Source organism: Corylus avellana, chromosome 2 (assembly GCF_965113065.1).
Source record: "Corylus avellana chromosome 2, dhCorAvel1.hap1.2, whole genome shotgun sequence".
In the NCBI taxonomy this organism is placed as follows: Eukaryota; Viridiplantae; Streptophyta; class Magnoliopsida; order Fagales; family Betulaceae; genus Corylus; species Corylus avellana.
The window spans coordinates 20,610,067-20,752,994 of NC_142491.1; the positions used below are offsets into that span (position 1 = coordinate 20,610,067).

A 142,928-nucleotide genomic window follows, 5' to 3' on the forward strand; every position below is an offset into this window, starting at 1 on the left:
TGACTAATCAAGATTAGCTGTCTAGCTATAGTAAATAAAGTCATTATTGGCATAATATTTATATATATAATCAATAAAGTAGAGCGAGGAATATTATATGTAGTGGGAGATTCGATCTCTAATCAAACGGATGGAAAGAAGTGAAATGGATTTGAATCACTTAAACGAATCTTTGAGTTCCATGAAGATGTCACTTCAGATCAGAATCTATATTAATATTTTTGAAGCTGAAAATGATGTGATTACCCATGAAAATAAGAGGGTTTATTGAGCAGCTGAACATCTCCAGCTAGCTTTTGTCAAAATCAATATGCTGTACGGAGTCCCAGGCCGTTTTGGGTAAGAAACAAATTAATATTCTTTTTGTTAATCTACCATGTAAGCAAATATGGAATGAGTAAATTAAATCTAATATTGTTTTGAGTATATGTAAGCAAAGATGTTAGTCATATATATCCCTCTGTTAATTCAGGTAAAATCTATAAGGCTTCGTTTGGCAAAGGCCACGAAGGCCTGATAATTAATACTCCACTTTTTTTTCTTTTTCTTTTTTTCACGTCAATAAATTTGTACTAAGTTTCAAGCCACTAAAACCCTAAAAGCCTCTCCCGAACGGAGCCTAAGGGTCTCACATTTATGGTTTAATTCTTGATGTATTTAAATAAGATAAATGTTTGTTTTCATTTTCTTACGCATTTCTTGACAATCTCCATATAAGAGATGTATGTGCAAACCCATCATTGAATGTGTAAGACCCGGCCCACATATAGGCCCCATAGATTTAATGGTGGATTTGCGAACGCTGTTTCATAGATCTTTTGATTGAGCGCATCCAGAGATGAACATGTTTGAAAGCGGGTCGGTGTACTCAATTTAAACATCTAGAGAAGGAAGATTGCACAAGACTCATATTCATATGAAGAAGCGTCGGACGAACTGTTTGGGATTGCCTCAAGAGAGGAATTCCTGGGCTTAGGCTTGTAGCTAGGCGCATCTTTGAAATACATGCCACTCAGTGAGAAATGCAATTTTTTCTTCTCTTGTCCATTTCCTGTCCAACTCGATCCATCTTTTTTTTTTTTTTTTTTTTTTTCAAATTTACCATTGAATCTATAGGGACTACATGTGGATTCTACAGATCCAATAGTAAATTTAAAAAAGAGTTGGAAGATGAACAAGAGTTGGAGAAATATATAGCATGTCTCCAATTAAATACATCACAATCCTATCAAAATATATAGCATGTCTCCAATTAAATACATCACAATCCTATCAAAATATATAAAAATTGGTGATACCCTATACTTAAATGTGTAAAAATATGTGACATCATATAATAGTTCATCCCCTATTAAAGTATATATATGCTCATTTTCTAAGTTTGAAAATGAATGTTTACTGGGGCTAGCTTAACAATCATCTCTAAATAATTTCTTATTGGAATTAATTACATCACCCTTGTACATTTTCTTTCCAATATATACATTATGTATAATTTGCTACCTAATAATTGACCCCCTATTTCGGGGTTAAATGTTTCCTTAATTACAACCTCATTTCTCCAAAAAGCTTCCAACGTACATATTGGTATCCAGCTACAGCTAAACTTAATTTGCAAGAAAGAAGAACCAAATCCTCGAAAAAATTGAAAAAAAAAAAAAAAAAAAAAGACAATAATTCCTCCCCCAGCACAGGGGTCCCATTTGTCATTGAGTAGCAAATTCATCGTATCTGACTAGGTACCAACGTCATGGGTGAAAGCAAATTGGTTCATAATCAAATATGGAGGATGCAAGTGGGTGGGTCAGCCTCAACAGATTCATCATTGAACCATATAATATAGATGATAATTTAGGGTTTTAATTACAAGCATTTTTGTGTGGAAACACGTAAGTGATCAATCTCTAATTAATTTAATTTAATTTAACATCCCAGTGGTAATAATTAATTAAAATTCGATTTGTGTGGTTATATTTCTGATAACAATTCGCCGCTTATATCACATCGACTGACATTAATTGTGCAAGAAAGTGGGGGAAGAACACAGAAACAATTCCAGTGAGTTTCATGAATGGGGGATTTAAATATCCTTATTTGGTCTTCCCTTGCCCATATAAATATTACATGTCATTCTCAATGACTAATCAATTTTGTTATAATAATCCCACATCGCTTTCAAACTGCATTATCTTGATAGTGTCATATAGACTACTAAAGATGAAAGATTGTGACACAACTCACATTATATTTCACTGATTATAATTGACATAATCTTTGGTGATCAAAGAAACTGGATAGTTGGTTCAAAGTTGATATTAATTTGCGGGTCGTCTTGATTTTCCTTTGTCTATGCTTAATATACAATTGATATGGGACATTTGCAGAAACTACAAGGAAGGTTGTGCGTGAGGAAATTTGTAGGTTTGATCAAGATTTGAAGACCATAATAATTACTTCTGCCGGCCCAAGTTAATTTTTTTTTTGATATTCCTTGTAGTAAGTACTGTAACTGATGGGAAGAATTAACTGTTGGTTGATAATTAAACAGTGTTTTTCTTAACGTTTATAATTATTACAGATCAAGAAGTTATTAATGTTCCTAATTGTCATTGTTTTGTATCTACATGTGATGTTTTTGTGTGTTACTTGCTAAGCAACATGTGTAAATCCTTCAGCAGCCTGCCGGTTTTGCTCAATCCTGTTAATTAGGGCACCAGACATGCATGCATGAAAACATGAAAATTTCTCTCTCTCTCTCTCTCTCTCTCCCTCTCTCCAGCCGGTTTTGCTCAAGCAATTGGGGCACAAGACATGCAAACCTCTATTTCTCTCTCTCTCCAGAGAGGAATCTGAAAGTCAGGAGGCCTGAAGATTCCCAGTTTGGACTATTCAGAAAAAGAAAAAGGAAGTGATTGGACGAAAGAAAAGAATATAGGGGAAGTGCAAAATCTACAGTGACCACTTTTATATATTGGTCACAAATAATTAATTAATTAATTATTTTTATATTTTCACTTAATTAATCTAATTAGGCGCTGATGATCAATTCCCTACCATATATCCTCTTTCACAAGATATATATATATCTCAAGTTGATCACGCCCTGGCATCCTCTTTCACAAGATATATATATATATTAATAAATATTTAATACATATATAGTTTAAAATCTTAAGTTGATAATGAACCGTGTATACTAATTATTTGTCTATATAAATACGCAGAAGCAATATGTATATATTTATATGTGTGCGTGTGTTTGATAGGCATGTTGGGGACTTTAGGATGTACGTATACCACCTTTTTGATAGTTAATAACCCAAAAAGAATTTTCTTATAAATATCGTAAATTATTATTATCTAAGTTAGAATAATATTAGGTAGCCAAGTTGGTTTATCAAAAATCTAAAGTATTAGTAATAAGATATATATTATCCATTTCCAGAATCTAATTTAGTTTAACCAACCAATTGAAAACTTCGACTTGCATGCTTTCTTTTAAAAATGAAAATTGTTAACCAAATGCTTAAACCAAGAGCCATAAGGCAAATAAATTGAGAGTTTTGAGCTCTTTAATTGTTAAATTGACACACACACACACAACGCAATAAAGAGATTAATATACGGTAGAACAATTATCTACTGTATATATGATATATATCAGATATGTTTTGAATAAATCTATTTTTCACACTTATTTTATATATATAACGTCCACTTCACACCGGCTAGTTTGGCGTGCAATGGCCCATGCACCCTAATGACACATCTAAACCAAACTTTCTAGGAGATCGCCTATCCTGGTACTACCTCAAATAAACACACTTAACTACGGAGTTCCAAAAGGTTTATGGTCATTACAGCTTTAAAGCATGTTGTTGTTAAGAATGGTGTAAGCATACATATAAGCACATCTCTAGGCGATATGGCTAGCCACATGGCATGGGTTGAATGGTTTCAACCTTCAATTCATTCAACTCATGTCATGTGATCAATGGTGTGATATAAATGTGATAAAATAGGTGTGAAGTGTAACATTATTCTTCTATTTTTTAAGATATTTTATTAGTCCACATGCTCTATGCCATAAGCTGGAGAAACTAGCTAGTTAATGATTTGTTTGGGTTTACAATTTCAAAACGGGCAATTTAAAAATAGAGATTTGAAAACGGTATTTGTCAAAACGCAACTAGGCATTAGCTAGCTAAAATTGCAGTTTGACTTTTAAAATTGTGCATTTTTTTCAAAACACACCTCATTGAAAAGGCAGATTTTTCTACGCTTTCAAATCATAATTTTTTTATAAAACACACTCCCAAATAACATAATTTTTGCAATTTTGTATAAAATCTTACTTTTGATTTCTAAAATCGCAGTGCCAAATGCAATGGAAGTGTCAAAAATGAAGGTCATGTAAGGTAGAGAAGTACATTTTTGGTACTACAAACAATGGACCACACTTATATTATATGGATCACAAATAATCAAATTAAAATTCTAGGCGTAACGTTGGTGTTCATGTAAAAGTTATTCCAAGTTATGTTAGGTACATTGAAAGTGACCATTGAGAGACACATATAATACAAAATCATATACTCACCATAACCATGGCACTGCAAAGGTCATTCCAACTTGTGATAGATTAATGAAAGTCATTTTTATGAAATTTAAAAATATTGCTCTCATTTCCCATTATTTAAGTTTTATCGTTGAAAGTTTCTCATTATATTAATGGAAACCTGGAGATTCTCAATCCATATTTTCTACGATGAAGTTGAGAAGTTATAAGAGCTAAAAAATGTGGTCATTTTCATTCATTGTCACACACATACCAAAGCATTCCTATGACAGCAATGCTAAACAGGAAAGCAACCGGGTTTCATTCAATAAAAACCATGGGCATGTTGGTTCCCTGGAACGAGATTAAAAGATAAGAGTTGAAAAAAAACTGATTAAATATTTTAAAGAATACTAGAAACGAAATAAATAAACGTACAACTCAACAAAATTAATCACAATTATGTATTTCATACAAGATTAAAGGATTTATTGATCAACTCGCTAAATTCACCTCTACTCGAACTTAAGCTCAATAAAATTATTATTCTCAATAATTTCATGTACTAAAATTATATATTTTATCAAATTAATAAAATTTTATATTATTCTTGTAATTTTCATGCTCTTTACTAAGTCTTAAGATACCATGATGAGTTTGTGCAAAAAGGTTCTTCAAATGTTTTGAAACGCCTATTGTTTTCTTAGTTTTGCATGTTGTAATTGTTTACTATGTTTTCATGCACTCATAAAAGCCTAGGGTGAGATTTGTTATGTAGTGGTTTGGATATAGGAGCTTTGCATACGTTCTGGCATTCTGACCAAATGTTCGACCTCGAGCCCGAATGTTCGGCCATAAGCCAAAACGTTTGAACTGTATCCAAAATGGGTGAAATTAGGGTTTTGTGACGTTCTAGCTAGTTGTTTCTCAATTAAGACCTAATGTGTTATAATAGGTTCTCTAGTACTATGTGTAACAATAAACTATGTTTCATTATAACAAGGACTCGAGATGTTTGAGGATTCGAGCGAGTGCACGAGGTAAGTAAATACTTACGACTGTTTTCCCTAAAAACGTGTGATATGTTAGCTGATTGAGTGCGCGTATGTTATGAGCATAATTACTTTATAAAACTAGGTATAGGCTTTAATAATTGATTAATAAGATGTGTCGTATAACATGGTATACTGGTATGTGTGGTATAATGGTCATGGGCTTACTATATAGATTTGATTCTATGGTCAAATGTGTGTTTGTATAGGTCTTTGGATCCAATGGTTGTTCGTGACCGACATAGCCATGTTTGATTGGCGAGTAACAACTAGACGTACATCATTAGTAGCATGGGCCACCTGAGGTCAGACTCGGTCAGGCTGCAAGTGTTATAAACGGTAACGTGCAATATCTGGGACATCAGTATTCTATTACAGGTCCATCAGGACAACGCAAATCCTGCTAAGAATGGTTAATATCTCGAATAGATTATGTATAATAGTTATGACTTAATTATGACATTAGTTTTTTGCGTTAAAACTAGATAGGTGATTGTCTCTGGGACTACATCTCAACCTCTTGAAAACTAAAACTATACTTTTATGGGGTAATAAGAGAGGCAACACCCATTACATTTGCGAAAACACACGTTTACTTCTGCACTCATAATGGAAGCTCATTTCATACCTAATTGTGAGGTTTACTTACTAAATCTTAGACTTATGCAGTATTTGCAATTTGTTAGATTATCTATTTTAAGAGGACTTTTAAAAAGGAAGAACCCAGGAGTTTGTTTTGCAGTACCAGGTTTGATTAGAATGATTAGTTTGGTTAGAAGCTCTGAGTCTATGATTGATGGTAATACTTGCATGCTTTATGACTTTAAGATATCTCAGATATATATGTTACTTTCACATTCCGTTTACATTCAATTTGAGTATGATTAGACGAGTGATCCCTTCAATTAGTTACTAGTTAATTGAATTGGATAAATTGCCAATAACCCTACTGTGACACCCCGATCCCATATTGGGAAGATGAGAAAAAAACCCATATAGAGTGGGTGGTTTATGAAGATAGTCATGAGTGTCCCACATTGCCTAATTACTAGGTGAAACTGAGCTTTATAATGAATTCTATGGAAGCTCCAAATTGACTAGTCATTTTGGAGTAATAGCGCAGATATGGCTAGCGCTTTTCTTTGGCTCGTTACACCTACTAGAATAGCTCAATCCAGTTTTGGGGGCGTTATAATACCTGTTAGAGTATATTTGATTATCTTATATTATGAGATTTAATTGTAATCATATATGATATTATGGGATTTGATTGTATCCAAATCTTATACTATTTCCATATTTGTATTATTCCCATCTACCTTAGTTCTCCTATGAATAGGAGACTATTATGTTGTAAACATCACTAAAGAAATCAGAGCAAAATGTAGTAAAATTCTAAACATGCTCTAAAAAATCAAGATGGTTTAGCATAAATCAAGGTTTAAGCCAAAAAGTCTAATAAGTCTATTTGAATCTTAAAATAGTAATAAAATAAATATTCTCATTTTTAAGATGTAAAATTAATAATCGAATTTTTGTTTTTCAATTTTTTTAATATATAATTTTCAATGAATGACATGGTTAATCCACTTATCCAAATCTTTTGAACACAATAACCATTTATCATATTTTTCTTTTCTATTTGGTAATTTTCAAATTTAATGTGCCATAAGGAAATGTCTATTATTTGCATGCTACACATTATTGTTTCAACCATTTCTTTTTGCAAATCTAATAGATTCACCATTAGGTATGTAGATTCACGTGGGTTTCACAAAAATTCAATGGTAAATTTACCTATTGACTATACGGAAATAGTTGAAAAATAATTAAGAGAATGATTTTTATCATTGCTCTTACTTAAATTTTAATCACTCTCTCCAGCATGGATCTATTGTTGCAAATAGGTTTTGCATGAATATATATATATATATATATATATATATATATATATATATATATATATATATATATTGACGTGAATCATAAACATTTATATAGAAACATTATTTGATATTTATTTAAGATTTACATTTTTTTTTACTTATTTCATATTTTAAAATTATTTTGTGTTATTAATTACAATGAATTTGTTGCGAGTATCATTTCATTTTTTCTTCTAATTCTGTTAAAATAATTAGTTATCCAGTTATATATTCATTTCAATTCAGTTTGATCTTATATTTTGTCTATTATTAATAACAAATTTATCAAGAACTCATTTTTGAGATTGAATTAGTTTTTAAATGAATGAATATACTAAAATCAAAATAAACTATAAAATATTAAATTTAGAAAAATAGAGTTTGATAAGTGAAGGGTACTTGGATCAATTACTAATTAAAATTAATGGCATTTATTATCAATACTTAATCAACTAATTATAGAAAAAAAAAATTCAAATAAAATAATAGTAGGAATGTAAAAGAGTGTGTAAGAGAATAACAGAATAACAGAATAGGAAAGTAAGAATATTAGCATTGACTTGTGAATTTGCCATTTATATTTAAAATTTAGATAGAACTTCAATTCCAAAAACTATCTCACATTGGCTTATCTATCCCCAGGCTAAACTAACAGTGTGCTACAATACCAATCCAAAACTCTCTCTCTCTACAGAACTCTCTTTGTCTCCACCCAATGAGTGTTCCTTCAATCTCCATCATGAAATCCCGGGAGGAGGGAGAGAGCCTAAATCCCTAGCCTTCCTCAACCCCAAACCCTCTTTCTCCCCTCATTTTGTTAATCTTTTGCACACCATTTTCTGCCTTCTCCACCACCCTTTACCATTTTGTAGAAGAGAACAACAGAATTGAAGGAATGGGGAGAACAGCAAATAATCTTGTGTTTTCGTCTTTTTCTTAAGAAGAGCAAAAAATGACCCGGTTTGTGCCAGTTCCCTATAAAAGTTATTATATTTGCCTTAATCACTTGCCTTTCATTGCTACTATACCAAATATTAATATATAAATAAATAAAAAATTCCAGGGAGTGGTTGAGCCACCTCTTTTGTAGTGACCTAAATTCTTAACTAAGACTAAGATAGCTTGGTTAAAGGGCTAATTGGACTTTTGGGTCACTAAAGATAGCTAGAGGGTCATTTTGAAAGTTTTGGACTTTTAGGCCGAATGCTCGTGTGGGGGACCACGCGAACGTTCACCTGCAAACAGTACACGAATGTTCATATGGGGACCGGCTGAACGTTCGTTGACTTTTGTTTGACCAGTGGATATTGCTCGAGCGTATGACTGCAACCCTAAAATTGTTGGGTAAACAATACGTGAACGTTCGGCACTGTAATACCGAACGTTCGTTACTTTTTAGAATTGCTTCTGCACAACTCACAACTTTTCTACCTATAAACATCCCTCCCCACTTGACCCCTAAGCTTCATTTTCGCCCTTGTTGCCCTCTATAACTGTTGCTTGAGTGTTTTTGTGAGTTGTGAGAATTCTTGAAGGAGGAGGAGAGATTCCTTGGAGGTCTTGCTTCGACCTAGAAGGTAACCTTCTAAGCTTAGTTTGTTCCATATGTAATTATTATATCACTTTTCTTAGGTAGCTTAGTTGTTGGTTTAAGCTTCTAGTTAGTTTGTTGTCTTTAATCTTGGTTTAAGCTTGGGTGAGCATTTCATTCTTGTTGAACGTATTTCTTTATGCATGAAGATTTTTTTTGGGTTAGGAAGTGTCTGAGACCCTTTTGTAGACTTAGGACCAGTTTGGGAAGGCTTAGGAGAACATTGGACTAAATGAGGTTTTACCTGAACCTTCTGGTCGAACGTTCGACCTTGAGCCCAAGCGCTCGCCCAGGAGCACAAGGGAACGCCATTTTGGCCAAAAATGTTCAATATCCCTGTTTTATGTTTTGGGTTCATTTTATTTTGGACTTAGGACTAATAGTAGGCCTTCCACAAATTTGGAGAACCCGAGCCCCTTGGAAGACTTTTAGAACGATCCGGGTGAGTACGACCTCATATAATACTAGCCATTTCTTTTTCCGCATTGCACGACTATTTTGTGTACCAAACATGTATTTTACAACTCTCACGAAATACATTTTGCTGCATTATGAACTCTATAATTTGTAAAAATGTGCTACTTAACAAGATAACGAAATGATGAGACTTGTAATAGTATGCATGTAAAATACGGACAAGACTAATTGCATCGTATGCCATGGTACACTGCTACTTGCTGGATAATGGTCATGGGCTTACTATACATGTTAACTCTATAGTCAAATGTGTGTGTGTATGTGATATATACGGCTTGGATCTAATGATTATTTCGTTACCGACACAGCCTTAACGGGTGGGTCACTACAGGACGTACATCATTAGTAACATGGACCATCCGAGGTCGAACTCGATCGGGCTGCTAGTGTTATGGACGATAGCGTACAATGGTCGAGAAAACGACATTGTATTACAAGTCCCTCGTGACAGTGACAATCCTGCTGAGAATGAGTAATATCTCGGGTAGACTATATAGTTGAACTATCATTGATTCACATGATTATAGCATGTATTATACCTATATTGCATTCATAGAATACTGTCATACTTAAAATGTTGCATTCTTTACCAAACGGTGTTCATCACTAAATGATATAAGTACTATGGCCCTGTTTGGTTTGCAGAATAGACCCTTGGATTGGACTAGCTAACACTAGGTATAGCTAGTCCTTTGTTTGGTAACACTCTATTCTTGGGAATAGTCTATTCCTATGGGACTACTAATCTCATACACACAGAGTTAGCTAAGCCACTCAAAAATGAGTGGCTTAGCTAATCCTTTCCTGTGGGATTAAATTAATTGTGTAAATTACCAAAAAAAACCCCACTTGTGGGATGAAATTTCGTTCTCTCTCTGATTCTTCTATATTTCTCTCTCTCTCTCTCTCTCTCTCTCTCTCTCTATATATATATATATATATATATATATATATATGTATATATATATATATCTTCGTTTCTCTTTTCTCCGTCTCTATATTTCGTTCTTTCTCTTTTTTTATCTCTCTTTCTATTTTCTCTTTGATTCTTCTGGTACAGTTTTTCTGCAAGTGCAAACGATTTTTTTTTCTCTCTATGCCGTCTCCCTTTTCTATACCGTTTCTCAGTCTTTTTTTTAATTATTTTTTATTATTATTTTTTTTTAATTCTGTTTTTTTGATTTCTTTTGATTCTCTGTACATTCTCCAATTACACTTTTTTTATTTCAAGATTGAGCTTGATTCTATTTTCTCCAACTATATTTTTTTTTATATAAATAATTTTGTAGCGTAATTGCAAAAAAAAAAAAAAAAAAAAAGGCCGCATACCTGACATAATTAAAAACAAAAAAGAAAAAGAAATTATAGTAAAGTTGTTTATGTTTTTTTTAAAAAAAAAAAAAAAAAAAAGAAAGAATTAAAGTCCTTAATAATATAAATTGTATTTGTATTATAAGGGTATTTTAGAAAATTTGATCACAATATGATTTCATTCACCAACATATTGCATTGTACCAAACGAAGGAATATGATTAGCTAGTCTATTTCAGCGTTACAACCAAACAAAGGAATAGGAATAGCTAATATATTCCACACTCTTCTATTCCCAGTAGTAGTTAATCATTTTCCAATGAACTAGACATTCCGTAAACCAAACGAGGCCTATGTGTATTTTTACTCACTAAATTTTTAGACTTGCCCCTTTATTTCCTCCCCCCCCTCCCCCACCCCCCAAAAAAAAAAAAATCTATTATGTATAATTGCGCGATTTAGCTAGTATAAAGGAGGATGCCTACGAACGGCATAATGGTAGTGGCCAGGATCTAATCCAGGTCATTTTTAAGGATATAGACCCGGTTTGGCTAAAGCCCATGTGGGACGATGGAGGAACCCCATGTGTAGAGATGATAGAGATTGCTATCATGCTAGCACTACTTAAACTTAGGCGCTAATTTTGCTATTCTATGTTCAAACAATTATCTTGGCTTGTAACCTATTTTGATGATGGGTCTTTGACCAGTACATTGGGAGAATTTATTTATGTTATGATGTTTTACCATTACTCTAGTTGTTATAATTATGGTATTTAGTTACTACTTTCTTATTCCTGTGGTTGAAAGTCTTTCGCTGTATCCTCTCGTTTAAGAGAGGTTATGATCCCTGAGTCTTGTTCCGTGAGGGATAAAGTTATGAGGCGAATTATGAAGTCAATTACTAGTTAATTGATTTTCACGGGGCATTATACCTTTTGGCCAAATGGGGGTGGCCAAACCACTCTTAAAGCCATGGGGTGGCTAAATGGGATGGCTAGGAAAGGAACCAGAATTTTAGATTAGGGGAGGGGGAAAAACTTAGAAAAAAAAAATGAAAAATATTTTATGGGTTTAAAAAAAATAAAAAATTGGAGGGTTCAACCCATAATAAAGCATATAATTTAGAGCTATTTTTTAAATTTTAGGGGGAATAGTGCCAAGGGTTTTTCCTCCTCTAAAGTTGGCCGAAACAATCCCAAATATGCTCAACGGGGGTGCATGGCAGAACCACCCCATGGCCATTAGGGATGGTTTAGCCACCCTGAATATTTATTACTTTTTTAATTTTTACATTGATGTTTGTATTTACATTTTTTTATTTGTGGGTGACACATGTCATAATATGATCGGATCTAATATGGCATTTTATATGACAATGAGCTAATTGCAAATCGATATAACTATACAAATTGATTTTGTATTTTTTCTTAGAAAAAAAAATGTGAATTTTCTAGGTAAAATTTAGATAAAAGATCTATCGATGCATAAGTCGGTGCTAATGTTCTAAGAGTTGTGAAAAATAATTAATTAATTAATTAAAAATTAAAAATAGTTATAGACAAACCAAAAACATACTTTTAGAATGATGAAAGTGTTTTAGATTTTGAGATTCCTTCTCTCTGTACGGCACATATATCTTTTATGGTTTCACCTTCTCTTGATCTCACTTTCTTTTTTCTTTTTTCTTTTTTTAAGAGAAAGCAAAGATGCTTTTCAAATTGCAAAGATATCTCTGTTAATCTTTATTTAATGTCCTATTTTTAATTTTCCCTTAATTATACATTGACCAATATTGTAAATGCTTCTCTTGATATTCTATTGGTATTTATTTAATTCAATATTTTTCACTTAATCACACTCTGATAATTACTCTCCTTATGTTACTTGTAATGAAATTAATTATTCTTATGTCACTATTAATTAAAAAGTATTGTATTTTATGCATTTTTAATTTTTTTAGGGGTTTTTTTTAGTGTTATTTTTTTTAAGAAGTTTATCTCTTAAGGGCCTTTTAATATTATTTTTTAAGAAACTTTATTTATAACAAGGCCTAAGCGACTAGCCAATATTTCCTAAGCATTGAGCCGTCCTGCCTAGAACACGCTCCTGCAATAAAAAAATAATAATAATAATAAGAATTTTTTAAAAAAATAAAAAATAAAAAAAATTCTAAGACATGAAAATGATTTTTGTGATTAGGGACACAACAGAATAATATTATCCCTCTAATATTATGGGTCCCCATTAGTTTAGTTTCTTGATAATTGTTTGATGGAGTCATAACATTGAATACTTTTTTTGGTCTGAGCCATATATAACATAACATAAACTTCTTAAATATTTTGATAACCCCACATAATATACAGGGTTTTAGACCAATCGATATCTATGTTTGTTTGAAAATACACGTTTAGCCTGCAAAATTACGGGACAAACAAAGTCTAAACATATATTAATTACATAAAAATTCTTAAATCTTTCGATTTAGAAATACACGTTTAGCCTGCAAAATTACGGGACAAATGCACTCGCTGGATATAACCTAACCTAACACATTAACGAAGTTTATCTATGGACGGTAATAATTAATATAACCAATGAAAATTCACATTTAAAATGAGGCCCAAACAACATTCTAACCTGACTTAATTACAACCCAAAATTAAACCAATTTTTTTTTTTTTTTTTTTTAATATTGGTAAGAATCTTTCTAGTCAATGGACCCACCAATAACAGAGGCAAGAATCATTTTCCCATCGCCTACTTGCATATAAAAAAATGCAAAATCCTTCATTTCGAAAAAAAAAAAAGAAGATAAAAATCGAAGGGTAAAATAAAGACTCATCCTTTTCACTGTTACGTGCACGTGTACGCAGTTTCTCACCGATTGCCTGCATTGGAAGCGCACCAAACAAGGTAGGCGCGACATGTGGCGAGCACACAGCAGATCAACAGGCCGCGTCCAATGTTGCTGAGAACAGGCAAATCCTATATAAATGAAGAACAACAACAATATTCATGTTCATGCAGACATGTCATATATACATAGTAATAAGATACTGTGCTCCGATCCATCGGGTCTCTGTCGATTTGAATAGGAATTACTGAATGATCATCAAGAGGGGGTTTGACAAAGAGGATGAATTGTTGACTTTACAGCAAATATATATACGTATGTGGGTCGATGATGATGATGATGATGATCGATGAAGATGGCATGTAAACCATGAGCTTTTTTTATTTGTTTTTTGGGTGGTCCTGCTAAACAGGAGATTCTCCTTTCTTTAATGGTTTTTTGGAACGTTAAATAGTTGGAGATTCTTGAGACACGCACCGGCATAGCTTCAGGCAATAGTAGAATTGAATCATCCATCCATCCATCCCACACCATATATTTCCTTCAATATTTCTTCTTCGTCGACCCAGCGAATCTTTCCTCCTCCTCCTCATCATCTGTTAATACTTTTTTTAACCAAGCACATATATATATATACACACACATGGTATATATAGTGGAGATGCTCACCAAAGTGATAAGATTTACAAGAATTTCAACAAAGTAATGTGAGTTGCTTTCTCTTATTTAATTATCATCCTCCTCCATTCTGTTACTTACATATATATAGTTTCAGAGAATGAGTAGTACGTGTATATATATATAGATATATATACTTTTATTTTAGCAATTTTGCTTTGGGATAATTGGTTTTTTTTTTATATTTTATTTTTGAACCCAATTAAGCTGATATATATATATACCCATTTGAAAATCAACAAAAGCTTCAAATATGTCAGTTTTTTCTTTCTTTCTTTCTTTCTTTCTTAAATGCACTTGTGATTGCAGTTAAAAAAACAAAAAAAATTTGTTGACGATGTTTCCGGGACTCGGACAGATTGGGCATTTGGATACGTGTATGGAAATCGAAAGGAAGCTGATGATGAACATGGAGTACGGTGGAGCCGCCGCCTTCACGACGCCCCCCAACACGACGACGTACGGCAACTTCAGCACTACTACTACTACTACGACGACTGATCATCACGCGGCCGCCATGGAAATGGATTTCATGGACGAACTTCTCTTCGAAGGATGCTGGTTGGAGACGACTCGCGCTCTCGTCAACGACCCGTCACCCTATTATTTGCCCACTTTGGATTCCAACAACAACATCAACAACGTCCATCATCATCAGCAAATCTATCAGGAAGATCCAACGGTGGGAACTTCTTTTCCCGACCAATCCGAAAGCATTCTAGTTGACGGGACGGAGCTCGGGAGAAGATGGTGGATTGGGCCCAGAGCAAATCCCGGCCCTAGCTCCTCTGTCAAAGAGAGGCTAATGCTGGCCGTTGGATATTTGAGAGAATGTACGAAGAACATGAATGTGCTTCTTCAGCTATGGGTGCCAGCTGTGAGAAGAGGAGGAGGAGGAGGCAGCAGATATTTCCTCACCGCCACTCAAGACCAACAACCGTATTACCGAAATGTTTGTCGGGCGGCTTATCAGCTGGCGGTTGAGGAGGAGGAGGAGGAGGACATGGAGGAATCCGGCGGGTTACCGGGTCGGGTTTTCATGGGGAAGTTGCCTGATCAGTGTACCCCTCCTGATGTTCGTTTCTTCAAGAGAGAGGAATACCCACGTATGAACTACTCACAGCCGAACGATGTTCGTGGCTCTCTTGCTCTTCCTGTCGTCGAACGTGGCACTGGAACTTGCTTGGGTGTTGTTGAGATTGTTCCAGCCACTCAAAAGATCAACTATCGCCCCGAACTTGAACATGTCTGCCAAGCCCTCGAGGTAAAGCCGTCGTGTCGTATGAGAGTCTGTTAAATAGTATTAATAGCTTTGAAATTCAAAATTTTAAGCCAACTGGGTATTGAGGATTAATCTTCTAATGAGGAAGAGTTAAAAGGAAAAAAAAATTATAGTTAAAGATACAGTTAGAAGCCATGATTGTTCTGAGCTTCAACTGTGTTTACTTGTTCCTTAATGCATAATTAATGTATTGTGACATATTATGTTAAAAAAAAAAACAACTTTAAAAAACATCTAAATATATATATGCAATATCTGCATCGTGCGAGAATCTGCAGGCACCTTTACAGGGTTTAGTAAATGGATAGTAGGACAATATTGTGACATTATGCTCCTTCCATTATATTGTCCACCCATTTGCATTGCTCAACTTTCTTTCATATATCTTTCAAAAAAAAAAAAAAACTTTCTTTCATATATAACAAATGTTAATTAGCCCTACCCTTCTTGTCTCTTTGAATATATATGGCTACTTTGTTGAATGAATTATGTTGCATTGACTTTCCCTTTTTTCCCTGGAAATTATTGTTAATTATGAAAAAGCTATAACCTTAATTTTCGATGCTTATGGCTAATTTGTTTATTCTATATACGTGTGAACGACATGGCCACTTCTTCAACTCATATTCTATATTATTCTTACAATTGTTTTTTATTTTAATTTGCAGTCTGTTGATCTTAGGAGTTCCCAATACTTCAGCCCTCCCGGTGTAAAGGTAAGACGACCATATCCTTTAACCAGAAGAAGGGTTATTTCCATTTCATTGTTAACCAGAAGAAGGGTTATTTCCATTTCATTGTTAACTTTAAATCATGCCCATGAAATGATACGATCAATTTCATTCATAATATCATGTGTGCTTATTTTTATCAGGCTTCTCATGAGGAGTTGTACCATTTTGCACTGGCTGAGATAATAGAGGTTTTAGCATCAGTTTGCAAGACACACCGATTGCCTTTAGCCCTAACATGGGCGCCGTGTTACCAACAAGGCAAAGGAAGCTGCCCACAATACTCTAATGAGAATTATGCTCAGTGTGTTTCAACTGTGGACACTGCTTGCTTTGTGGCTGATGTAGACGTCTTCGGCTTCCACGAAGCATGCTCGGAGTACCACCTTTTTCGCGGCCAAGGCACCGTCGGGACTGCATTCACCACAGCAAAACCATGCTTTGCAAGTGACATAACCGCCTTCAGCAAGGCAGAATATCCCCTCTCTCACCATGCCAGGATGTTTGGATTGCGCGCCGCCATCACAATCCCCCTCCGAAGCATCTACACCGGCTCGGCCGATTTTGTGTTGGAGTTTTTCTTGCCAAAGGATTGCCAAGACACAGAAGAACAAAAGCAGATGCTCAACTCATTGTCCATTGTATTACAGCAGGCTTGCAGGAGTTTACATGCTGTTATTGACAAAGAAGAGGAAGAAATCATATACCCTGTTAATAAGGAAGTGGTAGTTCCTTCAGATCATCTGAGAATTAACAAAGAGGAATCTCAGAAATCAGGATCTTCTCCCCAAAAAGATCAAGATCAGTCATCATGGATTGCTCATATGATGGAGGCTCAGCAGAAAGGGAAAGGTGTCTCAATCTCCTTGGAGTATCAAGAAGAAGAAGCAAACAAAGAATTCAAGGTGACAACCCATTGGGATAACATTAACACTCAGGGAGGATCACGAAATGGGCAGGAGTTTCCAGATTTTGGGCAACTTCAGCAAAGTTCTGAATCCAAAGGTAGTGTTGAGGGTGGTGGAGATTCTTATTCATACGGTAGCCGCCGCTCGTCGGGCGGTAGAAAATCAGGAGAGAAGAGGAGGACCAAGACAGAGAAGACTATCAGCTTGCCAGTTCTCCGGCAATACTTTGCAGGGAGCCTGAAAGATGCTGCTAAAAGTATTGGCGGTAGGAAACTATATATCCATTAAGACTAAAATCAATCACTAGTACTTTTTTTAGCATTAATTGAGGGGTTTGATTGAATCCTTTCATAGTGCAGCGTGAGAAAATTCTTTTGAAACTGGATTGATTCCTCCTAATTAATGTTTTTAAAAAGTACATGCACCTCATTCCCATTATTGCATATATTATATAGATATATATAGAAAGCTCAAGCCTGATTAGCAAGATAATCTCATGAAGTTTAATTTCCTCATTTCTTAGTATGTATCTTTGAAATCAATAGGAAATTATATTTGAGCTTTCCTTCAAGTCTATGCATCCCAATTTGTAGATGCTATGAATAACTAAGAGCAATACAAAATGATAATACAAGCTTCTTGTATCCCTTTCCATTGCATGTAAGCTCACATACAAGCTATAGAAAGCTCATGGCAGCTTCTTTCATTTGCAGTGTGCCCGACAACTCTGAAAAGGATATGCAGGCAACATGGGATTACAAGATGGCCTTCTAGAAAGATCAAGAAGGTGGGCCACTCTCTCAGGAAACTCCAGCTTGTAATCGACTCAGTCCAAGGAGCTGAGGGAGCTATTCAAATTGGTTCTTTCTATTCAAACTTCCCTGAATTGAGCTCCCCGGGAACTAGCTCTTTCTCATCATTGAAAATGAGTGAAAACTCAAAGCAATCAAACACTATACCAGAGAGTTCTGGGTTATTTACTCCATCAAAATCCCCACCTTCTTCCTGCAGCCAGACTTCTGGCCCCAGCATCTTTTGTGCCACTGCAGCAAATCATCAGCAGCACACCACCACCACCATCAATGCTTTGAGTAGTGCAGATACTTTAATGAGAGAAAACCCAGGTGGGATTCTGCAGATGGCATGCAGTGAAGCAGACTTACATGCCTTGCATCAGCATCAACAGGAACCCAACCTTCTTCTCCACAACTCTACCTGCAGCCTTGACACGCTACCTGTCTTACCAGAAAGCAGCAGCCATAATTCAAGAGATGGTGGTGCTTTCAGAGTAAAAGCAACTTTTGGGGATGAAAAAATCCGGTTCAGCTTTCATCCCAACTGGACTTTTGGAGATTTACAGATGGAGATTGGAAGAAGATTCAATCTAGATGATATCAGTAGAATTGATCTCAAGTATTTGGATGATGATCGTGAGTGGGTTCTTTTGACATGTGATGCTGACTTTCAAGAGTGCATAGAAATATACAGAGCATCTCAAAGCCACACAATCAGGCTCTGCCTTCAGCATGCTTCTTCTAATCCAAATCTTGGGAGTCCCTTTGGTAGCAGTGGGCTGTCGTAATTTTTAGCTTCATGTTTTTTAGGCTCAGAAGTATCAAGTATATAAGCGGTTATTTTATTTCATGGATTCTGCTGCTTTGAGTTGTTAGAGCAGCAGCTGGAGACTCTGTTGATGATGATTACCAAACATTATTTTTCACTTCCCACTTCTATGTTTAGCTTTTTAAGCCTTTGGATCTAACTCTGAAGACCCATTGGTATTATTCTACGGCCAATAAATGAATTTTATGAGATTATTAGAAACACTCTACCCACTTGGGCTTCCCAGTTCCCACCAATCATCTTCTTAAATTAGAATATTCGTTTTGTTGGGGAAAAGTACATAAGAATCAAGATCTGCAAAATTCTTTATCCGAAATTTGAGGTAGGATATGAGAGAGCGAGTGCTCCGGGCAAGTAGATTCTGCAACCCTCAAGTTGTTCGGGCTCTCTAGCCCTCCTCTCATTTCCTATCTGAATTCTATAAAATTAGGGTAGAGAATTTTAAAAGATTCCCATCCCGTACATAAATTCGGATGTTTTTCTGCACATCGAAAACATGCAATTTTTGCTATTGACGTTTCTAACTTTCGAGGCTTTAGTAGGATGTTTGACTTGGGGTTACGATTTTCAAGGATAATGATATATGTGGATTTCCTTATTCACCTGTAAGGTTCAGAACTGTGAATTTTTGCTTCTTTTGATTTAGATGAGGATCAAATAATATATGCTCAAACTACTTTTAATTTTTTTTTAAGGAACAAAAAGTCATTATATCCTTCGAAGAATGACAATCAGTGATTTTGAAGACCAAATTGTTAGTCCAAAAATAGTAGGAACATCAATGAAGAATTGAATTTGGATTCTCAACAATTTGCTGCTTTAATTGTTGCTGCATGCAGCAAATGTAAGAGAACCCTTGTGAGGCCATTTATCTTAGCAAAAAAGCAAGTTGCTCTAGACTTGTTGGGAAATTGAGTCCCATCAACACTCTCTCATATTTACTGTCTCAATTGCTAGCAATTCGAACAGCAAAATTGCTAGAGATCTCTATCTCGAAAAATTGAACCCGAAAGTTGAATTGTTGCCCTAAAAAGAGAGGAAATGGATTAAACAACTGTATATCCAAGACTGACACCATTAAATTTCAGATTTGAGACTGTTTCAAGACACCCAAATGGAGGAAAATGAAATCGAGTTCACCCAACAGTGGGGCCAAATAAGTTGAAAGCTTTGACTTTGAAGGGAAATCAGCTATTAGGCCCAAAACTAAAATAGAGTCCACACATCTTACAAAAAATAAAAATAAAAAAATAGAGTCCACACTGCAAGATGTAGACCATCGACAAACCTAATAAATGGCAACCCTTATATATTACACAGTTCAACAAGGCACCAAATATTCCTTTCCACTATCAATCAGACGGCTGTACTACATAAATCCATATGCTACATAACATATTAAATAAACCACCAAAAAGTATGAATCTTGATATTGGATCTTCTTTCTGTTGCTCATTATGGACATTGGACCAAGCACATTATACACCACCAGAAGAAAAGGTATACATTTTCTTGATTGGATATGCATTCGCCTTTCTGCTTTTTTGGGACCAACCTTTTTCTTGTAACAAAATCTAGCTTTGTTTGACATAATGAACAGTAGACCACAAGAGAACTGTTAGTGCCAAACGTTCATTTAGTGCTATCCTATCCACACAAAAAATATATTGGTGAAACAAGGGAAGTGACTTGCTGATAAGAGCACAAACCCATTCAAGGCCATACTAGGTTCATCAGGAAGTAATAATCCAGCAAATCATCGAGCAGAAAACTAAGAAGCAGGAAGAGAGACCAGAACATTTTATAATCTTGACAAGCAAATAATAAACTTGAACTGGCTTAGTAAATGTCATTAAAATGCAAATGTTCAACAACAAAGCAAAAGATTGTTACGAAAACATTTTTGTAATGAAAGAGAACCCTATGAAAAGAGAATGGTCAGTGTCCAGCTAGAATTTTATTAGATGTAAACAAGATTTTATGCAAGCATGCTTGAATTCCACATATTTAGTTAGAGTTACCTCCAAGTCCACAATGAATAAAGGGTACTAATATGAAATAACTCGTAGCTGTCTTGTGCGACCATCCAGCCTCAATATGATAATGAAAAGGATTTTCTGACTGCATATGTTGAAGAGTATCAAATATCAAATATCAAATATGATAATTTTTTTTTTTTTCAGTCAACATATGATTTAGAATCTCAGATCCTTGAATTATACATTAGATTCTAATTTCATCTATGAATTATAGATTGTTTCAATTAGTTCTTTAAATTTTCAAAAGGACCCAATCTTGTTCTTACCTCACCTTCTCATCACTATGAGAAAAAAAGTTAATGACGTTCCACATGTTTCTTGTACACATATTACCATAATACTGATGTGACACATTAGGTCATATCATATGCACTCTCACAAAATCATATATAAGAAGACACATGAATTTAACATTTAAAAATAGGAAAATAGATTAAAAAAGACATTGTAGATCCCTAACATGCATGTCACACGTCTTTATATGTATGTCACACGTCTTTATATGCTCTGATTTTGTTAAACGAGCATGTAGCCTAATTCTCCATTCCAATGTTAAAAAGATGTGTATTATAAAACAACTATCTTATCAGCAATTGTCATTTGCATAGTGACAATAAAGTAGAGTAAGGGTACATTGAGGCATTTTTAAAACTAAATTGAAACAAATGATAGTTCAAAAGTGATTTGGAATGGGGCACATAGTTCAGAAACCAAAATCGTATTTTGACAATCTTTTCATTATCAAGTAGAAAGATGCCAGCAAACTAGTCTAGAAAAGCAGAGATTTAATCTCTACAGGACTAATTATTGGGCTTAAAATCTATCTTCACATTGCCTGGAACACTTGTGAAAGAGAAGTAATAAAATCTTTTTCTTTTTTCATTTTTCATTTTTTTTTTTTTTTTTTTTTTTTTTGTAAAAAAAAGAAAGAGCCTATAGCCATACCTGAGGTACAAAAAAAGAGGCACTTGAATTTCTCTGACAGCTTCAATTTTGACATTCTGCTTTCCTATAATCTCTTTAAATCTTGAGCATTGACCCCAAAGAGTTAATGAAGTTAACCACCACCATCCCAATAATCGAGAACTTCATTTTTATGGGGCTGCAAACTTGATATAGTACCCTGATCCAAGCCTCTCTGTACCCGCTTAAGAGCTTTCAGTACAATTCCACTACCATCATCTCTGTCAAAGATACATAGCAGATACACAGTAAGCAAGGTATAGAATTCACAGATTGCAGAAAGACAGGAGAAGGGTAAGGTACATCTAGTTACATCACAACAAGATTGATGTTCTGAGATAATCAAATAATATTATTTGGCTTGACAGAATCAAAATTTTAAAGATGCCAATCTATAGTAATACTCAAATATATCCTAGTATATCGCATTATGTGCTCCCTTAACATATATTCATATCACACCAAAAATCAGGATTTAATTGAAAAGTGGCTTTAAATATAGAAGTGGTGCTTGTAACTGTGAATTTCTGTGTGTGTGTGTGTGATCGACTCAGAGCATGTCTCCCAAACATGAAAAAAGCACAAGACATGTACAGGTTCTCTCCTATGGTAGAGTTTGATGAATCCAAATGACAACACTCACCATGATGTCACATTTCTGGATTATGAGTAATAAATGTGACAAACTTTGGCAGAAGAAAGTGATCTATTTCATGCATTAACTTCTCCATAACATTCATAGATTATAATTCCATTATAACACTCATAGATTATAATGGAAGTGGAAAAATTTGTAATGCACTGTGTGTAAATTGGCTCTTGGGGCAACTATGTATCACATATGGAAGCACCGGAATAGTATTAAATTTTGCAATAGGGTGAATTCTGAGGAGCAAATATTACAGCTTATTTGTTGGGAGATTAGTACAAGAATCATGGGGAAGAGCAAAGGAAAGTTCAAGAATACTGTTGAAAATGTCAAGATTTGTGAGAATTGGAGCATTCCTTTGAGTATCTTGGTTCAAAATGAGTAATGAAGCGCCTTTTTTTCTTTGATGGGTGGTGGTTTGTTTTAGCTTGTGATTTTTTTTTTGTAGGAAACCATTTGTAATTGTTTGATTGGGGTGGGGTGTTTCACTGTTTAATGTAAAGAACTGAGTTCCAGCTTTCTTGTTGGTGTGTATGGGTGTTTAGTTTGTGTTTTGAATGAAAATTTTATTCATCCAAAAAATAATTGCAGATCACCTAATCAATAACCAATGAATCAATGTACCGCATGTTGATGCATGCAACTAATATACACCATCAGGCAGTTCATGTATGATAGGAGCTACACATATCGTCAATACTCCCTTGATGTTATGACAATATGGATCACTTAAGACAGGAAATCAGGTAAAGTTATATCAAAAAGCAATTTTGTAAGCTTCTATTGAAAAAGTGATTAAGTGAATGGTCCAAATTTAGCAGAAAGAAATCACAAGATCAATGAGACCCAAGAAGGAAAGCAAGAAGAAATGGATCGCAAATAAACTTTCATTCAACCATTTACCTGTGAAGTATGGTCTGCCAATCAATTCTCTTATACTTGTTTGGTTTTCCCTGGATTATCTCCTTCTGGTTTCGATAAACCTTATTTTCAACCCTACCTTCTGAAGCCATTTCCATCATCCTCTCTGCAAGTTCATCAGCCTCAAGCTTGTTTCCCCTTTTACCCAAGCCATCAATCACTGGCATGAATAATGCAGGATCGAATCCATATCCTATATTGATCATCTTCTGTAAAATCCCACTAGCATCGTTTAACTTTTCATCCTTGCAGAGTCTGTCAATAAGATCTTTGTACCCGAAGTTCCCCACATCAAAAGTCCTATCCAATGCCGCTTGGAACAGAACTTTAGCTTCGGAGACTTCCCCTCCAGCAAGTAGCTCATTGAACATCAAACTATATAACGCTTCCTTGTTGCCACATATACTTAGAGCAATCTCAAATATCTCCTTTGCAACTGCAAAATCACACACCTTGCAGAAAGCTTTGATTAATATTCTAAAGGAAGATATATTAGGGGATATGCCCTTTTGTAGCATTTCATCTAAAAGAGAGGTGGCATCTTTCACTTTTCCTCCTTCACAAAGACAGCTAATTATATTGTTATAAGTGAAAACATTTGGAGGAACCCCTCTTTCTCTCATCTCATCCATCAGCCCATATATTTCAAATATTTGGTTTTTACTCCCAAAACCCAAAATCAATGAGTTATACGTTTGAAGGGTCTTGTTGCAACCTTTTATCTCCATGTCCTTGAGAACTCGAAATGCAGATGATAGCTTTCCTTGTTTACAGAAAGTATGTATAAAAGTATCATAAATCACAGAATCAGGAACCAAGTTTTTCCTCACCATCTCAGTGAACTTCTTTTTAGCTTCATCAAGCCTCCCAGCTTTGCATAACTCACCAATTATTGTTGAGTAGGTGACCAAATCAGGCATGCATCTCTTCCATTTATTACTATCATCAACTAGGCCTATAAATGAGTTCCCTAGGTTACCAAGAGCAGCACTTCCATGAGTCCACATCCCATTCACAATTTCAATTGCTTTGTCCAATTTCCCACTATTACATAGACCATCAATCACAATATTGCATGTCACAGTATCTAAGCCATAACGTCTTTCGTTCATCTTTTTTAGCAGTTCCTCTGCTTCTGATGTTCTCCCCTCTTTCCATAGGCTGTGCAACAAAATGTTGCAAGTATAGGTATTTGGGAAACAACCACTTCTGATCATCTCATGGAGAATATTATTGGCCTCAGATGTCTTCCCCTTACTGCAGTACCCATGTAGTAAAGTACTATATGTTACTGTATCCGGGATAATCCCACTACTTATCATTAAGCCCATAACCATTCTTGCATCAGAGAGCATCCCATTTTTGCATAGCCCATCCATCACGATGTTGTATGAGTAAATATTTGGTTCAATGCCCTTATCTACCATTTCTTTTAGAACCAACCGAGCGTCTAAGAGCTTCCCAGTCCTGGCCAAACCCAACAACCATATATTATAACTCTCCAAACTTACAAAATCACCAACCTTTTGCATAGACTCAAACAAGGTCTTTGCTTCCTCCAGCATTCCTTGCTTGCAAAACCCCTCCAGCATTAAATTATACGTTATAATGTTTGGTCGAGGCAACCCCAATTGTTCGTCAATTTGCATATCTCTAAAAATTCTAGAAGCCTCCAGTATTTTCCCCGCCTTACAAAGGGCCGATATCCTAGAATTGAAAGTAACAACATCTGGAAACAGACCATCCTCTCTCATTTTCTCTACCAATCTCTCAGCTTCATCAGTCCTACCTTCTCTACAAAAGCTAGATATCAAAGTATTGTACACAACCCTGTTGGGCAAGACATTACAACCCCTTATCTCATTTAAAAGATCTAAGCCTTGGGTAGCAAGCCCAGCTCTACAATACCCACGAACCAAAATCCCAACACTGAACTCATTTGGTGGACAACCCTTATCAGGCATTCTATCAAACACCTCCCGGGCCTCCTCCAAACGACCCGAATCACACAATGCACGTATCAAAAGATTAAAAGTATAAGTTTCCGGGCTAATCCCAGCGACAATCATATCCCGATACAACCATGTCACAAAATCTACACGGTCTCCCCTTAAGGAGGACTCAAGAAGCAAATTGTACAAAAATACCGAAGAAAGCTTTTCCGGGAACCGGGTTCGGAGGGATTTGAATTGGGAAACGGCCTCATCGACGAGACCCGACTTGGCCAAGACTTGGACGAGGGAAACGAGACAAGGGTGAGAAGTTTCGATGGGCTGCGAGGCAAAGAGGAGCTCGGGAAGGCTATCGATTTCGCGGTGCATTTGCGCATGAATAAGGATGCGAGCGATGACGGGTATGAGTGGAAGAGCGTGGTGAGAGGAAGAGGAGGAGGTGGGTGAGGCGAGAAGAATGCGCTTGAAGAGGTGCCATGCGAGCTTGGGATTGTTGGTGTTCTTGAACAGAGCTTTGGCAAGCTTGCTTAAGCTTTTCTGGTCCATACAACGAGTAAGCTTAGTAAGCTTTTCTGGCCCAAAAAAATCAGTCATCAGAAGATAACCGAGGATGCATCATCCCCTTCTCGATTATCTTTCATTCATGCACTTCATCTGTGAAGCCATTGAACAATATCAGCATTTTTTGCCCTGCTTTGTGGGGAGAACTTCAACTGGACTTACGATGGTCCGCTTATTCCCTAAGATGCCTACATGAGAGAGTATTCTTCCTCCAAACGGATTAAAATATATATATATATATATATATTCACGGGTTTGCGATTTCAAAAAACGCTAAATTTTAAAAATGTAATTAAACGTTTAGCTTTTAAATCACACTTTTAACTTTAAAATCGTGCGTTTTTAAAATATACCATTTTTACAATTTGAGGGTGCACCCTCAAAAGAAAAAAATTTTGGCAATTTTATTTAAAATCTTTTTTTTTTTTTTTAATGCAACTCAAAGTAGCATTTTGTTTGCCACAAAGACATGTTAGAGCATTTACATTGAGATTTGTGGCATATTCTCTGGAGGAACAAAAGTTGGCAGTTGACTTAACCTTTATCGTTCGATTATTTAACGGAATTTACAAAAATATCTACTTTCGAAATTTTATACTTTATTTTTATTTTATCATAAGAAAACATGAATATTTTGAAAATTCTAAAAGAATTTAATAAAAAATTCTAAGTGAGATGAACATTGTAAAAAATTGAAAGTTTAATATTCTAAATTAAGAGCTATTATATTTTTAAGAATAATTTCAAAAGGCGCGAAGTTCAAACGAGTTTTGTAAAATTTTCTTGGATTAAAAAAAAAAATCTAGAGCATTTTTCTTGAAAGCAGGGCATGTGAAAAGTCCAAATGATGCATGCTTCTCCTTATTTATTGAATGATACTTTTTTATGCATCTTTGACTTTTCTGAACAAATCATGAAAAAGTGGAGTTAACATCGTCCATGCAATTGACTAGGTAAGTAGGTGGCTTAGTATCAGGATAAGGGGAGCTAAAAGTCCATGACACTATAAAAACGAAGTCTTTTCAACGAAGGGTTTTCTGAGTTTGAATTGATTTCGACTGCGACTGCGAGGAAGATGAATTGATGATAGATAGGAAGGAAAGGGCTTTTCATTTCAGGTTAGCAGCCTTGTACACGCTAGTAAGAAATTTGTATATCTTGTTTCTTTCAGGTTAGCTTCAATTTGTCTACCATTTATTAGAAAATAGCAACCATAATATTGACAATTTGCCTTTTTTTTTCTCTATGGGAGGGTAAAGAGCTCCCCCCAACTAGGAAAGACTTGGCCATAAAATGGGGTCCCCGACTCCATTGAAGAGACAAACATTAATTTGATGTCTCTTCTCTACAACTCTCTCGTATAGAAGATGCAGTTTACCACTTTTACATGGGCATCTGGTAAGCTCTTAAGTACTTTCCCATAACTCTGTTTATTTTTTAAGATCGACATCGTTCTTCATGGCGTCCAAACTCGTCACCCTCCTCTTCTTCTTCTTCCTCCTCCTCCTCTTCTTTCTCCCTCTCAAATCACACAGTACTTCAACGGCACAATCTTGGGTCAAAGGTGGTTACTTTTATTCAGGTGGTGAAACCGTCGTTTCCGATATTAACTCCAAGCTTTTCACCCACCTAATATGCGCTTTCGCTTATGTAAACTCATCCACCTACCACCTCTCCATCAACTCCTCCACTGAACAACAATTCTCTACCTTCACCGAGACTGTAAAGCGGAAGAACCCCTCCATTACAACGCTTTTGTCCATATGGGTTGGCAGAGGAGACTCTTCAACCTTCTTTTCAATGATAAACCAGTCGTCTTACAGAAATTCTTTTATTCAATCTTCAATAAGAACAGCTAGGCTTTATGGGTTTCATGGCCTAGACCTTTGTGGGGTTCTGCCAAGCAAAACCTCCAACATGACCAACTTAGCTACCCTTTTGAAGGAGTGGCGAGATGCTGTGGATTCTGAGGCAAGCAATCCTCTGCTCCTGGTCATGGCCGCCCATTACTTGCCAGCTTTGGGTTCAGAGAGTTACCCAATGGAGTCGATGCAGAGGAACTTGGATTGGGTACATGTTAATGCGTACGATTACTATGTGCCTGGAAGAGACAATTTCACGCACTTTCATGCCGCATTGCGCGGCCAGCTTAACGGGGCTAATACTATTGATGGTATAAGAGAGTGGAAGAGAAGAGGTTTTCTGGCTAGCAACTTGGTTTTGGGCTTGCCTTTCCATGGCTATGCGTGGACGCTGGTGGACCCCCGAAACAGTGCAATGGGTGCGCCGTCGACGGCTCCGGCTGTTACAATGGACGGTGCCATGGGCTATAAGTTGATAAAATCCTACATTAGAAGCTTTGGTTATGGAGCGGCTTCTGTGTACAATGCTACTTATGTGGTCAATTCCTACACAATTGGGCCGATTTGGATCAATTACGACGATGTGGAGGCCATTAGAGCTAAAGTTTCTTATGCAAAGCAGAACGGGCTACTTGGTTACAATGTGTTTCAAATCGGCAATGATGACAATTGGGTGCTCTCTACAGCAGGTACAATTCAATTCACTACTTGGTCAATTTCCCTTTTACATTCTGATAGATGAGTTGGTGGTATCTATAAGATATTGGAGACTGACTTCAATTTTTCTTAAGAGAAAATAGAGTCTATGCTTTAGTTTTGATTTATTATTGATAATTCATTGGTTATCTCCAAAGTTTAAACCGGTAGGATATAATGGATTTAACCTTTGAAGTTAATATTTTAACACTCTCCCTAATTTGTGGACTTAAATTCTCCTTCAACAAAGTGAAGCCCAACACATGAACTATTTAACTTAAATTTTGAGGATATTGTGGAATCGAGGTTCAAATTTAGGACGTTGGCTTGATACCATGTTAAAATCGGAGATTAAGAGAAAATAAAAGAAATAATGAATAAATGTTGTGTATTGATGTGTTTGAGTGGTAGGTATACACGATGTTAAGGGAGCAAATGAGCATAATTACAAATTTACAAGGATTAATTGTCTAATTGATAGTGCATGTTATGCGTTTGATTCTTTTCCTTAGCTTTGATGTCTTCAACTGTATAGCTCGTTTTCCTTAATACTTATTGCTCTTGTACATTCCACATTAGAAAAATAGTTGATGCTGGTGAAATTGTTAATGGCCTCTTCTGCCCTGGCACCAAATATAAATTTTGTTATAGGCCAGGAGAAGTTTATTGTAATATTTTGGTTGCCAAAAAGCATGCTTGCAAATTTGATCAAAACCATGTTTCTAGTTTTATCATTATATTCTTATGGCCATTTGCACATATTATGCATCCTGTCAGTACAGAGAACTCAAGGGTATCTTGTTATTCTCCCATAATTAAGATATTGAAACAAAACTCAATGAAAAAAATGGTTAGAGATCCTCATGAGACATTCTAATGGATATAAATGAATTACCTCTGCAGCTCAAGAGGAAGGTGAAGATCAACATAAGAAGAGGCATTTGTTGTTAATAATTCTGCCTACAACTCTTGCAGTCTTGCTTATACTAGGCACCGTGATATGTTACCTGCGGCGGAAAATGATCAAGTCAAGAGGTAATTTTTTTCAACTCTAAGACAACCATTAACCATGAAATGAAGTTCACAACAACCATAGAAGTGGTGGAGATACTAAACATCTTTCGCTTCTTTTTCCCTGGGGCTGAAGGTTTTGCAGAAAGCGTCAACAGATTATTATATAAAGTGAAAATCAAACTTTCAGCTTCTGAAGATCTTAATAGCAATGCTTCTAATCTGCAAGAATTCAGTTATACTACCATTAAAGCAGCTACACAAAACTTTTTGAGCGAGAATAAGGTCGGAGAAGGAGGATATGGACCTGTTTACAAGGTAACATTCAACAATTGCATCCATTGTTTAATCCTTATGCGGAGGAAAATTTGAATGCAGAGTCCAAATATTACATAACTAAAAAAAAAAAAAAAAAGTGATGTCTGGTGATATGAAATCATGAAAAATATGGAAATTAGGATTTGTTGGGTCCGGAATCAGTTTGCTTTTCTTCAAACTGCATTAGAAGATTCCAATCCTTTTATTTTAATATTCAAAATCCTCTCAATCTCACTAAGTGCATTACTTTTCATAATTTACTCACTTAACTCTATGTAATGTATGCTTGGCACCTCATATATTTTGAGTTCCCTTTATACACACCGTCGTAACTTTAACATATACGCAACCCTATAGCTACAGAAGATTATCATAGTTAATCCTCAATTATTTAGGGGTCTTATGCTTCTAACATTTCCTTCTGGTTCTAATTTCTTTCAGGTTCCTAGACCCTTTTTTTTCTTTTCAAGGAAAGAAAAAAGAAAAAACCATTTGCTGCATTAGGCCAACTTGGTCTAATTTATCCTTGTTATACATTCTGTTCATGCCTTGGATGATTTGTTGCTAGGAAGAACTATGCTTCACTAAACAACTTTCTAACATCTCCCAACCAACTATTTGCATTGGATGATAGTTTTTTTAGCCTTTCTTTTAGCTATCTTCTTTTGTCTAAACAAACAGGGCTGATAGCCGCACCACAAAAAGGGGGCTAGACAGTTGCAAATATGTGTCTGTTTGTGAACATTATATTTCGACTTATAGTGATATGAAATACTTTTATAGGGGCGAGTGAATAATGATCAGCACTATGTGTGGCTCATAATACTCTCTTTAGCTGATAATACTAACGATGAGTGTGGATTTTCCTAGGGTAATTTACTGAAGGGGCAGGAGATAGCAGTAAAAAGACTTTCAAGAACTTCAAAACAAGGCCTTGAAGAGTTCAAAAATGAGGTCACACTTACCGCAAGACTACAACATGTCAATCTAGTGAGAGTTTTAGGGTATTGCACCGAGAGGGACGAAAATATGCTGATTTATGAATACATGGCAAACAAAAGCTTGGCTCTCCACCTTTTTGGTCAGCAACTTCTTATGCTTCCCATCAGAGTTTATGTGTACATGCTGAGTAACATAATATTGTACTGAAAAGCTTAAATGGGTCTAACCATTTCCACAACAAGGTTCAAAGAGGATGACACACTCATTTAAACTTCAAATAAGAAAAGGTAGACCCATTTAAGCTCAAAGAGGTTTCTTGATTTGTGATTTCCTTGCCCCCACACTTTTAATTTAATAAGTAATCAATTTCTAATTGAAATTTACGCAGATCCAACACAACAGTTTCTTTTAGATTGGACAAAACGTGTTCGCATCATTGAAGGCATTACTCAAGGGCTTCTATATCTCCACGAATATTCAATTTTTACTATAGTTCACAGAGATTTAAAAGCTAGTAACATACTACTAGACAGTGAGATGAACCCAAAGATATCAGATTTTGGGATAGCTAGAATTTTTAGGAAGGATGAGCATGAAGCAAACACAGGCCGGATTGTTGGAACATAGTAAGTAAAGTGCCTTTAGAAGAAATCTGACACATTTCCTTTATCTCTTTTTTCTAGTACTGATCATTTTCATTGTTACATGCTATATAGTGGCTATGTTCCTCCCGAATATGTAAGAAAAGGTATATACTCAATGAAATACGACGTTTATAGCTATGGAGTTCTGCTTTTGCAAATTATAAGCGGCAAGAGGACTGCACGTTATTATGGGACACATGAAGATTTGAACCTTTTAGAATATGTAAGTTACTTGGTAATACTTTCTATGACTTTATAGGATCACTATTGTGATTCATATTATTTGAAGTTTCTCATTTGTGCTACAATGAATGAAGTTTCATATTCTTGCAGGCATATGAGTTGTGGAAAGAGGGCAAAGGGTTGGAGTTTCTCGATCCATCACTGGATGATTTCTCTTCTGCTTGTAAACTCTTAAGATGCATGCAGGTGGCTCTTTTATGCGTCCAAGAAAACCCTGTTGATAGACCTTCTATGTTAGAGGTTTCTTCAATGCTCAAGAATGAAAATGGAGTCATCAACACTCCTAAAACGCCTGCTTTTTCACTTAAAAGAGATGAAAATGAGGAAGAAAATTGTCTGTTGCAGGAAATTTGTTGTTCAGTCGATGATGCAACAATTTCCCAACTGGTACCCCGATGATACTGATCATGCAGTTGTGGAAAAATATGAAAGAAATTATGTATTGCTTTAGTTTTGCCATATATGTATTGTAGTTGTTCATTATCTTCATTCTTGTTCTTTCAAAATTTATCAAATATAAAATTTTCCAAACAGGTAATTGAAGACACATTACGTAGAATGGTAAATTCATAACAGGAGAGATTTGTTTTCTTGTTGATTGAGCTTGGTATGTAGGAGGGAAAAATGAGGTGATGCTACCGGTTTACTGAAAATGTCTGTCAGATTATCTTTGCTAGAGAGTAAGTGTAGGGCTAAGGCTATGGAGGAAATTTCATTGCACTGGAGAGGTCAGTGTCGTCCATTCGCTAGCCGTCCGAACGGTGGAGGTTGAAGCTTGGAGAAATGATTTTTTAATCACTGTGGGGTCAGCTAAGGTTTCCCTTGACAGCGTGGACAAGTTGACCTAGCCCTGTTCGCAGCGACGTTTGAACACCAACTAGTAGACAGGTCAACCAGGAAACCTGGAAAGGTCCACTAAAGCAGTTTTTAAGGAAAGCATGTCTGCATGTTTTTAGCTTGGACTGAAGTGCCGTTCGGACACTAAGGCTCACCGTTCGAACGTTGGTGGTGCATAGTTGCAGGAATCAGGGAACCTGCCAGCCAAAGGGAAGCTGACACGTGTCAATGGCCAGCTGAAATACAAAGGCGTTTGAACGCCCACCTATTGTCGTTTGAACAGATGTCCTGCAGTGGCCAACATCGAATCCACTTTCCAAAAAATATGGACCTAAGTGGGCAGTTTGTCTCCACTTCCAGTACGTGGAGCTCAGACGTTCGGACGCTCCCTCGTGCTGTCCAAACGCCAATCAGCAAAGTCACCTAACACCTGCTCACCAGCCTAGTTCCCATGAGCCTATAAATATGGGACTTGGCCATTCGTTTTTAATCAAGCAAACAACTAGAGAAGAAGCTCTAACCTGAGAGAAAAAGCCTTAGTGCTTAAGTGTTTGTTTCTTTGTGTACTAAGAGAGATTCATTGTTCATGTGCCTTAGAGCCATAACTCTTATAGAGTATATGTTGAACTTGTAAACAGCATTTGTTTATGTTTGAGTCAACAATCAGTTACTTGCAGCTTGTAAGAGGTTCTTGCAAGGGGAATCAATAGGAATACCAAAGGTTCGGGGGGACTACCGCGGTAGACGGGCAAGAAGGGTAACTTGTCTAGATGGGTTTGTGTCAACTAAAAAGGCTTTATAAGTGTGAACAACTTGTATTTCCTCCTCTTTTTATAGTGAACAATTTCCTGGGTTTGCTGCCTTGTAGTGGTTTTTCCTTAAAGAGGTTCTTCTTGGTTTCCACTTCATTACCAAAAATACTTGTGTCATATGCTTTATTGCTTTACATATTTTTGGTGATTACTTGATTGTTGCATTTTTAATTCTGCATTATATTTCATAAAACACATATTCACCCCCCCCCCCCCCCCCAGGTGTGTTTAATTGGGAGTCTTGGGGTATTTTCAATTGATATCATAGTGGATTCACTCCGTGAAAGGATTAAATTCCTAAGTGAGATCTTAGACTCCAATTTTTTTTCTATGAATACTTCTCAAACTTGTTTTAGTGATTCCGATGAAGAGTTTGATCTTCAAGAAATGTACAACGAACTTTGATGAGTATAGAACATTGATCTACTCATCCAAAAAGAATTCTAACGAACTCAGAAACGTTGTATATGAAAAAGAGTGGATGGTATCCAAATTATCAAAGGCACATAATTTGATTGACTCTTTAAAATTTGAGAATTCTCTACTTGTAGAAATGAATATATCGCTTGAGAATGACTTAGAAGATAATAAGGAATTTTTACACAGATTCTGTAATCTGAAAAGCTCATCACATATTAAAAATTATGTGTCTAACAAGCATAGTATGATTATTGATAAGGAAGATGACTACTTCACATGCTTCTAATTATGAAAGAAATACAATGTCTAGTTCTATTTTACTTGGTTGGGTGCTCTGCTCTTGCAAAGTAATTCTAAAAGTTCTTTTGTATTAGCGTTTCCAACCGGCATCATTAAACATGAAATGCTAACGTACATTTCAAATTTTTAAACTTTGAGATTATAATAGTAAAATTGCTTATAATTCTCGATTCTTAAGGTGTAAGCAAAGTTTTCCTAAATTTAATCTTCTTTGATGGGGGAAGAAAAGACGCCCCCAAGTAATTCATTGGACCAAGTTGATAGATCTCAAAATATAAACTTGGTGAAATCATATTGCTCACAGCTTGACGGCAGAAAGTCGTTAGAAAATACTTGTTGTTTTGAAGAACTTGATAATAACATGGATGTGATCAACGAACTCCATGTATATAGCCACGCGTCCACTGCATGCAGACTAACCGCCTCGCCTTTAGAGATTAGGCGGCAGGGGAAATACATATCAAAAGCACCTCTTGCCACGTCAGACACCGGTGGATTACGATGCCACGTGTAGGACTCTAGTACTTGGATGTCCACTTGGCAGTTATACAAGACCCGGAAGGAAACTTACTTAAAAAAGAAAAGAAACATTCTGCATATATGTGGATCGGAGAGGATCAAATCCTCCAGTTTTGAGTTGCTGAAAATGGATACAAAGGGACGAGGTAATTCTGCTGTTTGCAACGACACCTGCGGCTGTCCTGCTCCCTGCCCTGGCGGCGTAGCTTGCAGGTCAGTTTGTTGATTAATTAATGGAAAATGGGTTTTAGTTTTGTGGCGATTTTTTTTAGTTACTTATCTGAGATGATGAAAGAGATTTGTTATGTGAACAGATGCACGCCGACGAGCGTGGCTTCCACCGCAGCCGGAAATGATCACGAGACATGCGCATGCGGTGAGCACTGCGGCTGCAACCCCTGCACATGCCCCAAGAGTGTCGAGACCACCAGTTCTGGCAAGGCCTTCTGCAAGTGTGGTGAGGTTTGCACGTGTGCAACCTGCAATGCCTGAGCTGCAGAGACAGAGATATATAGAGGAAAATGCTAGAGTGCAATCACTTTTCCACAATTTTCCCATAAAAGCTGCCTGAGGTGGGAAGCCCACTTCCAATATTTTATTATTTTTAAATAAATAAAAATCAAAATAAAAATTAAGAAAAGTTAATAAAAAAACTTAAAAAAATAGAACGGGTGGCCGGCCACCCATAGGGGAAGCCACCCCAGACCGCCGCCATGGGTGGCTTCGGCCACCCCATAGCCCTTGGGGGTGGTTCGACCACCCCAAGGGCTAAACAAAATTTAAAGTATTTTTTTAAAAAAGGGAACCACCTCAAGGGCTAAACAAAATTTGAAGTATTTTTTTAAAAAAGGGGTTTGGCCCTTGGGGTTGACAGAGGGCCATGGGGTGCCTTCGACCACCTCATTTCGGCCATTGGGTGGCAAAAGCCACTCCATGGCCCTTGGGCAAGGATCAGCCACCCCAATGGTCAAACCCATTTTTTTAACAAAAAACTTAAATTTTTTTTTGGCCCTTGGAGGTAGCCAATCCACCCCAAGAGCCATGGGGTAGCCTATTTTTTGAAGTTTTTTTTATTAACTTTAATAAAATAATAATAATAAAATAGTGTAAGTGGGCTTGCCACCTCAACATTTAATGGGGAAATTGTGGGGAAGTGATTGCATTCTAGCATTTCTATATATATATATATATATAGTACTTGTGCTACTCCCTTCATCATCTTTGTGATACAGTAGCCAAAATGTAAACCTGCAGGTGTATCTGGTGTATGTTTTAGTATGTTCTTCTGCTTCACTGTTTCTGTGCTGTTTTAGTAGAGATATATAACTCATGTTTAATAAAATTTTTCTTCTCTTTTCTCATAACAAAAAAATATTAACCAATGGGTAATGTTAAAAGGGGGCAAAAGTCTTTTACTTTTATCATTACTCTTGATGAACAAACAAATTACAAAAAGTGTCTTCCATTGGTATTTGCAAATTATCGACCTGAGCTTTAATCAGATGATCTGTTGAAGAGATTTTATAGGACTAGCTAGCCATATTTTCACCAATCACTTGATCAGTCTCTTCTATCTGGTAAGTTACAGTCTCTTCTTTCCACAGTTCATTCTCCAGATGCCTCTCATAAAACTCTACTACACCAATTGCATTCACAAACACTGCAGAAGTGCTTCTAGTGCCATAACGTCCCTATCCAATAAAAGGAAATCCTGTCAGGAAAAGATAATCTTATCTAATATTAATTATGTGTATTAAGCTTTTATGCACTCTTCTCTTAAGGGTGAATTTTATTCAAGATTTATATTATTTGATATAAAAGGAGGAGATTAAATTTAACTCTTAAGTGGGACACAAGAATTGGCAGACTAGTAATTGGACTTACAATCGGAGTAGTGACTGTCTCAACAAATATGGAACTTAAGTGGTATTCCCGTTCTGGAGGATAAATGTGAGGTAGCATGCTTTCATCGTCTTTAAATGTATCCATCATTAGCTTTTCAACCATCTCTTTCATGGGTAACTCTTTTTCACCATGTTCATCCAATAGCTCTCTGAAACTATCGCCCAGTCGTTGAGCCTGAAAAGATAAAGATGAGACTAATTTGCAAGAGAGTAAGTAAATCATGAAGAACCTTTCCACAAATGTAAGAAAAAACCCAGTAGCTTATAGACTTTAAATTAAATGAATTTGCATTTCAGTCAATAAATATGTGTATTGTGAGATTGCATTTGTGATTTTCTCATTTTTTGTTAGCGGATTACAATTATGTAGACAAAGGAGTGTAACCTAACAGCTGCTTACCTTTGGCCATGGAGAGTCTAGCCTTGCATTTGTTAACACGTGAATCCCAGATTCCACTTCGGTAACAAGGTTGTTACCTTCTTTTGCTCTATTAGTTACATAAACCATGGTTTTGGAACAAAGATCAGTTAATATCAGGTTAAACCCATTATACTGATCTGCCTCCTTCACCATTTCTTCGGCAAACTCCATGGGTCTCTTCTTGCTCTGCAACAGTATGAAAACTCGAAACAATCATTCAATGCAAGGCTCCAAAGAAGTTCTTTACAAAAGCAACCAGTCTAACTAACTAAAGTTGGTTCGCAATTGAACTGGGTTTAAAAGGCTCATCCCCTAAAGTGCATAGAACGACAACCATATAGCATGTCTCATCAATCACATGGAATCTACTAATCTAAGCAACAAGAAAAGAGGTGTGATAGATTGCATGGCTTCCTCCAGCTCTTGAAAATGAGATGCGATTTCTTTGTTTAACAATTTATGGATTGTATGTTGGAGATATAAATACCTGAAGAATCAGTAATCAAAAACTTAAGCCTCTGAGTTTGATTTGGTTTCTTATATCAAGCACCCGTTTTTGTTGTCTCTAGTTAACAGAGATTCCATCACACATGAAACTCCAACACTATAGATCATAAATGGCTCAATTTGAAAGCAAACAACTTCCTTCAAAAACAATGTCAATCTATACATTCTCTTATCCCAAATGTTGAGCCAACATGCATAAATGATACGTAGACCCTTATAATCCCTGGTACAGAAAATAAATCAAACAGATAGAGTGGGTGCCAGAATTTGATCAAAACAAAAATAAGATCACCTGCAAGAACCGAACTAGGAGGTCGCCTCTACTCTTTGCCTCAGGGAGCGACTGAACTTCCCTGACATTTGTAAGGAAAGCCATCCGTCCATCCCTGCTACAAGCCAACCATGTCCCACCTGCCACTTCATCTCTGCCCCCCAAAATTTCATCACCTTCCCACCATCCCAATGGCCTTGTAGACCTTCAAAACCCCAACCAAAACAAACCCCAAAACATATCAGACAGGCAAAATTAATCCAAACAAAAACTAACCCAGATGAAGAATTAGATTTCAAAAGCCAAACCAGAACAAACCCAAAAAATATTGCACCTCGTCAACCTCAGAAACCATGGCAGACAGACAAAATCAATCAGAAACAAAAACACACCCAGAAGAAGAATCGGGCTTACCGACTGTGATACTCGTCCCTGTTAAGCATGAGAATCAATGGGTACAGTGGATGAGCTCGCCATAGAAACACCGCAATGCACATGGTCAATTTGGTGGCATGAAGATCACAACTTTTTGAGCCAAGAGATTTTGGTTCTTTTTCTCCCGGGTGCTACGCGACCATCAACCTCTTCGATCCCTCTGCTGACGTTTGTTATTCCACGGCACGGACAGTAAAGTTTCCCAGCTTGATGTTTCGACGTCACTACATGGCCAAATTTGTAAATTTCTTCGTTCTTGCTTGATCCATTCAACGACCTTTTTGAGCATAATGTTATATTTGGTACGAAATGACTATTTTATAAAAAATATATATATATAATAGAATAAGTATTTTTAATCAATAAAACACTAAGAATCTCTCAGAAATAATTCAATCAATCCAAGACTTGCATCATAAAGTCGAAGTTACTAATTCAAATTTTTATTTATTTATTTATTATTATTTTTTTGTGCAGACATATAAAAAATAATCACTAAGAAAATAAAAGTACACAGAAACTTACATATGACCAAGAAAGAGATAGAAAAAGAAAAAAAACATCAATTTATGATACGTGATTTTCAGCCTATTAAGTACATACTATTATACTAAGCTGGAATTTAAGACAAAATTTTACACACTTTGCCTTAAATAATATTTCTAAAGATAAATGCTAGGGGTGCTAGCAAAAGTTTACTAAATTGATGTGTAACTCATTCATTAAAAAAAGTTAAAATAATTAATTCAAAGAAATGTAAGGAATAGCAATAAATGAGCTACGCATCAGTTTAGTGAACAGATTCTCTCCCGTTCATTTGTTATATTTGAAGGATATTTTTGTCTTTTTATTTTTTGATAAGACAAAAATACCTTTCAAATATAATTAACTAAATATTCTCCAGTTCATTTAACTGAAGAGTAAAAAAAGGGTTAGTCTATCCGCCCTAATATTTCTCATTTCGAAAACGTTTTTTTTTTTTTTTTTTAATTTTTTTTAAGTTGTAGGCATGTAAAATATCTAAATGAAGAAATAAGATGTAGATGAAATATTGGTCAGCATGATCCACTACCACCAAACCCTGACAACATTCTAAATGGACCCCCTCTCCCACTACCAAAAAACTTCTACAAGCTTAAATTTTGGTGCAACCATCATAAACCTCTACAATCATTGCTGTAATTGGACGGGATAATAATCTTCCATTTCTAATACTTGGGCCTACCAAGTTTATCTCATAGCTTTTAGCATTTACATGTTCCATTTGTTAAAATTTTTGTTTTATGTTTTTTAAAAACAAGAATATTTATAAATAACTCAAACACAATACACGCTTAAAACTAAAAAACTAGTTTGAAAAAAAGTATATATGTTTCACTCAAATTAATACTCAATTTGCAATGTCCATTCAAATTAAATATTACATCAATGTTCCTTAAAAAAAAAAAAAAAAAAAAAAAAAATTGCAATAGAGAATAACTTCAATCACGTCACGGTGTAAACTGGGTGTTTTACACTTTTCAGTAGGGAAGAGACATCTCAACTTAAAACACAAAAAAATAATATAACCTTTCACACTAAATAATTTCACTCTCTTGACAAAATATCTCATAGACAACATATCAATTGATAAAATCATTGGACCCACCATCTTAGTTGGTTTTGGAAACTCCGGTGTTGAGGGCTACAGGAAGTGGGTGAGGGTTCGATGGTTAGTGGTAGGCGTTGGGTTAGAATTAATGAAAAAGTTTATGAAATTGATTTGAATTAAAGATAAGTTATTTTTATCTAATGTGTAGTGTGTAAAAATGAATTTTACACCGTATCCGGATAAAAGATGCTCTCTTTACAATATACCTAATTAGATGATTGCAAAAATTTGAGAGACAGAGCTATCTTTGTACAAACTATGATATCTACAAAAAAACATATGCAAATAGCGTCGAACATAATGTTGATGTAACAATATTAATTAATTTTTAATTAGTCATTAGTAGAGGAAAAAAAAAAAAAATTGGTTATTTATTTGTTGGTAGGGTAGGGTTTAGATGTAAAAATTGTTTTTAATTGTTTAAGAATAATATTAAAAATTACATTTTTTTTCTTCATAACTATATTAACCGTTCTTATGTGACTGTCTTAATTTAAAAGTTAAAATTGTCACATCAGTATTATAAAATTAATCATGAAATATTACCCAAAAATAATTTCAAGCCTATTTCGGTTTTTCTTGCTTGAGTGGCTTGCTTTCTTTTTTGGGTTTAATTCAAATTAATTAGTTTACAAATGAAGCATCAAATGTGAACACGAGCTTGACTTGAGTGCTACAAGAAGGAAGAGCTGTTAAGTAACAAACGGTTTGATTCCTCCTACTCCCACTCCACTCTTTCATCCCAACGACGGCGTCTAAATTTCTGTGAATTTATTTTCACTCAACACGTGTGTCGAAGGAAGGAAACCCGTGCGAACATCACGTGCCTCGCATGCCGCCTTCCTACTAAATAATATTTTCACTAAAATAAAAAAAAAAAAAAAAATAACACCCTGTTGGTTTGTCCGACTCTGGTCAGAGAGTCTCAGAGAGAGAGAGAGAAGTCTCAGAGAGAGAGAGAGAGAGAGAGAGATGGGTAAGGTGGTGGAGAGGAAGAAGAAGAAGAAGAAAGGACGGCCGTCTCTGTTAGATCTCCAAAAGCGCAATCTCAGAGAACAAGAGCAACAACAACAACAACAGCAAAAGCGAACGCACAACTCTGCCCCTCATTCAGCTTCTAATTACCGAACTGCCCCTGTTGCTGTTGCTGTCCCTGCCTCGGGTCCAACTCCTCTGCGGCGATCCACGCGCCGGAACCCTAACCCGGACGCCGACGAGATCCAACATGAGGAGGACGAGGACGAGGAGGACGACGAAGAAGACGAATTGGACGGGAAGCGCCGCGAGAAGAAGCTGAAGCTGGTGCTCCGATTGCCCTCCCAGAAATCGCCGCTCAATTCGCAAGGCTCCGAATCGAATGCCGAGGAGGACGAGGCCGCGTCGAATGGCAACAAGAAGAGGAAGATCAATGCGATCGGGAATGGATCTGGGCTTGGGGAGGGTGCAAAGGTATCGAATTTCTCGGTGATTTTGTATGAGAAAACGGTTTTCGCGGCTGAAACCCGCCAAATTTTGGGGGGAGGGGGGGGGGGGGGGTTTTGTTTAATTTGGATAATTAATTTTTTTCGGCGGAATAATAAGTTGACGTAATTTGAAAACTCCTTGAATTTCGCACCCCTTTGGACTTAGCTTTTTCTCGGGCTTCTAGAATTTCACTGAAAAGGGTTTGACTTGACAAATCTGTGGAATTGAATTTTTATGTATGTCTATAATTCTTATTGTGGTTGTTTTTTTGGGGATTGCTAGGCATTTAAATTGTGCCTTTATTTACTCGACCCTAATAATGATTCGACTGTCAAATCTGATATAAAAAAGTGTAAATTTGTCTTTTCTTTATCTAATAATTGTTTTTCACAGTTTGTAACTGTATTTTCCCTTTTTTGGTGCTTTGAATTCCAGTCTACTTTGCCTTTTCACGGCTACTTTGAGTTCTCGTTCATTGCCCACTATGGAGAATAAATATGTTTGCTTCTTGTTTTCGTCACTCGTTATGATTCTATTGTTTGCAGGGCGACAAGTCGATCTCTGGTGCAAACCCCACAAACACCCACCAAGGTTTGCTAATAATCTGACACCCATTTGCTTAGAAAAGGAAAAAAGGAGCTCTTTTTGTTTTTATTTGGTGATTATGTGTATGATTATGTGCAGGGGGTCAGTTGGATTCGGGACCCTCAACGCCTTTACCGGATAAAAAGCTGTTACTGTTCATCATCGACAGGCTTCAAAAGTATGTCTTACAGTTTCCCAGATTGTATTTTTGATTACTTTGATGTAGCTTTTGGGTTTTCAGTTTGCTGAGGTGTGTTTTGAATTTATTAATATCAGGAAGGACACTTATGGTGTGTTTTCTGAGCCAGTGGACCCGAATGAGGTTAGTTCTTAAAAAAAAAAGTTGCTGCTGTATTAACTTCTAGGACGTGTGTATATATGTTTCTCATTTGTATACTGATATTTATTTTATTTATGCAGCTTCCGGACTACCATGAGGTGATACAGCACCCAATGGATTTTGGAACCCTGAGGAATAAACTTACTGGTGGAGCTTATGCCGACTTGGAACAGTTTGAGGTTGGTTTGTGCTCTTGTGGTTTTATCTTCGTTCTAGGTTGCTAATTTACTCCAGATGCTCCAATTGGCATTTGGTTCTCTACGGACTAGAGACTATTCAATTCGCTTCCTGTTGGTCAGGTTTTGTATCAAGCATCTTTTTGGTTAGAATGGCTGCCACTTGGTTAGCCTGCCATATATGTTGCATTCAAGTGGGTTTTACAACTAATTTACTTCATCTTTGAAGGACTGATTATTATCGGGATTCAACTTTGGAATTTACTTAGTATCCCTGCTCTATTTGTTTAAAGTTCCGCACTTGTCCTGTATTGCTAAGATTACAGATCTTCTCTAAGATTACAGATCTTGTCATTAGCTGTTAGGCTTTGTACCTTCTGTAAAAAGAAGTTATTGTTGTATTTTCCCTTTGTTGCAATGGTGTAATTGTTTGCACTGGACACATATATGTATATACAAATCTCTAATATGTGGTTTAATTATTGGAACACGATCTATTCCAGATTACCATTTAAGAATCTGCCATATGTGAGTTTTGTAGCTGAAAAGCTGGTTACACGCCAATGAGCTCAAGTGTGCTAAACTTGGTTCTTTATGCTAATTGATCATATTTAACTTCACGTGTGTATAAGTTTTTGTACTCAACTCTGTCTAGCTGTTATAAAAAGTGCGCTTTTAACATCTAGTGAGTTTTGCCTCTCGAAGATCTGTTGGTCATAATTTTTCCTTGTTTGTACTACGCATTATTAAGTTTTAAAATTAAAGATACCTCTAAACTTAACTCAGGTGGTAAAGGGCTAGTTGGGTTTCGTCCTCAGTTAAAAGTTTACCAATTCAAGAATTAAAATAAAAAGTTGTACATTTAAGATTAAGCATTATATGTATTCATAAAAAAATGTACTTATTAAATGCAGGGTCTAATTAAAAATGCCAAGCCAATAGTTAAGTTGTACATTTAAGATTAAGTATTATATGTATTCATAAAAAAGTGTACTTATTAAATGCAGGGTCTAATTAAAAAGGCCAAGCCAATAGTTTACATGATTATATGTAACTATTTTGTTTTACACTAGTGTATTTAGCGTGGGTATAGACTAGAACAGTTTTTTTTTTTTTTTTTTTTTTTTTCCATACGTTCAATGCCTCCTATTTGGTAACTGAGAGACAAAAGAAGTTGGAGGAGCATAAAACAAGCCGTTTCTACCATTGTTGTCAATCAGTGGTTAACTTGGCTACATAATGTAGATTCTTCGTATGTTTCACATGGCTACTTAATGTTGATTCTTCATTTGTTTCATCAGTTTTGTTGTCAATCTGCTTTAGGAAGTAGAAGCTCTTTGTTATGCATGGGAGTATTTGCTTGCACACTTTTCATTAGATTGTAGTATCACTGGAAATGGGAAATTTTTTTTTTTTCATTTATAATGTATGAAGGAGATTCATAGGGCCAGATTAGCATTCTAGCACAAAGAGACATCAAGATTGATCAGGAAATAAAAAATAAAAAATAAAAACAAGACGCATCAGGATTATTCTTGATATAGTCGATGTGTCTTGGAGGATTATAAATGAGAGGGTCATCACTCTCTGAAAGTCAGTCTGCTAACATCCACCACGTTTCAGTTAATGCATTCGGGGTTGTAGACCTTGAATATGCATCATATATCTTTCAATAATCGTTTTTTAGTAGTATAAGGCAAGATCTATTAAGCTTCTGTTAATATATTTCTTATGCTTTAGGCTTTTTATTATTGATATTTGGGCTAGGATGGTCTGCTAAGAAATTTGCTTATCTCCATATAAAAGTGCTCTGAGAAATAATACATTACAGTTCTGTTTTATTTAAATCTGCAAAATCTTTTACTGATGCCCCTAGACTTTGTATTAGTTGAGAAGAAATTCATGATGCATATTTTGGAAGAATGCTTGAACTATATACATCCTGAGAATGAAAGTTTGATTTTATTATTATGCAGAAAGATGTTCTCTTAATCTGTACAAACGCAATGCAGTATAATGCGCCTGATACCATATATTTTCGACAGGTATGGTCTGTTTTAAACTCCTATCTTACCATTATTACTAAATCTTTTTGTGTTTTCTGAAACTTTATTTTGTTTCCAGGCACGATCCATACATGAGCTGGCAAAAAAGAACTTTGAAAATCTGAGGCAGGATAGTGATGATAACGAACCAGAACCTAAAATAGTGAGAAGAGGTAGACCACCAACCAAGAATTTGAAAAAATCACTGGGCAGGCCTTCCTTAGAGCGTGCTGGTTCAGAGTTTTCTGCTGATGCTGGTCTTGCTACTGGGGGAGAAAACACCAACTGGTCCAATTATGATCTGAGAAAAGGAAGTCATCTTACAGACAAGTCTGCTTTTGCAGATTCGTCCGGACGACTCCATGGTTCTCGCAATAATGATGTTTATTCTAATTGGTTGGTTGAAAACAAGTTTGAGAGGAATGATGAATTTACAGGTTTGGAACTTGAGCGTTGGCTTGCTAACATGAATTCTCCTGCTTGATTTCTTAAATCCAGCTTTTAGGATACTGAGGTTGCGCCACTTATTTTTACAGGTTCCATGAAGGGTAATCAAATAAAGCATGGGAAGAAACAATTTGTACTTGATGAGAACAGACGTAAGACATATAACCTATCCCATCCATCAGTTGGTGGGCGAGAGCCGTCTGTGTTAACTACTTTTGATGGAGAGAGGAAGCAGCTTTTGGCTGTACGTATCACGTTGATGTTGAATTTTCTTATTAATTCTATGATATTGAAACTGATGCTACTCAAAGCCATGCATGAAATCCCTGTTAATGATGGTGAATATTTTTGTAACAAATTCTAGAATGAGCTAAACCAAATGATTCTGCAAGATGGCAATGACCTTTAGTGTTTTGTAGTTTTAAATTGACAAAACAATAGCCAATGGAAAAGATGATTAGATGTAGCCGTTGGCATTTAGGTTTTGGCCTCTAATCTTTCCCTTTGAGGAATCACTACTTAACTATTACAGGAAGTGTTACACATCCTAAATTTTTTCTTTAAAAGTTAGTTCACAAATGATGTGTCACCATCTCATAAGATTTATTATTTTGGGAAATGTGTCATCAACTCATGGGATGCTGACACATCATTTAGGAACCAACTTTTGGAACAAAATTTTGAGATGTTTAGCATTTCTCAACTAGTACAAAACTCCTCAGAAGTGTATTTGGTTGAAAATTTTATTAAAAATCATAAACCCTAATTTTTGTTGGTTAGTTGACTTCCTTTTAAATGAATCAGGTAGGGCTTCATTCAGAGCATGGTTATGGGAGGAGCCTTGCTCGTTTTGCTGCAAATCTTGGACCTGTTGCTTGGAAAGTTGCTTCTAAGAAGATAGAGAGATCTTTGGCTGCTGGCGTTAAGTTTGGCCCTGGATGGGTTGGAGAAAATGATATCATACCGCCGAGGCCACTGCTACTTCCTTCAAAGTTACCAGGTCAGCTGTCACCATTGCAGCCATTTTCTGTTGTTGAAAAGTCATCTGCTACACCTTGCACTGTTGAATCTAAGGGAGATAATTTATCAGAGATGCATGAAGGAAATAATTTGTCTGAGAAGCACATACCTTCTACTCACTCACCTTTGGGTGGCCATCTAAGCAAGCATCTCCCTTCATCTTCTACCACCTCCTTATCTTCCTTCACTACGAATAAATCACCTGAACCTGTCACGGGTAAGGCAGACGTTGCTGAAGGATCGAATTCTCATACTGTGATTAATATATTGAATAGCAGTACTGGTGTAATCAAGCCAAGGCCTCCCTTTCAGACTGATCAGCGCCCTGGAATTCACCCTGGAATTAATGGATTTAATGGTTCCATTGGGTTTAACATTGCGGCTCAAATGGGGAAACTAATTGGAGCAGCCAGGCCTGCTAGTTCTGGGTTCAACTTACAGTCGCCTCAGATGCATGACACAATCTCTAGGACTAATACTAACTATGTCCATCTGGCAACCGCAAACAAGCTTACTTCAGAAGACCCCAAGTTTATGGAAAGTTCAACTTCAAATAATTCCGGCGGCCCGTTGCCAAACTCCGGTAGTGAGGCACTGGCAGCCCAAATAAGAGTGCTTCATCCACGGCCGTCTTGGCAAGGAATGTCGCCACAACAGAGAATGGACTCTGGATTGTCACCCCAACAGAAACCAGATTCAGTTCCACCAGACCTGAATGTCAGATTTCAGTCTCCAGGATCTCCTAGTTCTAGCCGGGTTGATTCAGCACAGCCAGATTTAGCATTGCAGCTATGAGAATAATTGAGTTTTTTTTTCTTCTTCTTCTCTTTTAATTAAGTTAACCATAGAAAGGTGGGTTTATGATTTGTTGCTTCTGCTTATGAAACCAGCATAGGGTCTCTTTGATGTGGAGCCGATTAGAGCCACACCTAACTGTATTGTAGAAGAGTAGAGTAGACTTTTGTTGTACAGATTAATGTAATCTGATTCTTAGGCTCACAAGCAAAAAAGGTTTCATTTGTAACATTGGAAACCAATATTTAGCAAGAATTTATTTCTACCTTATATTATATTGTAACCCTTTGTTATATAAACAAACATATGATTTGCTTCGGACTGCAACATGCATGACAGCGACACAAACCAGAACAAAAAACGTTTGCTGCCACGAAAAAACCAAGTCCCACTAAAAAACTTGTTGACTCTGAAAACAAAAATGAATTTGTCAATGACCTTTTTGTATGTTAAGGAGGTTGGAAGATGGGGTGGGAAAAGCTATCATTGTTTGAATATTCTAAAAAGCAATAGGAGAGAAGAATTGCCCAAAAATAAAAAAGGAAAGTATTTCTTGCCTAGGTTGAACGTTAGAGTTGAGGGAAAGAAAAAAAAAAGTATTTCTTCCCTTGGTTGGTTGAACATTATGAATGAGAGAAAATGATAAGGTATCATGGGAATTGACTAATTGGAGTTTGTTTAGATATTGCTCATATTTTAATAAAATATAGGGAATAAAAAGATCAATAAAAAAAATTTCATTAGAACGTGTATCATCTCCTTTAAAAATTTTCCATTTGGAAAAGAGAATTCAAAAAGGGATTTTAAGGGGGACTGAGTTTGATTTCCTTCAACCAAGTCTATAAAAATGACATGTTAGTCATTTTAACATGTGACAATCATGTACTTTTTTAATATCAGAGGCAAATTTGAAATAAATTTTATTAAAAACTCATGTGCATCTTACATATTATTAAAAAAAGAAACACATGTAATTTTTATAGACTAGGTTGAAGGAAATTCCACCAACCCAAGTTTGGAGGAAAACTCTGTCCAAAATAAAATGCATGTGGAAGGGATGAAGGAATTTCCTTCAACCTACTCTATAAAAATGACATGTGTCTTTTTTTTTAATAACATGTGAGATGCACATAAGTTTTTAATAAAATTTATTTCACTTTTGTCCCTGATATTAAAAAAGCATATGCTTCTCATATGTTAAAATGACACATGTCATTTTTATAGACTTGGTTGAAAGAAATTCCTATAAGGAAAACTCTATCATTTTATTTTTATTTTTATAGACTTTTTTAAAGTGCATTCCTTAATTAGATAGGAAAGGGAGGAGGGGTCAATTCAAACCACTTGCTTACGAACTTATGAGATGAGATTTTTCAACCTCATTTTAATATGCAAATAACGCGTTGTTGCATTAATAAATTTTAATGAAAAAATATTTTTCTCTAAATTGGGTTACTTTGTCCATTAAATTAGAGTAATATCACATTTATACCCTACACTTTCAACTAACCATTATATTAATTGAACAGAAATTTCCTTCAAATCAGTCTGCAAAAAATATCTTTCAACCCATTTAAAATAGTATCAAGTGTCTATAAACATTTAAAACGTGGAGAGTGCTATGGAGCCAAGCAAATGGACCCAGAAAAATTTTCAAACTGACGTGGCAGACCGTGAGTGGCAAACAAGGGAGAGATAATTGCATTTTTTTAATTTAAAAACCATTGCCACGTCAGTTTGAAAATTTTTCTGGGTTCATTTGTTTGACTTCCTAACACTTCTCTTAAAGCGTATATTAAATTCTTAAGATCATTAATAGCGGTTTACTAACTTAGATTAATGTTTTAAATGTTTATAGACACTTGAAACTATTTTAAATGGGTTAGAGGATATTTTCTCCAAACCAGTTTGAAAGAAATTTCTGTCCATATTAATCATTGTTAAAAATATGGTACGTACCATTAGCCATTAGATTAACATGTGTCCTAAATCGAAGAAAATCCTAGTTTCAAATAAAAAACTTTATTCAATTCAAATGGCCAGCAAACATGGTTGCAAGAGAAAGAAATTTTGAAAGTACTAGTTTTTGTAAGAAAAATGATACAAATTCATCCTCTACTCATCTTCATATAGCCCGTTTTAAAATTTATCAATAGATCTGTAGATCCCACAAATTTAATGTTAAAATTTAAAACGAGATGGGCGAGAGATGGCGGTTGTTCATTACTAATTACACAATAACTTTTGTTGGGTCTAAAGAACACATAAAGTTGGCAGGATTTTAATTAGGACAAAAACATTTGTCGGTCCAAGGCATGGACAGCCACCAATTTTCGGAGTAAGAGTCATTTTAGGTAAAGATTTTATTTTGAATTTGAGAAAAAGTGTACCTTTCGTATGTTATGGAGGTTGGAGGGAGACTTGTGAAGTGGAGAGGGAAAAGCTATCATTGTTTTGAATATTCTTGTTGTAATATATTCTAATTTTATATTATTGGATTTATATTTCTTATAAGATTTATATTTCCTTGTATAAGTTGATTTAGGTTTCTTGTATACGTCAACTTATTCAACTATAAATAAGGATTTATGTATTGTAAATAATTAAGTTAATGAGGGCATAATGTAGCCTTTAGGACTATTCAAAGTGGTAGATATAAGTGTCTAATACCGAACAACCCATAATAATTTGTCTCTTTTCTCTCTTTGTTTCTACTATTATTCCTGTATTTTAGATTTACCCATCAAGTTACTTCAACATAGTATCAAATCGTTGGGGGAAGGAGTTACGACTCCCTCCTCCCTGCCCCCTTTCTCTTTCCCCCTTTCTACCTCAATTTTCCCGCATCCATTGTAGATTGGTTAGGGCGCGTGTGTCAATGGTCCTTAAGGTGCTTTTTAGCGGCGCATGGCTGGCCAGTGGTGGAGCGTGGAACGGGTGAGGGTGTGTTGAGTTTTTGTTATTGTATTTTCGTTGTTTTTAAATAAGAATTTATTATCTTTAGATCTGCTTTTAGTAGTGATATATGGGATGTGATGAAGTTTTATTTGTTATCTTAGGTTTTGTTTTCACGAACCCTAAACAATAATAGAATTGGTTTTCGATCGGTCTTTTGTTTTCTTATGGTTCATTTCTTAGAAGCAAATCATAAACTGATAATGGAGGAAATATCAAGCATAAAGAATAATTGTCACTATTGTAAAGGCAGCAAGTGAGATTGCGATTGATAAGGCACTAGTAACAGAGATAAAAATTAAAAAAAAATTAAAAAAAAAAATAGAGTCAGGGAATCAAGGATCTGGTAGAGGATCAGAATTTGTTGTACATCTGAAACTGATTAAGACGGTGACTTTTCATACATATTGTCTTATAATAGTTCGAAAGGCTATTATATATGTCATAAATAATATTTAAATTGTGAATATTTCAAATTATATCGTTGGCATTGTACGAAGCATTTCGTCCCATTTGTTTATTATATCGATGAAGAGATAATTTCCTTATTAAATTTTTCCATCCATTTCATTTTAATTTTTGTTGACTTTTTTAAGTGCATACCTTAGATAGGAAAGGGAGGGTCAAACCACTTGCTTTCGAATTTATGAGATGAGATTTTCAACCTCATTTTAATATGCCAATAACGCGTTGTTGCATTAATAAATTCAAATGAACAATTTTTTTTTTTCTTTCTTTCTCCAAATTGGGTTTATTAAATTAGAGTTGAGAAATAATATTTAGTAAACTCTCATATGACTGTCATATAACTATGATGATGTGGCAATGAATATCAACTATTGATTTTTTGTTTTCTTTTTACAAGTTTTTGTTGATCTAAATGTTGATTTTCACTGTCACATCATCATAGTTGTATAACAGTCGTATGCAAGTCTAATACTACATACTATTTTTATCCCATAATATTGATGTCAACTAATCATTGTTAAAAAAAAAAAAAAAAAAAAAAACCCAACAATTAGTTTAGAGTACTGTCACATAAAATATTATAAAATAATTGTAAGATAAAAATATGATGCATAGGGCATTACTCATTAAATTGACACATGTCCTAATTTTATTTATCTATTTATTTATAAAATGTGTCCTAAATTGAAGAAAATTCAAGATTAAAGAAAAACTTTATTCAATTCAAATGGCTAGGAAACGAGGATACTTTTCAATTACTTAAATTACTTATATTTAAGAGGTATTTTTATTTTTATTTTTTTTTAGGGAAAATAATACTCCTATAATATTTTGGTTTAAATAAACTAAAAATATCCTAATTTCAAAAAACGTGGTTGCGACTTTGTGAGGAATATTGAAAGTACTGGCTATGTTTGCGAACAGGCGGGGCCGGCATTGCACTGTTCCAGCTACAGTGCCAGCAGCAAAAATTGACTTTTTGCCTTTTTTTTTTTTTTTTCTTAATAAAGCAAAATATTAAAAAAAAAAAAAATGAGGAGAAAGGGGTTGTGTTCCAGCCACCCCTTGGCCAAAATGGGGTGGCCGGAGCCACCCCCTGGCCGATCTGGGGGTGGTTCAACCACCCAGATCGGCCAGGGGGTGGCTCTTGGCTAAAAATGGTGTGGTCCGGCCACCCCATTTTGGCCAAGGGGTGGCTGGAACACCACCCCTTTCTCCTCATTTTTTCTTTTTTTTTTTTAATATTTTACTTTATTAAAAAAAAAAAAAAAAAAAAAAAAAAAGAAATAAAAAGTCAATTTTTGCTGCTGACACCGTAGCTAGAACAGTGAGTGCCAGCCCAGCTTGTTCGCAAACATAGCCACTAGTTTCTCTAATGGTGAACTGGTGCTTGTCAATTAATGCTAGTTACACTGTAGCTTTTGTTGGGTCTACCAAAAGTTGGCAGGTTTTATTGATCATGACAAATACATTCAGCGGTCCAAAGGTACGGACAGCCATCAATTTTATAAAAACAATTTTATGATAAAGATTTTATTTTTGGTAATTACTTTTTGCTATATGAATGATAGTGTTTTGGCATTTTTCTCATATGAATTATCAATTATAACACTTGACCCCATCAAACCACTATCTTATGACAAAAAGTCAATTTCTATCAGTCAAACGGGTTAAAATTGACGGTCAACGTCATGTACAAGTCATGTGTCATTTTTACTTTTTTTTTTTTTTCACTTTTGCCTTCACTTCAAACCGAGAAAATGACACTTATACCTTCCTAAACCTTAATTCAACACATGAAAACATTTAAAAATGAGGGCAAAAGTGGAAGAAAAAAAATTTAAAATGTCACATGACTTGCACATAACCGTTGACAATCAATTTTAACCCTTTTGACTGATAGAATGAGATTTTTTGTCATAAGATGGTAGTTTGATGGGGTCAGGTGTCATAGTTGGTAGTTCATGAGAGGAAAGTGTCATAATTAGTAGTTTATGAGAGGAAAGTGTCAAGGTACTGCAGTTTATGGGGGCAAAAGATAATTACCCATTTTATTTTATTTCATCTATATATGTCGCTGTAATTATCACATATTTAAAAAATTTAAATAATAAAATAAAAACTTGACCATAAAACAGTTGAAACGAAGGGATCGGTAGAATTTGTATCTTCATCAATTTGTTGCCTAATATGAGAGAAAGAAAGCCCCTATGTGACTCACCTATTTGAAAAGATAATTTTTTTCCCGACTTTTCTAACAATTTGGACCAGAAATTGCTAAAATTGCTGCGGGCTCGTTTGGGTTTGCGACTTTTATTTATTTATTTATTCTATTGAACTGAATTCAAAATTGTGAATATTGAAAAAAAAAAAAGTTAAGATTATGTTTGAGTTGTTTGAAGAATATAAAATTTTTGTTGTGAATGCACTTGTGAGTGTTGTATCCTACATTGAGAAATATAAAAGAAAATAGTGTTTAATATACCTAAGTAGACCTTAGCCTATTAGTTTAGGCTTCTGGGTTAGAGTTGTGTTCAATTATGTATATTAATGTACTATTAGTAAAAACTCCATAACCGCTTTATCTCCCAATAATTGTGAATAAAATATTAAAATTTTGAGTTGAATTTAGTATTAGTAGTGTCAAATCAACTAAAAAGGCAAAAAAAATTTGAAAAGAGTTGGGAAGAATTGTCTTCCCAAACAAGAGTCGCCCGCAAGAACTCAAAAGTGATGAGAAATGTTCCATATATTTTTATTCTCGCATTTTTTAACCTGACTTTTAAAATTACTATTGAATCGAATTGCAATAGGCATATTGTTGTGAGATTTTAAATGTACTCGCAAGTGTACGAATCGTTTTGAAATATAGGTTTTCAAGTGCGAGGTCGAACCCACATGAACTTGTATAATTGTAGGAAAACTAAATAAATCCTAATTTAGTTCAATAAATATGTAGTTGTTGAGAAATAAAAAGTAAACAATGCAATTAAACTAAACATAATAAATGAAGCAGCAGTAAACTATTAAGATAAAAATAACTAAAGCAAACTACAAATTAAATTAAATGAACTAAACTAAATTAATAAAAGTGGAATTTGATAAAATTAATGGGAAAAACACTAAGGCTTTGGGGATCTACCTAGCATTATATTACGTATTCTTGAGACATATATTTTTTAACTCAACTAGGTAGAAAATTAATTCTCCTAATCGGAAGATAAAAGAATTAAGCACCAATCAAATATAAAATAGACTGAACATGGATTTAATAACAATGTGACAATCAATTAAGCACTCGATATATTTTCGAATCATAACAAATCAAACAAAGTAAGTATTTGATATAAATAAAAATCATAATGAGTCAAAATAAACTTGTCACATGAAATTATTCTCAAATTAAAAGGCATCTCCAATATTCAGTCATTAATCTATGAAGAATAACAATTGTCTCAATAACACGTAATAAAAATATTAGGCTTCATCTCTAGCCCTAACTAGAGATTTAGCTACTCATGACATTAAAATACTTAACAATGTATAAATAAAAAGACATGAAAAAGAAAGAACTTGAATTGTAGGGACAAATCCCTTGCATAAAAGCTTCGCAATCTCTCTCTTCTCCTCTTCGGCGCCGGCAACTCTCCCTTCTAGTGTGTTGTGCGGCCTTTTATAAGAGTATTTCTAGTAGCCTCACCAAAATAACCCAAAGTGTACTTTTCTTATTTTAACAACTCACATTTTTAGAGTATTCACAGCAGTCTCACTATTTTAACAATCTACTTTTACTATTCCATTTAAATATCATTTTTCAAAGATTTGTTTATTCTTAGGAAAAAAAAAGAAAGAAAAATGAGTTGTTTAATCAACAGGTGAGTGAACCATACTTTTTATATTTTGTGAATACTGTTCACTTCACTATTTTTTTTTTTTTTGACATGTCCGCACAAGAGGGGGAGGAGGATTCGAACTAGTGACCTCTGCTTTAATAAGCGTGGTTCCAGCCGATTGAATTACCTCTTGGAAATTTTTTTTTTTTGTTAAAGTAGTGAGTTTGAAAAGTGGATATTTAAGCCATTTTTATTAAATTGCCTCATCAAAATGACCAAAAATTAATTTTAGTGAGGGTGCAAGGAGTGCTTTAAAAGGTCCAACAAAACCCTATTCCTCTTGAATTTCTATTGCCCACGCCTCTTTGGTTCTTCTTTGGAAATTTCTACTTGAATTTCCTTAGATTCCAGATGGAGAGATTTATTTCCTTGCTACTTAAAAGGCCCTATTCTCGTATATCTCTGCACTTTGATCTTTTTATTGTGGACTGGACAAAAAGTTCATCTATATTGGTCTGGAAAAAATATCCTCAAACCCATGAAATTTCTGTCTTGAGTAAAAAATTGTTGAGCATCACGCATTGGACCCACGAGCATGACTTTTCTTTTATTTTGTCTTCTCGTGCCATTTTTCTCTTTCTTTTCCCATTTTTGTTTTATTTTTCTTTTTATTTATTTGCTTGGCTTTTGTCTTATTTAACTTCAATTCTTACAAAAGGCAATAACTTGCATTATAATATCATTTTAAGTTCATATTTAATAATTAAACATTATTTCATAATTAAATATAAAGTAAAATATGATAATGTTTATTTTAATAGAAAAAAATAGACATTTTTAAGCTATTATCACATATTCATTTTTTGTTATTATTTATTTTTTTTAACATTTATTATTGAATTTGTGAAAACTACTTCGGTCTCACAAGCATTTCTCTTCAAATAAAATTTAAAATATCCTATTTAACTCTCCCAATTTTCAAAGTTGTAGGAAATTGCCAAGTCGTCCACAAGTACTCGAAAGGGATTGGAGATGTTGGATTTTGTCAACCCTAGCAATTAGTGCTTTTATCGACAAAAAAAAAAAAGGAAAAAAAAAAAGGAAAAAGATAAAAAGAAAGGGATGACAACGGAATACAGGCTGTGTATTGACTCCGATGGGACATTTCCTAGTAAAACTCATGCACGTCGTTACTTTTGATACAGTCCAATTTAAAGGTTAGAAGACTAAATCGGTTTGGATTTGTAATTTTAAAAACGTAATTAAGTGTTTAATAAAATTAAAATGTCCGTTTTTAAAAAAAGTACGTGTTTGTCGTGTAATTTGAAAATATAAATTTTTTATGTTGTTCGAATTATAATTTTTTTAAAATAAAATCTCAAGCAATTTATTTTTTATAATTTGATTTAAAATCACACTTTTTATTTATAAAATCAAAACGTCAAACACACCATGAGCAAAAGAAATTGCGGAAGAAATAACACATTATGGGTTTTCTTTGAATTTGGTGGGCAAGGCAACGCATACAAGCTAAGCTTTTCACACTGACCAAATAAATGGAAGAAGAGAACAAAAAAAAATTGTCAACTACAAAGACTCTAGTGGAGCCTTAACCCAATAAAAAACATCATGGATGATTAATCTAAAAAAGAATAGTCAAACTAGTATACAGTTAAAGAGAAAATAAATATATATATTTTAAAGACTCTCTCTTTTTAATAATAAGATCATCCTATAATTGGTGAAATACCACTCAAACAAAAAGTTAAAAGTTAATGGATTTAGATCAATTTATGTTATTTTAATTGTTCACTTTATGATATGGTTCTTACTTGGAATTTGCCTCTTTTGAAAGCACTACATTTATAGTGAATAAAAATATAACCAAAAATGTGGACACCAGCAATAATTAAGGAGTTCGTCTATGCGGTTGCCAAATTGAGGCAGCTAAGTGTCGTTCAACGCATGGTTGCTTCTAAAAAATAATAAAAAATGAAAATACAAATTTTGTTATTATTATTATTATTTTTTTGTTAGCTAAATTTTCATGAACTAATATTTGAGTTTTAATGCCTCAAAACTTGTTTTTGGATTCAAAATTAAAACTTAGGGGAAGAAGGTTAACCATTTAGGGATGATATCACCTTAAAGGGATTCAGTCATTCTTAATTTGGTGTTGATACCTTAAATTTGGTGCTAATGCCCCAAATTCGGTCATCCATAATCTCAATTGTAACCTCTTTCCTCTTCAATTAAAATAATAAATAAAAAAATCTTACTTTGCAGATACTTGACTGATTCTTAGCAGCCGAAAATCTCTACTCATAATTAAGTTCACTTTAGTGGCTCCTGGCTGCCAAAGTAACAACAAAGAGAAGAAAAAAGAAAAAAAAAAAAAAAAAAACTTGCCAAAAATAATTAATTTCACCATTATATGTCCAAAATGGTATAATAATTTGATTAACATTTTATCTTATTATATGTCCAAAATAATAATTTGAAATTATTATAATATTATATAAACCTGGAACGAACCATAGAAAAGGAGCAAGTTTAGATGAATATAATAATATATAAGATAGAATAAATATTATAAAAGGCCCCTCAAAAGTGATTTGTTAATACTTTTTATATCTTTCTTTGAATTGAATTTTGTTCCATATGACTTGACCAGTCCCTCAGGCACGGCTGTTGACTTTGAACAAACTTCCTGTCTACATAACCCGCGAAGCTTAAATGCTTTTTCTTTTGTCAAGTGTTTACCAACACTTGTGTCTGATTTCATTTCATTTGCATTTGGAAATCAATAAACATAATATAGAGATAGAGAAATCAGAGTCAGAGGTTTAGAGAGTGGAAGGAGAAACAGAGTTTTCAAGAAAAAAAAAAAAAAAAAAAAAAACAAGTGGTTGAAGAAGAAAGACGTCAAAGCAGAGGAGGAGGAGTTGAAAGACAACTAGAATTCTGGGTCACAATAAATCCAACCCCATTTTTGTAGGTCTAAGAGGAGGAGAGGAGCTAGTTTCAGATGGGAATTTGTTGGGGTTCTCCGGCACCAGCTGATAACCCAACCCCAAGCACTACAACCCAAATCAGTTCAGGTACCCACAAGGAAAAAAAAAATTGTGCTTTCTTGTTATATGTTTGCCATGTGGTGTTCAATTCTTGAATTTCTCAAGTGGGTTTTGTTGTTTTTCTGTTTATGTTCCATGATTTTGTGTTGTTTTATAATGTTGAACCTTTTATTTAATTGACAGTGAGATGAGAGTCAACCTTTTCTGTTTTGAATGATGACTTTTGTTTCTGGACTATCTTGGTGTCATTAGAACACAAACATTGATTTTCTTCATTTTTTTTCTTCTTTTCCATTTGGATTGGTTTGTATTTGGATCTTTGCATAATCCCAATTTCTTCAATTTCTGTGTGAATTTCTGCATGTTCAGCTCCAAAATCCCCTGTTTGTGAAATTGGTTAATGCCATTTTTCATCATGTTTGGGTAATTATGACAGGGATATCTCAGACAACCAGCAATGCAACTACTTCTAGGGGTAGTAACTACTCTGCAAATAGCCACTTCTCGGCGGCTAGCGGCGATCCAGGTTATCCTGATGGGCAGATCTTGCCCACCCCAAAGTTGAGGATCTTCAGTTTTGCAGAACTGAAGACTGCAACCAAGAATTTTAAAGCTGATACAGTTCTTGGAGAAGGAGGCTTCGGAACTGTCTACAAGGGTTGGCTTGATGATAAGGGATCGTCCAAGAACGGAAGTGGAACAGTAATTGCTGTTAAAAAATTGAACTCTGAAAGCATGCAAGGCTTTCAGGAGTGGCAGGTGATTCTACCAAAATTCATGTGTTTTGGATTCCTTTTGTCCTTTCAGTTGCACTTTTACTGTGCTTGTTGTCCTTTTTCTTTATCTTTAGGCTTGTTTTGTAATGTCTTGTTCTCCTTCAAAGCTTTTATAGAACAGAACATAACAAAAACTCTGATTACGGTTAAAATATAATTTTAATGATTAAATCAACCGTTTGTTATCAGCTTAATCTTTTGAGATAAATAGTGATTTAACATGGTATCGGCACGAAAGTCCTGAGTTCAAACTTTGTCTCCGTATAATTACGGAAGCTAAAATATGCACAGCTCCTCCACTATTAAAACAATCAAGAAAAGGGTTATGGGATATTGAAAATATGCTCTCGCTTGGTTATTGTCTTTCTTGTTTAATAACATCAGCTAGTTGTGTCTTAAATACTGGAAAGAACTGCAGAGAAAAAAGGAAAAAACTAGTGAATTATGAAGCATGTAAATCAAAGTAAGGTTTGATTCAGTCTACTTTGGTTGAAACTTGAAATGCTCGCAGCTTCCTCTTTGCTACTCAGCCTCAGGTGCAAAATTGCTTTTGGTTTATATTGATTAATGCTTCGATAACCAGTTTAAGTGCAGACGAGCTCCATGGAAAATTAATAGCCTGATATTGTGAATGTTAGTTCTGTATTAAATAAAGCCAGAGATCTTGATATTCTAAACCATATTACAATTCTCTCTCTCTCTCACCTGGTCACATTTTTTTTTTTGGAGTTTGGTTATTTTTCGCTATTTTACTTTTAAAACATTACTTTTAAACAATTTTTTAATATGTATGCTTATCTGGGTACTAATTTATTGGTGCAGTCAGAAGTGAATTTCTTAGGAAGGCTTTCTCACCCTAACCTTGTCAAGCTATTGGGATACTGTTGGGAAGATAAAGAGTTACTCCTCATTTACGAATTCATGCAAAAAGGCAGCCTAGAAAACCATCTCTTTGGAAGTAAGAGCTTATAAACAGAATTACCCTCTAGTATTAGTATTCATATGAGCATGCCATGTGTGACTTTCACATATTAAACCATACACTCCATCCTCGTTACTTGTGCAGGGGGTGCAGCTGTTCAGTCGCTTCCATGGGAAATACGGCTTAAGATTGCAATAGGAGCAGCTCGGGGCCTGGCCTTCTTGCACACTTCTGATAAGCAAGTTATCTATAGAGATTTCAAGGCCTCCAATATATTGCTTGATGGGGTAAAGCTTCTATTTGAAATGTGAATAACTTTTTTTTTTTTTGATAAGTAATGAAAATCTTTATTTGAAATGTGAATAACTACCAAGATTACAGATGATACATCAAGAAGGCTAAATTAATACTGTCCCTAAACATCTGTTATTATATCATCTTTCTATCTTGTTCATATGGCCAGGCTTTATGCATACTCATGGTTACAAAAAGCAAGTCTCATATTCACAAGATATCATTGTTATTACAGCTTGCATATATTCATAAGGTGTTTCTGGAAACAAATAAGTTTTTAACTTGTTCTAACTTTTTGTTTTATTGCAGTCCTATACCGCCAAGATATCAGACTTTGGCTTGGCTAAGTTGGGTCCGTCGGCTAGTCAATCACATGTGACAACACGAGTAATGGGCACATATGGTTATGCTGCTCCGGAGTATGTCGCTACAGGTATTATTTTTGTGAAACCTTTTGGAATTTTGGTGCTTTTAAGGATGTTTAAGTCTTTGAATTTAGTTTTGAGAAAATTTCCACCACTTAACCAATCTTGGTCCTTATAAAAGCTGTGCAGTGACATTATATCATGTTGATTAAACAGGGCATCTGTATGTAAAGAGCGACGTGTATGGTTTTGGTGTTGTTTTGGTTGAGATCCTAACAGGTTTACGGGCACTCGATACAAATCGTCCAAATGGGAAACATAATTTGGTGGACTGGATCAAACCGTATCTATCAGAAAGAAGAAAGTTGAAGCAAAATATGGACAACCGGTTAGAAGGAAGATATCCTTCTAAAGCTGCATTACATATATCTCAGCTCGCTCTAAAATGTCTTGCAGCTGAACCGAAACACCGACCATCAATGAAAGAAGTTCTGGAGACACTGGAACGGATTGAAACCGCCAAGGAAAGACCAAGGGAACCTAGAAATCGTTCTACTCATCCTATGGCTCACCGACAGGGCCAGCAACCTTTGCACCATCGTTCTCCACTTCACCCAAGACCAGATGGACACTAAGCCTACCAACAGTACTCCCCCTTGAGTAAGGTGTCTTGGATACAACTGCTGCATACGTGCATGGGAATTCCCTTGTATGCTGATTTGTTTTTCATGAAAAAAAATATATATCTTTCCATTTTTTCTTTTATTATGCGATAAAGTGTCACAAATTCTGTGAAGAACCAAAATTGCTGAGTATTACTATTGTTTTGGTGACTTGTATCAACTTATTGACTATGTTAGTGGTACAACTGTAAGTATGTAGAAGGTCTGGTGAGTTGTGTTTGGTTATGTTAGCTAGTTATTAGTTATTAGTTTTCTTTTTTGTAATTTTTTGGAAGACTAATTACTATATAAGCTTTTGATTTCATATACGTTTGAACTTCAAATAAATTGATTACTTTTTAGTGAAGACATGAAAGCAAAGAGGAGCTTAATCAAATGACAAATAAAGACAGATTACAATTCAATTACTCTTTCATCTTTGAATACTTTATACATGTTAGAACATTCTATTATGGTGATAGTATTCCAGAAAGCAAATAGGAAGTTATGTATTGTAATTCAAATGCCATGCAGAACTTGGTGGACTAGTTTAACCTCAATAGATGTCCAAACACTTCATTATATGAACTTGCTGGGAAAAAGCATAAGCACTCATTTTCGGATCTATTTACATAGCTTCAATGGTATTATAATAAGAGCCATGAAGACTACTGCAGCTTGCAGCCAAGAGGATCATAAGATTGCTTCATCAAAGCTTGTAGAAGTTCAGCTATCTGCCGAGGAGATGCCTGATCTCCTCATGGCGGCAGGTTGTGGCATTAAACCTACAACTTTCCCAATGCCCTCTACCTTAATGGCTAGAACTACCAAAAATGCCTCAAAAGGTTGCTCTTTCACTGCAGGAGGATATATGATCTGGTTTTAGAAAAGAAATTCAGGGAGCATCATCTTAACAGCAGTGTGGCAAATGAACTCTGGCTGATTATATATACTTCTCATACAAACAATATACTTGACACCTTTTGGCTTTGGTGATGATTCAAATTGTCTTTATGCTAATCTTTGATTTTTATAACTCACGTCTTTGCTTCCCTCCAACATTCACATAAACAGGGACGGAATTAGGATTTTTCGTTCGGGGGGTCAAAGTATGAATGAGAGGTTAAGCTCAATTTTTAAGAGAGCGCGCACACACACACACACACACACACACACACACATATATATATATATATATATATATATATATATATATATATATCTTATTAGAAATATTTTAAAGAAAAAATTGAAAACCTCCCTGGATGGAGATATGAAACTCTTGTCTCATTCTTTTCTGAGTCCATGTCATGCACCTGAGTTTTGACTTGATTAATGGTTTACAAGACTCAGGAATGCAATTAGGTTTCGTATCTTACATTTGTAACTATTTAATCACGTTTAACCAAATGGAAATAAAGTTGTAAACTTGTAATACACCAAATGGACGCATATCTATAATGGAAATGGAATACTATTGAACTCATTGACATGCATTTTTAATTATTTATTCTTAAAGAAAACTATATTTTTTTTTTCTTCTAATTCTAAAGGAAAGCTCTTTAGAATTTAGGTATTTAGGTAAAGATATCAACAATTTTGTTACCCAAATAGCTAATAATTTTGGTAGAAATGTGAAAGTCTTTATGGGTCTACTTTCTCAAGCAGGTATCGAGTAGGAGATGAATTCAACATGAAATTAGTGGGTTAGGGTTGAAGGGTCTGACCAATTTAATTAAATAAGCCGGGTTATGGTTAATCTACCACTCATGCCTCGACATATGTGACATTTAGTGTTGACAAATTTTGACACGACTTATGAACCCGTCATAAACTTAACACAAGATTAGCAAGTTAGGGCTGAAGGGTTTAACCTATTTAATTAAATGTCTCGAGTTATAGTCGATTTATATAGTTTTATATTCATACCTCGACACAATATGACATGAATCCGATACGCGAACATGAAGTACCGTCCATAGTCTTGAACAGCCTGCCCCTCTCTGGCAAGTAGACCTCATAAAAACTCACTCATATTTGTTAGGCTCCGAATCCTTAGTTATTTTTCCAAAAGGCATACTGATGTTGAAAATTAATAAAACAATTTGAATAAATGTAAGATTAAATTAGATAACTCTTTAATTATCAACTTTGTTTAAATTAGCAAATTATCTTGTAATGATGAGCCAGTTTAATAAATAATTCATATAGTTATTTATTTTCATCAAACGACTGCACTACAGGAGGCCAAATTCATTCTCATTAGTTATTACTACATTCTATTATGATGACCTTTTGTCGGATCAATATTTTTATAAGTTTTAAGGTAATTATCATGTAAATATAAATAAAAATCTTATTTTCAAATTGAATAGTCGAGATATTGTTAATTTGTTATATAGACATTTATCATTTTTAAAAATAGGAAAGAATTTGATAAATAGAGAGGTGATAAATATAAGTTGGTACTTGGTAGGGATGAAAAATGACATGCTAAAATCTATTAAAAACGCTACACCTACAACTCTTTTAAAATTTGTTGATACGTGTTAGGATGTTATTAGAGTCATATCGGCTACCAATTTTTTTTTACATCCTCCAATCATATTCGTATCAACAAATTGTAAATGTATTTTATGTGTCTGTTTGGATTTATAATTTCAAAAAGTACAATTTAAAAATAGTAATTTTAAAATTTACTATTCAACCTTTAAAATTAGAGTTTAGTCTGATTTTAGTCTTTAAAATCACAATTTAACCTTAAAAACAGTACGTTTTTAAAAACATATCCCTTTGTCTATCATACGAAAACACAAATTTTACACGTTTTCAAGTTGCATATTTTTAAAATTGTACTTTCAAACCATATATTTTATGCAATTTAACTAAAAATCTCAAAATCACAATACTAAAAGCACCATTGGTAGTCCCCAAGAGGAAGATCAATTGGTTGGGATCACACCTAATGAAGCGGAGGTCACTAGTTCGAATCCTCCTCCCCCCTCTTGTGCGGACATATCAAAAAAAAAAAAAAAGACGTACCATTGATTTAACAGTTTTCAAAATCCATATTTGAAAAAAATGGATAAAATTTAAGAAAATTTATTTAATAGAATATACTTCAGAAAATTATAGTGGCGCTAATGGGAAGTTTTCAAAGAGTAATGGTAGATACCATCTTTTTATTCTCATAAAGCTGATGTGGCTTTCAAAATCAGTATTTGATCAAAATTCAAGTATGATTCATCTAAAAGTTAATAGTGATTTTAAAAGCCTCATTAGTTTAAGAGAATAATACGATGGTTCCTTCCATTACTCGTTTCCAAATCCCTGAAACGCACTAGTTAAGGCGAGATTTTCGTCTTCGAAACTCAAACACTGCCGTTTTGCGACTCTTTCCGTAACATGTTCGTTAGGATTCGATTTTTGTCGCTGAAAATCCGCTTCCTATAAAAACTCCTTCCTTTCAATCCCGCTGAAACAAGTCTCTCTCTCTCTCGCCAATGGAAACTGCTGAAAGAAGAATCTCAAGCTCTCTTTGCCTGCAGCTCATCTGCATCGCATTGGTAATTTCTAGGGTTTCCACTCGATCTTTTAGATCCTTCTATATTATGCTTAATTATCTCTCTAATATAATTTAGCATTAATGTCTCACTGTTTTACAATCAATCCTCTGATTGAGCTTTTGAATCCACCTAATAAGTACGAACAAGTCTCTTGCCTTAATGGATTTGATTGGTCTTGGTCACACAGGTTGTATGCCACATCGATTTTGTTGGAGCAGATGCGTTAGATACTTCAACTATGTGAGATTAGTCTTTAACATGTCTAATTTGTGAATTAATTTTACTATAATTGGAAGATTGGTCTTTGATTTCTGTTACTATGATTTGCATTTTTGTTAATGGTTTCAGTCAAAGAGAGTTCAAAGAGTTTCGGCCCTTGTATGACTGTGAGCAGTGCCGTTTGGGGAAGGTTTCAATCTCATCCTTCTTATTTCAATTTTCTGAGCATGGTTTCAGCTGTAATGATTATGGATAGTTAATAGAGCATTTAGGAGATCCTTTAGAGTAATGATATAAGGAGGACTAGGGTTGTTCTTGAGTCCTTCCAAATGTGATGTGATTTTTAAAATCACCAATAGATTAAAATTCAATAATGATCATCTCAAATTCAATGGTGATTTTAAATGCCACATCACATTTAGAATGACTCAAGGAGGACTCTAGTCTTCCTTATATCATTACTCGATTGTTTAGTATCTTGTTATTATAACTACATTGCCGTAATTGTGTGTAACCTAGTGTCATTAACTATTTACTTAATTGTAAGCTTCCTAGATATTTGGCTTGTAAATACTAGAAAACAAGTAAGGGTGATTAGATGGAATGTAGTTTCTCCATAGGTAAACCTCAGATTTATAAAATAGGTAAGTATGCAAACCATCTAAAAAGTTGGAGTTTTGGAATTTCTTAGAGAGGTTCTATCTTAGATTCGGATAGGGTGAAATTCAACATGTGTATCAAGGATTATATAATATTGGTGTTAAAACTGATGAGAATTTTCAATTAAGTGAAATATTAAGGGCTTGTTCAGCTGTCCCATGAAATTTCAAAATACCCCAGCTATAATTTTATAAGATCTTACACAAATCCATGATCTCACTTCAAACCTTTTATGGTGATAGTGGCGATTCTTGAGTTACCCCATTTATGATGTTGGATTTGTTTGTTGGAGATTATACCAAATAGGATTGGAGCAAGCTAATTCCATGGGATGACCAAACAGGCACTAATATTTTAGCTGCTATAAGAGAGAGATATGGAGAAGAGATTGTTTTAGATGTAAGCAATTGCATGGAGAAGGAATTGCTTAAGGGATTGGAGTAAAATTAGGGGAAGGTAATGTGATGTTGGTGAAAGTATGACTCTAAATGAAGGTAATGAGAAGCCCCATCTAATATGCCCAATGCCTCGGGTTCGGATATTCCAAGCCCGTTTGCAGTGGTCTAGCCCAATTGGGCGAGTGCCACATGCTTAGGCCCAGGTTGTGTTATTGAACCTAGAGCTTCATTAAGGTTCAATCCAAGTGCTCGTGCACGAGGCCTCATCTTTGGGCTTGGGTACGGGAGCATGCCCTAAACGTTTTCTTAATCAGCTTGCATGGTTTTCAGAATCAAAGCCTGCTCAAAATAGTAGGGCTCAATCTTCTTCATCGGCGAGTCCAGTTCCATCTTCTGTGTTGGCCCATTCTGACAGAGAGCAAGTTAAAGCCCTTGGTTTAGGTCATCCTCAGGACCTTAGCCCAGGCCCAAATCCAATGTTAAGTGGAGAATTAGATTGGGTACATGGGGCGTTCTCTTGGTTTTGAGTGCAATAGTGGGGTCGGGTCCCCCTTCTACTTAGCACATGGGCTTTTTGTAGTTTCACCACTACCTCCCTCAACCAATGCCGCCAGTGGAGGAGATCAGGATGGGAGGTAGTGGTGAAATGATGGAACATCATTTGATTGGTTGGGAAATACTTTATTTGTTTAAGGGTGGTAGGTTGACACTGATTAAAAAGTTCTTTCAATTTGCCTACACATTGTCTATCCCTTTTCCCCATCCTCGTTGGTGTTACTAATCGAATTGAGAAACTTCAACCGGATTTTTATAGGGTGGAGTTAATGATTAGTTTAAATTCCATCTAGTCAATTGGTCTAAGATTTGTACTCCGATTTTCTTGAGTAGTTTGGGGGTTAGAAACATGATTCTGTTGAATTGAGCTCTCTTAGGAAAATGGTTATGGTGTTTTTCCATGGAGAGGAAGGCCTTGTGAAGATCGGTAGTAGAAGTTCAATACGACAGCATGTGGGGAGGGTGATGTTCCAATGAGGTTGTTGGAGTTAATGATTAGTTTAAATTTCATCTTGTTAATTGGTCTAAGATTTGTACTCCGATTTCCTCGAGTAGTTTGGGGGTTAGAAACATGATTCTGTTTAATTGAGCTCTCTTAGGAAAATGGTTATGGTGTTTTTCCACGAAGAGGAAGGCCTTGTGAAGATCGGTAGTAGAAGTTTAATATGATAGCATGTGGGGAGGGTGATGTTCCAATGAGGTTGTTGGGTTCTTCAGGGTTGGGTTTTTGTAAAACATTAGGAGGGGGTGGGTGGTTTCTGTAGATCTGTTAGGTATGAGGTGGGAGATGGGTCGTAGATAAGGTTTTGGCATGATTTGTAGTGTGGGGACTAGACCTTGAAGGCAGCTTTTCCAGAGTTGTATAGTATCGCTCGTTGTAAGGAGGTTTCGGTGGCGGAATTTGTGCAATCTTATCATGATACTCTACAGTGGAATGTTATTTTTTTACCAGATCAATGCTTAATTGAGAGGTGGATTTGGTCACTTCGTTCTTTAATTTTTTGTACTCTCTCAAGCTAAGACAAGGTGGTGAGGATAAAATCTCTTGGATTCCTTCCAAAAGGTAGACATTCAAGGTTAGATCTTTTTATTATGCACTTTGCCCCCCACTAGCTCTCCTTTTCCATGGAAGAGAATTTGGAAAAATAAGGCTCATTTGAGAGTGGTGTTCTTTGTGTGGATGACGACATTAGGGAAGATCTTAACTTTGAATTAACCTGAGAAAAAGTCATTATGGCATCATAGTGATGGATTGACGTTGTGCATGTAAGAGAGCGGGAAGACCATAGATCATCTTTGCTCCATTACAAAGTGGTTAGAGCTTTGTGGGTATTGATTTATCGTCTTTTTGGATTAGAGTGGGTTATGCCCTAAAGGGTCCATGGAGTTGTTGGCTAGCTGGAGAGGCCAATTTGGAAGTTGTAGCCTGTTGCAAAGTTAGAAGCTGGAGGTTGGCTCCTCTATGTTTAATGTGGTGTGTTTGGAGAGAATATAATATTCGGAATTTCGAAGATTGTAAGAGAATGATGGTAGAGTTAAAAGCTAATATATTCAAATCTCTTTATATTTGGGTGGCAGCTTACAACAACTCTCGTTATTATAGTTTTCTAGAATTTATGGAGTTGTATTTTTCTACTTCTTAATTGACTTATCTCTTGTATGTATACTTTCGTTGTTCTTGGGTTGTGCTTCTTTGCGCATTTTAGTGAGATTGAAATACTTATTAATAAAACAAAATTATGGCAAAATGGATTCATATGGCTGGCGCTTGTTGGCGTTGTCAAATCTGCAACTGGCATGTAGATGTTTGACTCCCACAAACCCTTCACCCGCCTCTCACCCTCATGTTTGAGTTTCAAACCATTACCTCTTTACATGACTTATATTTTATTATAAAAAGAGAAATTTTGGTTTTTATTTTTTGCCCATCTCTTGTCCATTTCCGTATAAAAGATGGCAAATTCACCATTGAATATGTGGGACCATGTGTAGGTCCCACAAATTCAATGGTGAATTTGCAAGAAAGATGGACAAGAGATGGGCAAGAGATAGATGTGTAACACTTCTTTTATAAAAATTGTTGCATTTGCTAAACATGTGGTCAAATGCTGGCTTATCAGGAAGAAGGTAATTCTTCTGTTACGGGAGTCGGTAATCATCCGGATGAAAAGGTAATTTGTAGAGTTTTTTTTTTTTTTTTTTTTTTTTTTTTTTGTGTGTCATTAAATACCAGTAATGCTTATATTTATACATTTCATACAGGATTTTGACATCGTTGCAACATACAGCGACGCATCTGGCGCTGTTCGAATTAGTAGGGTGAAAATGAGGGATCTATCTGCATCTTGGGTATGGGAAAACCCTATGGATGGTAACCTTGACCAGCCACAGATTTCCCAGGTACTGCTATTTAATTTTAACATTGATTCTTTTTTAGAAATCAATGATGTATGGGGAAGTATTCAATCATACCAAGCTGAAACAGTTAGAACAAGTATGAGAGCCATATGTATTTTATATAGAACCTAATCTTCTACCTTAATGTTTTCTGACAAAAAAAAACTGCTGAATGCCTCGCTTTGTTTAGCTTAAGTGGCTGATATCACAAATAGACTCCTCACTACAGACATTGACAGACCACTTCCTCCATGTATTCCTTACTTTCAGGCGGTGGAAGATTCATTTCAATCTGGGATAAGATCTGGAGAGAATGTTGAGTATTCTACTGATGAGCATCAGGAAGGTGGAAGCCCATATCCTCACATGTCATTAATGAGCCCAGTGAAGCTCATGCGGCGGGTAAACTATCAAATGCTTCTATTTGTGTTCCCTAAATATGTTTTGTGCACTTGATTTTGTTTTGTAACAGTTCCTAGCTCTTCAGAAAAAGCGGCACGAAAGGAGGGATCTTCGAACTGCGCAGTTGATTGGACAAGATAAAGAAACTGACAATGAGATGGTAGCAGCAGCAATTGAACGATCTGAAGGATTTGACACCACTGTCAAGGGCAAGTACAGTATATGGAGGCGAGATTTTAATAGCCCAAATTCCGATTCAACCCTGAAACTTATGCGGGACCAGCTCTTAATGGCCAAAGCATATGCAAACATTGCCAAGTCTAACAATGAAACGAGTCTTTACGATTCTCTCCTGAAACACTCTAGAGAAAGTCAACATACTATTGGAGAAGCAAGATCTGATGCTGAACTTCACCCCAGGTATTGCAAGTCTCTGTCCACTGTCCTGGTTTCCAGGTATACATGCTTGCTCTTGGAAATTCATGCAGTTTTTCTCACTGTTCCTATTCTAGTGCTCTTGATCGAGCAAAAGCAATGGGCCATGTTCTCTCCATAGCGAAAGACCAATTATATGATTGTGCCATAGTCGCAAGGAAGTTTAGAGCCATGCTTCAATCAACTGAAAAGAATGTAAATCTACTGAAGGAAAAGAATGCATTCTCGATTCAGCTAGCTGCGAAAACAGTCCCTAAACCGTTGCATTGCCTGCCTCTGCATCTTGCAACAGATTATTATCTGCAGGGTTATCATAAGAAACAGGATCTTGACAAAGAAAAGCGTGAAGATCCTTCTCTCTATCACTATGCCATCTTTTCTGACAATGTACTAGCAACGTCGGTGGTTGTCAATTCTACTGTGCTACACACAAAGGAACCTGAGAAGCATGTTTTCCATATAGTCACAGATAAACTGAATTTCGCTGCAATGAGAATGTGGTTTCTTGTCAACCCTCCTCCAAAAGCAACAGTCCATGTTGAAAACATTGATGATTTCAAGTGGCTGAATTCCTCGTACTGTTCTGTTCTACGTCAACTTGAATCTGTGAGAATCAAAGAATACTATTTTAAGGCAAATCATCCTTCTTCCATCTCCACTGGGTCTGACAATCTTAAGTATAGGAACCCAAAATATTTGTCCATGTTGAATCATCTTAGATTCTATCTTCCTGAAGTTTACCCAAAGTTAGACAAGATCTTATTTTTGGATGATGATATTGTAGTTCAGAAGGATCTCACTCCTCTTTGGTCCATTGATCTGGGAGGGATGGTAAATGGTGCAGTGGAGACATGCAAGCATAGCTTCCATAGGTTTGACAAGTATCTCAACTTCTCTAACCCAAAGATCTCTGAGAATTTCGATCAAAATGCTTGTGGCTGGGCATTTGGCATGAATATTTTTGACTTGAAGGAGTGGAAAAAGCGAAACATCACTGGAATATATCATCACTGGCAAGATATGGTAAAGCTTCATTTGCCTTCTTCCTCCAATCACAACACATATCTCCCCCACCCTTTTCATGTTCTTATCATTGGTTGGCTTTTTATAAATTACTTATTTCACGCCTTTCAAAGGCTTTTGAATATCTTCCTCTTTAATTTTAATTTTCTTTTCTATTCTATTGTTTTCTTTGCACTCATGATTGTGCTTTGGCTCTACTCAGGCAAGAAACTGATGTAAAACTGTTATTGCAGAATGAGGACAGAACACTTTGGAAACTTGGCACATTGCCTCCGGGACTGATCACTTTCTATAACTTAACCTATCCGCTGCATCGGGGTTGGCATGTCTTGGGGCTTGGCTATGATCCAGCCCTTAATAAAACAGAGATAGAGAATGCAGCTGTCATCCATTACAACGGAAACTACAAGCCCTGGTTGGCTTTGGCTGTTTCCAAGTACAGGTCTTACTGGTCTAGATATGTAATGTTTGATAACCCTTATCTTCGATTGTGTGACATTAGCGAATAACTATTTTTTCTCCATCTTACGAGTGTAATCATTGATTTTTTTCCCAAAGAAAAGAAACGCAATATATATGCCTTGTTGCTTACACAGAAAGTGTCCATGTTCTCTTTTGTGTTGATAGTTTCTTGTTTATGCTGAGTCAACTGCTAAACGATGCTTGGTGAGAGCAAAGCTAGTGTAGTTTACCTCAGCCATCTTGTCGTTCTTTCTTTTGCATAGAGTTTGACAATTTTTGATATGATTTGCAACCCTACCATGAAATTTATAGGTTAGAGGTTGAAGGATCAGGCTTATTTAAGTAAATGGGTTGACTTATGGTTACCTTATATAGTCCTATACCCATGCCTTACATGCGACACGATCTGAACTTGACGTGTGACATTAGGACTGTCGATTTTTTACATGGCATGCGAATCTAACATGAACTCAACGCGAAATTAATGGATTAGAGTTGATGAGTCTGACTTACTAAATTAAATGGATTGAGTTAGGATTAACCTCTATAATTTTATACTTACGTTTTAACACGACCCGAATTTTGAAGGCAAACACGAATTGTTATCCCTACTTTTGTTATATTTAAGCAACTCCTCCCCCCCTTCCCCTGCGCTGTTCTTCCTCAATTTCCTCCCTATACAGCCTGCAGGTGTTAAGAGTGAACTAAAAATGGTTATTAAACGAAGTTCATCCAGCTAGAAACCTCTACTCTGCTTGCTACCTTCCGGAGATGAAGAAATCTAATTTCCGCTGTCCACAACCTTGCCAAATGAGCTTCCTCCTGCAACATGGATATACTTCAATGGATCCTTTTCACAGGAGCATGCAATGATATTTTTAAGTCCGATCAATTAACATTAACATGGAATATTAAAATTAGCAACAACAACCCAAATATGAGCCTTGAATGAGCTTCCCACAAAGTTACGAGTACATGCATTTGATTCTTGGCAATAATGCGCTTCCCAACCATTCACCTACCCTCAAAGCTCCCAAATTGGTTATCAAGAATCAACGAGTGTTCAACTAATGGGAGATGGGAAGAAGTGCTTTCCCACTATCAGGAAATGAAAAAAGCTGGGGTTCAGCTTACAGACCCTTCAGTTTTCCCTTCCATTGTCAAAGCATATTCTAACGTCTCCTTTAGACGTGGAAAGTCTATGCATGCAGGCTTGGTTAAGCAGGGATTTGAATTGTTCACTTCAGTCAGTAACTCCACCATGGACTTGTACATGAAGTGTGGAGACCTGGGTTCTGCATTGGGTGTTTTTAACTGCATGAGAAGCAGAGATTCTGTCTCTTGGAATATAATGATACATGGGTTTCTTGTTCAGAGAGCTTTACAAGAAGGGTTGCAGTGGTTTATGAATGCAAGGTTTGCTGGGTTTGAGCCCAGCAATTCCACCTTGGTGCTTGTAATACAGGCATGTCAAAGCCTTAGAGCTAACCTTGAGGGAATGGAAGTGCATGGTTACGTAATTAAGAATGGGTTTTTGGCCATTTGTTCAGTTCAGAACTCTTTGTTGAGCATGTATGCAGAGGCCGACATGGAGAGTGCTTGGAGAATGTTTGATGAAATGTGTGACAAAGATGTTATCTCTTGGAGTGTGGTAATTGGTGGTTATGTAAGAAGTGGGAAAGCTCAGGTTGGTTTGCAGGTGTTTCAGGAGATGGTATCTGAGGTTTCCATTGAGCCAGATGCTGTAACTATGGTGAGTGTCCTTAAAGCCTGCACTAGTTTAGGGCACTTGAATATGGGAAGGGTGGTTCACGGGTTAGTGATCAGTAGAGGTTTTGGGTTTGATATTTATGTTGGGAATTCTTTGATTGATATGTATTCAAAGTGTTATGATGCTGATTCTGCCTTTGAAGTCTTCAATGAGATGTCTCGGAGGAACAATGTCTCATGGAATTCTATTTTGTCTGGTTTTGTCCTAAATAAGAAGCATTTGGAAGCTCTATCGCTGTTTTATTCGATGGGGAAGGAAGGAATTGAGGCAGATGAAGTGGCTCTTGTGAATATTCTTCAGACATGCAAGTACTTTGTGCAGCCGTTTCAGTGCAAGTCAGTCCACTGTGTAATAATGCGGCGGGGATATGAATCAAATGAACTGGTGCTAAATTCTCTAATTGACGCTTATTCAAAATGCAATCTTGTTGAGCTGGCATGGGGCCTTTTTGATGGGATGGAGAGAAGAGACGTGGTTTCTTGGAGCACCATGATTGCAGGGTTCACCTACTGCGGCAGGCCTGATGAAGCAATAGCTGTTTTCCAAGAGATGAGTCATGATGCACAAGAGAAGCTCAATGCGGTTGCCATTATCAATCTTCTTGATGCTTGTTCAGCTTCAGCTGAGCTGAGAAAGTCGAAGTGGGCTCACGGAATTTCAATTCGAAGAGGGTTGGAAGCACAAGTAGCAGTTGGAACTGCAATAGTTGAGATGTACTCCAAGTGTGGGGCAATAGAAGACTCATGGAAGGCATTTGAACAAATTCCTGAAAAGAATGTTGTTTCATGGAGCGCCATGATAGCAGCATATGGTATGAACGGGCTTGCACGTGAAGCCTTAGCTTTGCTTGCTGAAATGAAGCAACACAGAGTCCAGCCAAATGCTGTGACAGCTCTTTCAGTGCTATCTGCTTGTAGTCATGGCGGGTTGGTTGAGGAGGGGCTTTCTTTTTTCAATTCAATGCTTCAGGATTATGGGGTTGAGCCTGGAGTGGAACATTACTCATGCGTGGTTGACATGCTGGGTCGGGCAGGAAAGCTTCATACTGCAATGGATTTAATCAAGAAATTGCCTCTGGAGGCTGCTGGTGCAAGTGTTTGGGGGGCACTTTTGAGTGCTTGTAGAAGCCATGGAAACAGTGAGCTCGGCGCCGGAGCTGCCTCTCATGTTCTTGAGATGGAGCCTTTGAATTCGGCTGGTTATTTGCTAGCATCAAACATGTATGCATCAGGTGGATCGTGGGTTGATGCTGCGAGGATGAGAAGGTTGGCGAAGGAGAGAGGGGTGAGGGTTGTTGCTGGTTACAGCTTGGTGCATGTTAATAACAGGGCATGTAGATTTTTAGCAGGGGAGAGGTGCCACCCAGAAGCCGGTGAAGTACTGGGCATAGTTGACCAGCTGCATGGTTGTATGAAGATTGACAAGAATTTACTGGTCATTGAATGCTGAGAGTACATAATTATCGTCCTTGTATGTACTTTTTTTACATTTAAATTTAAACCCAAGTGAAACAACCCCAAAGAGTTGGACTAGTGGTTTAAGCCTTGGTCCTTGGCAGTGAAAGTTTATTACGGTTGGGGTACAAAACCTTCTAGGTGCTACCAATCCATTGGGGTCACACACCTCAGTTTTGTCCGGCCAATTATGCTTGACCTGTAAGAGTTGGGCTGAGCATACAAATTAGTCATGTCTTGAGAGAGTTTCTTGTTGAAAAAAACCCAAGTAAAACTAGCAAATCCCGAGTGAATTAACATTCTCTATAATATCTTGGTATTCTATCATGTAGAATTCTATTGAGTATCGACGATTTATTTTTTAAATATAATAGTCGATCTATCACATTGTTGGGGAGAAAATCTCCCCTAATGGACGACTTTTTTTTTATGCTAATTTACAATATGCCATCATCCACTTATTGGGTGACATGTGTTCATTTTTGTGGGATCTTTGAATTAGGGGGGGGGGGGAGGGTCTTCTCTGGATTGGCTTTCTCCACACATATGTCTATCTCTCTCTCTCTCTCTCTCTCTCTCACATCTCTTTTTCTGCCGACCCTCACTCCTTTTCATTTCTAGCATAATTCACTCAACACACTAGTTTATAGATAATTAGAAGCAAATTTTCATTATATTTCTTCTCCACAAATAAAGATACTAACTTAAGCGACGGAGAGTATTCGGCTTCAATTCTGACCTTGTTTTTGTTTTGAAGGAACCTCATTACCGTACATGGGGTATTTCACAGCATAGCCATCAAGAAAATTACTAAATAGCAAATTCTTGGACCAGAAAACGCACCAACACATATTAAAATTTATCATTTGTAAAATGTGTTAAAAAGTGACAAAAATTGACCAAATTACTAGTAATTTAGACACCTAAATCTCAATTCCCCTTAAATCTCCCTCATAACTTCTGTCCAATTACACACAAAAAAAAAAAAAAGAAAAAAAAAAAGAAATTTCCCGGGAGGGACCCCCGTCACAAAGGGCAACACCCCCACCACGGCACTGTTGATGTGTAAAAAAAGATAAAAATGAAAAACTACGAGATTGTAACTCGTTTGGGCCAACAATCCTTTACGAAACCCGAATGTGAACGGTGCGTTTTGATGCAAGGAGTGAGTCATCAACGACATTATGTTGCGTGTCCGTTTCTCATTAATTTGCATTAAACACACAGAATTTTCTGTGCCTTTGACTATCCCAGTTTCCTTCACTCTCATTTGCCCCCACCACGAAGCAAACCCAACCCAACCAGGCAAGCAAGCCAAGTAACTGTGACGGCAACAGTAACCCACCAAAGCAATCGTCTCTCGTTGATTTTCCCACCTTTACTTTGTTTCATATGAGTTGTGCCGTACGAGGAGGAGCGCTCTGTTTTCCTCGGATACTGCAAGTTTGCTAAGAAAAAGTTTAAAACCAAAAAAAAAAAAAAACGAAGAGTTATGGCCTCTTTAGGTTTGCTCGTTGCTGTTTTTCTGTTCCAGGCAAGAATTCAGTGTCCTTTTCTTTTTGTTCTTATTCTTTTTTTGTCATTGATGGGTGGCTTTTTGTTTGAATCAGTTCCATCGTGTTTTCGGTTACTCTATTTTTTTTTTTAATAAAAAAAAAAAAGAAAAAGAAAAATCTAGGTTGGTGGAATGCAAGAACAGCTCTCAAATTCTCCAAGTGTTTAATGGGTTTACTTGGTCCAGCATGTAAAGGGTTGGTTCAGTAATTTTTTTTTTTAAAAAAAACTTTTGATCATTTGTGGCAGCTGAATTTTTGAAGTTTCATAGGTTTAATTTGTCAGACATAAAGTGTTAGATAAAGGGTTGGTTCAGTGATTGTGTCCTTATTTTTGAACTTAATGATCATCTGTGGACTGTGGTTGCTGAATTCTTTGGTGGGTTAACTAAATTATTTTATGTTCTTATTTATTAATTTTGTTAAGAGGAGTGGTTGCTTCTAGAGCATTGCTTGTTGAATTGAAACTTTGGAAATTAATTTGTGATTTGGATGTACTTGGAGAAAAATGGAGAGCCATTTGTGTGCTTGGATTATGAGTAAGCTTTCATTATCTCATATATATTCAGTTTTTTAGTTGCTGGTCAATAAGGGAGAGTGCATATATGCTGTAGCTGGCCAATGTTGTTCACTTTATAATTGTTATTGAATGGGTAATTTCTTGTTTTTGTAGGTGATTACTTTTACTTCTTTGCTGAGAGCTGAGAAGACTGATTCAGGTGTTCTTTTGATTTCGGACGTAAAATCAAGGTAATGCAACTTTATTTGAAAGCTTAACCTATCTGAAAGGATGGGGTTTCTTGTTGATGAATGATAATATGTTATAAGATAGATAGATTGTTTCTCTCTCTATCTGCTTTGTGTCTATATTCTTGATTGCCCACTGATCAAGGGGTATGTTAATTTCTGTGTAACTGCTGAGTTGGCCTTTAAGTTTGACGTTGCCTCCTCTTTCTCTTATACAAGGAATAACATAATTTTGGTCTGCTGGTTAGGGAAATGCATTCTAAAGAATACTGTGCAATGTATGATATATGTGGAGAACGCAGTGATGGGAAAGTTTTGAACTGTCCTTATGGTTCCCCATCTGTGAAGGTACATGATTCATATCTAGTTCATGGGAGACATGCATCAGGATTGGAAAATCTCTTTTCCTCATATTTTCCTTGGAAGTAATTTCTAACATATGCATATACTGCATTGATGGGTGTTATGACTCATTCATATGCTTTGCAGCCTGATGACTTGCTTTCTGCCAAAATCCAAAGCTTGTGTCCAACAATAAGTGGAAACGTGTGTTGTACAGAGACTCAGTTTGACACATTGCGGGCACAAGTTCAGCAAGTAAGACCTCACCACTTGCACACACACACATGCACACACACAAATATATGTACATATATGTATATATGAAATTAAATATTAATTATTGACTTTCATTATATCTCTAATTATGTAATTACATTGACTCTATCCCTTGGAAATCAATAGCCAACCTGCACTTTTATCTAATTGTCCTTTGAGTGTATGTTTCATGCTTGTTGCTTCCAGATTAACTTGTCAAATCTCATAATATTGCTATCATATAAGGCTTTTTGGTAATGGGAATAGAAAAATCTCTTAGTTTGTCACTCTTGCTTCTACTCTGCGGATAGTCAATCTGTTTGCTTCTTTTGGTGCCTCTTAGATTTTGAAGCTTGCTTCTTTAAAATACCCTCCTATAGTTTACCTATCAAAAAAGATACCCTCCTATAGTGAAATTTCTTAGTTCATCAGATTCTATTTCCACGTAGAGGTAAGTATGTCATGTGGACCAATATCTATGTTTGAAATGCAGTTATTCAATATACTCAGTATTATTCTTAAAGCCAAGGATGGTTGTTGACTTATTTGCTTGTTGGCAAGGAACATATGGTCATTCTGAAAGTAGTAAAATCTGGAAGTCTATTCTGCTGTGCCTTATGTGGCTAATTTGCAGAGAAAGTAATAGTCAGACCTGTGAAGGGGTTAAACTCACTTTGATTTCACTTACATTTTTATTCTTCAGACCTTTTTATGTTTGCATGTCTGTGCTAGGTAGTCTTTTATTCCACTTCTCTAGAATTTGATGGTCTTTTAAATTTTCAGATTGTAAGTCATTTGGAGTTGCTTCAGTATATTCCTGTCTACTGGAGCATTCTCCTCTAAATAATAAAATGATTATTTACATATCAAAGAAAATTTTTCTTGAAGCAATTATGCATTTGATGGTATGCACCATGCTAAATGGTTATTATGAGGACTTAGCATGGGGCTTGTTTAGCTAAGAGCATGGCATACATTTCTTTTCATATTAATATCTGCCTTACAAAATATTTGTCGAAATGATGTCATTTGTGTAGCCTGTAGTTGTAATGAATGCAATCTGTGGCAGGCAATACCATTTCTTGTGGGCTGTCCAGCATGCTTGAGGAATTTCTTGAATCTCTTCTGTGAGCTTTCATGTTCTCCAAATCAGAATCTATTCATCAATGTTACTTCTATATCCGAGGTCAGGCATATTGATAAATGCTATGCAGAGAATGTTACTTCAGATTTACTAGTTGTAGGAGACTTTTTTCCCCAATAAGATGCTGAAATACATATTTTATGCTTACTGGCTTCAAAGCTGCCTTTAAATAGTTGTAATGAATGCAATCTGTGGGATATGCACTTCATTTATGAAATGAGAACTTGATTTACTATTTCTAAGTTTATCATGTAATCATGATTGCAACCTTTCATATGATATAACCAGCTTATGTGAAATCCATGTACTAATCATTTTCATGGTTATTATTACATCAACATTTTGCTTCAGGTTGATGGCAACATGACTGTGGATGGAATTGATTTTTATGTAACTGATACTTTTGGTGAAGGGCTTTTTGACTCCTGCAAGGAAGTCAAGTTTGGCACTATGAATACAAGGGCCATAGACTTTATTGGTGCTGGTGCTAAAAATTTTAAAGGTGAGATGCTATCATGTGGAGGGTTTATAAGCATGCGATGAACAGAGTCACTGTCTAATTTTTTTTTGCAATATAACTGATGTTTTCAAGTTCTATTTGTTTTCAACTCTTCCTATACAGTTTCACTACATCTATTGATGAGTTAGAAGTGACATTACTTACAGTTGACATTGTTGGTTAGGGCCATTACTAATAAGCAGGGGTAGGATTAATTAGTAATTTATAACAATTTGTTTTCACTACTCTGTTAGGGGTGGGGTTCAGATTTATTGTAAACTAGGATCATTATGCAGGTCCAAACCTAATGGGCGATATGACCTGGCCATATAAGATTACAAAGTAATGAAATTGGTAGACTTGACAGTCCGATCTTGTGAAATCACTTCAATAATTGTAGGGAACACAATTCTAACTATATATTGATTAAGCATCAATAAATCAGCCATGACCACACAAACAAGTGTTTTTTGATCATAATAACGCCTGTATTATCGAACTCGAAAAAAACCCTTCTTCGTCCTTATCAGTTGAAAGAAAATGTCTATTAGTGAGCTCAAATTTTGCTTTCTTCTTGTTTGTGTATGTAACACTGAGTTCAAGTTTCTTCTGCATAAAACTGAGTTCAAGTTGCTGCTGCATATGTTCTGGCCAAGTATCATGTTCAATTTGAATCTGCTTCCCATTTTCTACTTAGATATTATACTTTCTCAATTTTAATGCTTCTGTCTCCATTTATTTTTTTCCAGAATGGTTTGCATTTATTGGTCAGAAAGCAGACCCTGGTTTTCCTGGTTCACCTTATGCCATTAATTTTAAGTCAAGTGTTCCTGGTTCATCTGCAATAATGCCAATGAATGTGTCCACGTATCCATGTGGTGACACCTCACTGGGTTGCTCTTGTGGTGATTGCCCTTTATCTCCTGTGTGCTCTGATTCAGAACCTCCTACTCCACACAAAGAAGATTCCTGCTCAATTAGAATTGGATCAGTTAAGGTAGATGCAGTATAGATCAATTCCTTTTCTTTGATTTTTTTCTTTTCTGTTTTAGGATGACTGAGATTTCGCTGTTTTGATGATTAAATGACGAATGAAGTACTCAGTTAATAACTCCTTATACAAATATGGCTTTCTAATACATTGCATTGACTTGGATGCCATTTGTTGATGCTTGCAGGTCACATGTGTTGAACTTTTGTTAGTGATCCTGTATATTGTTTTAGTTTCTGCATTCTTTGGATGGGGTTTGTTTAATCAGAAAAGAGAAAGGAGGAGGCATCCATCTAGCACGGAACCATTGTTGAATGTCGCAGATGATGGTGAATTTGATATTGATAACCTGCGAAAGAATGAGAAGCTTGTTGCAAAGGTGGTTTTGGATTACTTTCATCTTATATCCTAATATCCAGTGATTTTGTCCCTTTCTATAGCATGCCTTTTATGTTCAGTATTTGGATTTGTGTTGAATGTGCTGATGTACTTGTGTCTAGATTGCTTGATGACCATAGAACACTGTTAGTTTTTTGGTTTGGAGAGCTGCTTTCTATGTGTGAAAGTAATAATCTCGGTATGTGGAATGACAGGAAAATGACGTAGGTAGAATTAATACAGAAGGGTATATCATTAATGTATGACAGATATGTGGCTTTAGATATGGCTGAGTGGACAAAAGGATTCACTTGGCTGGCTTAATTAAGTTGAAAAGGGAATTCGTTAGCTGACCTTATTCAGTTAAGATTAAGGCTTACATGAGTTGAACCAAGAAAAACATTATTCTAGGTTGCAGTGAAATTGACTTTTATGTATGATTCTGCTGCTTTTAGCAATATACTTTTTGTATGGTTGGGTTTAGACTTCTGGCTGTTCTTTACAATGTATGCAAATATTTCTCTAGATTTCTTGACTCTTGCATTATTCCATGATCAGGTGCAACAGGTGGGCCCTCAATGGCCAAATGGCTTACAACATTCTATTGTTCAAGGGTATATGTCAAGCTTTTACAGGTCAGCAGTTCTACCACTGCTTCTAGGATATGTAGTCTGAATTTTGTGGTCAGGAATTCTACCATTGCTTTAGCCAGGGGAGGAACTATATGGTGGCAGCTCCCCCAAGCCACATTTTCTTCCCCAAATTTTTTTTTCTTCTTTAGTTTTACCCCCCAAACCTAAAATTTTAGTTCCACCCCTGGTTTTAGCATAAATAGTATGTCTACTGAATCACTTCTGGTGTTACTTCCAGGAGATACGGAATTTGGGCTGCTAGAAATCCTACTCTTGTGCTCTGTTCCTCGTTGGCTATTGTTCTTCTGCTTTGTTTAGGTCTAATTGGTTTCAAGGTGGAGACCCGGCCAGAGAAGGTATCTTATTGTCATCTTAATTATTTGATAGCATCTAGAAGAGATTTATCTTCATGATCCAACTGTGTTTCTACCGTGTTCAAATCATGGGTTTTCTTTAGTGTGTGTTTAATTGTTATTCATGATTAATTAATTAGGGTTATTGGAAAAATAATTGAATGATTAAATACACTATTTTCTATTAGTTTAAGTTTTTTGGATAAGTGGTGATTTAACATGATTTCAGAGCATTGCTCCTAAATTCAAACCATGACTCCACATTATGCCTCTCATCATTTAAGTTAAATATTGCACATGTTAAGTTGCACTTATTGTGGAAGAACCAGGACCTACACGAGGGGGAGTATTAGAAAAATAATTAAATGATTAAATATACTATTTCCTATTAGCTTAAGCTCTTAGGGTAAGTTGTGATCTAACAAGGATAAAATTGTAACCTTAGGCTTGTAAAAGTCTAAAGTCTTTTGCTTTTAGTTGATGTGAAAGAAAAGGAAAAACAAAAATCCTTTGAAGCCCAAGTGTCGAGCTTGTAGGCGTAGGGACTTCCTACACTTGTTGTATTGACTATGCTTCCAGTCCTCCTAGGTGTTCTGCCCGTCATTTTGCTGTCAGTTGCCTGTTCCATGGTCTTTATGACACTAGCAACAATGCAGCTCATTTTCAGTTCGGCCTTGCTCTTCATTAGGGGCTGCTTTCTTGCTGTCTCAATGATGGACCATTTAACTGTGCATGCATCCACAGAGTTGGACTTTACTAATTAAGCTGCATTATGTGCTGACTACTCATAAAATGCTTGATTATCATGACATGAGCCTTTTGCTCATGGAGCTATATTTTTGTTACGAATAATAATTTGGAAGATAATGATGACGTATTGGCCAGTCTATTAGATGAAAAGGAAGCTATCCATTTATGTTGGGTTAGGCTCTTTTTGAGGTTTCATTGCTTGGGACTTCATGATCATATTGATTGCATACTTGCTTTGGTGCCCCAGAGAAACAAATCTTGACTGAATTTTTTTTTTTTTTTTGATAAGTAAAAGTCATTGTATAAAAAGCGCAAGGGGCGCAACCCATGTACACAGGAAGTATACAAAAGAGCCCACTACACGAGCTTTAAACTGAAAAGGACGCACATAAATCTATAAATTCTGTAAGCGTTGAAGCTTGCGAAGAAGACCCCAATATCCTCCAAGAGAAGAGAGTTTGTAGCACCCTTTGCTTCAATTCTGTATTGCCCATTTCATGATCCTCAAAGCTCCGCGCATCCCTTTCTCTCCATAAGGACCACATTACACACAAAGGAGCCATCCTCCAAATGTGCACGGCTGATCGCTTTCCCCTTTGCCCTCTCCAACTTCCCAAACATTCCTTCAAACTCCTCGGCATCACCCACGTTATACCAAATAGCTGGAGTATCATATTCCATACCTCTACAGCAACTTCACAATGCACTAAAAGGTGATCAATAGATTCACCACTCTTCTTGCACATACAACACCATTCTGTCACAATGATGTTCTTTTTTCGTAGGTTGTCCAATGTTAAAATTTTCCCCACAACCGCCGTCCAAACGAAAAAAGCCACCCTCGGAGGAGCTTTACTCTTCCAAATAAGCTTCCACGGACCATCCACCGGGGCTGGATTTAACTTCACCTTGTAGAAAGACTTCACCTCAAAAATTTTCCTCTTCGAGGGAAACCAACAAATTTTATCTACCCCACCTTGCCTTACCTGTTGTGAATACAGCAATTCGAAGAAACTTGAAACCTCCTCCAATTCCCAATCATGAACAGGTCGAGTAAATCTTACATTCCAATATATAGCTCCATTTACCCTCTCCATATTCTCCTCTACCCATACCTCCTTACCACATGCAATATTGAACAAGGCGGGAAACAAATTCTGCAGAGGTGCCTCCCCACACCACACATCCTGCCAAAACAACACACGAGACCCGGTTCCCACCTCGAATCGTACATGTTGCTTAAACTCATCCCACCCCCTTCGGATACTTTTCCACAATCCCACCCCATGTGACCCTCCTACCTCCTTGGTACACCAATCACCCCTCATCACCTCATATTTTGTCTCCACTAATTTTTACTCCCCTGCTGATGGTCCTAGTCTTATAACATGAGGATTTAGGAACTGTTTCTTAGTTATCTTGTTAGATAATGATTTCTTTCCAGAATCTGGTGAGAATTGAGCTTCTCTGTTATTATGTTTTGAATTTGAACAACTTATCAAAAAAAAAAAAAAAATGTATAACAAGCTTCTATGTATACTGCAGTTGTGGGTTGGTCGTGGAAGTAAGGCAGCAGAAGAGAAACAATTTTTTGACACCCACCTTGCCCCTTTCTACAGAATTGAACAGGTTTTAACATTGCTCTTATGATTTACTTTCTTTGTCAATGATCCTTTGTGATATTTTATAATATGGTCGCTAATATTTATATTTACTCATTTATTTAAAAAAGAAAAGAGGAAAATCTTCTTTCTGGATCCACCTACTTATTTACTTATGATGTTAATTTGACTTTGGGCAAATGTCTTTCTTGGTCCTTGAAGGTTAGTAGAAGTTCTAATTCGATCCCTAACACATTTAAAAAGTGGTAACCATGTCCTTACATTATTTAAATTATCACAATGAAGTTCTTTTGTCTGCCTTGCTAATGCCAGTAGATGACATTCACATTAAATAACTCATAGCATGACTTGACGATGATTTGGCAACCAGAAGTCTGCAACCTTTTTGTTTTCTTCAGTTGTCTGAAAAGATCTATTTCTGTGTAATCCTCTTCTTCCGCTTTGTGCTCCTCTTCTAAAACTTCTATGTGAAATTCCAGTTGTCAAATCATCATCAAGTCAAGCCACTATTTAAGATGAAACGCCATTTATTGTCATTATTGGGACATGCAGAAGGACTCTATTGCAGCTTTTCAAATGTTAGAAACTAAATTATAACTTATTTGTAATCTTCAGGACCAAAACAAGTGTTTTCCGTTTTTCTTTTTGATGGGAACCTAGTGAGGGCATCCCTACATGGATAGAGTCAATAGAAAATAGATGTAGGAAGGCACCTGGTGGAGATGGTGTAAAAACCAGGCCTACTGAAGTATACAAACAAGCTTCACTGCTAGCTTGGTGGATTCTTTGGACTGAGTTTCATAAACAATTGCTGCATTTGAGCATAACCGTTTACTTGAATTGACAAAAAATCTTTTTTATATGTTTAGTTTTTCTTTTGGGATGAATTTTCGTAAAGATATAGGTGAGTCTACTCTTCTGTGATCTCACAATGCCTAGATTTCCATTGTACTCTTTTGGTTGTCGGTGAAGATATTTTCTATTAGAACCTACAAAAAAATCCAGTGTCAGAATATTTCTTTTGGGGTGAAAATATATGTCTGAGAAAGGCCTTTTGCCCTCAATTAATTTGGGGTTAAGGCCTAGTTGACTTGATGCTCTTTTCTTGACACTGAACTTCTTCTACATTACAAAAAATATTCTTCCTGTTTTTCATAATATAAAATATACTGTTGTAATTTTATATGAAATACTTGACATGCAGTTGGTGTTTGTATATGTTTCAGCTCATAATAGCGACCGTGCCTGATCCACTGCATGGCAAGTCACCTGGTATTGTTACAGAGGATAATATTCAGTTACTCTTTGAAGTACAAAAAAAGGTACTCTTGAGTGTTCGTGCTACTTTTCAAATTCAATTTAATTATGTGAACATTGAGTTGAGTTATATGCATTGCTAGATGATAATCACTTTGTTCATTGCTCAATTTTGACAGGTTGATGGGATTTCTGCCAACTATTCAGGCTCAATGGTATCTCTAACTGACATTTGCTTGAAGCCTCTTGGCGGGGATTGTGCCACTCAAAGTATTCTGCAGGTTTTCCTGTGTTCTCTTTCTCTTTGCATTTATAGTGTTTTGCATGTGTAATATGTACTTATATGTGTTAGATATCTGGTAGAGTGGTGTGAGGGTACTTTTTCTTTTGATGGGAGATGCTTTTTATTTATTTATTTGGGTTGGGAAGCTTAAAGTGTACATCTTTTTTCTTTTTTTCCTTTTTCCCTGATATCATGGTTTTGGAAATAAATGTCAAATCATACTGTTACTTTCCAACCATTACATTGTTGTTTAACTTAACTTTTTCTTTCTGATAGTATTATAAAATGGATCCTGATAATTATGACAACTTTGGAGGAATACAGCATGCGGAGTATTGTTTTCAGGTAAACTTACAACTAGCTTTATTTAGAATTTGGATGGCTTTACGTTTCAAATATTACAAAATTTATATATATTGATTTTGGGAAGTTTGTCTCTCGCTCTCATCTGTAGCGCATGAGGTACTTGTTGGCATGTGAGGAGTGTAGTGGAGGTTTATCATCAGAATTCTATTTGTCTAAGTGCTAGTTGGTTTGAGAGATGGGATATTTGGGATTTTTTTATGTAGAAGCGAAATCATTTGAGTTTCGATCTGATCTGAGATCAATGGGGAGTGTGCGATTAGTAGAGAGGAGGAGAGGAGTTTTTCAAGCAGTGGTCCTGGGCTGGCCAAGCGTGTTCTGGTTGCTGAAAGCGCAGGAAGTGTTGATCAAAGGCAACAAATTAAGTGAGTATTGGAGGACCTTTCGCTTGGGGAACACAGCGTACGTGCTGCCACGACAGGGAAATAAACATGGCAGAATCATTGAGTTGTCGGAATACGGAGGTGGAGGGCGGCGGAGTTATGTTATCATACTGGATAGTAGAGACAGAAGGGGATGGGCTGATTGTTTTGTTTAGTTGCAGCGGCTGAAGCTATATTATGAGAAGCAAAGAGAAGGTGTGAAAAAAATTGGGGAGAAGTCTAGGGAGTTACCGGTGGCGCCATGGGTGGTCAAGGGAGGGCAGTCATATGCGGTGGCAGTGGAAGTAAATAGGCAAGGAGAAGAAAGGAAGTCCTAGAGCAGGGGAATTCTGGGCAGTTTTGGTATTCAAGTGGGAACAAATATGGGAAATCCACATTCACCGGCCAAATAAGTATGAGGCCTTGCTTTGGTGGAGTTGCAATTGTTTATTTTGTTTTGAGGCCTTTGGAAGAAAAAACAAGGAATATCTAAAGAAATAAAATGAAAAAGTTGACGTTACATACTCTGTTTTCATGGAGCGTGACTTGGTCTATTTCGCATGTATATACTTTTTCTGAATTTGTAGTGTTATGTGCTTCTTTTTCTACTTAGTAGGGGTTCTCTTGTGTACTTCATGTGTATATGGGTTGCGCCCCATTTTTTCAATATACATTATTTATCAAAAAAGAGAAAAGGAAAAAAGAAGAGTAACATAATAGGGGTTGCGCCCCATTATTTTTCAATACATAAGTAAATGGGTTGCGCCCCATTTACTTATCAAAAAAAAAGAAAAATAGGAGAGTAACATAAGGAACATTTTGCATATACCAAATCACACACCGAGGGTAAAACTAATTAAGAACCTATAACATTAGATAAAAGAAATGATTTAGATTTAGCAATGAGTTATTATGGTGGAAGAAGTCTTAAATTCTTCTTGGTTTCAAAGTTACCTCCCCCATACACTACTTGTTAGAGAGTAAGATTCATGTCTTGGATGCTGCTGTCATGGAAAAATGCCAAATGGACTCTCCTGTGAAGATTCTGTTATGAGAAGAAAGACTACCAGTTAGAATGTACTGAGGTTTCTGTTGTTAGATTGAAAGACGCCTAGTTGTTGATTTCTTGGTCTTTAAGGACAAAGCTCTTGCAGCTTAATGGTTATGGAGGTTTCCATTCTAAATCTCTAAAATATGGAAATAGATGAGGCATGCATGCAAATAAATTGAAATTCAACATGGTGAGAGAATAGGCTGCCTAATGCCCTTTGAAGTATTTGACCTCAAAGTTTATGATCCTTCTGTGGTCACTTACTCCATTGCCTGATCAGTTGTTTCTCCACACCGCTCTTCCATTATCCATGTTTCACGTTTCTTGGAATTCCAGGGGTCTGGACTCCTATATTTCTTCAGTAGCATCTGCTTTTTCGGTGTTCATGTTTTATGTTTTTAGCAAGTTCTGTAGACTGGTTTCATGTGTTTTCTTTAGAGATATTGAAGGAGACATAGCTGGTAGAAGATTGCCTACCTGAGGCTTGTTAGAATTAGCAATTCTGAGCATGGAATTTTTTGTTTTGGATTTTGTTTTCATTTTATAACCTTTTCCCCTCTTTTTGGTTCATAAGTTGAAGACTTAAGTACTACATTTTTGTGGCACGTCTAAAGCTTGCTATTGTTTACACTGCTGTTATTGTGATTTCTACTTCTTCTATGTATTCATCTCGATTCCTGTATCTTCTTGCTGTCAGCATTACACTTCTGCAGACACATGTTTGAGTGCATTTAAGGCTCCACTTGATCCAAGTACTGCCTTAGGAGGATTTTCTGGGAACAATTATTCTGAGGTAAAATATTCATCCGTTACTTGCACATTTGAGTATCTACTAATCTTGTGATGACATTCCAATTTCAGGCTTCTGCATTTGTTATTACCTACCCAGTTAATAATGCAATTGATGAAGTAGGCAATGAGAATGGAAAAGCAGTGGCTTGGGAAAAAGCTTTCATACAGTTAGCAAAGGTTTGAGTATTGTACATCCCTTTGTTGATTGTTTAATAGCTATTTTGTGTTGCTTGTATGTTTGTCATGTAGATATTATGCATTACTTGATATGTAATTGTCTCCCTGTATGTTGCACTTCTATTCTTTAACTCCATGTCATAATGTGTTATTAGACTCCCATTGCATTATATCTTTGATGCTTCATTTTTCTATTAGTAAAATATTTGGTGTAGTAGAATTAGTGGTGGAAAAGACCCCCTCTTGTAATTGTTCCCTTTCCTCCATTGAATAGACAAAAATAAAAGTTTGTATTCCTCTCCTATTTAAAGCCATGTAAAAGGTATGGAACGATTTTTATGGAATAATACAATTTCTCCTTTCTTCTTCTCTTCTCTTATGAGAAGAAAGGTGGTAGCGTTTTTTGAGAAGAACGATTATTATGGAATAAAACATACCCCTAATCCCATTGTCTACAACCGAATCAAAAAACTCTATCACCTTTCTCAACTTGACAGCAAATATGCTCCACTCTCTGCCTCTTTGGCCCTCTGGAACAATGATGAAGCCACGCTGCCCTCCTCCATATTCTGCCAATGCCATGTATTGCCCATAGCTATTCGTTTGCCTCTGCGCAATGTAAGCCCTGCTTCCAATCCTTACCGTCCTTCAAAACTTTCTTAACTTCTCCTCGTTTAACACCTCCTCCACTGTAGCCAACAACCACACCACACAATTCTTTCCCCGAACCACCGTCCAGGTAACCCACCCCTCTTAAACCCAAAGACCTCTCTTCTATTGACAACTTGAAGGTTTTTGTTTCAGCATAGAAATAACTAACATAACCCATCACAATCAGACAAAAATAACTAAAATAACAAACAATTTCATTTGCACCACCTATTCATGCTGGTGATAAGTGTCACAAAATCTTTTGGCTCGCTTGCGTGGTGGCGCGTGAGGTTGTTTTTGCTAGTTAGGTAGTGATAACATGGCGAGAGGGAGATGTTGGTCAGTAGAGGCGAAAGATTTTGAACTAGTGGTGAAGGCAGGGGCTTCGGGAGTAAGGATTTTCGAGAGGAGCAAAGGGAAGCAAAGGTCTATCTTCATTAAAGGGGATGAGCTGGTATGGTTAGAGCGTAATCTGGAGGTGCTGATGGCAGTGGATAATTCAGAGGTATTCTGGGATCAGTCAAGAAAGGGCTACCCTCGGTTTATTGCGCAACGACGTTCTAATCGGCATGGGTATTTCCTGACGTTGGAGGAATTTGATGGGAGGCGGAGATGCGGTTCTGTCCTCATTCCAGAAGGGCGATTCGGGCAAGGTGGGAAACGATTTTTGTTGGAAGTGCGTTTAGCAATATCGTCCCTTCGAGGTGCTAAGGTAGAAAAAAGGGTGCACGAAGAGAAGAAGCATGAGGGGAAGGAAAGGAGGAGCTACGCCGAGGTGGTGGGCCTGTCAGTATCCTCGGAGGAGGAGCGTTTTGGTCCATTTTCAGGGCCTGTGGCGCGAGTGCCCAGTTGGGTGAAGAAGTCCTCATCAGCAACGGAGAACCAGGTGTTAGGTACAGAGGTAACAGCTTCATCGCCAGGAAAGGGGACGCTGATTCCGGCGAAGACACCAAGGAGTCAGGAGGATGAAGGTACTCGCTTGATGGAGAGGATGAAGAACAGGGGTAAGGAGGTTCTAGGAGTTACGGTGCCGGCGAGTAGCTTTCAAACGCGGGAGAAAGCGTCCACAGTGTGTGATGACTCTGTGCAAGCGCTGATGGGACGAGAGGTTGGTGAGTGTCAGAAGCAATTCCATGCTGGTGTAAGTCTTGAGCTACGAGAATGCAGAGAGACGTTGAATTGGCTGAAAGAAGAAATTGACGTTGGAATTCACAAGTTGGATAGGGCTCTTTTAAGAATGGAGGAAAGTGGGCTTTATCAGGTTGAAGGGGGTGGGGGTTCAGCCCAGTCTGTTGGAGTGAGTGAAAAGCTGGAGAGGAAGACGTGGACTGATGGTCACGGTCCAAGGCCTGGGAGAGGCTTAGGTGTAATTCATTCTGGGGGTGAGGGTAGAGAAGTTAAAGGAAAAGAGTGGGCTGACCGGAATGGCGTTAGGCCCACGAGAGGATTTAAGGTAAAGAGGAAAGTGGTAGTTTATAAGAGGAAAACTGGTTTGGGCTCAGGTCTGGGCCAGGAGGGCCGAGGCAATATGGGATCCAAGGGTGAGAGATCTATTGGTTCCCACCCGTTGAGTATGAAGGGTGGGTTGATGGATCGGCAAAAGGGCTCGACCGGAGATGATGGGGCGTCGTCACCGGGAGGAGACTCGCGATCGGAAATGAGGTCGCCGGCAGTAGTGGCTGTCCCTGTCGAGGTCCCGGCGATTGGCGTGGAGGTGCCGGAATTCCCCTCTGACGGAGGTGGGCCGGCGACAGGTGCGACTCAGAGTGGTCCAGCTTATGATGTGATTCAGAATGGACCGGCGAAGCTCTTGGAGGCCACAGAATCAGCAAACTCGACACTAGAAGTGATGGGGAAGCGCTCACCAGTAGCCCTGATCGCCGATCTAGAGCCGGCTGCGCCAGGACAGTTGCCTAGCGGTGAGGGGAAGCGTCTGAAGGTAGGCGGAGCAACACAGAGGGGGCCGGCGAAGTCTCTGGTGGTCTCGGAATCGGCAGGTGGGAATCGGGAAGTGACAGGGCAGGGTTCACAGGCTGTTCAGAGCGACCCTGTCGAAGGCTTGGATAGCCGCGTGGAGCGCACCGAAGCCCATTCTGTCGGCAAGAAGAACTCAGTGCTTGCCGGAGCTTCCCAGAGTGCGTCGTTGAAGGGTTTGGTGGTCCAAGGCTCGGCAGGTGAGGCCCAGTTGTTGAAAGAGAAGTGCTCGACGATGGTGAAGATCGCAGAAACAGTGGAGGTGGCGCCGGGAGTGGATGCTGGCAGTGTGGGGTCTCGTGTTCTGCCTGGTGAGCCGCCTAGCCAGTCGGAGTTGCTGTCGCAGGTCAGAGGGGAGGGAATTCTGGTTCAGGCTCTGACCGAGGATAATGGGCTGGTGCCGTGGGCGCAGGGAGAAGGGTCTCAGGCAGGTCTGGAGGCTTGTGAGGGGCTGGGCTTGTTGCAGGACACTAGGATCATAGCTGATTACTCTGCTGGGAAGGTGGGCAGGGAGGGTGAAGCTCGAGTTGTAGACACAGATTTTTGTGAGGTCAGTGTGCCTTCTCCCTTGAAGTCGTACGGGCCCAATGATGGGGGTGTGAAGGGATACTCGGATTGGGTAATCCAGTGTGCTAATGAGATTTATCCGATTGTGGGGATCTCTTACACGGGTCACAAGTTACAATTGCTTGCGCTTTTGACCTTCTTGGAAGAGGAACGTCGGAACAATGAGATGATTTTGAATACGAGTAGTGGGGCCAAGGGCAAGAGGGAGATTAGGAATTTGGAGTGTTCTGTGAACTATGATACTAAAGGGGCGAGTTCAAGTCGCGGTAATAGGAAGGGGAGGGGGCAGGTGGTGTCATTATGAAGTTAAAAATACTTTCTTGGAATGTGAGAGGGCTGAACAGGAAGGATAAACGCCTGAGGGTGAGTAATATGCTTAGGGATTGGAAGGCTGATATTGTTTGTCTCCAAGAAACCAAGATTCAGGAGATGTCTCGCAGTATAGTCCGTAGCTTATGGGGGAGGAGTCATGTGGATTGGTGTTGTTTGGATTCTAGTGGGGCTTCGGGAGGTATTTTAATTATGTGGGATAATAGGGTGGTGGAGAAGGTCGAGGTTTGTGTGGGGTCTTACACCTTGGCAATCTCTTTTAGAAACAGTGGAGATCTTTCTGTCTGGGCTTTTGCTGGGGTTTATGGCCCGAATCTCTATAGGGACAGGAGGCTGCTATGGGAGGAATTAGCGGGTGTTATGAGTTGGTGGGATATGCCTTGGTGTATTGGGGGTGATTTCAATGTAACTCGCTTTCCCAGTGAGAGATCAAGTGATGCTCATTTAGACTCGTCCATGATGGAATTCTCGGATTTCATTTCGGATCAAGGGCTCATGGATCTTCACTTGATTGGGGGTTTGTATACATGGTCTATTTCAAATGATCCCCCCCTATGGTCAAGGATTGATCGGTTTCTTATTTCTCCGGAGTTGGAGGCACGGTGTCCAGGGGTTAAGCAAAAGAGACTCTCTCGCCTGTGCTCGGATCACTTCCCAATTTTACTAGAGATGGGGGAAGTGTCAAGCGGGAAGAGGCCGTTTAAGTTTGAGAACATGTGGCTTAAAGCAGATGGTTTTGTGGCCCAAGTGAAACAATGGTGGGATTCCTATGAGTTTCATGGTTCGCCAAGTTTTGTGTTTGCTAGCAAGCTAAAGGCCTTAAAGCTGAATTTGAAGATTTGGAACGAAGAGGTTTTTGGTAACCTTGATAGGAATAAGAGGATGCTTCTTGAAGAGCTTCGGTTATTGGATGAGAATGAAGAAAGTAGGGCTTTGGAGGAAGGGGAAGTTAGGAGGAAGGCGGTTGTGGCTCGAGAGCTAGAGAATTGCATGCTTATGGAGGAGGTGAGTTGGAGGCAGAAGTCCAGGGTGATGTGGCTAAAGGAAGGAGACAAATGCACGAAATTTTTTCACTCCATAGCTAATTCTAATAGAAGATACAATTCTATGGATTCTCTCATGATTGGAGACAGCATCTCTTCAAATCCGTCCGAGATTAGTGAGCATGTGGTTGAGTTCTATCAAAGACTTTTTTCGGAGCAATGTCACTGGAGGCCGATGGTGGATGGTATCTCCTTTGATTCCATTTCGGAGGAGGAGGCTAGATGGTTGGAGAGAGATTTCGAAGAAGAGGAGGTAAGGAAGGTAGTGTTTAAAATGAATGGCAATAAGGCGTCGGGTCCTGATGGGTTTTCTATGGCATTCTTCCAAGTTTGTTGGGAGGTGGTGAGGGAGGATGTAATGAAGGTGTTTTATGCTTTTCATGCTGGGGAGAGGTTTGAGAAGAGCCTTAATGCCTCTTTCATTTCGCTAATTCCGAAGATTCCCGGAGCTACTAATCTCAGAGATTTTCGGCCTATTAGCCTTGTGGGAGGTATGTACAAGATCATAGCAAAGGTGTTAGCAAATCGAATGAAGGTTATGCTGGATAAGGTCATTTCTCAATCCCAGAGTGCCTTTATTAAAGGTAGGCAGATTCTCGATCCTGTCTTGATTTCTAATGAATGCCTAGACAGTCGGCTGAGATCTGGGGAACCAGGGGTCATATGCAAAATGGACCTAGAAAAAGCTTATGACCATGTGAATTGGGGTTTCTTGTTATACATGCTTAGGAGGTGTGGTTTTGGTGGGATTTGGTGCTCTTGGATTGAACATTGTATTTCTTCGGTGCGGTTCTCAATCCTGATCAACGGCTCGCCTAATGGTTTCTTCAGCAGCTCCAGGGGTTTGAGACAAGGGGACCCTTTATCTCCTCTGTTGTTCGTCTTTGTGATGGAAGCTCTAAGCAGAATGATTTCGGCGGCAGTGAACGGGGGTTTTATTGAGGGGTTTCAGGTCGGTCATATTACTACGTCTCATCTTTTGTTTGCGGACGATACTTTGATTTTTTGTAATGCTAGGCCTGCCCAGCTTCGGTATTTGAGGAGTGTGTTTCTGTTGTTTGAAGCTGCTTCCGGGTTAAAAGTTAATTTGGCCAAGTCGGAGATTATTCCAGTGGGGGATGTGGTCCAAGTGGACAGGTTAGCTGAGATTATGGGGTGTGGGGTTGCTTCATTGCCTGTTAGGTACCTTGGTTTGCCGTTAGGGGCCTCTTGCAAGGCTACACATATTTGGGATGAAGTTATTGAGAAGATAGAACGTCGGTTGGCCGGGTGGAAAAGATCTTATCTGTCTAAAGGGGGGAGAATAACCCTTATCAAGAGTACTCTCGTCAACTTGCCGACGTACTATTTGTCACTCTTTCCCATTCCAGGTAGTGTTGCAAAGAGGATCGAGAAGTTGCAGCGGGACTTTTTATGGGGAGGTCTAGGCGATGAGTTCAAGTTCCACCTGGTGGGGTGGGCGAAGGTTTGCACTCCGATGAAGGAGGGAGGTTTGGGTATCAGGAACCTTAGGGTCTTCAATCGCGCCCTCTTAGGGAAGTGGTTGTGGCGTTATGGGTTAGAAAGAGATTCTTGGTGGAGGGCTGTAGTGAATGCGAAATTTGGTAGTCTTTGGGGAGGGTGGTGTTCCTTGGAGCCGGGGGGTCCTCTGGGGGTAGGGTTATGGAAGAACATTAGGATGGGGTGGGCCAATTTCCAAAGGTTTACTCGATTTCAGGTTGGGGAGGGGTCTAAGGTGCGCTTTTGGCACGATCTGTGGTGTGGTGATTTGGCTCTTAAGCATGCCTTTCCAGGTTTATTTAGCATTGCCTGCGCTAAGGATGCTTCAGTGGCGGAGCATATGGAGGTGCTGGGAGGCACTAACCAGTGGAATGTGAGCTTTTCTAGAGAAGCGCATGATTGGGAGGTGGAGGTGTTGGCTTCTTTTTTCCAGGTGTTACATGCTGCTCAAGTGAGGCGAGGGTGTGAAGATAGGTTGTGGTGAAATTCTTCCAAAAGAGGCCGATTCGAGGTCAAGCTCCTGTACGCCGCCTTGGCGAGTCCTGTTGGGGGAGGATTTCCGTGGAAGAGTGTGTGGCGTACCCAAGCTCCTCTGAGGGCGAGTTTTTTTGTGTGGTCGGCGGCGTTGGGAAAAATTTTGACCTTGGACAATCTTAGAAAGCGACGGGTGATTGTGACAAATAGGTGTTGTATGTGCAAGAAGTCCGAGGAGACGGTGGATCATCTTCTCCTTCATTGCGAGGTAGCTTATACTTTGTGGAGCACCTTCTTCGGGCGGTTTGGGTTGTCTTGGGTGATGCCGAAGAGGGTTTCGGATTTTCTCGCTTGTTGGTGGTCTTCGGGGAGGAGGGAGAGTGCCGCGGTGTGGAAAATGGTGCCTACGTGTTTTTTTTGGTGTCTATGGAGGGAAAGAAATAATAGGTGCTTTGAGGATGTGGAGGGGACTTGGGAAGACATTTTAGCCTCTTGCTTTCAAACTTTGTATCTTTGGACCGTTGCGCATGTCTCTCCTGTTTCGATTAGTTATGATGATTTTCTTTTTCGTTTTTCTCCTTCTAGTTAGGTGATCCTATTGTATACTCCCAGTGTACCTTGGGGCGCCTATACGCTTTTTTATAAAACTTCTTATTACTTATCAAAAAACAATCAGACAAAACTTAAAGCTGACTAGTACTGAAAAGGACTGATCCGTAGACCTTTTCATTTTGACTCTCTAGCCATGTGATCAACCTAGTTGTTGGCTGACGACATCAGATTGAGATTTGAATGGACCCCATTATCCCTCTAAAAAAAGTTACAAAGTTTCCATCTTACCTAGGAAAAGAGTCACTCTTGTTTCTCATCGTGCTGCCATTTACTGGTCTGGGAAGGTGAACATGATGTTTCCATACTGATGTTATTACATACCTGGTAATGTGGTACAACTTAAAATTAGAAGGGAAAAAGAAAAAAAAAGAAAAAAAAAAAAGGAGGGAGAGAGCTGGTCTGCATCTGCATTTGGATGTAGGCTCTGGGCACTTCAATTTATTAGCACACAATCGATGTTGATTCTTAAAGAACCAATGAACAATTAATTATCAAGGAAAAAAGGTGAATGTGCATTCTGTTATCTCCACCACTATGTTTACATGTTCTCCACATCTTGAGATTTATTGTTTTTTTTTTTTTTTTTACTGATTACAATCATATCTACTCTCCAATATCCTCTGATAAGAGGAGGCCCCCGAGGGGACTTTAGGATTTATTCTGTAAGACTCTTTCTTTGGGCAGCATCTTCAGATTGTAGTTTTTGAATTTTTCATGCTTTTTTAGATCTCTTCTCCACTACTTGCTAGGCTTCTCTCTTGTATACTTTCTGTGTACTTGGGTTGTGCCTTTGCGCTTTTAAATGAATTTGCGATTACTAATAACAAAAAAAAGGTTTGTCTTTTGCATGATTTAGGTGCTGGATCTCACATTTTCTTGAAATGCTTAATGCCTGTTAAAATTTGTACCAAACACATTGACAGGAGGAGCTGCTGCCGATGGTGCTGTCTAGCAATCTTACTCTTTCATTTTCATCCGAAAGCTCAATTGAGGAGGAACTGAAAAGGGAAAGTACTGCAGATGTTATAACAATAATAGTAAGTCATTTGAAAGTTGGTATTATCATGTTAGTAAAGTGGTTGGGAAGAATAATTTCTGTCACACGTTCTTGTACTTGAGAACTAAATTAGTTGATCATCATTACTTGATACCACACTTTTGTCTAAACAAGTGATTTTCTTTTAATTGCTTTTCCTGTTCATGTCCAACTTTGTATCAGGTAAGCTATCTTGTAATGTTTGCTTATGTGTCAGTGACCTTGGGAGATGCATCTCGTTTATCTTCCTTTTACCTCTCATCCAAGGTATAGTTTTAGAATTGCTCAACTTTTCCTGGATTCCATTTATTATGTATATTTATGGACAAGTGCACATGTGCCTGTGTTTTTACATTTATTTTAACTAGTACATAACCCGTGCTATACGCAGGATTCTTCATTATAATTTAATTTCAAAACTTAAATGCATCTCATCTTACTTTTCATTATAAGTTAAAATAGGTATGTGAAAAATCTATCACGCATCTTTTAATGAAAATACATACTAAAAGTTATACAGCAGTACATTACTGAACATGTATTTTTTTTTTTTTTTAAGTGTGCCAAACATGTACTTAATGAAAAGTATAAAAGAAAAAAAAAATAGCAAGAATGAAACTTGAATTCTGATTATCAAAATATTAATAGAAAATTAGTAGGAAACTCTGATATTGTTTATGTAATACTTATTATATTGTAATACAAATAAAACCCATAAAGTTCTAATCATTTTAGAAGATACAGAGTAAAATAAACAAAATCTTCTCTATTCTTTTTAATACAAAATAGAACACATGTTTCACTCATTATTTAATGCAATCAAATAAATTTCTTTCAACACTTTCAAAAAATGCTAGAAAATTCGAGTAAATCACAAAAACGAAAAAAAAAAATCCAATAAAATATTCAAATGAATTAGAACATCAAATTTTATTGGTATGATACCTATTATATTTCAATACAAATAAACTTTCTAGAGAAACAAACATAAAAATAATCAATTTACAGTCGTAAAAAAATTATACATAGATACACAAAGATAAATCAAAAAATGAAGAAGTATTTTGGAAGGAAAATTCTTTTTGATTACCTCTACAAAAATGAAGAAGTATCTATGTATCTATTTATACATAGATATCCTAGCATATAACTTGCGCTATGCGCAAGGTTCTTTATTATATTTGATTTTAAAAATTAAACGCATCTTCATTGTTTTTTTTCTTACAGGCTAAATTACTCATGTTAAAAAATCAATCATCGCTCTTTAAATAAAAAGACATACTAAAGGTTCTATTTAAATACAAATAAAATTCACATAATTCTGAACATTTTGAAAAAAATAAAAAAATAAAACAAAATCTTTTAATCAAGATTTAATGCAATCAAATAAATCATCTATCTTATTTCAATATAAATAAAACCTATATAATTCCGAATATTTAAAAAAAAAATACAAAGCAAAATAAATAAAATCTTTTTTTTTTAGGAATACAAAATTAAAAAAAAAAAAAAAAAAAAATTTCAACTGTATTGAGTGCTTAATTTAGTATCTATTTGTCTTATATTGCTTTAAAAAGTAGAGAACAAAACAAAGACACTTAAAAATATGCTTGAAAATCCGAGTAAATTACAAAAAAAAAAAAAAAAAAAAAAAATCGATAAACATTCAAATGAATTAAAACATAAGACCTTTAATTTTAGTTTAATTTATATAAATTAGAATATGTTCAAATATTGTTGGTCTTGGGAAAAAAAAAAAAGGGTTAAGAAGAAGTTGAATTTTTAGGCCAATAGATTTTGTTTTTGTTAACGTTGGAGAGTGGAGAAAGAGAAAGACAAAGGTGGAGAGAAAAAAGAGGAAAGATGTTAATGTTGGAGAGTGGAGAGAGAGAGACGTGGAAAGAGAGTGAAAGAATTGGAGAAAAAAAAGAGAGAGACGTGGAGAGAGGGGAAAAAAGGAGAGAGAGAAACAAATATATGAATCAATTCAAGAGACAGAGAGATGTGGAATGAGAGTGAATGAGTTGGAAAAAAAAAAAAAAAAAAGAGACGTTGAGAGAGAGGAAAAAAGGAGAGATAGAGAGAACTAAAATATGAACCCGTTCAATTTATAAAAAATCGGTTTAGTCTTTAAAAAAATAGGTTCATGCCACACGTCGCGATTTGAAGGCACTTCAAAATAAGGTTTCGGCTATTATATATGATATATGATTTGATTTGTATTATTTGTTTCCTTATTTGATTTGGACATTGATAATACTAAATTTATGAAATAATTTATATATGGAAAACTCTTGAAATATAATTAAACATCATTAATTATGTTAATTTAATGACTGATTTTTTAAGTAAAAACCGATTCACTCTTAAAAAACCAGTTCACAAATTATGCTTTAAAAAACCGGTTTAGTATTAAAATAAAAAGGGTTCACGCCACATGTCACAATATTAAGACACTTCTGAGAGTGATTCGGCTTTTATATATATATATATATATATAGGGATGGGTCCAGGATTAGCTTTTGGCATGATTGGTGGTGTGGAGACTCAGCTCTCAAGATAGCTTTCCCGATCCTTTATAGCATTGCTTGTGTGAAGGAAGCCTCAGTTGCGGATAATGTGGAGATGCTAGGGGGGTCCAATCAGTGGAACGTGAGTTTCTCGAGGGAGGCTCATGATTGGGAGGTGGAGGCCTTTGCCTCATTTTTCCAGGTGTTACATTCTACAGGAGTGAGAAGAGGGTTGGAAGATAGATTATGGTGGAACCCCTCCAAAAGAGGTACGTTCAAGGTCAAGTCTCTCTTTCTCTCCTTGGCCTGCTCGGAAGGGGGGAGGAGGTTCCCCTGGAAGAGTGTGTGGCGGACTCAGGCCCCTCCTAGGGCAGCTTTTTTTGCGTGGTCGGCGGCTTGGGGGAAAATTCTGACCCTAGATAACCTTAGAAAGAGGAATGTGATTGTAGTAAACAGATGTTGGATGTGTAAGAAGAGTGAGGAGACAGTTGATCATCTTCTTATCCATTGTGAGGTAGCGTCTGCGTTGTGGAGTGCCTTTTTTGGCCGTTTTGGGTTATCTTGGGTGATGCCTGGTCGGGTTTTTGAGTTGCTAGCCTGTTGGTGGTCTGCAGGAAGAGGGGGGAGTGCTGCAGTTTGGAAGATGGTGCCTATTTGCTTTTTTTGGTGTCTTTGGAGAGAGAGAAATAATAGGTGCTTCGAGGATGTGGAGAGGTCCTTCGAGGACTTTTTATCCTTTTGTTTCCATACTCTGTATCTTTGGACTGTAGCGTTTGTTTTCCCGATTTCGGTTAGCTATGACGACTTCCTTGTACGTTTTTCCCTTTCTAGTTAGGTGTTTCTCCTTGTATACATCCAGTGTACTTAGGGGCGCCTCACGCTTTTAATAAAACCAGCTACTTACTTATCAAAAAAAAATATATATATATGATATATGATATGAATTATATAAGTACTAGCGTGTGACTATTTACGTACTGTCTCTGGAGTTCAGTCATTGTTATTATTAATCATTGTGATAATATTATTACTGCTACTGCTACTGTTGACAATATTACTTTGACCTCTTGTTGTGGGTCCCCATGTTTTGGAGTATAAAGTATATGATGAATAATTTCATGCCATGTGGTGACAAATATTTTTCTATTTGAAAACTCCAAAGTCTTAATATCTTCTTATCTTCAATTTTCCTCATATGAGGGGATATCCAGAAGATTTTTCTTTCTATGGAAATGATGTGTATTTGATTTTTTCTTGACAACTTGAAAATGCAAGTTTTTCAGTTTGCCAGACTTATTATTATTTTGATAACAACCAATATCATCTATTCTTCATTCTACTTATCAACAGCATCATTTGTAATTACACTAGTTGTGGTCTTTCAACACTTGTAGACCTCAGTTTTGGAAACAATGCTCCAATAGAGTGTAGCAGCTTCAGTATCCACTCACAGTTGGTTTTTTATTCATCAATATTCTTGGTTTTCAGTGATACTCTCTGCAGTGTGATCAATGGTATAAAAAATTTCATGAACTTACACAATCTTTTCCCTTTCAGTTTGAGGTTTTAAATCTCTTTGACATGTTTGCCATCCTTTTTATTTGTTTATTGTTGCTAAATTGAATACCTGGATTCCGATTCCTTTATCTTTTCTTTTCTTTTTTTTTCTTTTTTTCTTTTTTTCTTTTTTATTTTTATATATATGGAATATATAGGTCTGTATCTACATATACATACATTCTGCACACATGGATATTTGCGATGTTTGCTTATGTACATGCCACATAGACCCCTTTAATAACTTATTCAATAAATTACAGTTTAGTTTTCAATATCTTTTTTTTATTGTCTTATGGTTTACAGGTGCTGCTTGGTCTTTCAGGCGTTTTGCTTGTTATGCTTTCTGTCCTTGCATCTGTAGGATTTTTCAGTGCCATTGGAGTTAAATCCACGTTAATCATCATGGAAGTGATTCCTTTCCTTGTGTTGGCTGTAAGTTTTTTGTCTAATTATTTATGATTGCTAGTTTTGTGTTAATAATGTTTTGCTAAGGGAGTTCTGTCCTAGATTGATCTTAGTTGCTATCATAGTAGGATGGTATATTGTGATCCTAGTTTTTTTGTGTCAGTTTTACTGTCATTATATGACATCCCCAAGAATCTTCATATTTATAAGTTAGAATCATGGAGAATAAGTCACTTTAGTGGAATGTTAGTAGAGGATTTATGTACTGATAAAATACCTGAGATGAACTGACTAGTAAAATACTCGGGCCATAGTAGGCAAATAATAAGGTGAACATGCATAAACTCTATCGAAATGCAGCCGGTCAGACCAATAACTTAAAAGGCCACAGTTCAAAAATATTCTCACTCCCCCAAAGCCAATATGTCACAAAAGAGTGCTTGCTACACTTCCGTAGGGACTTTAATTATTTAGAAGAATTTCTTGTGCCTTGAAAGAATTGATACCCCTCTACATGAAAAAGAGAAAAAGGGACTACATGCACTGAGCATTAGGGCCTCAGAGATTTTTTTTTAAAAAAAAAAACCCTTCGCAAACAAAATAAAAGGAGTATACACAATATATATATATATATATATATATATATATATATATCTGTTTGATCTTGATCTCTACCTGTCATTAGGTTTGGGCTTAGTCAAACCCTTAACAAGCATGCCTGAAACTCTTGGACCACCACTGTTTTACAGCAAGTTGATTATGCCAGACAAACCTCCTTTCCGTTATTTCCTATATAATCTTATATTTTTGTGATCTTGAAACATTCTCTTCTTTTCCATGTGTTTGTGTGCATGAGCATGCATGTTTTTGCTTGTTTGATAATTTCTTTGTGCAATGACAATCTTATACTTCTTTTCCCCCGAAATTAGGTTGGAGTGGATAACATGTGTATACTGGTACATTCTGTGAAGCGGCAATCATTGGAATTACCTTTAGAAGAACGAATAAGTAATGCACTGGTTGAAGTTGGTCCATCTATAACACTGGCCAGTTTATCTGAGATTGTGGCATTTGCAGTTGGAAGTTTTATTCCTATGCCAGCTTGCCGTGTCTTCTCGATGTTTGCAGGTTGAAAATTTTCTCCTATATTTTAACAGTGTTGTTTTGAAATTTTTGTTTTGATACTACTTTGACCTTTTAACTACCTGTTTTTCTGTAGCTTTGGCTGTTCTACTGGACTTTTTTCTGCAAGTTACCGCCTTTGTTGCATTGATTGTTTTTGACTGTTTGAGAGCTGAGGATAACAGGGTCGACTGTTTTCCATGCATAAAACTTCCTTCATCTTCTGTTGAACCTAACGGAGGTATTTGTTTAAGCTTGATTTCATTATATGATATTGGTCAGATTTCTTTTCTGGTATAGAAAAAAATTTAGCTTGTACTTCATAATGTTAATTGTACATTTTTCCGGCTTTTGTGATTCTCTATTAGCTCTGATAGAATTACTTCAATGAAGTGTAGGCATCAATGAGAACAGATCTGGATTGCTTGCACGATATATGGAAGTAAGTTTTTTGGTTCAATAATAAAAATTGTGTTAGTCGACTTCATCAAATTTGTGAATGCTGTTAGAGTATGTGTTGTGTATTTATTTACTTCTGATTACTTTATGTTTCGTGTGGATACTATCATGGTATTGAGATATTCTTCCAGTAAATGTTCAATCATATATTTTTCTTTGCTTTTCATCTCCAGATTAATTTTATTTGTTATTTTTCTTGTAGGAAGTTCATGCACCCCTTCTTGGACTTTGGGGAGTTAAATTTGTTGTCATTGCTGTCTTTTTAGCTTTTACTTTAGCAAGCATTGTAAGCTAGTTACATATTGGTGGTTTTCTTTTCCATCTGCCCACTGTTATTATTAAATAACTAACTTCCCATGTGTTTTTGACCCTTATAGGCATTATGTACAAGGATTCAACCTGGTTTGGAGCAGCAGATTGTTCTTCCCCGAGATTCTTACCTGCAGGTTTAAGTTTGTTCTTCTGATTCCCTTTTACTTTTAGAAATGTGCTTTCACTGGAATTCTTACTTCTAGTCCTGCCTCTCATCTTAAGTTTTTACGTGTCAGGGGTATTTCAATAATGTCTCAGAGTATCTCAGAATTGGACCACCTTTGTATTTTGTTGTAAAGGATTACAATTACAGGTAGATGTTTAAACATTGTCTTAGTGCCATCTTCCTGTTTTGATCTCTATATTTTTAAGCTTAATTATAAGTCAATTTTTGGATCATTTCCAGGCTAGAAGATTAGTACATGTGAGAGAAGTTATGCGTAAAATAAGTGGCATTAAAATATCCCATGTAAGAAAGCAGGGGTTATTAAACATGTCACCAATGAGCCTATGTTAGATTATAGGACACTAACTTATTCTTTAGAATGGGTTCATTACAGAAATAAGTGGATTCATTGCATAACAAAAAAATGAAGTGGTTGGAAAACGTTGCAATCTTTGAGAATGTTCCTATGCCCTTGAATTGGTTTAAAATAATAAGAGATTCATAGCTATGTCTGTTAGTTTGACTAAATTGCTTCCTTAATTTAGTTTTGGAATTGTGTTGGTGCTCCAGTAGATGACTTTAGTGATCAGGTTTTAGCTTGTGTTGGGTCAATGCTATCTTTTGGTGATGGGGACAATAATGTCCCCTAATATCAATTTACATTAAATAATTGTATTTTGATTTGAGATTGGTGGTGAAGAGATTGTAGCATGATTTGTGATTGGAGGCACTCTTCGGAGAGGAGGCCCAACAAGAAATGGGTCAAGGTGTTTTGAAGGATATATTGGTCTAAAATATGAGAGGTATGACCCTGGATATAGTTTAATGACGAAAAGTTGTCTAGTGACCCCTAAGTGGATGGGTCAAGTCTTTCTTGATTTGAGAAGTTGTCAAGAATTTAAAGTTAGTTAGATAGTTGAGAAAATCCAATGCTTGATGCAGAGAAAGTAGAAATGTCTTGTCTTATTTCTTAGGGAAAACTTCACTAAAAACCCCCAAACTTCCACCCGTTTTGAAATACCCCTCCTGAACTTCAAAATCTCTCAATTTAGTCCTCTGAACTTTCAATTGCTTTCAATTTGGACTCCTCCGTCAGATTTTAAACGTCACATGACGTTTATACCCCTGACTTTTATATAAAATTCCAACTTCTAAAACGTTTTTTTATTTTAAAAAAAAAAAACAAAAATCAGGGATATTTTGTTCTTTTTTTGAATTTTTAACGGCTAAAATTAATGGAATGGTCCAAATTGAGAGCAATTGAAAGTTCAAGGGACTAAATTGAGAGATTTTGAAATTCGGGGGGAGTATTTCAAAACGGGTGAAAGTTTGGAGGTCCTTAGTGAAGTTTTCCCTATTTCTTATGAACACTTTGCTTGATCTGATATGTAATGACTCTCTTCTTCAGTTTGGAATCAAGGGAAACAAACCAGTTATGCTCCATCAGCCAGTGTGACTCAAACTCTCTTTTGAACGAGGTAGTACAGTATTATTTTTCTTTTCAAATTTGTTCTCAAGTATCATTTTTTGCACGTCCATAAATGTTTTAGATTTATATTAAGAACTACTCATTCAATATGCTTACTATCTTATTTATCAAGACGGAATTTTCAAAATTGCATGTATTAAAATGTAGTAATGCTCTACGATTATTGTGTCACCTTAGTCTTAGATGCTGTGAGAATTTGCAAATTTTAGTCCGTGATAAATTTGTTGTATTCTTACTCGTGTGTGTATATTCCAGTTATTTTCTTTTTCTATGGAGTACAATGTTAAACTACCACTTATCTCAAAAGCTTAAGCTTATAAGAATGGGTAATTTTAATCAATACTTCAACATTCTCCCTCATGTGTGAGCTTGAATTCCCTTTTAATAGGTAAGGCCTAACACGTGGAATATTTAATTGAAATTAAGGATGAATTGATGGAGACAAAGTTTGAACTCAAGACTTTTGCTCTAATATTATGTTAAATCACCACTTATCCCAAAAGCTTAAGCTTATAAGAATGGGTAAATTTATCCTTGCCCTGTATGAGACCGTATGATTATGCTTACATCTCTTTCTCCGCTCTTCTGCAGATTTCACAAGCATCTTTAGTTCCAGAATCAACCTACATAGCTAAGCCAGCTGCCTCATGGCTTGATGACTTTCTTGTCTGGTTGTCACCAGAGGCTTTTGGTTGTTGTCGGAAGTTCATAAATGGTTCTTTTTGTCCGCCTGATGATCAGGTTGGTGCCTGTGGCATATAACAGATTACTACTGGTGTTTAGTAGGAATCTTCCTTCCATTCATGTTAACCAAAAGGGCTCTATTTATCATCAGTGTTTTAGACTTCTTCCATAGCTTATAAACTTCTATTCTCTTAATTATCGCTCTTTCATTGTAGCATGATTCTTTATTAATTTTACGCATTTCGACTAGTATGAAATTGAATTCAACCTTGTTAAATACTGTTTACCGAACTATGTGTACTATTAGATTACTGAAGCAGAGATATTTCTTTCTCCAGCCTCCTTGTTGCTCACCTGATGACGGTCCTTGTGGCATCGGTGGAGTTTGCAAAGACTGTACAACGGTGATGCCCCTCCTCTCTAAACAGCAAGAAATGTTATCACTAGTGGCCATTAAATAGGGGGATGTACTTTTGGGTTGTTCATATCGTAACTCAAGGCAGTGCAGAATATAGACAGTACAAAAAAAGGTGAAAAACTAATATTTTATGCTGTTTGCAGTGCTTCCGCCACTCAGATTTGGTTAATGATCGTCCATCTACAGTGCAATTCAGGGAGAAGCTTCCGTGGTTCCTCAATGCACTGCCATCTGCTGATTGTGCAAAGGGTGGTCATGGGGCTTACACCAATAGTGTGGATCTGAATGGTCTGTAAGACTAACGTTCTTTTTCTTTCTTTGCAAGTTAAGCAATTGCTTGTTATTGCAAATGCATCAACCCTTCTTATTAGCCGAATATCTTAACATCAAGTTATTGCTTCTAATCTACTTTCAGGTTATGAGAGTGGTGTTATACGAGCATCCGAGTTTCGTACCTATCACACCCCAGTTAACAAACAAGTATAGCAGCCTCTTTTGTTATATTTCAGCTGTAGGAATGAACTTTATTGGGCACCCTTTTTTGATCTAACTGTGATTTTCCCCAGGGTGACTATGTCAATGCAATGCGAGCTGCACGGGAGTTTAGCTCTAAAGTTTCTAGTTCTTTGAAGGTTTGCATTCAACCATGCAGTGTTACCTGTTAACCTCTTTTGGAAACTTTGGTTTTTTATATGTGGAGATTGGAATAGGATGAATTTCTTTCTGTTATTTATGCATGCTGTTACAGTGAGAGGAAAAAAAAAGGGAGAGGGAAAAGCGAAATGTCAAGATTAGGGTTTTAACAAAGCAGAGAGGTCTAGTACTTTTTTGGTCTTCACAATCTATTGATATATATAAGAACAAATACAATATTCTGGAATATGAACACCTCATAGGAACATCATATAGGGACACCCCATAGGGACATCTTATAGGCTTCTCGAATAGGGACATTTGTCCCTTTTTTTTTTTTTTTTTTTTTCTAACACTCCCTTTAAGCTGGAGCATATATATCATATAATTCCAGCTTAGAACACATGAACTCTAACCGATTACGACACAAAGACTTTGTAAACACATCAAGTTGAATTGGCTGCAACCACATCGAGCCTGCCGAAAAAGGAACTAAACCGGCTGAAAAACCACTGGAACCGGCCGCAATTCCATGAAGCTGGCTGAAAAAAATACATGAACAGGTCTTTTGTCCTTCCAGGCGATCGGAAACATGCTGAAATAGACCCAAAAAACACACAAAACCGACCAAAAACAACAAACTGGCCAAAACACTACTTGAACCAGCTGGAATATGACAGATCCGGCCAAGACACCACCGGTACCAGAAAAAACTGGACTGAACTGACCAAAAAACTACCAAAATCCCTGTCGAAAAACCACCAAATTAGCCGAAAAACAAACTGAACCTGCCAGAATCATATTGTACCAGTCAAAACTCACTGGGAAACACTGAAATTGGCCAAAGTTTGCCAAAGAACACATTCACTGGTCAAGTTTGCCAAGAAAGACCTACACTGGCCAAAACAAGCTGGAAAACTCAAAACACCGGCTGAGGTTTGCCGGAAAACAGATACACCGGTCAAAGTTAGCCAAGAAACACTTACACTGGCCGATACTAACTGGAAAATTCCAACACATGTCAAAACGCTATGCTGAGTTGACTTGGATTCAGATCGATCCGTTTCGAATCTGGCTTTACCCGGTTTGGTTGGCATGAACTGGGCTATGGATCTGCTTTCTTGGTTTGGATTTGGACATGATTCAACTTCATGGGCAAACTTGACTGCGCAGGCCCAAAAGGTAAAACTGGAATAAAATAGAACCAGAATTGGATTAAATCAAGCCAGAAGATATTCTTGGTCCGGAACAGGGATAGCGTGCTTTTTTAACCAAACACCGACCTTCATATTTGAATTCGACCAGAGATTTTCCTTCGACACCATAAAAGCAATAACACACTGCCGAAGACCACAATCAACCATAGCAGCTGCCACAACCTCAACCAAAACACTATCAATGGAAACCACCGACCACCACAATTACAGATGACTAAAACCATTGGAGAAATAACAGGTTATCTTTATAGATGTGGTCGACTACCATTACACCACATAAATTGTAACACTTACGGCTGGGTTTGATGACGCCACCATTGTCCTTTAACCATGGGTATCAGACCGAAGGACAGAGTTTTCCTCCAAACTAGGTCAACCTAGTTTATAAAAATATCATGTGTCCATTTGCATATGAGATGTACATGCAATTTGAAATAACATGTGAGAATCACACGTTTTCTTAATTAATTTTCTTCCAACTATCCTTGCTATTAAAAATGCATATGCATCTATCATGCAAATGGACACACAACAATTTTATAGACAATGTTGAGGGAAATTTCTCTAACCTAGTTTGGAAAAAAACTCCGTCCTCGGACCGAAGCCTTAAACCACAGTGCTGTTGCAGACAGGGAGAAAGAAAGGGGAAAAAAAAAAGGCAACAGAAGGGATTTTTTTTCCTATGCTTTGATACCTTGTCAAGATTAGGGTTTTCACAAAAAAGGAAGGCCCAGTATTTTCTTGGCCTTTACAATCCATTGATAGATATAGGAACAAAAACAATATTCTAGAATATAGACACCTCATAGAGACATTTCATAGAGATACATCATAGGCTTCCAGAATAGGGGCAACTGTCCCTTCCTTTATAAAATGAAAAACACTTGGGGTTTTGGTTGTTCCTCTTACCATGGGACTTTGATGGCTAGAGAGAGAGAGAGAGAGAGGATGTGACTAAGATTGTGAGAACTCGAGCATAGAATATTTGGCTTTTCGATTTATTTATCACTACATATGTAGAAGTATGCAATGATCCCACTTGAACAATATGCAGTTAGCCAATTTGGGAATGTTGGTTTCCTTTTGAGATGTTGGAACTGTCCATTAATATTTTTCTTTAATTTGGACTTATCAAAAAAAATATTGTCTTTAATTTGGGTTTGTGGGATTGAATTGTAATCGGTTGCAAGTGTATTTTGAATGTAGATTGTAATGGATAAAAGGAATGATGATGAAGTGAATGAATGAATTGGGTTGAATGAAATGAAATGAATGGATTGAATGAAAGAAATGGATTAATGTGGTAGAATGTAGATTGAGCTGTTCAAGAAGTCAAGAAGAAGAATTAGAGAATGAAATGAACTTGATTATTTTTATGATGATCCTTTACATCAATATTGGGCCCTTTTTCTACAAGGTCTACACCAACTACTTCTAACAAACTTTGTAACAGAATACTAACCCAACTTGTTACAAATGGGCTAACAGCCCAACAACCCAGCTACTAATAACCCACCAATCTTACTAAGTTGATTACATGGACCCCTATTCTAGCTGGACTACATACCCACTACCGTTAGACCCATTACATAATGTTTGACTGCCAGCTATATAACATACACCACACATTTTTAAATTGGAGAATGGCCAATATAAGCTAGTTCCATGTCCTTCACTGCTCTGGAGAATGACGTATGATGATACTTGTAGCTAAAAGATTTTTTATTTCTTGCTAATTTCTAGGATCCATATATTGTGCTGACATCATTCCTGTTTGCTGACATTATCTCTTTGATGCAGATGAATATCTTCCCATACTCAGTATTTTATATCTTCTTCGAGCAATATCTGGATATATGGAAGATAGCTTTGACCAACATTGCTATAGCACTTGGTTAGTATTCTAGAGCATCACGGTGACCTTTGTGTACACTTATAGACACGTGTGAACAGTTCCCGCATACATATGTGTTTCTATGTGTGTTCTTGTGCTGCTTATTGTGGGTATTCACATATTTTTCTTTGTTGGACTGTGCTCTTTCCCTGATTATTATAAAAATTATATGTCTCAAACTTTTTTATTTGTCTTTCTTGCCTTACTCTAATCATAGTGTGTAATATGATCGCCAGTTAATGCAGTTGATGCTTAAAACCTTTCAACTCCAGTCCTTTTATGTCATTAATGGTATGGTTGTAATGACAATCTAATCTGTGATCTTGATTGTTAAATTAATTCAAGCAAGTCAAACCGATTTGTTTGTAGCTATATTACTGCCTTAAGAAACAGCCTTCACCTTTGTTGTTTTTTGTATATTAATTGAATTCCTGCTGTGTTTCTTATTATATTTGCTTGCTTGTAACACAAAATCATTACTTCTGTTATGAATTTCATGGGTTTCATGTGCACATTTCACGTTAAAAAAATTCTGTATCTTGCAGTTTTATTTAATCAAATTTGTCTCTATCAAATCGTTCATTGAATGTCTCATTTGTTGATTGAACAGGTGCAATATTTATTGTTTGTTTGGTTATCACATCCAGGTGTGAATTCTCTTGGAGCCCAGCCTTATATCTGCTAATTTCTGTTAAGTTACACACTGTTGAAGTCACTATTTTCATCCTCTATGAATTGAATTATAGCACTTTCTTTCTGTTTTGCATTGATCTTTGAATGCAGTTTATGGAATTCAGCCATCATTTTACTTGTTTTGGCGATGATCGTTGTTGATCTCATGGTAATCTTTGCTAGCACTTACTCATTTGTTTTTGTTTCTTTCTGCTTTTGGGTTGCTACATACCATTGTATTTTAGTAATCCTAATCATTAGTGTATTGATTCTCTTTCATCCATCTCTGTTAACTTTTTCTGATTTTCCTGTGTTGTACATAATTTCCCCTGTGAGTAACTTTTTGGCTTTATTGATTTCTGCAGGGTGTAATGGCAATTTTAGACATCCAACTTAATGCAGTCTCAGTTGTAAATCTTATAATGTCAATAGGGATTGCTGTTGAGTTCTGTGTGCATATAGCGCATGCCTTCTTGGTCAGTATTTTCCCTAATTGCAGTATCAATTTAAGGCTTTTTGGTTTTTAAAATTTGGTATTGAAGGGGGGCGGTTACCGCTTGTTGAGGTGCGGTGGAAATAAGTGGGTATACAACTCATAGTTGTGTGGGAATCCATGCATCATTACATACATAGAATTTGGCCTTCTACAGTCCTAACCCTTGGTGCCTTTGACTCCTATTAAATCCTTGGGAAAACTTAAACTCCCTCCCCAACTATGAAGTTCCCCAGGAAGCCCTTATTAGGCTGTTGCGCCAACTGACTATTGGCAAATCTTAATTAGAGTTTTTATTTATTTTTATTTTTTAATAATTTACTAATTTATTACAATCCTATGCTGCTCTTACACAGTTAAGCCATGGGGATAGAAACCAACGAGCAAAGAAGGCATTGAGTACCATGGGCGCTTCTGTCTTCAGGTTGACCATATATTTCTTTTCTCTGTGTTGAGGCATGGTGACATTTGAAACACTGGGTAGATAAACTTCATCACTAGGCTCTGAATCTTTTAAGCATGAATGGCAACATAGGCATGAGCCACAGACTGATACTTAATATATGATGGATAGAAGTAAGAAATGTCTGATGCACCTGCTAGTCTAAGTTACCCAACACGTAGATACCCAGTGCAGAGCCTTCCTAACATAAATATTTTTAGCTTTGTAATTTCTTCAATTTATTTCTTTTTAACTATATTCACAAGTCCTTTTGCTAGACTTTTTAGCATCCTTAGAAGTACTTCGGTTATGTTGCTCTCACCACAATAATTGATTAAGTTGTACTATTTGCTTCTTTTGGCAGTGGAATTACACTTACCAAGCTAGTTGGAGTTCTTGTTCTTTGCTTCTCAAGATCAGAAATTTTTGTGGTCTCTGGTTTCTTCCTCTTGGCTTTTATATAGTTTTCCTAATCCGTTAGAGCTATGTAAAACTTATTTTTTGTACTTTGCAGGTGTATTACTTCCAAATGTACCTGGCATTGGTTCTTATTGGTTTCCTGCATGGGCTTGTGTTTTTACCGGTAAGTTTTCTGTATTTTATTTGTACCATAGCACTACACGCATTTTGTTAATTTGGAGTCATGCCTCAGCTCTGCGGTTGAGAGGGCTTTGTGATCAGTGTGTCAGAAGGCAGATGTGTTTCTGTGTTATTTGCCAAGTTTCAAGAGGGCAATGTTATATACCAAATGATTCAAACTTAAGGTAGAATTCACTCTGAAACCCTGGCTTGTAAAAAGAGTGTCCTGAAAGGATAAAGTTTTTCTCCAAAGTTGGTTGGTGGAACTTCCTTCAACTTAGTCTATAAAAATGTCATGTGTCTATTTTTCACATTCTTTTTAAATAGCAAGGACAAAGTTGAATTTTTTTTTTTATTAAAAAAGCATGCGTCTCTTCTAACTTTGTCTATTATTTAAAATGTATGTGTTTTTCACATGCAAAATAGACACATGACATTTTTATAAGCTAGGCTAGAGAAAGTTCCACCAACTTTGTATGGAGGAAAACTTCGCCCGAAGAGAGCTTATATTTACGTAATTAAGATTGTACTTAAGTCATGTGAGACACGTACGATCGTATCACATAATTACAGTAACTCACCTCCATATATTGGTGTGCGTGCTCTGAAAATGATTTCCCCTGGATGAATTGAGATTCTACACCAGAAGAGCAACTACCATACAAGAGGATGTCTAATGCATAATGGAAACATTTATCTTAGTGCATGGATTGCACTGTTTACTGCTTCCATGCTCTAAGTTAAACATTTACGTTTAGATTAAGTTGGTTAAATCAATAATTACATTATTTGCTTTTGCGGTTTGCAGGTCGTGTTGAGTGTGTTTGGTCCACCAACAAGAATAATCGTCGAGAACCGCCAAGTAGATGAACCTTCTGCTTCATCAGACGTAAGCTAATTGGTATAGACGGCTTTTCTTGGGATGTCTTCTACGCTTGTTGTACACCGAGTAAAAAACATATTCCTACTACAAATTAGAGAGTTGCAATGCATTTTGCCTTTTTTGGAAGAGTGAATAGGAAAATTCATTTAAGGGAAGAGGAAATACCCAAGTAAACAGGAAGTATATTTTTCCAAAAAAATAAAATAAAAGGTAGAGTAGTGTTAAGACAGACCAAGATTTAAACACAGGTGATCTGAGTCCTCTCTGTTCTGTATCAGCAACCGTATCTCATCAAATTCTTAACCTTTCTTTTATAATCATTCAATGATGCTTAATAGTGTGTGCAGGGCTTTTATACATGAGAAACCTTTCGTCTAAAGAAAGTTTTGAGTAATTTTAAGGAAAAAAAAAAGTTTTGGATTCGACCTCTCCAAAAACCGACTTTCTTTTATAAAATTTTTTCTTCTTCCTCTTCTCTTTTCAAAACAAAAGCATCATATATACTGGTTCCATTTACATTCAACTCTATAACTTTCATGTTTCCAAAATTTTCGAGCCTAGCAATTGATCTCTGAGCTATATTATCATTCAAAATGATTGGGTTTCTCAAATTTTGAAAAAAATCCTAATGTTAGATTTCCACTAGCAATAGGTGTGTGTGCATTGGCAATACAAACATTGTGAGCATTAACTGCGTAATCTATTCCTAAATAGAGCAAACCGTAAATAGAACAAACCGTTCGACTGTTTTCTGAAGCCTAACTGGAACTTGCCATTCGTTGAAATCAACGGAGTGTTCATAGCAAGCATCTCTCCTGGCTTCAGAGTGTTTGTTGTCTGAGCATGTGAAAGTTGGCACCCTATCTGAGAACAGTGACAAAAATATTGTTGTAACAGTTGATAAGATGGTAGCCATTGTGACACTCAGACTATGGGCAATGTGAGTATATGCTGTAAATGGGGGAACTATACGAGAAGTCTTATAGAGAGAAGAATAAATAAAATTATGGTTAAGTTCAAGAGTAAATTTTCAAAAACAGACGATCGTATATATAGGATCGTTTATAAGATCCTATATGAGAAGTTTATGGTAAAACCTACTAATTACAGACATTGGAAATATAAAAGCAACATACATATATGGTAATTGTTGGTTAGGAGGAGTGCTAAAAATGCTCAACACTCTCTTCCTCTATCTTTTGCTTAAAAAGTGTTTATTTTAAATTGTTTCTGCTTCAAAAACACGTCTGATCGCTATTGAGCATGTGATTGATAAAAAAAAAAACTTGTAGAATTAATCCGCAAGAGAAGAGCACTTAAGCAAGTAAAATAGAACACAAGTAAAAAATAAAAGCAGAAAGCAAATTCCAAATTAACCATTATACATATAAAATACAGCATTATTATTATGTTATGAGTCTTCATTACTTAATCACTCGTCACAGATGAGTTATGCATCTGTTTCAACGGCTATTATTTAATCATGGATTCACTAGATTTAATCAACACTTGAGATTTCTGCATCGAGTGGCGTGGAGCAAATCTTATGCAACTACACTTGCACATGATTATATGCAAGGTTTGTTTATTCGATAGTGTGATACTACTGTAATGCAATTTTATCAAATAACAATTATATGGTGTGTGAATTGGCCAGGAGATCATTCTTGTTGATATGATCAAACATCTTAAATTGAAACTTATAATTGATGATTGTGGGTAACGGTCAAGATAACACATGGTCATTTATGTTTCTACATGAGCTTGTAGAGGAGTTGAGGCCTTATTAAATTGAGGCATTTTTTAAATTATTTATTTCCCATGATTAGAGGTCTTAAATTTTTATGGATCTTTTTTTTTTTTTTTTTTTTTGATCTTATTAAAAAAAATTTCACCAAAATTTTTTTTTTAACCTTATTAAATTATTTTTTTTTTGAGCCTTACTTAATCAGGGGCCCTTGGTGTTTGGGCCGGCCCATCATGTCATTTGAACAGTACACACTATTTACGCACCAGAAAATGCCGTTATATATAACAGTAAAATTTTACTTGTTGACGGGCAAGTTGCGCCACCAGGGCATGGAATAGCGCAGCCGCATCCTGTCGTCGCAACCTACAACGCATCATCGTCCCCGTGTATCTGCCATTTTCACACTGCAAATTATTTGAGATCTTCTTCATTTTACGCCGGTCAATTGGTTCCTTTAAATACTGCTCCCTCACTTACAAAAAAAAATACTGCTCCCTCAGCCTCGTAAGATGCCAAATGGCACATGAAACTTTGGGGCGCCTACACGTGGGGCAACTGACCTAGCAAACAAATTTTGATATCGTTGTTCTTATAAGAATTATGCTAACATGTAGATGAGAGCTGCTGCTATACGGTTGGGGCAGAAAACATGAGTTTTTTGCCTACCAATCACCACATGACACATCAGCATTTTAAGAAAAATGCAAAAACTTAAAATGAGAACAAAACACCAAAACAAAGAGCAAAATAAGGGTAGCCACGAGGAGGACCATCAGCCCCACCTAGGGTGGCCGGCGCGGCCACCCTCAGGCCACGGGTTGGCTGTGCCAGCCATCCCTAGGCCACGGGGTGGCCACGCCGGCTACCCCTAGGCCATATGGGGTGGCTGGCGCACCACCCCTAGGCCAAGGGGTGGCTCACGAGCCACCCTAGTGGTGGCTGGGGTGGCCGCGTGCCACCCCCCCTGTGGTGGCAGGGGTGGCCGCGAGCCACCCCAGATCTGCTGGGGTGGCACGTCGGCCACCCCTAGCAACATTTAGGGGGTGGCGCAGGCCACCCCATGTGCCGGGGGTGGCTCGTCGGCCACCCCTAGAATGTTCTAGGGTGGCGCTAGAATGTTCTGGGGTGGCCCGCGCCACCCCACGTGGCCGGCGAAGAGATAGAGGGAGAGAGGCGGCAGCGGCTCTAGTGGAGGTAGGGTTGGCTAGGACTATGAGAGGATAAAAATCAGTTGCATGTGTTCTCATTTTATTTTCTTGCTCGAAGTTAATTTGGCCTTCAATTATTGGAAAGCAAAAAACCCACCACGTTTGTCATGACGGAAGTGAAGTTGAAGTTATTCCCTATGTAGATTGAGGATGTTCGTGTCTCTCTTGCAGAGTGCCAATTGGCAGACATTTTTACGAGAATAAAACGTGGTGATTGAGGGCATTTGACACAGCAACAGATTTTCATGCATTTCTTGTCGTTGTTCCATGTATTACCAAAATCCCTGGATCAACTTAAAGAAACGGTCCTATCAATACTGTTTTGATCACGTGATTTGTTAGAAAGATAAAAATCCCCATCTTTCTTGTTTTTTAAAAGACAAAGACAAAGACAAAAAAAAAAAAAAAAAAACTAGATCTCTTTTAAAACTTCTTTACACGTGTTATTACGTAATTGAAGGATGTTTAAAACTTTTTTATAGCTGACGTTACTCTAATTGTATGCTACATGTATCAATAGTTATAAACAAATATATATAAGTAATACTAAAAATTATATTTTTATGGCAAACGACTCATCAGATGAAGATGAAGATGAAGATGAAGATGAAGATATATATATATATGTAAAAGAAGAAACAAATTAAGAGGGTTTGTTGGGAGTGGATTCGACTAGATCACTTCGACGCTTAAGTTAGTCTAGTGAGCACGAGAGAAAAATTTGACGAAATGATGGTAAAGTTAATTAGGCATAGGTGAGTGAGTGTTCTCATACTTATAGATTGTTGTCTTCAACCTTCCTTTTTAGGGTTTTAAGAATTCCCGCTGAATCTGTTACTAAAGTAGCTAGAGATTATTTCTTCATGTTTGTTAAAGGAACTCATGGCATGTGCAGGCTGTTGGCTGAAGTGGCAAAGTGGAGAATTAGTTGTTGGGCATTGTACTTTGACAAGAATGCACATGAATTCTATCCGGTTGCTTGGACCGCCGGCTGTTGGGCCTTCCAGCTCCTTAACGTGGTTTGACAGGCTTTTTGGGGTCTTTGGCCCGTCATACCGAGGCCTTCAATGGTTGACTCACTAGAAGGGTCGGTAATGAGGCCTCCAGATGTTTAGCACATATTTTTCAAGACTTAATGATAAGGAAGAAGCAGGGTGAGGTGATCAGACCCCCCACCCCAAAAAAAAAAAAACAAAAAAAAAATGGTGTTTGGAAATGGCTTTCTAAATAAGTCATAATTTAGGGGTGGGTATTGGTTTGATTCGGTTCGGTCAACTAAAATTGTCTGTTAAATCAGTTAATTCATAGATTAAATTTTGATAATGATTTATTTTGAAAGTTTCGGTTAAAATCGGTTAACCGTGAGCTTTTTTAATTGGGCAAAAAATTGATTGTTTTGGGGACTATTTTTTTTTTTTGACATGTCCACACAAGGGAAGTGGGAGGGAGAATTCGAATTAGTGACATCCGCTTCATGAGGCGTGCTTCACAGTCGATTGAGCTACTCCTTGGAGACAGCTAAAATAGCTTAGTGAACCAAACAAATAGGCCCATTAATTAACACAATAAGAGTCCATCTTGCATATGTTCTACTAATAAATTGGTCCTAAAATCTATCAACTAATATGTTCTACTAAAAAAACCTAGCTAATGCCCTGGTAATCATCGTTCTACTAAAAAAATATTTATTATTGGTTAATTCGGTTAACCCACAAAAGAATATTTATACCGATTAATCGAACTAAACAGAATCAACGTCAATATAAAAATCTTTAATCGATTACCATCCGACTTCTGACAATAAACGGTTAATCTACTCACTCCTAAGTCATATATTGACCTATGAAAGACTATTTTCACGTCAAAAAACATGCATCTTTCTCTTACATTATATTTACTTTCACTAATTAAGCCCCTTCTGGACCCATTTTCTAAGTTTGAAGTCCTAAATGTCCATCCCTGCCTGGGAATGCGAATCATATAGAGTACACCAACATCATTCTTGTCACACTTTAATAGATATATATATAAAAAAAAGATAATGGGGACCCCGATTCATACCCACGACAGTAATTAGAAAGGAGGTGCATGAGAGGCTATGGTGGTAAAGCAATTGAGTGCCAAACTACAGACTTTTCAGACGTTCATGTGGAGAGAAGCGGGAAAAAGTCTGTGATTTTACCAATCAAACTTTTCATCAGCATGCAGGTGGAGTACCCATTAAGCTAGACTTGCAAAACCGATAAAAAAAAAAATGGAGGTATATATATAAGTAAATGCTATATTTATTTATTTATCGAAAATCTGAAATTTCTGGTCCATGGAATCATATTAATGAGGTCCTGTCAGTCCAAATATATATATATATATATATAGTAGCCATGGCCTACAAGGGGCGTGCGGAGAAGAAAGAGATGGGTATGATGAAGAGTGATTGACAAACATGCCCAGTTTGCCTTCTGCATTCTACACTAATGCCTCTGCTAGCTGTTATGGAAAACGTACATATATAATAATCAGACATATATATTTTTGTTTAATTTTTATTACAAACTCCATACAAGTTACAATCGTGATAATAAATACTTTTGTAAAATAATTTTTTTTTAAAAATGATCAATTTAATTAGTTACTAGTTGACTTTGTCAACTGTACATTCTTAATAAAATCATTTTATCAATATTTATGGACAAGTAGTGAATTACTTTTTATTTATAAAACGGTAAGTTCAATTTATTGAAAAAAAAATAATAATAAGTAAAAGTTACGGTATTCTAAACATTTTGGGAAAACTTTACTTAAAACTCCTGAACTACCACACATACATTTTGAGAAAACCCTTCCAAATAATTTCAGAAACTCTCAATTTCACCCCTCTAAACTTTCAATTTGATGCAATGTACTTCTCTCTTTTAGATTTTAAACGTTAAAAGTTATAAAATGACATTTATACCTTTGACTTTTTTATAAAATTTCAAATTAAAAAAAAAAAAAAAAAAGGAAAAATCAAAGGGTAATTTGGCCTTTTCAGTCATTTCCGTTAAGGGTTAATGGCTGAATCTGACGAAGGGAAGGTCAGTTGAATCAAGTTGAAAGTTTAAGGGGTTAAATTGAGAGTTTTTGAAATTTAGATGAGTATTTTCAAAACGCATAGTAGTTCAGGAGTCTAAATTAAAGTTAAGTTTTTCTAAACTTTTTTTTTTTTTTTTTTTTTTTTTAAAAGAGAAACAAACACAAATAGAGCAAAAACAACAAGAAACAACACTAACAGGGGGTGGATCCTTTCCCACTACAAATGGGAAAAGAGGGGGAATGGGGTAAGTAAATATGAATGCAACCAGAGTGAGCTCTAGCCGCGGCCCAATAAATCACGTGATGGGCGCAGAAGTTTGCACTTCTGTGAACTTTTCTTGCCTTCCAAGAGGAAGATGGGGGAATCATAGCATGGAGTCGGCGATAATATTCTTAATTTTTCAATCTTAAACCAGGGACGGCTGTTGGAGCACCATGATGACCATAAAAGAATCACCTTCCAAAATGAAATATGAGATGTTGAGAGAGATAGCCAAAAAGGCTGCAAGAGACATGGCCAAACATTTTCCTTTTTATTATGCAAGCAAATGGCCAAAATTATGGTATCCAGCATTTGTAGCACAATTATTTTGGCGTGCATTGGGTGATCGTGTATATATATATATATATATATATATATATATGGTAGAAGACAGAATATATGAATCTTATCATTAAAGAAATACATATATATATATATTTGAAAGGAATTGACAAAAAGATATATTGTGGTAGTGCGGTATATATATATATATATATTCTCTTTATATATTTCAGCATGCACATCAAACTAATTATAAATAAAACGTAAAAAGATAAATAACTTTTGTGTTATATTCCTAAGGTCCCAAAAGTTCTCAATTATCTTATTCATTACAAATATCTGTGCACTGGGGGATATGCTTAATTCGACATGGACAAAGACATTTTGCCTAGAATTCGGTACACTTATTGAAGGTTCCAACTTTGGAGGCTAATTAAAATTTTATTTTAAAGAATAATACTACTTATAAATATCTTATCAACGTCTTAAAAATGCATGTGCTTCTCACATATGAAGTATACACGTCATTTTATGGAATAAATTGAAGAAAATACATTCAATCAAATTTAAAGAAAAACTCTATTATTCAAATTATGTAACCGGAAGAAATAATCAGAATTATAGCTTGTGAATCCCTCGTGGTCTTTCTAATTTTGGAAAGTGCTTGCAGGTAGCTTTGAGAAGTGCAGTTTCCAGTTGGCAGTTACTGATGTTCGTTGAGTCCCTAAAAAGAAAGTTTCTATTGAGCCAGGTAACTCTTTCTAATGGTTTCTATATATATATATATATATATATATAGGAAAAACATTATCCATATATTAATGTCTTGATTAATACTGAGAGACACAATTTGTTCGACAGATTACTGGGAATGTTTGTCTTAGATTAGCAATATATATAGATCCATATGTTTCAGGAATTAGTTAACTGTCAATTGGTTGGTGAAACTTAATTAGATATAGGACGTTACTTTCTCTTCTCTTTTAATTAGTCACATTGCATGTGCCTTGCCCACTCACAGATTAGGACACTTCTCTTTCACATGTCGGCTACGCCGGGTGCTTGTTATTTAGCAGACAGTTGTACAATTGGGTTGACGGGATATAAAAAATTAGCATTATATAGATAATTAATGGGAAATGTTAGGTGTTCTCTTAGTGTCTTCCTAATAATATTTTGGACAGAAATTTCCTCCAAATCAGTCTGAACGAAATATCTTTCAACCCATATAAAATAGTGTCAAGTGAGAGAAATAAGAGCAACTTTCTTTTTTGGTATTTATAACATAATTAATAGATCAAATAGAGGGTTAGATTATCTATATATGGAAATTTTTTTCCTTTGATATTTTTATTGTTTTATTAGTGTTTAATTTCTTCATTTATTGATACAATAATCAAAAACAACATTTAGCATTATATAGTGGACCTAGGATTTTTAATGCATGCAACAAACAAAAGCGTGTTTAGGAGGATAAGTTATAAAGGCGAGGGTCTAAGAAACATATCTCCCTTCAATCTCTCCAAAATTTAGGATAGCAATAAATGAGATGTAAAACTTACTCCAAGTTTAAAAATTAAAAAAAAAAAATCCATTTATAAAATAAATAATTTAATAAAATCTAACAATTTTTTTATGGATTATGTTCCCATATAATTTCTTTACAATTGTAGATTTTCAAATTATTTTTAGGTATCAAAACGCTTGAAAAATGCTACATATTAAAAATGTGGCATATTATCGAGGTAACTAAAAAAAAATTTCTCCCAAAATGGTTCATCTTCACTTTTGTACAGACGCTTATTCTTCATAAAATCAAAAGACAATTTTTAGGTCAAATCTTTTTTACCACATAAAAAGCAAGAACGTGATGAAAATATACTCAATTTTTAACTGAAATATATCACATTTTTAATAGGCAACATTTTCAAGTGTTTCGATACCTAAAAATGATCAAAATTGCGTAATTTGATAATCTACCATTTTAAAGGAATTGTGAAGGATCCTAATCCATTTTTAATGCACCAACAGGATATCAGATAATGCTTAAAAATTATAAGGGCATGCAATTCTTAAAATCATAATCGTTTACTTAAAATGATAAGAAAGAGCTTATTCAATCAATCAATCAAAGAGGGACAAAGATCTACTTATCTCTCTAATTGTTTACAATCTGAGTAGGTAAAACCCCTTTACCTTTTTCCTCTTTCAATTAAAAAAAAAAAAAAAAAATCTGAGATGGTAAAATAGGAGTGTTCATAAAAAATTCTACTCAAATAAATTTTAGACCGACAAAAAGATTTTAAGAAAAATTACACTTTACCCCTTTAAAGTTTGGGGAAATTTTCAATTCGACTTTCAATGTTTCAATTTTTGTAATGTACCCCATAAACTTCCAAATTTTACAATTCTACAAATTTTATCTCAAAATTCCTATATTACCCCTAATTTTTATTTTATTTTTTATTTGAAATAAAAAAATAAATTTTGGGTGCAAAAATGGTCAAAGGGACAAAGGGGCGGCTACGACCACCTTGATTTTTTTTTTAATTTTTTATAAAAATAAATAAATAAATAAATAATAAAAAATTATGAGCAATATGAAAAGTTTTGGATAAAATTGGTCAAATTATAAAATTTTAAAAGTTTTGAGGTTGCATTACAAAAATTGAAATATTAGAAGTCGAATTAAAAATAACCCCAAATTTTAAAGAAGTAAAGTGTACTTTTTCCTAAATTTTATATACAATCTTTCATATTATTTATATCAACAAGTTTAACAAATAATTATCATGAACCTTTACTCTCATAAAGTGATTGGGGAATCACCCCCACAAGATTTTTATAGATGGTCAGCCAATATCCAACATTATAGGTGGTTGGATAAAAAAGTAATTTCGCCAAATTTTCTTGAAAATGGCAAAAGAAGCCATTTTGTACCATTTCTTTATGTGTAGACACCAATGAAACTTTCCCACCGCCCAAACAGCACTAGGACTCTGGGGGCATGGGTCTAAAATATCTCATGAGTCAGTAGTATAATTAATCATATTTATGGTACTTTTGTGGGTCCCAATATTAGCTGTGAGTCACAAATGTTCAATTAAAGTCCTTGGGGGGTGGGGTGGGGGTGGGGGGTGGTCTCCTCTCAATCTCAGTCTCCTCCACCCACTTGACTTGAAAACAAACAGAAAATTGCCAAACATGGCTTTAAAAGTGAAACCCTAAAACCCTAACCAGAAGAAAAAAAAAAAAGAAAAAAAAAAAAAGAAATGCTTCAATGGTTATCATGATGATTATCATCATCACATGATGTTTTTGGGTAAACCTTTTTCCATAATTTGACTTTTCATTATTGTATTGACAGCATATAATACAAAGATCACACTTCACATCAAGAGTATCTAAAGCTTGAAAATAACAATTAATAAAAGCAATACATTGGACTTATGTACACAGTCTCAACACATGTTAAGTCTTTTTTTCCTTAATTATTAATTAATTTGGACCATGGCTTTGGATGTTTCATGCTATTCTACTATTACTTCACATGCCCAACATATGACCCCACTTTGGATCTCTCCTCATGCCTCCTACCCCCTTGGTATTTTGTTTTATGTATTTTCTTCTCCTAACAAAAATATTAATAAATAATTTAAATATGAAATACTGTTTTTTTTTTTAAAAAAAAAAGGTTTTATCTTGCGTCATATCAAGATATGTTTTCAAATTACAAAAAAAATAAAAAAATAAAAAAAGATAAAATAAAATTACAAAACATAGACAAAACAAGAATAGAAACGCACTAAAAAAACTCAGAAACAATTGTTATTCATATGTCACATCAAAACACTTTCTCAAACAATTTTTTTTTTTTTTTTCTAAAAAAAAAAAAAGTCCCCAATCACAAGGACTTAAAATGTGTAGTAATATTATACATCGCACAAAGCTGATGTATCAAAATTTAATAAATTTAGTATATGCATTTGTTGAATATATATATATATATATATATATATATATATATATATATATATTAAGAAGAAGAATGCTATTGTTCTTTCTGTTGTTCTCTTAATGTTCCTTTGATCATATGAAGATATTATTTAAAAAAATAAAAAAAAATAAAAAAACATAAAAATACTGGTCCCTCGTATTAGTTTTAAAAAATAATATCTATATAAGACCAGAAGAGCATTAAAAAAGAGAAATGCTAGGGGTCAATAAGATCCTCATATTTTACCTATATTCCCTTACAATCAACCATTTGATTTAGACTTATGTAAATAAATATGCTAAAGGCCCAACTATTTTGCCAACTTTTACCTTAATTTTTATTTTTTATTTTTTTTTAAAAAAAAAAATATTGGGTTCCTATCATCCCTCTATAGATTATTGAGATATGTTAATAAAACATCACATTATGCCCATCAAAATCTTAGGTGGCAAAGTGTCATTTGCCATCAACTCATGTGCCTTTTTACATCAACTATGCAAATAGCACTTTGCAACCTAGAATTTTGATGTGTAAAATATGAAAATTTTATTAGATTCTAGTATTTTTCTTCTACATAAATTTATATTAGACTCCACAAATCTAATGGTTGATTGTAAAAAAATATAGACCAAATATAAAAAACTTATTCACCTTTTAACATTTCTTTTAAAAAAAACATTAAAAGAAACCGTAATGCCACGTAGGCTTGTAAGATATTTGTGTGGCTGTAGCATTATTTTTATATTTTTTTGAAAACCTTTCGATTCTAGTACTTTTTGGAACTTTTGAATTTTGAATTTTCCATCAAGAGGGCAGCATCAGCATGCATTGTTACCGTTCATTTGAACTGCATATGCAGTGGTAAGGCTTCTAATTCTAATTATCCCACTATAGTTAGAGAAGGAGAAGAGCATCAGATTCATCTCAAAACCAACCCAGAATGGCTATGAAGGAATCAAAGCAACGAATGGTTTTGGCTTGGCAGTTGGCACATGAACATGATTCTCCCACATTTTGATTACATTCAAGCAACATGAAGATGCTTCAATGGCTTATACCCAACCCCAAACAAAATCAGATCCCACTTCATCAACATGAATTCAGTTGAATTTTCTCAAATGAAAACATCAATAAAGACACATATATAATACTATTACTTTATAATTAATCTGAGATCTAAAACCTCTCCCACCACCACCACCATATAATCTGTAAAACCGCCGCCGCTGCCGCCACCAACGATGCCATCATCCTTCTATGGTTGTACATCTAAATTACCCATCAAAATATGAAGAAGAAAAAGAAAAAAGATAAGCTAAAGCATAGCTCATCAGCTTCCAACCCTGTATAAATAAATCCTTCAAAAAAAAAAAAAAAAGAAAGGCCCAACGAGCTTAGTCCAAAGCATTAGGACCAGCACAAGCCTGCAAGACAGGGCTCCAGATCCACTGCACAAGGAACCTTGTTCCCCACTTCCCATTCAGATTATAAGTCCTGCCACCCCTATCCCTCATCACCTGCCCAATATACCCACCTCCGCCGCCCGTCCCGTACAACCCCTCGCACAAGTCCCCAATCTCCGTCGGAGCAGTTGGGTCCTCCCCGGCATACCACGCGTTCACCAGCGGGTTCGTCGCCATCTCCGCCAGCTCGTGCGCGATCACGCTGATCATACCGTCCACTCCGATGTCCCTGTTAGGCGGCAGAAGAGCCCCGGGGCCACCGCCGGCCATGTAGCCGGGTATAGCGAACGGGTAGGCGCAGACCTCCGGGCATTGCTTGGCGGAGTTGCCGATCCAGGCGTAGGGGATCGTGTAGCCAACCATGGACGGGAAGGTGAAGTAGTGGAAGCCGCAGACGGCTCGGCAGAAGTCCTGGACTACCACGTCCTGGGAGGTCAGCACGAGGTAGATCCCGTTGCGGTGGTCGACGGGGAAGGGCGCCGACTTGACGGCGGTGGCGATGACTTGTTGGATGTCAAGGCGGGTCAGCTGGGTTCCGTGGGAGTGTTTGAGGTCGGAGTACTCCCCGGCGATGAGGACTTTCCGGGAGACATTGGCTCCGGTCTGGTCGGTGTAGAGGGAGATTGTACGCCACCAGTCGGAGACGGAGGGTGATGGGGTGGGGGGTGTGGAGGGAGAGAGTGAGAGGAGGAAGTTTTTGATTAGTTGCTTCTGGGGTTTGTTCCAGAGGCCGTACCAGACGAGGTAGATATTGACCGGGGAGGAGGACAGCACCGGACCCATATGGTACCGGAGGTGGACTAGATTGGAAGACCCCTCGAACTTCTTCGAGGACGAGAGCGTTCTGGGTGGGAGTTTTGGGTTGATAAAGGACTCCGTGTGCGTGTTTAGCGTCTGTGAAGAAGAAGAAGAGGCAATGGTGGTGGTGGCGGAGTGGTGGAGGAAGAAAATGAACAAGAAAACTGAAACAAAGACAAAATGCGGCGGCGGCGACATTTTCAGCGGTGGTGGTGGTGGCGGTGAGTGAGAGAGAGAGAGCGGAGAGGGGGGTATATAAATAGGGTGTGTCTCTGTGTGTGTGTGTGTGAATTGTGATGGATGGAGAGTGGGGTTGGGAGGGAAATGGGCTGGTGCCAGCTGCAAGATGTGGGCACTCTTTTTTAGTCTTTCATAACTCTTTTACTTTTTGATTTCTCTCTTTCTCTCTCTCTTCTGTTTGTTTTGGAGAAAGAACAGGGGGAACTGGGGAAGGGAATCAGACTTTAGCCATGGGAATGACCGGAATAACCCTTCTTTAGTTATGTTTCTTTGATTTGGTTTACTTTAACCTTAATTGGTGTATTAGTTTTAGTTCTTCCATGTGTGGAAATTTGGACATTTGTGAACTACGAAAACTACACCCACCCAATCAATAAGTTACTACTTCAACTTGATCTCACACAAACATATGCCAAGTTCAATGAATGCATATTTTTAACCATTCTATTGTTTGAATTGCTAGTAATTTAGACTATAAATATAAGAACAAGTCTCGAATGAATCATAATTTCTTAAGTCATTTCTTGAATCGAGTTACCTATTAAAAATGTAACATATTACCAAGGTAGTCAAAACGAGTTTTCTTTTCAAAATGCTTCTTTTGCACTTTTAAAGGGGCGTTTCTTCTTTAAAATATTAATAATAAAAACTTTTGGCTTAAAATTTTTTTGTAACATAAAGTGCAAAAACTTGATGAAAATATATTCAATTCTTATTAGTAACAATAAGTAACATGTTTCACGCCATTAATATAAAAAATGACGTAAATTCACACAATTTTAGTCATTTTATTTATTGAATAGCCCGCTCATCAGCTTGGACAGGTGGTCTTATAAGAACTTGCTTTCATTTGCGGCACAAATTGCTACTAAAAATGGAAATTCAAGTTCAATGCTCTTCATATATATATATATATATATATATATATATATATATATATATATATTTGATACGTGTCTACGCAAGAGGAGTGAGAGAAATTCGAATTAGTAACTTCTGTTTCATTAGGTACAGTCCCAATGGATTTAGCTACCTCTCGGATACAAATGTTGATGGTATTAAAATGTGATACTATGATATATTTGTTAAAATTGATTTTGTCTTTTATTTTTTTTTAGAAAAGCAATTTAAAATATAAAATATTCAAACCCAAATTAGTAAACGGCAGCATCGATTTTTCACAAATTGAGAGCAGCTGACGTTTCACCTAAGATTTAGTTTTGATTGCCGCGAAATAGGGGGAAAAGGTTTCATTGAATTCCAGGATGCAGTTGACTTTCAGTTCATTTTTATGGACTAGTGTTGTACAGTAAGGCACACATACATACATCTCTACTCTCTAGCCTAATTTGACTAACATCTACCACTCAACTGACTCAACCATGGATGACAATTGGGCAGCCCTAATATTATTATGTTTAGATATGAATTAAACCCGTCAATATATATAATGATTGACAATTTTTTACACGACTTACGAATTGAATATGAAATTAGTAAATTAAAATTTCTTACAATTTTAAAGAAATAATAGCTCCCGTTGAAAATTGAGTATATTTTCCTCATGTCTTTGTTTCTTTATGTTGTAAGAAATCTTTGAGCAAAAACTTATATTTTTATTTTATGAAGAAAAAGCGTCTCTACAAAAGTAAAAGGAAGCTTTTTGTGAAAAAAATTCTTTTTGGTTACTTCCATAACATGCCACATGTTTAATATGTAACATTTTTTTTTAGTGTTTCGATACCTAAAAATGTCTAAATTACGTAATTTGAGAATCTATAATTTAAAAAAAAATTAAAAAAACTCATGATCCGAGATAAGCATGTTAGAAGTCTGACCCATTTAACAAATTATAATTAATGTATATAGTATTATAAATTTGTATTCATATTTTAATACGTCCACATAAAAATGTTATTGTTCCTTTATCACCTACTCCAACGTTCAATACACCTGAACTGTAATTATTTGTAAGAAGGAGCCCATCAATTAATGTTTTGTCTAATCCCTTTTTTCCTTTTTATTTGGAAAATTAATGATAAAGTCACAACTTCGGGCCAAATTTTTTCTTATTTTTTAATTTAAAAAAATAACAAAATTAAAAGTAAAGTTTATGAAACAAAAATTTTTATTTTGGTCTTTCTTTTATTTGGTGTTTTTTTTTTTAAAAAAAATAAAAATTTTACTTTATTCATAATACAGACCAATTTTTTTTTTTTTTTAAATGGTCATTATTATGAAGAAAAATACAATTTTTATTTCTTAAAAAAATACCATATAAAAGAAGGACCAAAATAAAAATTATCACTTCAGAAACTTTTTTAATTTTTAATTTTGTTATTTTTTAAAATTAAAAAATAAGGAAAAATTTTCTGAAGCAAAATACAGTTTTTATTTTAAAAAAGAAAACCAAAAAAAAGAATAACCAAAATATAAATTATTGCTTCAAAAACTTTTTTTATTTTTTAATTAAAAAAATAAGGCAAAAGTTGGCCAAAAGTTGAATAAAATAGTTGTGTCTTTAGCATTTTCCTATATGTAAAAGGTGTAATTTTGGATGGAAAGCCTCTTACAATTAAAGATTAGAGTAAATTTAGAAAAATTAAAATAAATAAATTTTTTTAAAAAAATTAGAGAGTGACTTAAGGCCCACCTCAAGTTTGTGAGGGGCACACAATTTGAACTTGGACCTGATCTGGCAGAGATTCCTATTCTTAAGCCCAAACAGTCCAATCAAAAGTTCGCCCATTGTACTATGCTACCCAACATTATTCGTTGGATTTTTCTTCTCCTTCTTTTATTTATTTATTTATTTTTTTTAATTGTCGAGTACCATAATAAATACAAACCACAAACAGCAACACGTATCAAAAAAATAGGTCTAAAAACCACTATTGAGGTGGATCTTTGAACAGTCACAACTTTGATCGTAATGATTTAGTAATTTCAAAAAAAGTTTTATGTGATTGGACAAGTACTAAGATGAGAATTCTTAAACCTGATTACTATTAATCTTCTTGGGATTGACTTAAGGTATGACTAAATTGGAATTGAAGGAACGTATGTAATTTTTACTTAAAATTAGAATAACTACTTTGGTCGTACCCTCTTATCTTTGTTATTATTAAGGGAAGGGTTTAACAGGAGATATCAATCAATAAAAAGCCGACAATCGAACCGGTGGTTGTAGCGGGTAAAGGGGTAGTGAACAAAGTTGATCGGATTGATTAACCTAAAAGTGACAAAAATCTCCATTATGACGATGGAGAAGGGTACCCCATCACTTTTTTTTTTTTTCCTTCATGGCTGGCATGGAATTGGAATTTATGTGATTGCAACTTGTTAGCCACGTTGCAAGTGAAATGGGGCATGTGGAGCCAAGGTTCCAACCAAAATTAAAGAGAAGATTAGGATTGTGCTGAGCTGTCGGGGTGTTGTATGTTTTGTAACTTTGTGACAACGTCATTGGTCACGACAAATACGTAGGAATTTATGGCAGTTGAGTGGGTAATAAATAATAATAATAATAATCACACCCCTCATCTCATTTTTTTGATCACGTACAAATTTATGTGCTAGCTCACACCCCAAGAAGAAGAGCCGTGTGACTGTGAAGTTTTTTTTTGTTTCTTGTGGGAAAAGATTGGTCCAAACTTTACCCACCACCTTTCACGTCAAATGGACCTAATTGCTCCATCTTAGGGCTGAGATTATTGGGGGCCTATAATGGCCGACATAACAATTTTGTTTTTTAAAATTGCAGTTAGGGTTTGTTTGGGATTGGACGTCTAAGAAATAGAGTTTTTAAGTTAAAAAAAAAAAAAAATTGAACAAAAGTTTCATTTTTAAGCTTTTGTCATAAGACAAAAATTTCCTTTAAACTAGTTTGGAGAAAATATCCTCCAACCCATATAAAATAGTGTTAAGTGTTTATAAACATTTAAATGACACATTAAATTTAGTCTAAGTTAGTAAACTGTTATTAATGAGGTTAAGAATTTAATGTACACTTTAAATGTTTATAGACATTTGGCACTATTTTACATAAGTTTGAGGATATTTCCTCCAGACTAGTTTGGAGAAAATTTATATTGAGTTTTGACCATTTTTAGGCTTTTTAGACCCTTAAAACGCTTTCAATTTTTTTTACTATACGAGTACTTAATCGCTTGATAAAATTGCGTTTGGAAATGGATCCCGATTCCTGCAGTTAGAAAGTGTAAATTTTTTTTTTACGTTTTCAAACCGTCATTTTTTTTTGAAAAAAACATGAACTCCTCCTAAACAGGATGTTTTCATGGTTTTGTTTACAAATACACTTTTAATTTGTGAAATTGATAGTTCAAACGCATTCTTCAAAGGACTAGCAAATGAGTGACAGCGGAAAAAAGGCTAGCAAATTTTGACAACGTTTAGCAATGGTCCACGAAGGTTCAGTGAACTCTAATTGGAAAAAATGAGTGATGGCAGAAAAAAGGCTATCAACTTTTGACAACTTTCGGTAGTGGTTCGCGAAGGTCTGGCGAACTCCGACAATTTGATAAAATGGTTCACGAAGCTCTAACTGAAAAAATGGTTTACAGTTTAAAAAAATGGAAATCATTTTAAGATTTTTTTTTTTTCAATGATAAAAACTTTTGTTTTTTAGTTTGATTATTATTTTGCTTCACGCCAAATATAATATATATATAATTTAGGTCGAAACCAACGGAGGCTAAATTACGTAATTATTACTTTCATACAAATGGGGACGGTGTTTAAGAAAATAGAAAAGATTTATCTCCAATTATATAACTCGTAAATCCAATGGGTGGCTAATGGACCAACAAAAAAAAAAGCAAAGTTTAGTATGATTTGGTGAGCTGGTGGGCCCAGTGCCTGGATCAAATTCACTGTTATTTTTGTGGAAGTCATCGACATTATTCCATGCCTCTGAAGCTGGGAGGCTGAAAAAATATCTCCAGTTCAGCTTGATGGGCCCCCATCTTACCTAAACCTCCTATTTGACCCAAAACCCACTTTTTTATTTTATTTTTTTATTTTTTATTTTGCTAGGCCTGGGCCACATTTTAAATATTCACTGATTTTAAAAGGGGATATAGACATTTCATTTGTAACATTTTATTTTGAACCAATTTTGCTGGTGACTGTTGAACCGTGACCAAATTAAAAGGGATGAGCCAAAATCTCCATGACGGAATTTTTTTTTTTTTTTTTTTTTTTTTCATTTTCATTTTCATTTAAAGTGAAATAAGAAAGATATATTTCAGAATTGGAGCTTTGTGCTGAAGCACATTGTGCCCCAAACGGTTCACGCATGAGATTTTTCGAAGTAAATTGTGGCTAGTAAAAGACCTCTCCACGTGGTCAGGTCACAATGACGTGTACTCAGCCAATCCAAATTTATTAAACAGTGCCTCTTTGTCTCTCTCCATGATCCCCCACACTATTCTTTCATTGATTGCATCCCACTGACCTACATATATATTTGGAGATCCTCCAGAATCAGGTTCTTTTAAAAGAGGTTCTAAAAAAGGAGCCAGATCCTTCTTAATTTGGCCAAAATCTCCATAATGTCTAGGTAAGCCCGATATAGGTTTACCTGTGATTTGCTCCCCATTGTTTCTTGCAGCACTGGAATCATTCCCTTCCATCTCCATATGGACAGAATCACCGCTTTCCTTATTAGGACTACGTAGTTGTACCCTACTTCCAGAATTACCCTCTAAACCGTTTGGCGACTGAGGAGAACTCACCGTGTTCCGGCCATCAAACTTTCCTTCAGATCCACTATCATCCTCACTTTGCTCGTTGCCCGTCTAATGACTACATTCCTCCGTTATTGGTCTTCTCTTCACTCCATGGTCCCATGTACCACCATTCCCATATCTTCGCTCTGGAGACGTAGCCCTTAGCCATACCGAATTGAGGTTCCTTTTCTGTTCCTTAAAACAGCTTGCTCCCTAACTTTCCACACCCCTTGTTGCCATGGTGGATTACACCACAATTGAAACAAAATTTTGGAATCTGAAACAAAATTTTGGAATCTTTTCATATTGAAAAGCTACCCAAATGGATTCGTCCTTTAGTTTCAGGAGTTTTCCTTGCGACAAAGGTTTTGATAAATCCAGAACAATTCTCACCCTCAAGAACTCTCCCCATCCAACACCATCGTCATTGACATCAACCTCCTCCACCTTTCCAACTATTGCTCCAATCCAATATCCAGTCTCTTTCCCCATACAAGCAAGGGGAAGATTGAAAATACGAACCCAAAAGGCTATTTTTTTCAAACTCCAATTGATCAGGAGGTGTCAACCCATCAAAATCTGCCAAGGAAAATAAGTGCCCATCAAAAGTCGTTGGATGTCCCTTCAAAATCCTGGACTTGTCCTAGATGTGCTCAAATTCAATGAGAAATAGGTTTGGCCACAGTACTTTGAACGATACCCATCCAATTGGATGCCAGGACTGGATCAAAGGAGTTTTAATGATCTCTTTCTCCATAGTCCGATCCGCCAGCAATTTTCCTATGATACAAGATGACCCTCGAGACACCACATGGGCGATGTCTTGCTCCGAGATATCAACCCCCCCACACTCCTCTTCCAGCAACGTGAAGTTCCCTCATAATTTAGTTAGGTCTTTTGCCATCTTACTCATGATCCAAGCAGACAGTCCTCACTCATAAACAATAAACTAAAGGCAACGTTTTTACCCAAACGATGAAAGAAAACAGAATCCTATTCTGAACCACACTCAAAGTCTACTGTTGCCAGGCATGGGACTCAAGTTGGAGGGAAGAGAAGAGGTGGTGATGGAGAGGAAGAGGCGGCTTGACTAGGGACAGGGCAAGCCTTGTTCCTTAGGGGAACTGTGGAGAGCTCGAGTAGAAAGCATGCAAAGGCTTGTGGGCCTAATTCACTGCAGTGCAATGATGACAAGGCGGAGGCTGTGGCACAACCCCGTCTTTCACAATGAGTATCCTCCTAAGCTAGAAGTGCCAAGGGATTGGGAACCCTTAGACAAATCGAGACCTTCACCAATTGGTGAGGGACAAGAAACCCACTTTGGTTTTCCTTATGAAAACCAAATTGACAAATAAGAAGTAGTTATTTGAGAATAAAGGGTTATGATCATATTTTTGTGGTGGATAGTGTGGGGAGTAGTGGTGGTATGATGTTGTTATGGAGGGACGGAGTGACCGTGGCTATTCAAAATTATAGCTTGCGACATATTAATGCCGCCATTACCAATGGCAGGGAAGGGTTTACATGAAAATTCACGGGCTTTATGGACACCCGATGATGCAGAAGGAAAAATAAATAAGTTCGTTGTTTAATTTTATTTAAGACTTATTAGTTAATTAGGTTATTTATATTTAGACGGGTGTTTTATCTATATTTTAAGGGTTATTATAATGGGCTTGGCCTAAAATCATCTAATCTAGAGTTTAGTGGTATTTTATAATTAGATAATGGGCTTAGCCCAAAGTCAATCAAATTCGGGTTAGGGTTTATTTTACAATGTCTATTTAAATGTTCTATGTCCTCTATAGAGATTAGATTATGATTAATGAAAAAAGATGTTTTCTTGGAGGCATGATTGCTCTGATCAACATGGTTATTTTATTTTCTGTTATTTTTTTTATATAGTTTCTATTATTCTCCTTCTGTCCTGCGTCACTCGGAAACAGCAAAGAGGAAGGAAGCCTGGGCCATGTTGTGTCACCTATCATATTTTCAACCGATACCGCGGTTATGTGTGGGTGATTTCAACGAGATTGTGGACTTATCGAAGAAGAAGGGAGCAACGTTAAGAGCCAAGGGACAGATGGAAGATTTTCAACGTGCTTTAGAGGACGGTAAGCTTCATGATTTGGGCTTTACGGGACTAAAGTATACATAGAATAATGGGAGGTTTGGTGGAAGCTATACACAGGAGAGATTAGACCGGGCTGTGGCAAAAACTGAGTGGTGTGCAGTGTGGTCAGCGTGGATGTGGCAGTGTTGGCCAGTCGTAGTTCTGATCACCACCCTCTGCTCCTATCACTTAATGACAATGAAAACAAGAATAGGAAAAGGGGAAGGCCTTTTGGGATAGATGCTAGCTGGACAAAGGAGGTGGGTTTCAAAGAAGTAGTTCATACCACATGGCAGCAACGACAACGACAAGGGGACCCATGGACGGCTATTCGTGGCATGCTCCAAAGATGCCAAAAGACAATTAAACAATGGGTTAGGAAAACGAAGAGATCGACAGAGGAGGTTTTTCGGAAAAAAAAATCAAGGAATTAGAACGTATTCAAGTAGAGGCCAATCCAAACGAAAGGTACAAGGAAAGAAAATTGAAGGAAGAGCCGTACGGATTGATGGAAAAAGAAGATATAAAGTGGCGGCAAAGGGCTAAAATGGACTGGTTAAGCAACAGTGACAAAAATACCAAGTATTATCATGCATGTGTATGACAACGTCAGAGGCGTAATTATATAGAACATATCCATGTTGGAGTGGAGTAGCTGTGTAGTAGCCAATAGACAATTGAACAAACCTTTGTTGGCTTTTACAATGAGCTATTCACGTCAGTTATGCCACATAATGTCGAGAATTACACAAGTGCTATTGTTGGGAGGGTTTCTATGGATATGAATGTAAACTAGGAGCAACATTCACAGCTGATGAGGTTCATAGAGCATTGACCCAGATGGCACTCCTTAAAGCAGTGGGCTGCAATGGTTTTTCAGCCGAATTTTATCAACAAAATTGGGCAAATGTCTACCAGAGGTATGTAATGCAGTCCTTCACTTTCTCAACTGTTGAAAGATGGATGAGCAAATTAATGTTACACATATTGCTTTGATACCAAAAAAAAAAAAAGGTTCCTTCTAATGTATCTGATTTTAGACCCATAAGCTTGTGTAATGTGACTTATAAGCTTATCGCTAAAGTATTGGCTAACCGACTGATGATAGTGCTCCCCCAGCTTATTCGGAGAACCAAAGTGTTTTCATATCAAGTAGATTGATAACGGATAATATTCTAGTAGCATATGAAACACTACACTCTATGCACACCCGAATGTGGAGAAAGGTGGGATTTATGGGAGTCAAGCTCGACATGAGCAAGGCATGTAATATAGTGGAATGAGGTTTCTTACAAGCAGTTATGACGAAGATGAGTTTTTCTACCAAATGGATAAAGTTGATTATGAAGTGTGCGCGCACAGTCTCGTGTACTATCTTAATCAATGATCAGCCAGTTGGACATATTAAGCCCTTAAGAGGAATTCACCAAGGAGACCTTCTATCTCTGTACCTATTTATCCTTTGTGCAGAAGCTTTGAGTTCTCTTATTACCCAGGCTGTTCAGAAGGGAGCTGTTGTGCAAATTTATTTAACTCGCAAGAGCACGAATCAATTGTAGTTAATGGATTGCAAGTGCGAGATCGAACCCATAGGAATTGTATTCTTGAAAGCAATTTTAAATCTAAATTAATTAAACCCTAGTCTAGTTCCAAATTTTTGAGAGTTTTTTTTGTTTGAATGAAAAAGCCAAAGCATGAGCAATTTAAAGTGATTGAAATCTTATGACGAAGCACTAAGGTTTCGGAATCCGCACTCACAAATTCATAACAACATAATTTCATGATCTATAATATTCCCCAAAGTTCTCACATATAAATCTTAAGTTTGTTTTACTATTGCTTCAAAGAATTAATCAAAAGATCCCATGTATCCATTCATAACCCAAATCACAAAAGAAATCCAATATTCGATCAAATCATTAACTGTATCCGTAAATCACAAGAAAATATCCAATCTTTATCAAAACATCAATTGTATCCAGAGAATAAATCACAGGGGAAATCCAATTTTTAACAAAGAAAACCAAGCAATCAATTATATTGAATAATCTTAAATCATCAAGTGTATCCTTGAATCACAAAAGATATCCAGGAGTTATTCAATTCAATTGATTAGAAGTAAAACAATAGAGCAATTAAACCATTAAATTGGAAAATATTACATACATGAAACAAAGTTGCTAATCATAAGTGAGGCTTCATCTTCAACCTTAGTTGAAGGTTTAGCTTCTCATGTTATTGAAAGACAAAACAAAATTGATTGAATTCATAATGTAAAATCGAGTACTTACAAATAAGAATCACAAAGTAGAGATTCAAAAGTTAGGAAAACCTTAAACTCTCTTCTTTCTCCTCTGCAATCTTCAAATTCGTAGCCCCCTCAACTAATCTGATAATTCCCTATTTATAGACCTAAAACTTAGGGTTTTACAAGTTGAAATCGGATACAATTCGTCCAGGTTTGTACCATTTAATTACGGGACGATTTTGGAATAGTAAACGTCCGAATTAGGAAAATCCTATTTCACAATGAATTTTAGTATTTTGAGTTAGCTTTCCAACGCCACTTGAATCACCTCAATCGGATATGTGAACAAAAAGTTATGATCAAAATACTGAGACGTGTAGAATCTGAATTTGAATCCAATTCGAAATTTTATCCAATCTTATCCTTAATCCGATTTACCCATTTTTTGGATTTGGTTAAACTTAACCACATCATCTAGGTCTTCTCAAAGTATGTTTTCTTCCAAAAAGTAGTTTTTCTTCAACACCTACAAAATACTAAAAACACAAAACTCACACAGAACATCAGATAATAACACAGCTAAAGGATTAACACAAGTAAATTAAGGGGTCCAAATATGCAATATTTGGCACACATCAGGAGCTATCACAGGGGTGCCAACATTCAAAAAATACCCACGCTTGAGTCACATTTTCTTTTTAGATGATAGTCTTTTATTTTGTAAGGCTAATTCGGTGGAATGGAGGAGACTCTTGCGAATTTTGGACATGTATGAACTAGCTTCGGGCCAAAAGCTCAACAAGGAAAAGACATCCATTTTCTTTAGCCACAACACAAGGCTTGAAAAAAGGGAAGAGATCTCCAAACTCTCAGGTCTACATGCCACCCAAAGCTTTGAAAAAATATTTGGGACTCCCAACCTTGGTAGGAAAGTCGAGGATGAAGGCCTTTCAAAGCCTAAAGGATAGAGTGTGGATTTGCCTCCAAAATTGAAAGAATAAATTTCTGTCACAAGTGGGAAAGGAAATATTGCTCAAAGCGGTGGTTCAAGCCATACCCACATATTGCTATGTGCATAAGTGTTTTCCTCCTCCCAATTTCCTTATGCAAAGAGACACATGGAATGATGCAAAGATTTTGGTGTGGACATAAGCATAATACCTCAAGAATTCATTGGGTGAGTTGAGAGTGGATAGGAAAATCAAAATCGGAAGGAGGTTTGGGGTATCTAGACTTGGTGACTTTCAATAAAGTCATACTTGCAAAACAAATTTGGAGGCTTCTACAATCTCCAAATTCTTTGGATGCACGAATTATTGGAGCTAAATAGTACCCTTCAAAATCTGTTTTGGAGGGCCAAGTAGGGCAACACCCTTCCTTTGCTTAGCTGAGTATCATGGCTGCTCAAATGGTACTAAAACTGGACTTATTTGGAGGGTGGGTGGGGGGACGGATATAAGAGTGTGGGGAGATAGGTGGATTCCAACTCCTTCAACACAGTTCAATCACCCCGAATTGTTTTGGATGCGAGAGCTAGAGTTGTTGATCTCATCGATCAAAACACGAAAAGCTGGAAGGGCATTCTCATTGACACAGTGTTTCAAGAGCATGAAGCCCAAGTGATCAAAGGAATTCCGCTAAGTCCAACCCCAACCAAAGATAAATAAATTTGGCGATGCACTACTAATGGAGATTTTTCTGTTTGAAGTCTGTACCATTTAGAGATGGAAACGATGGCGAGCATACGGTGTGGAGGGTCAACACCAAACTAGAATAATGACTCTGGAAGAGGTGCTGGAAAATAGTTGTTCCTAATGCAGTCAAGATGTTTTTATGGAGGGATCTGAACAATTCACTACCCACCAAGGTGAACTTATTTTGCAGGGGTGTAGTACAAAACAAGTTTTGCCCCATATATGAAACAGAAGATGAGACAGTGGAGCATATCCTGTGGAATTGTCCTTCAGCAAATGATGTATGGGGGTGTGGGATGAAAAAGCTGCAAAAAGGCATGTGTGTAGGCAAGCCTTTTACCAACCTTTTTGAGGAGGTAATGGAACGATGTGATACAGCTGAACTTGAGGTTTTAGTAGTCACAACGAGACGTATCTGGCTGCGTATAAATGTTGTGGTTCATGGAGAATCCTTCATGGATCCAACCCAACTTGCACGTGAAGCGCGAGAGGCACTGGAGGAATTCTATAACGTGACCATGCCAGAGGAGGTGGAACCGAAGAAAGACGGGGAACAGAGCATGGGGAAATGGATGCAGCCTCTTGCTGACTATATCAAAATGAATTGGGATGTTGCGGTAGATGTGAAAAATGGATGGATAGTTTTGGGATGCATTACTCGAAACTTAACAAGTGCTTTCTTGGCAGCCCGCAGTATCACGAAAGAGGTTGAACCTGCAATGGCAAAAGCCCTAGCAGCCGTTTATGCTACCCAGCTGCCGTCTTTGGTAGGAAGCTTGGCTTTTGGCAGATTATCTTTGAAGGGGATGCTAAGGTGATTGTCAAATAAGTTAACGGAAATGGATACTGTGGAAGCAGTTATAGACACTCTGAGGAGGGAATACAATTAGAAATGCGGGCTTTTGAGAATGCTAAATTTACCCATATACCTAGGGAGGCCAATACTGCAACTCATCGGTTAGCTAAGATGGCTACCACCCATGTCATAAATGCAATCTAGTTGGAGGATATTCCATCGGACATTTGTTGTATTGTACGAAGGGAAGAACTTCTCCCTTCTTTGTGATCTTTTCCAGATCTTTCTGAGTTATTGAATAAGAACTATCTTTTCAAAAAGAAAGATATATTTTACCATTTAAAATGGACGTAATAAATAAATATAAAAACTAGCATAAAGTTATGCGGCGTCTAATGCCTCGGATTTGAATTATTTAATCTCACGTTTTTTTTTTTGCTCCTTTATGCCATAAAACATTGCAAGCTTAATAAACGTATTTTAAATTTTTAGGAGAAACTACATTTACCCAATTCTAACTATTACTATATTTGCAATACTCTCAATTTATTATTGCCATTACAATATCTCCCTTTTGCGACCCAAAATGACACTATCCCCAATCTATCATTTCTTAAATTTTTGCCTCTTTTTTCCAATTTATTTATTTATTTATTTTTTAATTTTTTTACATGTTTTGCTTTTTTTTTTTCCAATTTCAATTTTTTTTTTTTTTTTTCGTTATTGACATTTTTAGCATAGAAAGGGGACATTGCAAGTTTGCAACGCCAATGATAAATTGGAAGGGGCATTGCAAAAATTATAATATTGGAAAGACAATGCAAATAGGGTGGTAGTTAAAGGCAAATAGGGTGGTAGTTAAAGGTAGTAAATATAATTTTCCCTAATTTTTTTCTTGATTACTTCCTACTTATATTCAAATTACTCTTTGTATACTATTGTTATTTTATGTAAAAATGATTAAGACAAAGGTAATTCATGACAAGCAATAATGTTACGAATAATGCACTAGAAGAAGAATTGGAATGAATTTGGATTATGAAAGAATACTAAAAAAGTCAATAATTTCCATAATAATGACATCAAATTGTCATTGCCAAAAAGATTTGGAATAATAAATAGAATAAAATGCACCTATATACTATTTTGTGGTTTAGATTATTTGAATTACATTTCTTGGTTTTCAAACATTTTAAAATGACAATTAGCAATATTGCCTTGATGTTAATTCCTCTCACAAGTCTCCCAAGATTCTAATATCGGTGCTTCAACCAATTTTAGCATAAAAACAATCCTAATTAACACCATATGACTATAATTTATTAGAGAGAAAAATGAATGAAAATTGGAAATGCTTGAATTTATTAGTCATTAGGAAGCTGCAAAACAACAATAATCACTCCGCCTAAGTATAGATCAATGTACCCCACCATCTCTAATAACTAGCATGTGGTTGAGTTGATCTTAGCATTCAAGCCACTATAATCAATCTATTTTCAAACCTTCATCTCATCTCATTGATCAAATTCAGTGAGTCAATACACGCTACATTATATATATGAGAGCTCATTCTATGAGGATGGGCTGTAAAACAAGAGTTTACAGCATTCACTAATATTTTGACAAGTAAGCTAAAATCACCAACACACAATACATACGAAAACATGGGATCAGCCCACCAAAATCCACATAGACAAGAAAAAAAAAACGCTTTCTACGTTATCCCCACTCATCTATGCAGCTATACCTAAACCACCAATACTCAAGGCCACTAGAATCATGGAATCCGCCCAAGGTCAGCAGAATCCACCAAGGCCACCGGATTTTGGGTTGCAATTCTTTGTGGTTTGGTTTGATTCTTTGTGGTTTGGTTTGTTTCTTCAAGCAAGGTGAGATTGCATGTGGTTAGGTATTTTTTTTTCGGTGGTTAATTTTGTTAGGAAATTTTTGGGTGGTTCGTTTTGTTAGGTGAAGGAGGAAGAAATTTAGAGGGTGTTATCTTGATTTTTGACCGAATGAAGGAGAAATTTTTATGGGTTTGCTATGTTTTGCAGACGATGGGTCTTGTTTTCTGTGTTTTGGAAGGGACTCAAGCCGAAACATCGGGGATGTTTGCCAATGGCTTGAAAAAAGAAAGTGGCCTCAAACTATAGGAAGATTTGATTGATGTGCGAAGAAAGTAAGAATATTTGATATGGAAAAGTGAAAAATTTTTGTTTTGTAATGATTTTTTTTATTTGAATAGTAGTAAAATGTGATTGATGTAATATAAAAAAGTAAGAATGTTGGGAGTTAAATTTGAGATGAATAGTATGAGGCTTTTTTTTTAGTCCATTGGCAAACAACCCCACTTTAGAATAATGCAACCCAGAAGAATTAAACCAAGCACCCATTCACAAACAACCCTAAAATCAGCCGAATATCATCAAAATTTTCTAATGGATATAGCAAAGTTCGAAATTTAGGTCCTACCACATTATCCTACAGTTGTTACAACAAACAACATAGAATTCGAAGAGAGAAGAAGAGATAGTGTCGAAGGAAAACGAAGATTGGAGGGAGAGAGATACCACATCCGGTGTATGGTTGTTGTAGCAAACAAGATAAAATTCTAAGAGGGAAGAATAGACAATGACAAAGGAAAAAGGGAGATGCAAGGGAGGGAGAGAGAGACCATAATCCAGTGTTTTTATCTTCCTTATAATCGATGTTTTTAATTATCTTACGTGCCAAAGTTTTATTGGAGGCTGTAAAACCCTTGTTTTGCAGTCCATTCGGATCGAAGTAAACTATGTTCCTAAAAGGTAGCTCAATTAGCTGAGATCACGCCTCATGAAGCGAAGGTTACTAATTCGAATCCCCCTCTTCCCCCTATTGTGTGGACATGTAAAAAAAAAAAAAAAAAACATCGATTATATATATACAAATATAAGAAGAAACTACTTTCAGGGACGGATTTAGGAGGGACCGGTAGTGGCCCTGGTCCCCCCCCCCCAAATTATAAGGAAAAAATTTTTTAAGGCAAAAAAAAAAAAGGTAAAAAAAAGAATAATTTAAGGTCTCTTTTGCCAATTGGTCCCCCCTCAAACTCAAAGCTGGCTCTGTCCCTAACTATTCTTACCCTTATCAAATTATTATCTTATTTGTAATGTCTTTCCAAATTTCAAAAAGTTGTAATGTCCTCACTATTCTACCAACTCTTTTAGTTACCCCTTTCATCATGATTTTATATTAAATTTTAGGCCCCTTTTGTTTAAGAATAAAATACTTTTTGAAAAATATTTTTCGTGTTTTTTGGTGTTTGGTACAATAAAAAATAATAGTAAATAGAAAATATTTTCGGTATGATCCAAAAAAAAAACTCTTTAATTTCTATAAAATGGTTTTAATTTTTGAAAAACATAAACTATTTTTCAGAGTTTGAACATCTTATTCTCAAATCAATAAATCCAGTTGGAGATGTCGCTGAGACATGCTAAGACTTCATCGGGCTACAGTTGGGACCCCAACGGGACTTGGTCGAAACCTCATTAGGACTCAATCGGACCCAATCAAAACACTGTTGGGACCTAGTCAAGACCTTGCTACGACCCAAGTGGGACCCTATCGGGGACATGGTTGGGGGTCATCGAGACTCACGTGGGAACCAACCGAGCCACCGTCAGGACTTCACTGAGACCCATTCAGAATCTAGCTTGGACCCAGTTGAAACATGGTTGGGACACCATCAGGACTTCATCGAGACCCGATTGAGCTACTCTCGGAACTTCACCGGAACACAACCGGACCACCATTGGGACTTCACTAAGATTCGATTAAGACCCCTCTCGGACCTAATCAGGATTCACGAGACTCTACCAGGCTACCATCGGGACTTCGTTGGGACATTATCATAATTTAAAGTTTAATAGAATAGATTAATCAAAAATGACAAAAACACCCCTTCATGAAATAAAGAATTCAAAAAAAGGAACCATGGTCTCACGTTGGGTCAGTTCAATGATTTACTTTTAATATAAGGGAATGGTTGTATTTTTATAAATTATATGAAGATATAACATATATTTTACATCAAGTGATGCGTGAAACAAGCTAGTAAAATAGTAGGGAACATTGCAACTTTTAAAGTTTGATAAAACATTACAAATATAGTCGTATTTTGAGGGGGGATAAATATAGTTTTTTGACTTTTTCCAAATATAACACAGATAGATAAGATGATAGTCAAACAAAACTTAGTAATCAGATTGCTAATAAGTTGGTAGAGGAAGTGAGAATGAGTTGTGCTAGAAACTGTACATTTTTAACTTACAATGCTCATGCAGCCGTCTCAACCAACCCTTGGATCAGTTGTTGTTGAACAATAAAATCAAAGAAATGATTGGAATTGTTACATCAACATTTTAAGATAATTATGAAATAAAAATGTACTTTACAGTATTACTCAATTAGAAATTACATTATTTTGAAAAAAAAAATAGATATTATAAATCTGAATGTGGAGATAATTAGAAATATTTAAGAAATTACCACTAAAGAATCAGCACAATTGAATTGAGTACTAGGGAAGCCATTATTTTGTTTGTAATGTCATTTTCAAGAACTAGAAAAACAAGAAAAAGCCAAAAAAAAAAAAAAAAAAAAAAAAGAAAAAGAAAAGAAAGGTGGGTGAGGGGGTGAATTCCTTGTGGGCCGGTGAGTGGGCTAATGGTATGGAAATATGAAGATAAAAGGAGGGTATTTTAGTCCTTAAGAACATAAATTAAAAACATCGATCATTTTAAGCTTCAGGTTTCTGGTTATATATTACTAAAATAAAGTAATTTATATGGTAGTATATGTATGAAAAGCCAAATTAATCTCAAGTTCCCTACTCATTTTTATTTTCTTAAATTGTACTCAGTTCTAATAATATATAAGTCAATGTTATATGTATTTTGAAAAATATAAAAATAAAAAGGGAAAAGTCTACATACCCCCCTCAAACTACCACACAATTGACAATGTTCCTCACAAACTATCAAACTTTCAATTATGACAATGTCTTTTCTAAACTATCAAAAATTGTCAATGTTCCCCTTAATGACGAAACTACCCTTAAAAAATTAAAAACAAAAAACATTAAAACTTCTAGAAAAAACCTAAAACTAAAAAAAAAAAGGGTGGCAAATTTAAATTTCTTTTAGAAAATCCTGTTTATAAGAAAAAAAATTAAAAACTTTCGATTTTTTTGGTTATAAAAATTGAAATTTTTTGTTTTGTTTTAGAACTTTTTAAAAAAATTAACAAATTTCGTTTAAGAAAATAAAAATTTTCGTTTTCTAAAACAATTTTGGTTATAAAAATTAAAATTTCCATTTAAAAAAATTAAAATTAAAATTAAAAAAAAAAAATCGTTCTTTTTAAATTAATTTTTTTTCCTTTTAAAAAAAATATATTATTTTCTATTTTTTTTAATTTAAAGGGGTGTTTTTGTCTTATTGAGAAATATATAGGGACATTTTTATTTTTTGTGCTAGCTTTGGGAGGGACATTGACAATGTTTTGGTAGTTTAAGGGGGACAATGTCACAATTGAAAGTTTGAAATGATATTGACAATTGGATAGTAGTTTGAGGGGAGTATGCGGACTTTACCCAAATAAAAATTTAGATATAAGTGATGTTATCAATTAAATGATATTGAGTTGCAACTTTGAAGATCAAATTGTATCTGAACATGAACATGTTGAGTCAATAATATAATTATAAGAGTCATGATTGTATTTTATTTGAGGTTGTGATAATGAATTAAATGGTGAGGACTTTTCATGCATAATCCAATTTCTTGACGGACTAAAAATAAATTAAAGAAAATAAAGGAGATGTTAAAGTAATGATAAAATAATTAAATTTACATCTTCCTATCCGCTTAATTTTTGAGATAACTGATAATTTAACATGGTATAAGAACCAAAGGTCTGGGATTGAATTATGACTCCATCAATTTACCCCCATTTGAATTAAATATTTCACGTGTTGAGCCCACACGTGAAGGGGAGTGTTAAAGTAATAATTAAGTAATTAAATTTAAGCTTTTAGGAAAACTGATGACCTAACAGATGTAACATTTGCTACAAATGAATGCAAAGAATCTATGCTTTGC

General features: G+C 36.1%; 11 protein-coding genes across 14 annotated transcripts; 8 read left to right on the forward strand and 3 right to left on the reverse strand.

The window, feature by feature from the left end:
* The first annotated feature begins 14,830 nt into the window (after positions 1-14,830).
* LOC132169433 (protein NLP2-like) lies at positions 14,831-18,954 on the forward strand. The gene is made up of 4 exons (XM_059580471.2): positions 14,831-15,715; positions 16,402-16,449; positions 16,608-17,637; positions 18,086-18,954. The coding sequence occupies exons 1-4, from the start codon at positions 14,831-14,833 to the stop codon at positions 18,952-18,954; spliced, it is 2,832 nt and encodes a 943-aa protein (XP_059436454.2).
* A 1,246-nt stretch (positions 18,955-20,200) lies between these two features.
* On the reverse strand, positions 20,201-26,248 carry LOC132181726 (Pentatricopeptide repeat (PPR) superfamily protein). The gene is made up of 3 exons (XM_059594968.2): positions 23,550-26,248; positions 21,980-22,218; positions 20,201-21,116 (listed from the first exon to the last, which is right to left on the reverse strand). The coding sequence occupies exons 1-2, from the start codon at positions 26,111-26,113 to the stop codon at positions 22,092-22,094; spliced, it is 2,691 nt and encodes an 896-aa protein (XP_059450951.2). The 5' UTR covers positions 26,114-26,248; the 3' UTR covers positions 20,201-21,116; positions 21,980-22,091.
* An 886-nt stretch (positions 26,249-27,134) lies between these two features.
* Positions 27,135-32,279, forward strand: LOC132181742 (uncharacterized). 2 transcript variants are annotated; one of them, XM_059594986.2, is made up of 8 exons: positions 27,135-27,198; positions 27,333-28,631; positions 29,542-29,673; positions 29,786-29,967; positions 30,838-31,048; positions 31,298-31,535; positions 31,626-31,776; positions 31,887-32,279. In XM_059594986.2, exons 2-8 carry the CDS (start codon positions 27,539-27,541, stop codon positions 32,193-32,195), a joined length of 2,316 nt encoding a protein of 771 aa, XP_059450969.2. In that variant the 5' UTR covers positions 27,135-27,198; positions 27,333-27,538; the 3' UTR covers positions 32,196-32,279. The 2 variants fall into 2 exon arrangements, with proteins under 2 accessions (XP_059450969.2, XP_059450964.2); XM_059594981.2 differs by having other exon boundaries at positions 27,174-28,631.
* Positions 32,280-34,765: 2,486 nt separating this feature from the next.
* Positions 34,766-35,966, forward strand: ATMT4B (Plant EC metallothionein-like protein, family 15). Its single transcript, XM_059602316.2, has 2 exons — positions 34,766-34,897; positions 34,999-35,966. The coding sequence occupies exons 1-2, from the start codon at positions 34,812-34,814 to the stop codon at positions 35,174-35,176; spliced, it is 264 nt and encodes an 87-aa protein (XP_059458299.2). The 5' UTR covers positions 34,766-34,811; the 3' UTR covers positions 35,177-35,966.
* A 45-nt stretch (positions 35,967-36,011) lies between these two features.
* On the reverse strand, positions 36,012-38,471 carry LOC132187878 (transport/golgi organization-like protein (DUF833)). Its single transcript, XM_059602312.2, has 5 exons — positions 38,202-38,471; positions 37,809-37,992; positions 36,989-37,195; positions 36,569-36,763; positions 36,012-36,375 (listed from the first exon to the last, which is right to left on the reverse strand). The coding sequence occupies exons 1-5, from the start codon at positions 38,282-38,284 to the stop codon at positions 36,214-36,216; spliced, it is 831 nt and encodes a 276-aa protein (XP_059458295.2). The 5' UTR covers positions 38,285-38,471; the 3' UTR covers positions 36,012-36,213.
* Positions 38,472-40,772: 2,301 nt separating this feature from the next.
* On the forward strand, positions 40,773-47,020 carry LOC132179308 (uncharacterized). Of its 3 annotated transcripts, none has more exons than XM_059592021.2 (10): positions 40,775-41,322; positions 41,883-41,928; positions 42,022-42,100; positions 42,199-42,244; positions 42,343-42,441; positions 44,415-44,483; positions 44,563-44,920; positions 45,020-45,174; positions 45,735-45,930; positions 46,021-47,020. In XM_059592021.2, the coding sequence occupies exons 1-10, from the start codon at positions 40,846-40,848 to the stop codon at positions 46,743-46,745; spliced, it is 2,250 nt and encodes a 749-aa protein (XP_059448004.2). In that variant the 5' UTR covers positions 40,775-40,845; the 3' UTR covers positions 46,746-47,020. The 3 variants fall into 3 exon arrangements, with proteins under 3 accessions (XP_059447997.2, XP_059448004.2, XP_059448013.2); XM_059592030.2 differs by having other exon boundaries at positions 44,563-44,656; positions 44,828-44,920; positions 45,735-47,020; XM_059592014.2 differs by having other exon boundaries at positions 40,773-41,322; positions 45,735-47,020.
* Positions 47,021-56,893: 9,873 nt separating this feature from the next.
* On the forward strand, positions 56,894-61,010 carry KIN3 (Protein kinase superfamily protein). Its single transcript, XM_059592005.2, has 6 exons — positions 56,894-57,102; positions 57,512-57,834; positions 58,674-58,809; positions 58,918-59,060; positions 59,377-59,500; positions 59,649-61,010. Exons 1-6 carry the CDS (start codon positions 57,030-57,032, stop codon positions 60,065-60,067), a joined length of 1,218 nt encoding a protein of 405 aa, XP_059447988.2. The 5' UTR covers positions 56,894-57,029; the 3' UTR covers positions 60,068-61,010.
* A 2,442-nt stretch (positions 61,011-63,452) lies between these two features.
* On the forward strand, positions 63,453-70,348 carry GAUT3 (galacturonosyltransferase 3). The gene is made up of 9 exons (XM_059591995.2): positions 63,453-63,660; positions 63,848-63,900; positions 64,009-64,069; positions 67,613-67,663; positions 67,755-67,892; positions 68,160-68,291; positions 68,377-68,711; positions 68,804-69,749; positions 69,983-70,348. The coding sequence occupies exons 1-9, from the start codon at positions 63,598-63,600 to the stop codon at positions 70,256-70,258; spliced, it is 2,055 nt and encodes a 684-aa protein (XP_059447978.2). The 5' UTR covers positions 63,453-63,597; the 3' UTR covers positions 70,259-70,348.
* Positions 70,349-71,069: 721 nt separating this feature from the next.
* On the forward strand, positions 71,070-73,763 carry LOC132167345 (Tetratricopeptide repeat (TPR)-like superfamily protein). The gene has a single exon (XM_059578290.2). It carries the CDS (start codon positions 71,209-71,211, stop codon positions 73,429-73,431), a length of 2,223 nt encoding a protein of 740 aa, XP_059434273.2. The 5' UTR covers positions 71,070-71,208; the 3' UTR covers positions 73,432-73,763.
* Positions 73,764-74,689: 926 nt separating this feature from the next.
* On the forward strand, positions 74,690-111,445 carry LOC132177601 (Patched family protein). Its single transcript, XM_059589992.2, has 39 exons — positions 74,690-74,970; positions 75,663-75,739; positions 75,985-76,084; positions 76,226-76,333; positions 77,403-77,519; positions 77,829-77,979; positions 78,726-78,973; positions 79,155-79,346; positions 79,904-79,980; positions 80,216-80,333; positions 82,626-82,709; positions 83,929-84,024; positions 84,139-84,240; positions 84,519-84,587; positions 86,716-86,811; positions 86,880-86,987; positions 95,062-95,175; positions 95,358-95,441; positions 99,548-99,676; positions 100,579-100,777; positions 100,869-101,012; positions 101,170-101,213; positions 101,433-101,516; positions 101,608-101,676; positions 101,779-101,855; positions 103,117-103,186; positions 103,789-103,938; positions 104,220-104,285; positions 104,443-104,587; positions 104,715-104,779; positions 104,866-104,931; positions 107,950-108,043; positions 108,654-108,690; positions 108,827-108,884; positions 109,081-109,191; positions 109,565-109,632; positions 110,015-110,081; positions 110,165-110,233; positions 111,038-111,445. The coding sequence occupies exons 1-39, from the start codon at positions 74,929-74,931 to the stop codon at positions 111,125-111,127; spliced, it is 3,885 nt and encodes a 1,294-aa protein (XP_059445975.2). The 5' UTR covers positions 74,690-74,928; the 3' UTR covers positions 111,128-111,445.
* An 11,323-nt stretch (positions 111,446-122,768) lies between these two features.
* EXL5 (EXORDIUM like 5) lies at positions 122,769-124,439 on the reverse strand. The gene has a single exon (XM_059578710.2). The coding sequence runs from the start codon at positions 124,140-124,142 to the stop codon at positions 123,078-123,080; it is 1,065 nt and encodes a 354-aa protein (XP_059434693.2). The 5' UTR covers positions 124,143-124,439; the 3' UTR covers positions 122,769-123,077.
* Between the last annotated feature and the right edge of the window lie 18,489 nt (positions 124,440-142,928).

Excerpts from the sequence above, each read along its gene's own strand:
- KIN3 (XM_059592005.2), top strand. The coding sequence starts at position 57,030 with ATGGGAATTTGTTGGGGTTCTCCGGCACCAGCTGATAACCCAACCCCA. Across the intron at positions 59,061-59,376 it reads CCAATATATTGCTTGATGGG|TCCTATACCGCCAAGATATC; the intron begins GTAAAGCTTCTA and ends GTTTTATTGCAG. Across the intron at positions 59,501-59,648 it reads TCCGGAGTATGTCGCTACAG|GGCATCTGTATGTAAAGAGC; the intron begins GTATTATTTTTG and ends TTGATTAAACAG.
- ATMT4B (XM_059602316.2), top strand. The coding sequence starts at position 34,812 with ATGGATACAAAGGGACGAGGTAATTCTGCTGTTTGCAACGACACCTGC. Across the intron at positions 34,898-34,998 it reads CCTGGCGGCGTAGCTTGCAG|ATGCACGCCGACGAGCGTGG; the intron begins GTCAGTTTGTTG and ends TTATGTGAACAG.
- LOC132181742 (XM_059594986.2), top strand. The coding sequence starts at position 27,539 with ATGGCGTCCAAACTCGTCACCCTCCTCTTCTTCTTCTTCCTCCTCCTC. Across the intron at positions 28,632-29,541 it reads TTGGGTGCTCTCTACAGCAG|CTCAAGAGGAAGGTGAAGAT; the intron begins GTACAATTCAAT and ends TTACCTCTGCAG. Across the intron at positions 29,674-29,785 it reads GAAAATGATCAAGTCAAGAG|GTTTTGCAGAAAGCGTCAAC; the intron begins GTAATTTTTTTC and ends CTGGGGCTGAAG.
- LOC132167345 (XM_059578290.2), top strand. The coding sequence starts at position 71,209 with ATGCGCTTCCCAACCATTCACCTACCCTCAAAGCTCCCAAATTGGTTA.
- LOC132177601 (XM_059589992.2), top strand. The coding sequence starts at position 74,929 with ATGGCCTCTTTAGGTTTGCTCGTTGCTGTTTTTCTGTTCCAG. Across the intron at positions 75,740-75,984 it reads ATTTCGGACGTAAAATCAAG|GGAAATGCATTCTAAAGAAT; the intron begins GTAATGCAACTT and ends TCTGCTGGTTAG. Across the intron at positions 79,347-79,903 it reads ATGAGAAGCTTGTTGCAAAG|GTGCAACAGGTGGGCCCTCA; the intron begins GTGGTTTTGGAT and ends TTCCATGATCAG.
- LOC132169433 (XM_059580471.2), top strand. The coding sequence starts at position 14,831 with ATGGAAATCGAAAGGAAGCTGATGATGAACATGGAGTACGGTGGAGCC. Across the intron at positions 15,716-16,401 it reads ATGTCTGCCAAGCCCTCGAG|TCTGTTGATCTTAGGAGTTC; the intron begins GTAAAGCCGTCG and ends TTTAATTTGCAG. Across the intron at positions 17,638-18,085 it reads TGCTGCTAAAAGTATTGGCG|TGTGCCCGACAACTCTGAAA; the intron begins GTAGGAAACTAT and ends TTTCATTTGCAG.
- GAUT3 (XM_059591995.2), top strand. The coding sequence starts at position 63,598 with ATGGAAACTGCTGAAAGAAGAATCTCAAGCTCTCTTTGCCTGCAGCTC. Across the intron at positions 63,901-64,008 it reads GCGTTAGATACTTCAACTAT|TCAAAGAGAGTTCAAAGAGT; the intron begins GTGAGATTAGTC and ends TAATGGTTTCAG. Across the intron at positions 64,070-67,612 it reads AGCAGTGCCGTTTGGGGAAG|GAAGAAGGTAATTCTTCTGT; the intron begins GTTTCAATCTCA and ends CTGGCTTATCAG.
- LOC132181726 (XM_059594968.2), bottom strand. The coding sequence starts at position 26,113 with ATGACTGATTTTTTTGGGCCAGAAAAGCTTACTAAGCTTACTCGTTGT. Across the intron at positions 22,219-23,549 it reads TGGCAGACCATACTTCACAG|AGATGATGGTAGTGGAATTG; the intron begins GTAAATGGTTGA and ends TATCTTTGACAG.
- EXL5 (XM_059578710.2), bottom strand. The coding sequence starts at position 124,142 with ATGTCGCCGCCGCCGCATTTTGTCTTTGTTTCAGTTTTCTTGTTCATT.
- LOC132179308 (XM_059592014.2), top strand. The coding sequence starts at position 40,846 with ATGGGTAAGGTGGTGGAGAGGAAGAAGAAGAAGAAGAAAGGACGGCCG. Across the intron at positions 42,245-42,342 it reads AGCCAGTGGACCCGAATGAG|CTTCCGGACTACCATGAGGT; the intron begins GTTAGTTCTTAA and ends TTATTTATGCAG. Across the intron at positions 44,484-44,562 it reads ATACCATATATTTTCGACAG|GCACGATCCATACATGAGCT; the intron begins GTATGGTCTGTT and ends TTTTGTTTCCAG.
- LOC132187878 (XM_059602312.2), bottom strand. The coding sequence starts at position 38,284 with ATGTGCATTGCGGTGTTTCTATGGCGAGCTCATCCACTGTACCCATTG. Across the intron at positions 36,764-36,988 it reads TAGACTCTCCATGGCCAAAG|GCTCAACGACTGGGCGATAG; the intron begins GTAAGCAGCTGT and ends TTATCTTTTCAG. Across the intron at positions 36,376-36,568 it reads AGACAGTCACTACTCCGATT|GGACGTTATGGCACTAGAAG; the intron begins GTAAGTCCAATT and ends TTTATTGGATAG.